The 144,179-nt window shown below is 42.2% G+C and overlaps 3 protein-coding genes across 6 annotated transcripts; 1 reads left to right on the forward strand and 2 right to left on the reverse strand.

Moving 5' to 3' along the window:
• Window positions 1–14,711: 14,711 nt before the first annotated feature.
• Window positions 14,712–25,376, forward strand: Ccne2 (cyclin E2). Of its 4 annotated transcripts, none has more exons than XM_051160218.1 (12): window positions 14,712–14,813; window positions 15,658–15,697; window positions 15,795–15,894; window positions 15,976–16,029; window positions 16,741–16,892; window positions 17,580–17,715; window positions 19,692–19,838; window positions 21,395–21,490; window positions 21,830–21,964; window positions 23,579–23,690; window positions 24,339–24,496; window positions 25,212–25,376. In XM_051160218.1, the coding sequence occupies exons 2-12, from the start codon at window positions 15,684–15,686 to the stop codon at window positions 25,323–25,325; spliced, it is 1,218 nt and encodes a 405-aa protein (XP_051016175.1). In that variant the 5' UTR covers window positions 14,712–14,813; window positions 15,658–15,683; the 3' UTR covers window positions 25,326–25,376. The 4 variants fall into 4 exon arrangements, with proteins under 4 accessions (XP_051016175.1, XP_051016190.1, XP_051016182.1 ...); XM_051160233.1 differs by having other exon boundaries at window positions 14,714–14,813; window positions 15,798–15,894; XM_051160225.1 differs by having other exon boundaries at window positions 14,754–14,836.
• Window positions 25,377–26,536: 1,160 nt separating this feature from the next.
• Ints8 (integrator complex subunit 8) lies at window positions 26,537–87,103 on the reverse strand. Its single transcript, XM_051160252.1, has 27 exons — window positions 86,874–87,103; window positions 84,655–84,829; window positions 81,866–82,006; window positions 81,528–81,599; window positions 79,765–79,816; window positions 76,991–77,173; window positions 70,661–70,768; window positions 68,312–68,467; window positions 64,426–64,526; window positions 63,297–63,438; window positions 60,198–60,268; window positions 59,080–59,255; window positions 57,708–57,841; window positions 53,155–53,265; window positions 51,134–51,335; window positions 47,878–47,999; window positions 44,641–44,825; window positions 43,495–43,528; window positions 42,206–42,262; window positions 42,049–42,110; window positions 39,023–39,141; window positions 36,537–36,640; window positions 34,267–34,317; window positions 31,598–31,671; window positions 31,457–31,521; window positions 31,062–31,105; window positions 26,537–26,751 (listed from the first exon to the last, which is right to left on the reverse strand). Exons 1-27 carry the CDS (start codon window positions 87,001–87,003, stop codon window positions 26,635–26,637), a joined length of 2,988 nt encoding a protein of 995 aa, XP_051016209.1. The 5' UTR covers window positions 87,004–87,103; the 3' UTR covers window positions 26,537–26,634.
• An 8,293-nt stretch (window positions 87,104–95,396) lies between these two features.
• Dpy19l4 (dpy-19 like 4) lies at window positions 95,397–143,629 on the reverse strand. The gene is made up of 19 exons (XM_051160261.1): window positions 143,493–143,629; window positions 138,707–138,814; window positions 137,614–137,738; window positions 134,044–134,134; window positions 133,659–133,780; window positions 132,997–133,142; window positions 129,609–129,732; window positions 126,028–126,162; window positions 123,666–123,797; window positions 123,466–123,564; window positions 122,735–122,808; window positions 116,384–116,542; window positions 114,109–114,228; window positions 109,898–110,018; window positions 108,677–108,733; window positions 107,665–107,747; window positions 103,263–103,395; window positions 97,757–97,915; window positions 95,397–96,001 (listed from the first exon to the last, which is right to left on the reverse strand). Exons 1-19 carry the CDS (start codon window positions 143,506–143,508, stop codon window positions 95,837–95,839), a joined length of 2,169 nt encoding a protein of 722 aa, XP_051016218.1. The 5' UTR covers window positions 143,509–143,629; the 3' UTR covers window positions 95,397–95,836.
• Window positions 143,630–144,179: the final 550 nt, after the last annotated feature.

Raw genomic sequence — 144,179 nt, forward strand, 5'->3', positions numbered from 1 at the left:
ACTAATTTAATTTTATTGTATGGACAGGCTATCTGTTCTATTTAAATGTATGACTCTTCCTCCTGGCCAAAAGACAGCTGGGGAACAGCTCAGTGGTAGAGTACTTACCTACCACACTGGAGGCCTAGGTCCAATTCCCACAAATAATCAATAGGAAATGAGCACACATTGGGCTAAGCACATTTTTAACTATATAGGCAGCCATTGTGCTTTTGTCTAGTGGTACCCAGGTCACTGTATTCCTGAAGGAACACACATGAACGCACGCACGCGCGCACACACACACCCTTACTTTTTAAGGAAAAAAAACAAAAAACAAAAACAAAAACCCAAAAACAAAAAACCTCTGAAAGACAACTATGCGTGGTGCAAATACTTTTGGATAGTGTCTTAGTTAGGGTTTTATTGCTGCAAAGAGACACCACATTTAACTGGCACTGGCTTACAGTTCAGAGGTTTAGTCCATTATCATCACGGCGGGAAGCATGGCAGCGTGCAGGCAGACATGGTGCTGGAGGAGCCGAGAGTTCTACATCTGGATCTGCAGGCAGTGTAGGGAGACTGTGTGTCAGTCTGGGCAGAGGTTGAGCACAGGAGACCTGGAAGCTCCATCCCCACAGCGACACACCTCCTCCAACAAGGCCACACCTCCTAACAGTGCTGCCCCCTATGAGCCAAGCATCCAAATACGTGAGTCTACGGGGGTGGGGTGGGGGTGGGGGAGCGCCTTACCTATTCACACCACCAGATAGTCATAATGTAATTAGGGATCTTTACAAGGTCAAAGCAAGCCAGAACTGTTGCCATGATGAAGAACAATTCACAGTGAACACAGTTTGTGTTTCAGTGTTGCAGTTATTTTAACAGTATGGCCTAATAATGTTCATTATTAGGCCTGTAATTATTATTACGGCAGTATTTTCTAACCCACTAGCAATCAAGACACAGACACCTGTTATATTTTAAAATAGCCTTAATCTGGGGCAGGGCAGATAGTAATCCCGTAAACTACTTCCCATAGTGCGGCAGGTTATGGAATCCCTGTCCCAATCCCATGCCATCTGCTTCTAATTATTTCTATCAAGCTACCTCCCACCCATAATCCCAAATACTTGCTAAATATCAGCATCTGGACCAAGTCTCCATCCACATCCACGCCAGCGACGTGCTTCTCCTCCACCTATCCCATAGCGCAGCCTCCTTCTTCCTCTCCTCCCCCCCCTCCCCCCAAATGCTGGAACCTTAGCCACGCCTATCTCATTTGCCCTGCCCAGGTGTGATGGCCTTTTATTGGTCAAACAGGTTAGGCTCTTAGGCAAGGTACAGGTGAGGCAGAGGCAGCAAACAGTAATTAGCATAAAAATACACAGAGCAACCTCCAAAAGGACAGTGCTTTAAGTACTTGTGGCTCAGTCCAGACTGTCCCCTCTGCTCCCTGGCTGATGGCTGTCGAATCCTTGCTGGTGACTGGAAGCTAGAAAGGCTTCTTTGGGTTTTCTGAAACACGAACAAATGAGCCAGTAGAAGCTGGGACCTCTTAAAAAAATTATTACTTTTAAATGTACATTCGTTTTCTGCCTGCTTGTATGTGTGTGTGAGGGAGTCAGATCCCCTGGATCTGGAGTTAGGGACGTTGTGAGCTGCCATGTGGTTGCTGGGATTCAAAATCAGGTCCTCTGGAAGAACAGCTAATGCTCTTACCACTGAGCCATCTCTCAAGGCCAGAAGCTGGGACATGTGACAGCTGTTTTGGCAGATGCCCTATTCTTTCTTCCTTTCTTCTCAGCTCCGTTACTATAATCTGTCAGCACGCAGAGGCAGGTGGATCTCTATGAGTTTGAGGCCAGCTTGGTCTAAAGAGCAAGTCCAGGACAGCATGAGGTACACAGGGAAACCCTGTCTCGAAAAAAAAAATTTTTTTTTAAAAAAAAGAACACAGGACCTGAAGGACAAAGGCCTGTTGTATTTTATTCTTACTGTCATCTAGGATTCAAGGGAACAGATACACACGAATCTACCTCTTGAGGGCCAAAAACATCAGGCAGCAGCCGAGCCCATGAGTTAATGCTCCACCAAACTACTTGTGTGGAGAGAAAACTAGAGCAGCCCAGGAGGAGGCTTACAGTGCTCCATCTCCTTCTGCCTCACTACTCTGGGGTCTTGGGTGTACCCTGTTTCCCCTTTACAGACACGACTAAGTGATGCAACGGGCAAACACCGTAAGATAGAAAACAGATTATAGCTTCTCAAAAATGTTCACTTTGGGGGCTGGGAAGATGGCTCAGTGGTTAAGAGCACTTGACTGCTCTTGCAGAGGTCCTGAGTTCAATTCCCAGCAACCACATGGTGGCTCACAACCATCTATAATGTGATCGGATGCATACTGTATATATAATAAATAAAATTTTAAAAAAACGTTCACTTTATTAAGAAACATCACAATACTTGAGTCATGTGTAACGAGGGTAGACAGGGTTGCTCTGTACTAGACATTACAAAGCACGCTCATGGTAGAGGAAGGCCTTAGCAAGGGTTTGGGAAGAACCTGCAAAGTGGAAATACGCCTTCAGTTCAATTTTTAAAAACTGCTTTTTTTGTTGCTGTTGCTGTTGTTCTGTTTAGTTTTTGTGACAGAGTATCTCTCCTGTAGTCCGCCTGGCAGGCAGGGAACTCACTATAGAGAATAGGTTGGCCTCAAACTCAGAGGCCTGCCCCTGCTTCCAAAGCACAGGAACTAAAGGCATGCACCACCATGCCTGATCCTGTTTTTTGTTTTTTGGTTAGTTTAAGAGAGGGCCTTGCTATGTCAGCCTGGCTGGCTTGAAATATGATATGCTGACCAGGCTGGCCTGGAACTTGCAGCGCACTTCTTTCACCACTATTCCTGGCTTTCAACTGAATTTTCACTCCCTGACTAGTGCTAGCCAGATGCAATGCTAGGTACCAGATAAATGCAATAAAGTGCTTTCAGTGGGAGATACAGGCGGATAAAAAAGCAGCCACGACGCCCTCAATGAGTGAGGTAGGACAGTCAGGGCAGCTGGTCTGTGTAAGGACAAGTGGGGTTCATCTCAGGGTTCTTTCAGTTGTACATGACTACATGACAAAGGAATACAGTTTGGTGTATGGGAACACGTGGCAGAATGGTGTGTGTTACACACTGACAGCCTCTCTGCTTTGTCAAGTCATGCACTTTAATACAGCAGGTGAGCTGTTCCTTCAGGTAAACATCTCACAACAGTGACCCCAGAGATACAGTAGGCTTCTCAGGTAGCTCTAGTCCCCAAAATATCACTGTTGCCAAAGTGGCACTACTGAGTGACAGGTAGGCTGATACATCTGGCCTTTCTGGGGATGGTGGGCCAGGAGGAAGAGGTGGGAAGAAAGTACTCCCCTTATCCCATGAAAGATACCCAATGCTGACTGCCTCTACACACATGTACACACACACACCCCTAACTTCTAGGCCTAGAATATTTTCAGTCTCTGAGAATTACTGCTGAATAAACTCACCCTTTCTTGTTTTTTCTGAGCTTTGGCTGGCTTGTTCAACTCAGCTGTTCTGGCTCAAACTCCTATTCAAGCTGATTGATTCAATCTGGCTTCTCTCAGGTTCTAAGAGAATTGCTCTGCTTGGCCTCAAACTAACTCTAGCAGTCTGTTCTAATATTCTTGCTATTTCTCATTCTCTGGCTCATTCTGTCTTCACCTGTCTCTGTAAAACTCTCCCTGTAAAATGCCTCTGAATTCCGCCACCAACTCAACTCCACCGCACTGCTCTCAACACACTGACTCAACCACACTGATCAGAACTTGAAATCGGCACACCTGTCTCCTGAGTGAGGAGATTAAAGGCCTATACCACCACACCTGGGCCTAAGCTTTTCTGTACTTGAAACTTGCTCTATACCAGGCTGGCCTTGAACTCAAGAGGTCGGCTTGCCTCTGTCTCCTAGAATTAAAGGTGTGACTATATTCCAGCCAGATCACACAGACCTACAAGGTTTTTGGAGGTGATCTCTTGCCAAAGCAGCCATGCACAAACTTAAACTCGCCTACACACAAACGTAAAATTGGGCATTCTTTTTCTTTTTTTGGTTTTTCAAGACAGGGTTTCTCTGTGTAACCCTGGCTGTCCAGGACTCACTTTGTAGACCAGGCTGGCCTCGAACTCACAGCGATCCATCTGCCTCTGCCTCCTTAAGTGCTGCTATTACAGGTGTGTGCCACCACACCCATCTTGGGGGATGTTTCTAAAAATAAAAAGACCTTTACACAAAGTGTAACTTTTCAGTGCTGGGGGTTGTTACACATGCTAAATGTACCACCCATTATTGCTGTACCTTCAGCCTGAAACATCAGAAAGGATGTAAACCTTTTTGAGACAGGGTCACATGTAGTGCAGGCTGTCCTCAAACTCAAAATGTAGACAAGGTTCTAGGACCTTGAACTGGTACTCCTGTTTTACCTCCTTAGAGCTGGGACTATAGGGGCGCATCACCACGCTTGATCTGTCTATTTGTTTGTTTATTCAAGGTGTTTCTTTGTATAGCCCTGGATATAGTGGTACTCAGCTCTGTAGAACATGCTGGCCTCAAACTCAGAATCCTCCTGCTTCCACTTCCCAGAGCTGGGATGAAAGGCATGTGTCGACACACTCAGTTTAAGAATGCCCACGTCCTCTGGATGGGGAGGCCTGGTAGCACCCACAGGAAGGATAGCAGGCCACCAAGAAGAGACTTGATACCCTATGATCATATACAGGGAGAGGAGGTCCCCCTCAGTCACAGTCATAGGGGAGGGGAGTAGGGGGAAAATGGAAGGGAGGGAGGAATGGGAGGATACAAGGGAGGGGATAACAATTGAAATGTAATATGAATAAATTAATAAGAAAAAAAGATGCCCAATCTAGTTAGGCATGGTGGTCCAGGACAGTTGAGGCTACACAGAGAACCCCTGTCTTGAAAAACCAAAACTCAAGCCCCCACCACCCCCCCCCCAAAAAAAAATCAAGGAAGAAAGAATGAAACTCTCCTCAAAATAAGACAGAATGGATGAGAATATTAATGGTAAAGTAAACACAGGGTAATGGCAATGGTAGCTTCTGGTTGTGGGTACATGGGCATTCATTATAAGCTTTTTTTTTTTTTAAAGATTTATTTATTCATTTTATGTATGAGTACTCTTTCTGCATGTGCGCCTGCAAGCCAGAAGAGGGCATCAGATTTCAGTATTGATATTTGTGAGCCACCGTGTGGTTGCTGGGAATTGAACTCAGGACCTCTGGAAGAGCAAACAGTGCTCTTACCCGCTGAGCCATCTCTCCAGTCCTCATTATTATAAAATTCTTTCAACTTTGCTGAACACTTCAAACTTTCTGTGATAAAATTCAAGTGAAACTTTTCAACATTTAAGTTGTCTAAAACATTTCATCATGTTGACAGCAAGGAACAAGCTACTCACTTCTGGCTAGCCTCTGACTCTGGGGTCTCACCTCTGACATATGTTCTGGATTGGGCACCTCACCATTTCCCAGTGACCCGCATCTCACTGGACTGGTCTCCCAACTAGACCCTACTTGTGTTCTATTCCTATTTGGGGCTGTGTGTCAAAGAGTGCAGATCCTTATCAGTCTCTCCTACACGCACCTCACCTGCTCACTTCCACCAATCACACTGCTCTCCTTGTGTAAATATGCTGAGGTCCTTTGGGCTGGTCATTTCCCTACCTGGAACATTCCTCCTTATTTGTATGACTTCGTCCGACTTCATAATTCTCTGCTCAAACATCACACCAGAGGCCTTCACTTAACATCCAAGACAGCATGTCCCTCGCCCTGCTCTTACTTTCCCTCTTAGTCACCACTACTGTGCACAGGTTTGTCATTGCCCTTTCCTGACAGGAACGCCGTTCCAAGGAGTCAAAATATACATACTGGCATCTGTTGCAGTAATGAATTCAAGAACAAAATGTCTGTTTCCTTCCCAGGCCACTCCTCTCTAAGATAGCATCTTACTTAATTTTTTCCCCTTACTGCTTAGCAAGATACCCACTTATTATGTGCCTTTCCCCATAGAATGTAAACCCTGTGGGCAGAAATAATTTTGACTTTAAAAGTTGTGTGTGCATACACTTGCCTCTGTGTCAGAGAACAACCTGTGAACTCAGGTCAGACTTCCAGCAGGTGTCTCACTGGCCCTGAGATAACTTATTGCTAAGTGCTGATAATGGCTGGTGCACCTGTCCCCTACTGGGCTTCTCCCTGCATCTTCTGGAATCACACTCTGCAAACATGTTCTTTTCCCCATGGAGCATCAGCAAGGCCGATAAGCACACCCAGTGTCCCTGCACTGTGTTCTAGCTCTTGCCTCACTAGGCCTGCCTTGTTTTTCCTTTTTCTTTGTTTTGTTTGCTTTTAGGCAGGAACTTGTAGGCAAGGATGACTTTAACCTTCTGATAGTCCTGCTTCCATCGCCCAAGAGCTGGGGTGACTTTCTACCTTAACTCCTAGGACAAGTCCACAGAGGCAGGGGCACACCTACTAAAAGGCCAGGCTTTTGTCATCCGAGATGTCAGGAGCATCTCTCCTTCCAGAGGGCAAGACACTGCTGAGCCTATCAAGGGACCTGCTCAAAGTTTCCCACAGACCTTGGTTCCCAGGATGGTGCATACTCCTCTGCTGCCAGCTTTTACCTCATGCAGGCTGGGTTGGCAGACTCCAGACCAGTGCTGCTCTGAGCAGGCCAGTAAGGGCATTGGTGGAGGTAAGCACAGCTTCCAAGTCCCAAATACCTCAGTGCAGGCAGGCAGACAGCTTTCTGGAAGAGGAATGTGAACGGATAAATGGCAGGGGATAGAGAGGGTGCAGTGGAAGGATGAAAGGTCAAACACCTTAGTGTTTGTGTGAACACGAGTGATGGGCACCTTAGTGTTTGTGTGAACACGAGTGATGGGCACCTTAGTGTTTGTGTGAACAAGAGTGATGGGCACCTTAGTGAGGGCACACGTGTGAACAAGAGCGCATGGCTGGACGGGCACCTTAGTGAGGGCACACGTGTGAACAAGAGCGCATGGCTGGACGGGCACCTTAGTGAGGGCACACGTGTGAACAAGAGCGCATGGCTGGATGGGCACCTTAGTGAGGGCACACGTGTGAACAAGAGCGCATGGCTGGACGGGCACCTTAGTGAGGGCACACGTGTGAACAAGAGCGCATGGCTGGACGGGCACCTTAGTGAGGGCACACGTGTGAACAAGAGCACATGGCTGGATGGGCACCTTAGTGAGGGCACACGTGTGAACAAGAGCACATGGCTGGACGGGCACCTTAGTGAGGGCACACGTGTGAACAAGAGCGCATGGCTGGACGGGCACCTTAGTGAGGGCACACGTGTGAACAAGAGCGCATGGCTGGACGGGCACCTTAGTGAGGGCACACGTGTGAACAAGAGCGCATGGCTGGACGGGCACCTTAGTGAGGGCACACGTGTGAACAAGAGCGCATGGCTGGACGGGCACCTTAGTGAGGGCACACGTGTGAACAAGAGCGCATGGCTGGACGGGCACCTTAGTGAGGGCACACGTGTGAACAAGAGCGCATGGCTGGACGGGCACCTTAGTGAGGGCACACGTGTGAACAAGAGCGCATGGCTGGACGGGCACCTTAGTGAGGGCACACGTGTGAACAAGAGCGCATGGCTGGACGGGCACCTTAGTGAGGGCACACGTGTGAACAAGAGCGCATGGCTGGACGGGCACCTTAGTGAGGGCACACGTGTGAACAAGAGTGCATGGCTGGACGGGCACCTTAGTGAGGGCACACGTGTGAACAAGAGCGCATGGCTGGACGGGCACCTTAGTGAGGGCACACGTGTGAACAAGAGCGCATGGCCAGAGGGCTTGTAAAGGTGCTACAGGCCTTGTCTGTTAAGTTTCCTTGACTTTCTAATCCTCCTGCTTCCCCCTCCTGGTGGATTATGAGCATGTGTGGTCACTGTGGCTTAGCAGGCTTTATTAGATGGGCAAAGCATTCCCTTCAACTCCAGGCAGTGCTGAGGTAGCCCAGACATGGAGCGTAGGTCTTGCTCCTATTGAAGCATACCTCAAGTTTCCTTATTATGTGAGACATAATTATAAATATACAAAATTCATTTTTTCTTAGTTTCAAGATTTAAAAAGCATTAAAAATATAAAGATCATGGCTAGAGAGATGGCTCAGAGGGTAAGAGCATTGGCTGTTCTTCCAAAGATCCTGAGTTCAACTCCCAGCAACCACATGGTGGCTCCCAAGCATCTGTAATGAGATCTGGTGCCCTCTTCTAGAGTGCAGGAAGAACATTGTATACATAATAAATAAATCTTTAATGAGATCTGGTGCCCTCTTCTGTCATGTAGACACATATGAGGACAGAATACTATATAAATAATAAATTAATTAATTAAAAAATAAAGATCAAAGCTTTATACAGTTTGAGCAACAAGATTAAGTGCTGTATTATGTAAATTAAACAGCAACAAATCTTCAATGCAGGAAACTACTAATGTGGATACTTCAATTTAAAGGAGAAGAGAGATTATTTCCTCGATCCTTAAAGATGAGTTGCACATACTGACTTCTTCCAAAGAGCACAGATAAGGATGGGGAAAAAGACTAACTTTATAACACCAAAGACTGCCTCAGACAAGTGATCAAAGCCAGCACCAATTGTGATAAACCATGGCAGTAGACACGTTAATTCAATGAAATAAAAATGCATCTTAAAGCCGGGTGTGGTGGCGCACACCTTTAATCCCAGCACTCGGGAGGCAGAGGTAGGCGGATCTCTGTGAGTTCAAGGCCAGCCTGGTCTACAAAGTGAGTCCAGGATGACCAAGGCTACACATAGAAACCCTGTCTCGAAAAACAAAACAAAAAAAACCAACCAAACAAAAAATGCATCTTAAGGGACTGGAGAGATGGCTCAGTAGTTAAGAGCATTGGCTGCTCCTTCAGAGGTCCTGAGTTCAATTCCCAGCACCCACAGGGTGGCTCACAACCATCTGTATTATGACCCGATGCCCTCTTCTGGTGTACATGAAGACATTGTATTCATATAAATAATAAATAAATAAATAGACAAACAAACAAATATATAAATATCTTAAAAAAAAAAAAAAAGACAGAAAAAAATGCATCTTACACAAACCCAACCATAACTAGAAAAAAGCAGGGCTAGAAAGTTGGCTTAGCAATTAAGAATACCTGCTGAGGGCTGGAGAGATGGCTGAGAGGTTAAAAGCACTGTTTGTCAGAGTGGTGGCATATGCCTTTAATCCCAGCACTTTGGAGGCAGATGCAGGCAGATCTCTGTGAGTTCGAGGCCAGCCTGGTCTACAAATTGAGTCCATGACAGCCAGTACTACAAGACTACAAGAGAAACACTGTCTTGAAACCCACCCTCCCCCCTAAAAAAAAAGGAACACTATTTTTTCCAGAGGTCCTGAGCTCAATTCCCAGCAACCACATGGTGGCTCAGACCCATCTAGACAGAGATCTGATGCCCTCTTCTGGCCTGCAGGTGTACATGCAAATGCAGCACTCATATACATTAAATAAATATATCTTTAAAAAAAAAAGAAAAAGTAAAAAGCTCTTGCAAAGGTTTGATTCCCAGCACCTACAGCAGCTTACAACCATCTGTAGCTCCAGTCCTAGCGGACCTGATCGGTGCTCTCCGACCTCTGTGGGCACCAGGCAAGCACACGGTACACACACATACACGCAGGCAAAGTACTCTACACATTAAGTAAATCCAAATAAATAAATACACAACCCCATCAAATTCCTAAAGAAGGGTAGCCTACAAAACATTTCACCAGCTTTCTTTCTTTTTTGTTTAATTGGTTTTCCTCTGTGTAATAGCCCTGGCTGTCCTGGAACTCTCTGCTGACCAGGCTGTCCTGGAACTCAACAGATTCACCTGCCTCTGCCTCTGGAGTGCTGGGATGAAAGGCGTGCACTACCATGCCCAGCTTTATCAGCTTTCTTTAAAACTGTCAGTCATGAAAAACAAGGCAAGGTTGGAAACTGAACAAGAGGCGGGCGTGGGAGTGCGCGCCTTTAATTCCAGCACTCAGAGCAGAGGCAGGTGGATCACTGTAAGTTCATGGCCAGCCTGTTCTACAAAGTGAGTCCAGGACAGCCAAGGCCACACAGAGAAACCTTGGTCTCAGAAAAACAAAACAAAACAAAAAACGAAACCAAACAGGCATTAGGTAGAAACTCAGAAAATCTGAATACAGTATATACTTTTTTGTTGTTGTTGGTGGTGGTTTTTTGTTTTTTTGTTTTTGTTTTTTTTTTTGAGACAGGGTTTCTCTGTGTTAGCCTTGGCTGTGCTGGACTGACTTTGTAGACCAGGCTGGCCTCGAACTCATGGCGATCAACCTGCCTTTGCCTCCTGGTAGCAGGATTAAAGGCGTGCACCACCACGCCCAGCTAAAGTATACTTAATTAATAATAAGACCTCAACATTGACTCACTAGTGACAAACATATCATGACAAGGAACTAGAATATGACATACAGGGCATGTGTGTGATGAGGGCAGGGACACATAAGAGCTCTACTCTACCTGCTTTCTCTTCTGTAAGTGCCCAGCACTCAGGAGGCAGAGGCAGGTGGATCTCTGTGAGTTTAATACCATTCTGAGCTACATAACAAGTTCATATCAAATCTTGTCTCAAAACCTTAGCAAAAAGGCCTAGTTATTTACTGGGGCACTTTTCCTACCCATCTATCACATTAACACTTACCAAGACCCTACTATATATGTCTCTAAACCTCTGAGTTGACCATGAAAAGACGAACACAGCTGGGCCTGGTAGTGCAGGCCTGTACTATCCCAGCTTCCTCAGAAGCTACGGCAGGAGTTGTAAACTCAAGACAAGCACAGGAAACCTACTGAGAATCTCAAAAAACAAAGCCTGAAACTGTGGCCAGGAAACAGCTAAGAGATGCAGCCCTTATGCAGGAGGATCTGGGCTCAGTCCTGAAACTGGTAACCAAATCTACTGTCTTGTTTAGAGGACAGAGCTATTGAGTACAAAAATTAGGCATCTCAGAGGTCTACAAAAAGAGGGCAGGGCAAAGACCCAGGGACAAGAAGTATGCCTGCTGGGTCTAACTTCAGTTTAAACAGAGTTTTATACCCTGCCCAGATTAGCCTTGGGCTCTAACAATAACTGCCTCAGCTTGTGGGTAAGCAGAACAGGTTAAAAACAAACAAACAAACCTGGCTTTTTGGAAAACAGACTTGTGGCTCAAAGAACCTCTGTAGGTTTTTTTTTTTTCCTTTCCTGAAAACGAATATGGAAACAATCAAAATAATTACTTCAAGAAATGTTGTAGAGGTTAACAGTTTTTTAGCCACAAGAACATGATTTTAGGTCATGCACAATAGGTTCTGCAGAAAATGCCAAATTTTCTAAATGTAGAAAGAAATTTTAGCCGGGTGTGGTGGTCCACGCCTTTAATCCCAGCACTCCAGAGGCAGGCGGATCGCTGCAAGTGTGTGGCCAGCCTGGTCTACAAAGTGAGTCTAGGAAGACAGCCAAGGCTACACAGAGAAACCTTGTCTTGAAGAACAAAAACAAAAACAAAACACCCCCCCCCCAAAAGAAATTTTATACTTTGTTTGTTTTTGAGATAGTGTCTTTCTACATAGCCCTGGCTGACCTGGAACCCAGTATGTAGATCAGGGTGGACTCAAACTCAGAGATCCACCTGCTCTGTCTCCCAAGTGCTGGGATTAAGGTGTGGGTCACCACATCGGCCAGAATTTCATACATTTTAAAACAGATAAAACTGGAATGACTAAGCGGGGGAAGGACACTAAAAATGAACTTAAAAATATACTTAAGGTGATGCTGAAGGAAATACCCAACAAGTTCTGTGTGGACATCTTGCTGTGTAGACCAGACTGACCTTTCTTGCAGCGATCACTACCTCTGCCTTTTGATTGCTAGGGTTGAAGGCCTGTATGTACTACCACAGAGGGCTAACACTGTTTCTTAACTTCTGGTAAGGAGGAGGGGTGTCAGAATAGCTTGCGTCTGTTGATTATCAATTATGAGACTGGTTGATATACAGTCTCTGTACATTATCGAATTTAATTTTTTATAGCTAGTATTAGCCATACACAAAGGTTTCATTATCACACTTTATGCCTGAATAAAATTTCGAGCATAGGTGAGGGTGGTGGCGCAGGCCTTTAATCCCAGCACTTGGAAGGCAGAGGCAGGCTGATCTCTGAGAGTTCAAGGATAGCCAGGGACACACACAGAGAAACCCCGTCTCAAACAAACAAAGGTCATGTTTACCCCAGTATTTACTCTTGCTGTTTCTCCTTATAAGTCAGTTCCACTTCTATCTCATGCCACCCCCGCCAAGTGTTAAGGGTATCAAGCTCAGGGCAGGCAAGTGCTCTACCACCCAACTGTTCCTCCATCTTTTTGTTTGCTTGTGAGACAGGGTTTCTCTGTATAGCCCTGGCTGTCCTGGACTCGCTTTGCAGACCAGGCTGGCCTGGAACTCAGTGATCCACCTGCCTCTGCCTCCTCAAACGGTAGGATTAAAGGCGTGTGCCACCACGCCCAGCTTCCATCTTTAATTTTAATCTAGGTTTCTAAGGAGAAGACATGTCATACTTGTCTTTCTGGACTTAAGTATTGTGAATACCGGTGCCACAATAAACGTTTATAGGTACCACTGTTTTTATTTATTTGTTTGTTTGAAACAGGGTTTCAGTGTGTAGCCTTGGCTGTCCTTAACTCTACAGCTGAAGTTGGCCTTGAATTTACAGAGAGCCACTTGCCTCTGCCTCCGGAGTGTTGGGCCATCACTGCCCAGCGTGGTACCTTTGTTGACTCAATTCCTTTGGGTATGTACCCAGGAGAACCATTCTAATTTTACTTTCCCTGCAGCTACTCTGCTCTCATCCCAGTTAAGGCTACGCCCACAGTACCCTTCTACTTATTGACACTAATCTATGCTGCTCCACATGGCACTCCAAGCCCAACCCCTCGTTATGGACATCCCTTGTTTTCAGGGTATCTTGAAAGGCCACCAGCTGGGACTTTTATGGCGCGTCTCACAATCTAAGTTGGTCTTTAACTCCTATAGGGAACTGAGGCTGTAGGCCATCAGTTTTGCTTATACTCATTTAGCAAACAATTATTGAAAAGTATTCACACACACACACCCCTCTGCATTCTTGCAGAAACCGGTTAGGTCTGGAAGCTGTACAAGATGACAGCTACTGCAAAGGGAGGCCCTCCCTCTCTAGAATCGCACAGTAAGCATGGTCGATGGAACTTTCTCAGGCCTAGACGAGGTGTTGGGCCTCCCCTCCTCTGATCCTGTCTCCTGCAGCATAGTCTGGGAAGGAAAGCTTTTGCCGGTGTAAGAGATCACCCCAAGAAAAGTGTGTGAAGAGTGCTGCTCTGCGGGAGGAAAGCCGAGGTCTTGCCCAGGCTCTGGGGCGCTCAGGAGCAGCGCTGCACAAAGGGGCCACCGCGGCCGGCTGCCCCCAAGTGCATCTCGGGAAGGGGCGGCCCGCGCGGCTGCCGGCCTCGGCGCCCTAGCACCGGCCCACTCGGGACGAGCACCGAGCAACGCCTGTCCGGGTGTGGATCTTTGTTCCCGGAGCGGCGTCCCGCCACGGGGACAGTGTGCGGAGTGTCACCCGCACACCGGGCCTGAGGATGTGCGGGGCTTTGGAGAGGTAGCCCGCAGCCCTGGGCTTCAGTGCCCGGATACAGGCGCGGCCCCGCCACGTCCCAGCGGCGCTCGCAGGCGGGCGGCTCTCCCGCGCAGGCGGTTCGCGCGGGCTCCGCAGGGCGCGCTGGCGGCGGGGCGGGGCGGGCGCGCACGTGGTCCCGGCCGTCCTGCCCTCCGGCCGGGTCCCCAAAAGACCCCCGCCACTCGTGCGGATGGAGAGGGCGCCCGCTTCAGCCCCGAGAGGTGGTTAGCGCCCAGAACGGGAGCGTGGCCTGAAGGGCAGGGCGCAAGGGCAGGACTTTTCCCGCGCGGCGGCCTCGATGAGGGAGCCGCAGGCAGCAGCGGAGTAGCCGCTACACTCGTACCTCATCCTCCCGGGGCTCAGGCGCCTTCTTGTGCGCGGCCGCCCTACGCCCCGCGGAAGGCGCCGGCTCCGCACGTGGCGGGCCGCGCGCTCCGGCGTGTTTACATTCCGCGGCCGCTCCACGTTGTGCCGCCGTCCTCTCTTGCCATTGGCCGGCTCCTCGGCCGCAGCCTCGCTCCTCCCGCAGGGGCGGGCCCTCGGGCTCCCGCTCCCGCGTCGCTGAGAGGACATGAGTTCCCCCCCTCCCCCGAGGCCTGGGCGGGACCGCGTCGCCACCCCCACATCCCTGAAATGTGGAGCTGAACCCTGCCTGACACCTCGAGATCCAAGAGCTATCGGGGGGGGCGGGGGGGGTAGGAGTGAACCGGAGGGCGTGCGGGATTCTGGCGGGGAGCCGGCACGGGGGAGGAGCCTCCGGCTGCAGCCGCCGCGCGCGCAGGTGAAGCGCCGAGCGGGGCGGAGGAGCACGGTCCGGGAGGGCAGCCGTGCGGCCGGTCGGTCCGCGCCCGCGCGCACTGAGGGCAGGGCAGGGCGCGGCGCGCGCGGGCGAGCTGGGCGGGCGCGGGCGGGGGAGGGGAAGGCGCCGTCCGAGGTGTCAGTCTGCGGCGCATGCGTGCGGGGCGGGCCGGGCCAGGCCTATATATTGAGTTGGCGCCGGCGCCAGCTGAGCCGAGCTGTAGAGGGTCTGGCGGTGAGGAGGTGTTCGGGACAGGGGTATGCGGGAGGGAAAAGGAACCTTGTCTGGCCGTAGCCATGGGAGAGGAAAAACAGGGGAGAGGAGGGGACGAAAACTAGGAGGCTGGGATTAAGGGGTCCCCTGAGCTCGGTCCCTGTCAGGATCCTTGTCAGGAGGCCAGGGGATGGAGAGTCTTCCCCAAATGAGAGGCCACGGGAAAGCTTTTCTGGGAGCTTCTCTGTTCACCTTCATTTGGGGAAGGTCTCCGGCGCGAGAGGATGGAGCTGTGGATACCCTTACGGAGGACAAATGCTTGAGCAGTTTCCTCTAATTCCCCATTTTTTATTCTGGAATTGGGGTCCCGTCAACCCTGCAAGCGGCGCTGCCCGCGGGTGGGGCTGGGAAGGAGGGAAAGGAGCCGGGAGGACGTGACACCAGCCTTGGTTCCCTCCACCCCCTACTTCCCTGCCGCTGCCGCTCTCCAAATTGGCGCGGAACCGGCTTCTTTACAGCCCGCTCTTGGAGGCTCGACCAGGCGCCTGGCGGGCCGCGTCCAGGACGTGCCTTTCCCCCCCTGGTTGTACCGGGAAGTGCATGGATGGCCCCGAAGGTCATCTAAGGGGTGCTAGGGTACTTAGCAAATTCCCGAACGCACTCACTTTCCGAGTGTACATTGTTGAGGAAATGAAGACATGTATGTAAAATTACGGAGATAATGTATTTCACAAGACAGGCTCGTGCTTTTCTAAAGGCTCAGGCCACCTTCTGGTGACATTGTTAACTTCTGAATCAATTTTAATTGGAACTTGAATATGGATGACTATGTCCCTGATTTTGGTTTTTCTTCTCCCCCATTTAGAGGTTTCATAGGCCTCAAAGAAGAGAATGTCGAGACGCAGGTACACTGTTAAGTCTTGCAGACATGTTTCAAAATTAGCTGCTGCCTTTGAAGTACATGACTTACTAATTAAACTTCCTTTCTAAAATTCTTCACAGTAGCCGTTTACAAGCTAAGCAACAGCATGCCCAACCCAACCAGCCAGACTCTCCGCAAGAAGCACAGATAATTCAGGCCAAGAAGAGAAAAACAGCACAGGTGACTTAAGGAAAATGAGGAAGGAAGGGAGGAAATTCCTTGCTGGGATTTTAGTTTACAATGCTCTTTTCTGTTTTCCAGGATGTCAAAAAAAGGGACGAGGAGATGACCAAGAAGCATCAGTATGAGATTAGGGTAATGCAGAACTGGACTGGGTGGGCTGGGAAGAAAAGGCCGGAATCGTGTTACTGCCATACTGTGGGAAGAGTCTACGGATCTTAGAGGCTAGCAGGAAGAAGGCTCATATATGTCTGAATCCTACAGCTGCAGTGTGGTTGGCCTAGAAGCAGCTGGTTCCTTTTTATAAATCCTCCCTCTAGAAGCTGGCTGGTGGACCAGGGCCCGCCTATATACTGCTCTTTGTTCACTTTCAGACTGCAGTGAAGGGTCCTAATAGCTACTGATTGGCATAAAAAGGATGTGAGATCACTGACAGCCTGGCACCCAGGCTTTGGTGCTACTCCTTCCTATGGACTCACTTGGAGATGGTAATTCTTTGAAAAAGATCCTCTAAGTGACTCCACTTGAGTGAGTTTTTGCATTTAAGTATTCTCAAGTATTAGAAAAAGAGCTATTTTTTAAAAAAAGCATCCTTGATAAAATTTCTAGATGCAACTACTTTTTTAAGAATTATTTTACATTACAAATGCAATCATTATTTCAGTATTTAATGTCTTTTGTAAGCAGGATTTGTTATCTACTTTATGAAGACTAACGTGAATTGTATGGCTTTAATTTTTAAATATGAATATCAAATCGGTTACCATTTGAAGATGCAGAACAAAAGCCACAGTTTCTTGATGCACTAATATAATAGGTTTTCCTCTTTCTGCTTACAAATGACAGAATTGTTGGCCACCTGTGCTGTCTGGAGGAATCAGTCCTTGTATTATCATTGAAACACCTCATAAAGAAATAGAAACAAGTGACTTCTCTAGATTTACAAATTACAGATTTAAAAATCTTTTTATTAATCCCTCACCTCTGCCAGATTTAAGGTAAGAAATTTCACTAACTTTATACTAAAGGTTAAAATAGTGATTTTAAAATAATGCCTTGTATTTTCTTTTGACTTCATTATAAAATACTTACGTTACTGAGAAGCAAGCCATGTTCTACATGAGACAGTACTATTTGCGAGTGATAGGGAGTGATACATTTAAGACTCAGACTCTCTTAATTTGCTGTTAAGTGCTTCTAGATATAGCAGAGCTGTACTGCTTTTTAAGTGTAGCTTAAATTTTGCCTAATTAAAATGGGAACAATCTTAAATGGACAGGAGTTTTCAATTGACTTATCAATCTACTTATTCCTTACCAAACTTACTATCAATTATGACTAAGAGGTACAGCTTATAGAAATCATTATGTAGTAATGACATTTGACTTGAATAAGCGAATTAATGGAGTCACATACTTAAATAAATCATCACTATGCCTGATACTTTGTTCCACCTATCTTAAACCATAACTTTTATAAATTACAAGAAAATGGGATTATATAGCACTCCTGATATTTACCAGTTAGGTGGAAGTCTTTCTGGTTGGCTCCAAGAGCTACTTTCCATTTGTAACTGCAAGTTGGAGGAGGATATTTGAAACATGGATTTATGCTATTGTAAGCAGAGCTTGTATAGATCACAAAATATAAACTATGTGCTCTTCTTCCCCCCGCCCCTCATGTAGCTGGGGATGTTCACAGGAAGTTTGGCAAAACATGTTACAAAAGGAAAGCAGATATGTGCATGACAAACATTTTGAAGTTCTGCATTCAGACCTGGAACCACAGATGAGGTCAATACTGTTAGACTGGCTTTTAGAGGTATGTTCTAAAAATAGAAATTTCCTTTGTGTCTATGATAGAAAAATATTTATATGGGATGTGTACTTCCAGAGTATTCTGTCCATTACCAGAGTAATGTGGCACCTTAAGTAGAATATGACTTGATTTTTTTTCCCCCTGGTGCTGGGGATTGAACGCAAAGTGTTATGTGTGCTAGACCAGCACTGAGCTACAAGCCCAGACCAACTACCTTTTTTAAAAGTAAAATCAGGAGTTAGTGAGCATAGCTCAATGGTAGTGTGTCCTCAGTACCAAAGCAAAGAGCAGAGTCCTAAGAACACATCTTTGATACAACCCAAACCCAACTGAGAAGTCTCTATGTGTTAGGATACCCTGCGGCTCTGAGCCCTCTAAACCCATTTAGCTTCCTTCATAATGTATTCCTGTTCCTTTCAGAAATACACTATGCCTTTGGGTGTGGTGGTGTATGCCTGTAATCCACAAAGGCTGAGGCAGGAAGATCAAGTTGAGGTCATATGGACTACTAGTGAAACCTGGCCTCAAAATAGGAAAACATACCATACCATTGACTTAAAGGAGTATCAGTAATCTGTGCATTTTTTCTTATTTAGGTCCATTCCCTTTCTCTGTATTATTGTAAATTCCTCAAATTATTGCTGAGGAAATGATTACTTAATGTTAAACTGATATTTTGCCAAACATGGATATTTGCTTTTGTCTGATGGGAGATGATGAGTTGAGGCAGGAGATCTACAAGTTTCAAGCAAGCCAGAGTAGGTTATGGTGATACTGCCTCAATATAAAATAAGGGGCAGGTGGGCAGGGTGGCTTAGTGGCAAAATGCTTGCCTATATTGGCAGGAGGGTATAGAATCATTCTAAGGGAGGAAAACTGTAGGTGGGCCTTTTGGCAGTAACATTTGGTAGATATCATAAATGTTTCCAGGACTATATGAAATAAGGTTGTTATCAGGTCATTGCCCTTAAAGATTATCATAGAAAGGAAACAAAGTTTGCCTTTTTTCTTTTAGGGGATTTGAAAATCGAACATAAGGTCTGTTTCTGAACATCTAATGATAATGGCATCAATGTAGTTAGAATTATGTTAACTAAAAGTTTTTACTTTGTCTAAGAATGTAAAAAAAAGAAAAGTTCGTTGTTCACAAACTCCTAAAATGCCTGTAACCTCAGCACTTGGCAGGCAGAGGCAGGTGGATCGATGTAAGTTCGAAGCCAGCCTGGGCTACAAAGTGAGTCCAGGGCAGCCAAGGCTGCGTAGAGAAACCCTGTCTTGGAAACAAACAACTCCTAAAATGTTAACACATGGAAAGATGTCTCTTTGAAATACAACATCTATTCCTGGTTTTCAGAGTTTACTTTTTATTATGTGTAAATATAAGTGCAGGTGCCCAGGGAGACCAGAAGGGGGCACCAGATCTCCTAGCACTGAGATTATTAGCAATAGCTAGCTGCTTAGACTCCAGTACTAGGAACCAGTAAAAGCTCTTTGCTACTGAGCCATTCTCTAGGCGTCATATTCCTGATTTTAAAACAGTGTAAGATAGGAACAGAGTAGTTCTTTAATATACTTAGTGTTTACTTCAAACTCATTATTCCTGTCTTTTCCAAAGAGGAGATAATAGCACCTGTTTCATGGAGTAACTCTGAAAATTAAATTTTGCTGTAAGTGTGACAATAGCGAAACATGTGGGCAATTCCCTCTAAGCCAAAAACATGGGAAGATTTTATCACCAATGCCTCCAGTAAAATATGAAAAAAAAAAAAAAAAAAAAAACTGATGGGAAAAACTAATAAAACTAGGAGATGGAGGGTAATAGGCTCATCCTATCAGTACATGCTAATCCCTCTCTTATGTAAATATTGGCATCCTAAAAAAACAAAATTTAGCTTCAAAATAGTTCATAATCTGGTATAACAAAGATGACTTTCTTTGGATTAATTCTGGAGATAATATTTGAATATTTGTTTCTTCAGGTATGTGAAGTATACACGCTTCATAGGGAGACATTTTACCTTGCCCAGGACTTTTTTGACAGATTTATGTTGACACAAAAGGATGTAAATAAAAATATGCTTCAACTCATTGGGATCACCTCACTGTTCATTGCTTCCAAACTTGAGGTAAGTTCTTACATTTCATCCAGATATATTGACTGTAAACATAGTTTTTAGATGACACATTCATCCGAGGACACTATAATTTTCTGGACTGAGGCACACATCTTTAATCCCAGCACTTAGGGAGGCAGAAGCAAGCAGATCTTTGTAAGTTTGAGAGTTTGAAGCCAGCCTGGACTACAAGAGTCCAGGAAAGACACAGAGAAACTGTCTCAGAAAAAGGGGGCGGGGCTTGTTTTCTTCATTACAGTGAGGATAGAAAAAGAACTGATCATAGGTCCTTATTTTAGTCTACATTAGTCTCTAGTAGTAGAATGCTTATTTCACCAGATAGAAACTTTAAGTGTTGTTACATAATTATATAGCACCTGAGACCAAAAGAATGGTCTTTAAAACCTAAACATATGAAAGAAATGTTACGTTGGGTAAGAATAATGGTCTGTCCAGCCTAATACTTTCTTGTCTAATGTTGGTATCAAGTTAGGAGAAAACTCATTGCCTCAAACTTTCAAAAGTATGTAATTACCGTCATTTTAACACACAGTTGGCTATTACCAATGCTCTTACAAGCTGGTATCATTTTGAGGGATTATGAACACATTAATATCCTATGTATTTTTTTCCAAGTGTATCTTTAGAGTTTTATAAGTTATCTCCTAGTTCTGAAACATGTGGCATATCAGTTTTCAGTGGCCTGTCCTGTTTCAGACATCTATATTGAAATCATTAGGTTTCTTGACTTGCCCACCTCTACGGGGGATTGAGCCCAGGGCCTTGTTCTTTGGCAAGCGCTTTGACAAGGTCTCAGGATGCTGCAGCCTCTGCTTAGCCTGGCACCTGATACATAAACCATGTTGATGTCAAACTTACAGACCTGCCTGCTTCTACCTCTTGAATGCTGGGATTAAAAGTATGTGCTACCATACCTGGCCTTGCTTTGTATTTTAAAATACATACAGGTGCTACTAAAGCAAGCATTAGCCCAGTATTTTTTGATAAATGTACTTTTGTGCTAAGATAATGTGCTTAGTTTCTAGACCTTACTTTTGTTTTTGAGATGTTCTGAGTGGCCCAAGCTGTCTTCAAACTCACTCTGCAGGTAGAAAATGACCTTGATCTTCCTGCCTCCATCCCCCGAGTGATAGGATTACAGGCCTAAGTGAAGTGCTATAGCTTCCTACACATCAGACAAGCACTCAGCCAAATGAGCTACTTCCCCAGCCCTAGCCCTGCTTGTAGTCTTGTTCTTTTATGACCACCAGACTAGACACTATTAAAGAAAGTTATTGTTTCTTGCTTAATTGAAAAAAAAAAAAAAAAAACAGATTAAGATAGTCATTGTTTATTAACTAAAAGACAAGGTCAACTCTAGAAAAACAAACCTTGAAAATCAGTACAGGAGCTAGCCACAGATAACTACATACAAAAAAAATCTTAGATATATGATTTTGATTTAATCACGTTGTGAAGCTGTCCTTAAAACTGAAGCCTAACTATAGTCTATATAGTTTTTTGTTTTTATTTAAACTGTGATTAATAAAAAACTCTCTAAATTAAAGGAAATCTACGCTCCCAAACTCCAGGAGTTTGCGTATGTCACTGATGGTGCTTGCAGTGAAGTAGATATCTTAAAGATGGAACTCTCTATATTAAAGGTAATAATGTCTTTTCTTAGTTGCCTCTTTGTGTTATAGTAATTAAGAGTGAGCCTCAGATATAACAAAGAGCCAACAGTACATTTGGTTCTTAGGGGACTTACATGGTATAAAACGTATCCTCTGACCTCCACATGTAAGTCACGGCAGGTGCCCCTGCCAAGCTGAGGTTTTAGTCTGAGCACACAATTCTAAAAGGCTAATGCAGCAAAAGGACGGCACTGGTTGATGGTTGGTAAGGAAGTTACTTAACCTCTAGCCTCCACTATGTACATAATGCAGTACATAGAACACATATATATGCTGTAATTAATGGGCATTTTAAATTTTCATTGACAGGCTTTAAAATGGGAACTTTGTCCGGTAACAGTCATCTCCTGGCTGAATCTTTTTCTCCAAGTTGATGCTGTTAAAGATGTTCCTAAGGTTCTTCTACCTCAATATTCTCAGGAGACGTTCATCCAGATAGCTCAGGTACTGACCCTGTTACTCACCATACACTAGCTAATATTCTTGTTGGTCACAGATTTGTTTAGTATACATATCATGTCCTGAACTATGTAACAAAATGGCATACTGAGCTAAATCTTAGTTGATAAGAAACACTTTTGACCCATAAAATTCTGTTCCCAGTATTTACATTGCTTAATAATTCTAGAAAAGAAAAATCTTAAACTTTTATGAGTATTTCCATTTTTTTAAGATTTGGGATTAGCATTACTATAAATGGGGAGAAATGCTTTCACCTAGTCGTCTTTAGGCTCCCCAGTCCCACCCTACCCCAGGCAGAGTCCTGGCTGTCCTAGAACTCATGTAGACTAGGCTGGCTCTTAACAATGATCAGCTTGCTGCTGCCTCCTGAATGATGGGATTAAAGCGTTTACCTTTATGCCTGGCCTGCTGTTCTTTAATTCTCCTAGGCCAAACATATTCTAACTAAAGAGGTTAAGGATCCCATTCTTTGCAATGTAAGTAAGATCTAAAGGCTGCAAATTCTACCATACATAAATAGAAAGAAAACGTTCAGTTTTATTCTATGTAGGATGTGAAATTGGCATTTGGTGATAAATATTAAGTCATGTGGATTAGAACTGGTGTTCTAAGTATGCAAATCTACAAAGATGTAGATATTTCTAGTATTCTTTTGTTGAATATCCCTATTCCAAAACTGAAAATGCTACATGGTCACAAAGAACAGTCAACTAAAAATACTCTATAAAATTGAGTCTATACAGGGCTGGAGAGCACTGGCTGTCCTTTGAGAGGTTCTGAGTTCAATTCCCAGCAACCACATGGTAGCTCACAACCATCTATGAGATCTGATGCCCTCTTCTGGCCTGCAGGTATACATTCAGGCAGAGCACTGTATATACATAATAATAAATAAATAAAATCTTTTAAAAAATTGAGTATATATGTATATAAGGTGTACGTGAGTTAAGTTCTGACATCAGATCTCATATACATGCAAATACTTCAAAACCCAAAACCATCCAGATTCCAAAACACTTGTCTCATGCATTATTTAAAGATTGCTCAGTCTGTGGTAGCATTTCATTTGCAACTCCTCCAGTTTGCACCACCACCTTGCCTGATGAGAACAAACACTAAGTTTTATTCACTGAACAGGGGTCACCTTAAACCTCTGAAATCTAGCCTTATGTCTCATTCCAAGGGCTTTCCCAGTCCTTGCATTACCAAGATTATACCACTTAACTATCTAGTTGCTAAGAATGTTGCATTCTAGTCTGTCCAGTTTACTGTGTCCTTTTTTTAAAAAGTATAACTTTCTGGATTTAAAAGAAGCTTAAGTAGTGGTGCTCCAAATTCTAAAGGCCATTTATAATGTAACTAGGCTATTCTAGCTTTCCTTGCTCTCCACTGCCTACCTTGGTTAGGGAAGGAAGGTGTTCCTTTCTTATTTCATACTAAGTGTTATCTACTCACCAATTTAGAAGCCTTCACTAGTTTTTTCCAGTCTAGATGAAGTGCCCACCCGCCCTTCTAATACTATTTTAGAGTTACCTATAAAGTAGGGACATAATTCGGTTCTCTTAAGTGACTTACACTTTCGTTTTTCCATGTTAGCTTTTAGATCTGTGTATTTTAGCCATCGACTCATTAGAATTCCAATACAGAATTCTGGCTGCTGCTGCCTTATGCCATTTTACCTCCATTGAAGTGGTTAAGAAAGCCTCAGGTAAGACTCTTTTGTTGACTTTTTACCTGTTCACAATTTTTAATGGAACTACAGGAACATTATTACCTTATCAAACACAGTTTCAACAATTTAGTGATTTTTGTTAGTATCTTGAAATACAGCCAAGTGAAATTTAAGTATCTTTGATTCAAAGCACAATTCTACTTTGTATGAATAGGCACTGGTTAATAAGCTCAGAAGTGGGCCTGCGAAGACGGCTCAGTAGTTAAGAACACATACTGCTCTTGGAGAAAACACAGGTTTGGTTCGTAGCCCCCATATCAAATAGCTTACAGTCACCTGCAACTCTAGATCCAGGGCACCTCACACCCTTTTCTGATCTCTGTGGGCATTTGTGTACATGTACACACACTCACAAACATAATTGTAAATCTTTAAAACAAACAAAAAAAATCCTCAAGAGAGTCAGATGAGTGGCACAGCCCTGTAATCCTAGCACTTCCCCAGGAGAGAAGCCAACCTGGGCTACAGAATAAGTCTTGAGAAAACTATCAATTCTTTTCAGTTTTAAAGTCATGTAAAAAACATAATTTAATAAATATGTCATTTCCTTGAGTTTTTAAATGTTCTACACTAGGCATATTAAGGTAATTGCTGGTGTGTAACTTACTAACTTTTTAAATCTAGGTTTGGAATGGGATGACATCTCAGAATGTGTAGACTGGATGGTGCCCTTTGTCAGTGTAATAAAGAGTGTAAGTCCAGTGAAGCTGAAGACTTTTAAGAAGATTCCTATGGAAGACAGACACAATATCCAGACACACACAAATTATTTGGCTTTGCTGGTATGTTTTTTTGTTGGTTTGTTTTTGATTGTGAATTTTCCCTTAAGTCCTGAAACTGATGGAGATGATACTGTGCATTACAACTTAAGACAGTTATATAATGTGCTAAGGGGAAGGTGATAGGCATGATTTTTAAAAGATTTATTTTATGTATATGAGTACACTGTCTTCATGTACACCGGAAGAGGGCATCAGATCTTATTACAGATGGTTGTGAGCCACCATGTGGTTGCTAGGAATTGAACTCAGGATGTCTGGAAGAGCAGCTAGTGCTATTAACCTCTCTAGCCCTAGGCACGATGATTTTAAAATAATAAAGGAGATAATGTAGTACTAGGGAAGCTGAGGCTGGAGTGTCAGGCTGGCCTGGGCCACACAAGAAGGGAGACCCTGTCTCAAGAAAAATACTACTGAAGCAGCTGAAAATATAGACGAGCAGTCCAGACAAGAAATTAGGAACACATATTTGTTGTTTTGAAACACATTCTTTCTGGAATAGCTATGTAGACCAGGTTGGCCTCAGTTCTAGAGATCTGCCTGCTTCTGTTTCCCATGAGCTGAGATCAAAGGTGTGCAGCACCACCACCCAGCTAAGACAGAGACTCTTAATTTAGGCTTAAATAGTTTTAAACAAGTAGACAGAAGTCTGATTTTACCTTACAATATGATTGTTTTGTCCTAACTTAATTATTGAATAATTTCTTCACATGTACAGAATGAAGTAAACTATGTCAACACCTTCAGGAAAGGCGGGCAGTTGTCACCAGTGTGTAATGGAGGCATCATGACACCACCAAAGAGTACTGAAAAACCACCAGTAAAGTACTGAAGCTAACAACAAATTGGAATTGAGCAAATACTGGGTAGAATTTCATTGAGTTAAGTTTTACAGGAAAGTAGTGCTATGGTCCTTGCCTACTAAGGAGTTACACTGCCATTCTTTTACTTGACTTTGGCACTAAATGCCCAGGGAGCCCCGGGAGCCCCGGGTTCAATTGCCAGCACTACAAAAGAACAAAACAAACTTCAAAAAAATTGGCACTAAAGAAATTTCCTATAGTGGCTATTTGAAAGAAGACTTGTTTACAAAGGTGCTATCACTCCCAAGGATAGTGGGATGGAAGCCAGCAATGATTAATGCTATAGTAATTGTTTCTGTGTGTTACTGTGTTTCTCTTTATGAACCAGGAACTTTATCATTGGAATATGGACTAGACTAGTGCTACCTTAAAGGATACATTAGCTGACACAACTTTGAATCTAGATTTTAGATTCTTAAATTCCTATACTTGTGAATGGTGCAATTTGTTTTTTGAAAATAGAATTTAAGCTTATTTACAAAGACTGTTTTGTAATAAAGTGACTAAGCTGTTTGTAACAAACAATGACAAACTTGAAATTTTACAAATGGTGAAGTTCAATGTGTCTTTAAGTCCTTTGTTTGCCTTGCCATATTTCTTAATCAGTAAGGCCCTGAACCAAATGCTTAAACTGCTCTAAACAATGGGAGAACCAAAGAAATTATAAACAAGATAAATGCTTCGGCTTCTACTCTAGGGTTTTCCTTGATAGAAAGTTTCCTTTGTAATCTTTTTGTGTATCACAATTTGGGTAAACTATATAAGAAAGTCACTTTATTACACTGAGTACTTTTTAAAATGTAGTAACTGAGGTTTTATGTTTGCAAAACTGGCAGTCTGTTTTTAAGCCCCGTATTATGAGATGAGGACCATGTTAACATGGTAAAACTTAATGTGTGACCTAAACTTCTATTTTCTTATGGCAAAAAAATATTAAATGTATACTGACTCCTAGAAATCTATTTATTTAAACTTGCTGTATATAGAATAGGTACTTATACATTAAATATTTCAAGCTAGCCTTTGAAAAGGAAATTTGGGCCTAAAGGAAAAAAAATGTATCAGATTACCAGACAAATGAACCTTTTCTCTCTTTGAAGAAATTGTAAACTATTGTTAAGGTATGAAGTTTTTTCTAACCCTGAGCTTAATTGTTTTTGTTTTTGTATTTTGGTCTGAAATGAAAACACCACTAAATTGTACATATATGTATTATATATATTGTTTACTTTTAGTCCATTGTTTAAAAAATAAAAGTTTAAAAAATTAACTAACTGCTTAAAAGTAAAGTTTTGCCATTGCTTGTAGAAACTTCTTTTTCCTTCTCTGTGCTGCCAGCTGTAGTACTTCTTCAGGGTTGCTTGCATTCAATTCTGTTTGACCAATGGCTTTGATCTTAAAACAGAAAGGTATGTTAGACGTTTGGTTGAAAAACATTTGTCTTCCTACTAGTATACATAAGTCAAAGTTAAACGGGCCGGGTATGGTGGTGCATGCCTTTAATTCCAGCACTTGGGAGGCAGAGGCAGGTGGATCTCTGAGTTGGAGGCCAGCTTGGTCTTACAGAGTGGGAGTGAGTCCAGGACAGCCAAGGCTACAGAGAAACCCTGTCTCAAAAGCAAAACAAAAGAATAAATAAATCGAATTATTAAATTTAAGTGCTACAGAGAAAATTAACATTAACTATTGATTTATAATTTATAGTTTTATCTGCTTATATGATTGTGTTCAAAATAATCTGTTTTTAGTAACTTGACATCTTTTTATAGTTAAACTAAGACTCCAACAGAATAGTTTGAAAAACATCAAAATCATGTTTCATAAACATGCAAAATAGCTAAGTGCTCAGCAGTACAAAGTGTACTATGGCTCAACTTTTCATAATTAAAAAGAAGCACCATGACCTACTAAATATTCATAGTGGCTTTCTGCTGTGGAGTATTTAATGGAAACTAAATATGGGACCTAAGAGTCTAGTTTTGGTTTTTCGAGACAGGGTTTCTCTGTGTAGCCTTGGCTGTCCTGGACTCGCTCTGTAGACCAAGCCGGCCTTGAACTCACCTGCCTCTGCCTCCCAAGTCCTGGGATTAAAGACATGCACCACCACCGCCCGGCTAAGAATCTAGTTTTAAATTTGAGTTTCTGACCTCAGTCAAAACCTCGTAGCTCACAGAGATCATCTGCCTCTCCCTCTTGAATGCTACGATTAAATGTGTACACCATCACACCTGTCCCTCCCTGCCATATTATTTAGTGCAGTATTTCAAGACTGTATCTTGAAAGTTGTGATTAGAATAGGACTTGCTGGATCAAGGAATGCATGTGAGCAAAGTAGGGTGATATCATCTTTAAACATGATATGTCAGATCACTAGTTCAAAGTCCAAAGTGTAAGAATTGGAAAAGAATGCCAGGTATTTGAGAGACATCATACACCTCACGTGAAAGGGTTATAAGGAACAATGGGGCTGAAGGAGCAGCTCATCAGTCTGTCCCTAGCTCTGAAACTAAAACAACCAAGGGTGAGCAAATGAAAGCCCAAAGAGTGAGTCTGGAAAATGAATTTAAGGATAAGCAGGAGCTAGCTACAAGCACAGAACTACAGTTAGGGGGGAGGGGGGGGGGGAATGAATAGAAAGGTCATTGATCCAATGAAGAAGCCACAGGTAAATAGTAAACAGAAGGGTTGAAAAGCACTCACTGGGTTTTGCATTTGTTAACCTTTGAAAGGGTAGTAACAGCAAAAATTAACTGTATAGAGTGGGAAATTTTAAAGCCTAGAGGGACCAGACGTGGCCAGAGGTAAAGCACAGTCAAGAGGGCTGACATCAAGGGTGAACTCTGTTATAGGCTACAGAAGTTAACTAGAATGCCAGAGGGGACAGAATCAAAAACATCAAAACTTGCCTTCATCAAGAGCAGTATACCTTCTTACTATCTCAAGAGTGGGTTTATATATTTAATTTTTAAAAATATTTATTTATTGTATATGAGTGCTTTATCTGCAGAAGAGGGCATCAGATCATATTACATTATAGATGGATGTGAGCCACCATATGGGTGCTAGGAATTGAACTCAGTGCTCCTAACCTCTTGAGCCATCTCTCCAGCCCCCAAGAGTGAGTTTAATGAGTAGGATACAGTGACCTTCAAGGTGAAAAGTAACTAGAAAACAGGATGTCACCTGGTTTACAATTATTAAGTCTACAATTAAGGCTAATCCCCATAAAGCCAGTGGGTTGGTCTATTTTCTAATCTATTCCAAGCAAACAAGAGCCAAGGAAATTATTAAAAATGCAAAATGTACAAACTAGGAACTTAACAGGAAAAGTCTAAAATAAATAGCAAACAAAAAGAATGTTTAGGCTAGTAAGACACAATGAAAAGGCCTGAGGAAATTGGTTAACAATGGACTTTGGTTTGTTAGTGGCAAGTCTTTATGGTTAGGGCTCCCCCCCCCCCCATACAGAAAGTGAAGACACAAAATCCAAATCTTAATTTCCAGCAGTCAACTAATTTGGTTACCACACTTGGCTCACTATCAGACAACCTAGAAAACTTAAAAAGTTTTGTCTGACTATCAGTGCTGCTGAGCACAGACTGTCCTTGTGCTTCTAGGTGAGGAGGAGTGGAAGGGGGTTGGAAGGAGCTGGCTAATGAGGGGCTCTCAAACTCAATTTTCAGAAGCAAGGAAATCTGAAAAGGCTATGGGCATAATAGGTTATAGTAGTAATAAGACAACATAAAACACCTGAGAATAAGAACAGTGTAAAGGAAGTAGAACTGGCTGAGGGAGGCCTCTACATTGTGGGGATAAAGGATAAACACCTACTTCTCAGTGCATGTAGAAGAACCAGGATGTGAAATGAGACAGTAAGGATATGTAGGTAGAGCCTTTAAAGGAGGTGTATTGAAAATAATTTGGGGGTAGGGGCAGAGGGAGAGATGTGGTGGTACACACCTTTATTCCTAGCATTTAAGAGGCAGAGGCAGAAGATTCTGTTTGAGGCCAGCTTGGTCTCTATAGTGAGTTCAAGGCCAGCTAGGGCTCAAAAGATCAAAAACATCTAGTGGTTAAGATTGTCCAGGAGACTCTATAACCACCACTTTACTAAATCAGCATATTTCCTAACTACATTTTAATATTTGTCCTTATACCCAATCAAACCTGAACTGGGTTCAGTCAGGTATTCCGTACCACCATAAAGGCTAGCCACAACAGCACACACACCTATCTGCAGTTTTAGCCTGTCCCTATGGAGAGATGGGAGGTGAAGACAGAATTCCCAGAAGCCCGCAGACCCCACTAGTCTGATGCCCCTAGCAATGAACGAAAGACCCTGTCTCAGGGTAGAATGCAAGGATCAACACTCAGGGCTGTCCTCTTGACTGCCTTGACATGTGCACCATGGCACATGCATGCCCACATTTAAATACTCCAAACACAATATACACATACCATTTAAAGAGGGAAGAAAATGGGAGAATGTATGGCATTCCAAGGTGGCTAACTTCACATGAAATCCCCCCACATCTTTTAAAGGGTATTTAATAATAGTCATACTTTCTTCCGTGTGGGAAAGAATAAGCCTTGTCACAGGTGGGAGCAGTCTTGGCGGGCTTTACCCTTGGGGCACCCCATGAATACCTTGTGACAGACTGAGTGGAGCCATCCTGGGTCTGGAATTCAGGAAACAGACCTGGGAACCCCACCTGGACTATTGTCTTTCTAATTGACCCTCACCGGGAGAAGGAGACAGTCCTTCCCAAGTGACTCAGGGAGTTGGGGAAGAGAGAACAAAGTCAGCTGGGCAGGAGAGCGCAGGGAGAGCAGCGGACCGGCTAGAACAACACGCAGGCCAGAGAGACACCTAAGGACCCGTCCCGTGGAACGGCTACCGGAAGGTTCACTCTTTTGTCCCTTTAACCTTTTTCCTTCTTGTATAAGCTAGTTGGGTTGTATAATAAAGTTTTATTGTAAAGAAACAGATCCAACACTTCCAAGTATGTCTTAAAAGCACTAAGAACACACACTTTTTGTTTGATTTTTTGTTTTTGTTTTTTGAGACAGGGTTTCTCTGTGTAGCCTTGGCTGTCCTGGACTCACTTTGTAGACCAGGCTGGCCTCGAACTCACAGTGATCCGCCAGCCTCTGCCTCCGAGTACTGGGATTAAAGGTGTGCACCACCACACCCTGCAAAACAGATGCTTTTATGAATGAGTGAAAGCAAAAAATATCTACAGTAATAGTAATTTTCCATATGCTGGGCAAGTAATAATGAGGAATGCTTTTATTGAAGTTAGCAAAAGAGAAAAGCAAATCAGTAAACCGCTGTAAGGCTCCTGTGAGATGAAAGAACATTTGAACATTTAGAACACAGATATAAAATGTTCTAATATTTTAAACTCAACATCACAAGTGAATCCTATAACTAAATTTGGTCATTAAATGGCCAAACAAGATCTTTGCTCTCCCAGTGTGGTGGCATACACCTTTAATCCCAGCACTTTGGGAGGCAGAGGAAGGCGAATCACTGCATTTGAGGCCAACCTGGTCTACAATGTAAGTCTAAGACAGCCAGGGCTACACAGAAACCCTATATCAAAAACAAACAAACCAACAAAAAAGATCTTTACCCGATGGTACAAATCTACATTGTCTAATATTCTGCAAACAACATTGAAGAAAGGCATAAGGCAACTTACTGCAATTTGTCTTTTGTCAGTCTCTCCTCTTTTATGATGAAGATCTAAATGTATCAGTTAAGAATAAGAAAATTGATTGTTATGTCATGATAGGAGCTCAACAGTTTGACAATGGTAAAGTAGTTTCAGCAAGAAAAAGTACTTGCTGCCAAGTCTGATGGCGCGCGTTCAAGACGTATATGGCAGAAGAAAATTAACTTCAATGTTGTCCTTCATATGATTCACACACACAAACAAAATCATATATAATGATTTTTTAAAAATTCTGTACTGTTTCTATTTTAGCTAGGAAAATGTTCTATGAAAAACTTCTTTAAAAAGACATGAACTAAAAAAAAAAAAAAAAAAAAAAGACATGAACTGCTGTGATATCACATGCTCTGGTGGAAGGATACAAGTCAGGTACTCCAAGATCGTGACGTCCCAAATGTAATCATAGTAGGAGTCCATAGCGTCATGGCTGCAAAACAGAATCTTATCACCTCTTATGCAAAAAAGCTTCAGCCTTATGTTTTTAAAGGGGGAAAAAAAGGTACCTGTTTTGTTCCTGCAATGACTTGAAGGCTGTTTTGTAGTCAATTTCTCGGAGGAACTGACATAAAATTGCCACCTACATAAACAAATATTTTAAAAGTTAACCATGACCCTTCCTGGCTTGTGAGGGTAATCTTTATTTTTTCCTATTTATTTATCTTATTCTATGTCTACAGATGTTTTGTCTACATGTACATCTGAGCACTTGTGCTGCAACCTGCAGAGGCCAGAAGAGGACATGCGATCCCCCAGACTGGAGTTCCAGGTGGTTGTGAGCTGACACATGGGTACCAAGTAAAACTCTCCAGCCACTCAAGTATATTTTTAGGAAGACTTAGTCTGCTCTTATTTCAGAATACCATTTAATTTTCACTTCAAAACCCGTTACCTAACATATTTGTGTCTTATTTGGCCATAAATTAATTTATCAGTGACCTAAATCACAATGTTTAGATCTTTCTTCATTTGAATGAGAACCTGAAGGTGAAAACTGCCAAGCAAATGTCCTAGCATTCAAGGACATATATACATGGAATTGTACCTTTAAAAGCTGGCAATAAGCCATGACTTTAATATCAGCACTTGGGAGGCAGAGGTAGGAGGATCTCTGAGTTTGAGGCCAGCCTGGTCTACAAAGCCAGTCCAAGACAGTCAAGGCTACACAGAGAGAAAGTTTGTCTTGAAAAAATCCAAGACAGGGGTTGGAGGTCCTGAGATCAATTCCCAGCAACTACAAGGTGGCTCACAACCATCTTTAATGAAATCTCATGCCCCATTCTGGCATGTAGGTGTACATTCAGACAGAACATTGTATACATAATGAGTCTTAAAAAAAAAAAAAAAATCCAAGACAAAAACAAGGCTGACAGATAAGGTCATTTTTGTTTTGTTTGTTTGTTTTTTGGTTTTTCGAGACAGGGTTTCTCTGTGTAGCCTTGGCCATCCTGGACTCACTTTGTAGACCAGGCTGGCCTCGAACTCACATCGATCCGCCTGCCTCTGCCTCCCGTGTGCTGGGATTAAAGGCGTGCGCCACCACGCCCGGCGATAAGGTCATTTTTAAAAATATTAAGTTACCAGTCTATAAACAAAGCATGCAGTTCAATCAGGCAAGCACCTTGGAGGGAAATGGGAATATGGGTCAGAGTTCTAACACTTGCTAACATATGTGAGATTTGGGGTTAATTGCTAGTATTATACAAAGCAAAGATTAAAAATTAAAAGTTAGAAGAAAAAAAAGTGTCAGGCGTGTCATACACGCCTTTAGTCTCAGCACTCTGGGAGGCAGAGACAGGTGGGTCTCTGTGAGTTCAAGGCCAGCCTGGTCTACAAAGTGAGTTCCAAGACAGCCAATGAATGAATGAATGAATATTTGAAAGCTGGGTGTGAGAAACCCTGTCTCAAAGAACCAGAAATAAATAGGCAGCTAGGTGGATATGTGGATAACTAAGTGCCTAAAGCCAGGCATGGTGCTACATGTCTAGTCCTAGGCTCAGGAGCAGGTAGATCTCTTATGAGTCTAAGACCAGCCTAGTCTGCATAGGGAGTTCCAGGACAGCTGAGACTACACACATCCTATTTCAAAAGAACAAAAAAAAATTATTAAAACAAAAATTTTTAAAGTAGAGAATATTTGTATTACTTTATGTGCCATAGAAATGATCTAAAACAAAACACAGAGCACCCTGCCAGAGTTATTGAGAAACTGTCTCAAAAATCCAAAAAGGGGGGTGGGGGGGGAAGCCTAGTGGTGGTGGTGGTGGCAGTGCCGCCTTTAATCCCAGCACTTGGGAGGCAGAGACAAGGGAGATCTATTAAGTTCAAAGCCAGCCTGGTCTATACAGTAAGTTCCAGGACAGTCAGGGCTACACAGAGAAACCCTGTCTGGGGGTGGGGGTGGGGGGGACGGGACCAAAAACATAAAGAAAACAAAAGAAATCACATGTATCTTAGTGTCCTTATAAAATTTGTATAAGTATCACCATAAGTTCTAAAGCACTTCACTACCCTTCCTGAGCACCCCAGTGCCCGGCAGCAGGAGCCCTCCGTTCTCCTCCATGGAGCTTCTGGGAAGAAGCAGACCATACTTGCTGCTTGTTCTGAGCTTTCTTACAATGTATAACTATGTATAACCCTGTCTTTCACTTAGCAGTTTTTCAGTTCACCCAATGTGTCGTATACATATGTAATTCATTCCTTTATATAGCTGCAAGATTTTGAGGTATAGATATATAACATTTTACTTAACCATTATTTATCAGACACTAGGAATTTCCCCCTATTTTTCGCTGTTATGAACATACAAGTACAACCTTTTCTAATTCTCGAAGTGGAACTTCCAAAGCTGCACCTTTTCAGCCTCCTGCAGCATCAGGGTGCTAACTCTTCTATAGCCTTGGCTGATTTGTACTTTCCCAATGACTAGTATACAGATATCATCATAAGTATAAGAAAGCATACATAAAGTGTTTCTTTTCCAGTTAAGTTCAATGGTCAATGTTTACTAATTCCTACCGGCATTTAGTTCAGTTCTATAAATTACTAAGAAATTTAAACATTCTGAGCTATTAACAGCTATTCTGATACAAAATAAAAGCTATTTCCCAGTATGAATTAACAAATAAAATCTAACACATAAACATAAGCCAATACTACAGTATCACAAACTAACCTGTGTGTGACAATTCAGCAAAGAACAGCACTTTATCATTCTTTTTATCACCTAGAAAAAAACAATAATTGTTTTAAAAAACCAGCTACCACTGACTGTAATAAATGTACCACTCTGATACAGCAAGTCAACAGAATAGAAAGCAGGAAGGATGAGGGTGGACAGCAACCATGAGGGAAGCCAGGGCTTCCACATCAATCTTGTTTAAAGATTTATTTGGTACACAGTGTTCTGCCCGCATGTGTGCGTGCATGCCAGAAGAGGGCACCAGATCTCATTATTGATGGTTGTAAGCCGTCATGTGTTGCTAGGATTGGAACTCGAACTTTTGGAAGAACAGCCAGTGCTCTTAACCTCTAAGCCATCTCTCCAGCCCACTTCTGAATCAATTTTGCTAATTTAGAAGTGCTATAAAGAGATAAACTACTAAAGAATCTTTAATTCTTACTTAAAAACTTGTTAAGTTTTTAAAATTTTAAAAATTTTCACTTGTTACATTATACTAATGGTCTAAATCAGAGTTAACTGTAATGTACATTAAAAGAGCCAAGCATAATCCAGTATGAGGTAAAGATGGAGAAAAAGCATGTATGAAGCTAGCAAGAATGATTATATCTAGAGATCTAATGACCAGCATAAGGAAGAGCAAATGTTGTCTTGGAGGGTGGATAGCTCAGCAGTACGGGTCTTGAGTAGCACACACAAAGTTCTGAGTGAGACTCCAATATCTCAAAATCATAATGGTACTACAATGTGCACTAAGAAACTAAGTAAAGGTCAGGCAGTGCAGAACAGCCAGGACTACACAGAGAAACCCTGTCTTGAATCCCCCCCCCCCCCACACACACACACGAAAAAAAAAAGAAGAAACAAACTTAGGAAGACAAACAGATCTCTAAGTTCAAGGTCTACATAGGAAATTATAGGACAACCAGGAATATGTAGACAGATCTTGTCTTAAAAACAAACGAAGAGTGGACTTTAGGGAGTTTTTTGTTTGTTCTTTTAAAAATAGCTTCAGGGTTTTTGTTTTTGTTTTTTTGAGACAAGGTTTCTCTGTGTAGCCTTGACTGTCCTGGACTTGCTTTGTAGACCAGGCTGGCCTCAAACTCACAGTGATCCGCCTGCCTCTGCCTCCCAAGCACTGGGATTAAAGGTGTGTGCCACCATCGTCTAGCTAGGTTTTTGGGTTTTGTTGGGTGTTTTCTTTTTTCTTTTCTTTTTCTTTTTCTTTTTTTTTTTTTTTTTTTTGCTTTGTTTTGTTTTTCCAGGCAGGGTTTCTCTGTGTAGCCTTGGCTGTCCTAGACTCATTTTATAAACCAGGCTGCCCTCAAATTTACATTGATCTGCCTGCCTATGCCTCCTGAGTGCTGGGATTAAAGGTGTGCACCACCACGCCTGGCGAGGCTTCATGTTTTCTTCATTTATTTATTTTATTTTTTGAAGATTTTGTTTATTTTGTGTATGAGTGCTCTGTCTACATGTACAGCTGCACACCAGAAGAGGGCACCAGATCTGACTGTAGATAGTTATGGGCTGCCCTGTGGTTGCTGGGAATTGAACTCAAGACCTCCGGAAGAGCAGCAAGTGCTCTTAACCTCTGAGCCATCTCTCCAGCTCCCCTTTAGGGCAACTATAGAAGGCAATGGACACTTACTGCAGTATCACTTTTTAGGTTTATCAAAACCTGTTTTATGCCTTAAGTATACACATAAGGAGGGCTAGACAGCAGAATCTGTAAGATGTGAGAGCTAAGTGGATAGTATAACAGGGTTAATTAAGGGAGGAAAAGAACCAACCATGGTGCTCTTATTGGGTTAGTGAACTCAAATGCTAAAGGCGTTTGGTATTTTGGACAGCTTTGTGGAAGGGGAGGTCGGTTTGTTAGCAGAGTACATGGCAAAGTAAGACACTGAAATCAGTTCTGAACAGACTGAGTCTGAAGAGTTCTGGGGGTGAGGGTGGGGGTACCAGAGCAGCAACAAACATTGTAGATACTGGCACTGAAAAGCAGACACAAGCTAGGCCTGGTGGCATGTGCCAGCAATCTGACCACTGGGGAGACTGAAGCAGGCAGATCACTAGAGTTCAAGGCTAACCTGGGCTACACATCAAGACTGTCTCCAAAAGGCCAAAAACAAATAGAGAGCATTCTGGTCTAAAGCCACTATCATCACAGTCACAGATTTAGGTAAGTTCTGCCCTAAGGTGGCTCAGGAAGGAAAACACGTAGGTAGGCAACAGGGAAGCAAGCTCACAAGACAACTTACTTGGTCTGTATAAACATCAGGGGGCACAGCCTTATTAAAGAAGTCAGAGCACACAGCTCCTGCCTGGAGGTAATAGTGAAGAGCTGCCGAATGCTGGTTTGTTGCTGAAGTAGAAAATGGGGGTAAAGAGTTACTTGCCACTAAAATACAAGAGTTGAAACAGATTCAAACAATAAGTTAAAGATAAAACCATGAGGCACAGCAGGTAAAGGTGCTGCCACCAAGCCTGACCACCTGAGCTCTATCCTTAGGATCCCCAGGGTAAAAAAGAAATGACCCCCACACGCTATCTTTCTTTTGAACGCCACATGCACAACACATGCATGTGTTCGCTCCCCCCTACACACACACACACACACACACACACACACACACACACACATTCACAAATGTAATTTTTAAAAAGGGTAAAAATCTGTATTTGGCTGAGCAATGATAAAACTTTACCTCCTAAAACTGATTAGCCAAAATCTAGCCAAGATTTCTCATTAAATTTATGCTACAAGATTTATTATATGCCGATTTTTATTCTCCGTATATCCAGACTAGAAAAATACTTTTTGGAAGGCAGAGGCGGGCGGATCGCTGTGAGTTCGAGGCCAGTCCGGTCTACAAAGTGAGCCCAGGATAGCCAAGGCTAACACAAAGAGACCCAGTCTCAAAAAACAAAAAGAAAGAAAGAAAAGAAAAAATATCCTTATTTTTAAAGATATCTTAGTACAAGTAAACATTCAGATTTGGCAATGTATTCTTTTGGAAGCTAGAGTGAAAATGTGTTAAAAACGAGCATTTAGCAGGGTGGTGGTGGTGCAAGCCTTTAATTCTAGCACTCAGGAGATGGCGGCAGGTAGATCTTTGCGTTCAAAGCCAACCTGGTCTACAAAGTTCGAGGACAGCCAGAAGCACACAGAGAAACCCCCATTGATAAGCCCCACCCTACCTCACCCCACTCTAAAAAAGAACAGCAATTAGTTGGCTATGGTGGTGCACACCTATAACCTCTAATCCCAGCACTTGAGAAGCAGAGCCATCATGATAGGCCTTCAGGCCATCCTCAGCTAAGTTATGAATAAGAGGCCAGAATGAGCTACAAAGACCCTATCTCAACCCTTGAACCCCAAAAAATATTAGACACATGAAAGTTCTTGAGCCTTTAAATTTTGAAATTCTTATTTTAAAAACATTGATCCCCAAAATGATAACAGTCAGAAATTTTATCTGTATGAATTTTGAAAATTCCATATGACTTGGAAAATCTTGTGACACAGAATTGTTTATGGGGTGGTAGAAATTAACTTCCAAGAATACAGATTTTAGAATTATATATGTATCTCTGTGTGTGTGTATGTGCGCGTATGCGTGTGTGACGTGTGAATGTAAATATATGCATGCTCTCCTGAGTCATGAGACAGGACCTTACTACATAGCCTTGGCTGCCCTGAATATTACTATGTATCTTGAACTTGTAGCAATCTCCCTAAGTCAGCCTCCCAAGTGCTTGAGAGTATAAGGAAAAGAAACCACAATTAATTAGAATTCTCATACTTAACCCCAGGGCAAAACAAAATCAAACAGAAATCCACAAATACCCACTATTTAAAAGCAGGCAGTGCTAGAGGGATGGCTTAGCAGTTAAGACATTTGCTGCTCTTCCAGAGAACCCCATGGCAGAGGGCTCACTGTCCCTAACTCCAGTTCCAGGGGAGCTGATGCTCTCTCCTAGGTACCACATGTGCATGCACATAAACACACACACAAATAAAAGGTAAAATAAAATGTTTCAAAGATATTTTTATCTCTATTTAATTTTTTAATTAATTTATTTTAGTTTTAGTTTGCTTTAGGGGGAGGTTGCAAGAGTAGAGGGCAAATATGGAGGGACAGGGAGATGAGAGGGACAGGGGTGCATGATATGAAATTCACAAAGAATCAATAAAAAGTTTTTAAAAAGATATCATAACATAAAAACATCTAAACCTGATGGGCATGGTGGCACAAGCCTGTAATCCCAGCACTCAGGAGACAGAGGCAGGCGAATCTCTGTGCAATTGAAGACAGCCTGGTCTACAGATCAAGTCCATGGCAACCAGGGCTACATAGAGAAACCTTGTCTCAAACAAAACAAAACAAAACATCTAAACCAAAATAGCATAAATGAAACAATTCAATTTATTCTCTTGATTTATGAAGGAAGATGGTCAACTCTCAAAACTTAATAAAGTAAAATGTGGCCAGGCGTGGTAGTGCCGACCTGTAATCCCAGCACTTGGGAGGCAGAGGCAGGTGGATCACTGTGAGTTCAAGGCCAGCCTGGTTTACAACGTGAGTCCAGGACAGCCAAGATAAAACAGAAAAATCCTGTCTTGAAAAACTAAAAAAACATAAAGTAAAATGCAGCTTCATAATAAAATATGTAATAATATCCTTACTTTGACTTCTGAAAGTACTACACAAATAAAACATAAAGCAATGGATATCTCACTTACCAAAATAAATATCCGCTTGAATAATTAACCAAGCATGGTTGTTTGGATTTATACTGAGTGAATATCGGACTAGCTCTTTCACAGTGATTGCTACAGCTTCAAAATCCACAGACTGGAGGCTGAAGGAAAACATTATGCATTAATCTCTCTTTTCAAAGTCTGTTTCAAATATCATACATATACTTACTAAAAAACAAAAGATACAACCAAAGTCTTAACAGCCACAATATGATAGGACCTTAACCTCTGCTCTTACTTAGAGCAACAACAAAATTCTGTTTTCTAGAAGTCAGAAAAAAAACCAAGGGCTCGAATACTAACAATACTCTTATGTGACCATAAATCTACTCAGGACTTCTCACAGGCCATATTGAGGTTATAGGTTAGGGGTGGCAACCATGCCACTTTAGTGCTTAACACAGCAATACAGGCAAACAAACAAACAAACAAACACCAGTAGGGGAAAGGGCCAAACGCTGTCTGGGGTCAACGTGGGAGCCTGCAGTTACCGAACCAGAAAGGCCAGGTCAGCACCTAAGGAAACAGAGCTGATGGCCCCTCTTTCCTAGAAACTAAGAGTTTAGTGAAAGGAACCCAAGCACACATTCACGTCATGGCCATTTACAAGGGAACATGACAAAGCCACTCTGTAAACCTAAGGGGTTAGATTTTATCATGACCCACAAATGTACCTGGCACAATGAGGAAGGAACTGCAGTATATTGACAAACAACCAGTCCTATTTTTAGAGCTAAAGCAGTTAAACTGACATGTTATTTTAAATTTACTGAATCTATAAAATGTTAGCAGTTCTAACAGTCCTGTCTACATAGCAACAAGTATTAAAATAGTAACAGTTAACCCAGTGTCGTCCACATTGTTCTTGGAATGCCATCTTAGGAATCCATAAGGACTCTTGACCAGAAGAAATATGTTTTCTGGTCAAACATGTAATTGGCTAACTATTACCATCATAAATGACAGCAGTTAACCCCGCACTAATTTATTTACTCTCTCATGTCAAGGGAAAATACTATTCTTATACCTATCTTAAAGATTTATTTATTTATTATTATGTAAACAGTGCATGTACATCTGCAGACCAGAAGAGGGCATCAGATCACATTATAGATGGTTGTGAGTCACCATGTTGTTGCTGGGATTGAACTCAGGACCTCTGGAGGAGCAGTCAGTACCCTTAACCTCTGAGACAACTCTTCAGCCCTTTTATACCTATTTTATTTAAAGACGAAGAATTTAGCAAGAAGCAAGCTGCTGAGGTCTTGCGCCTAGTGCACAGAAACACGCTTCCAGGCTCCAATAAGATGAGACATATTTGCTTACGAACATGAATGAGAAGTCAATTGTGACAGCCTGAACTTAAATCAAAGAGGTGCTAAAGGTAGCAAATGCAATCACAAAAGCCACCAGTTAAAAAGACAAAACTAGGGGGCTTGAGACATAGCTCAGAGGTTAAGAACACTGGCTGCTATTCCAAAGGTCCGCAGTTCAATTCCCAGCAACCAAATGGTGGTTCACAACCATCTATAATGAGATCTGGTGCCCTCTTCTAGATTACAGGTGTACATACAGGCAGAGCACTGTTTACATAATAATAAAAAAGACAACACTAGGGGCTGAGAATGTAGCTCAGTTGCAGGTGCTTGTCTTGCACTGGCTTTGAGTTCAGTTCTCAGCACCAGTCAAAACAAGGAAGCAGGACACAAAATTGCTTCTACCTGATTCTTGGAATGCTACAGCATAGAGAAAATTGTATAAAATCAGAAACATACACAGTAGAATCTGCAGTCCTGGTGCACAGTGCTCCTTTGGAAACAAGCAAGTGGACAATAGGTCAGCAATACACTCTAACTCGCCAGACTGTTGTATGTGACACAGCTGCTCTCGTCCCTCCCACTTTTGTATTTTTTTGGGGAGGGAGGAATCTCACTAAGTAACCCAAGTTGGCCTCAAACTCAATGATCCTCCTGCACCAGCCTGCTGAGTGCTGGGATTATAGGCATACGCGACTATGGGAACATGGTCCAACTGAGAATTCTGAGTGCTTGTGAGAAAACTCCAAGAAACCAAGACAAGAGTCTTATGACCTGAGTTTCTTAAAAAACACAGCACTGTTCGTGGATTATGCTTTTGTGTCCCTTACAGGAAAATGGATAGGAGTGAATTTACTTCAGATTATTCAATACAATAGGTTACTGTTATTTATTTATGCCTCCATGAAAAAACACGCTCTCGCCACTTGCCCACTACATGGAGCTCATGTGACTCCTCTTCCTTCTCCTCTTTTTTCTTTTGTTTTTTTGTGACTGGGTACCTCTGTGTAGCCCTGGCTGTCCTGGTACTCACCCTGTACACCAGGCTGGCCTGGAACACAAGAGATCCTCCTGCCTCTGCCCCAAGTGCTGGGATTAAAGGTGTAGGCTACTACAACCTAGTACTACTTCTAATCTCTAACTGTGATATGGAAATAAATTTATTTGTATTCACTGTAGTATCTTTTTACCTACCTACTAAAACCTTTTTTTCAAAGATGTTACTAAAATTGAAAGAATAAGGTTGGGATTTGTCCTTCAAGCACACAGTAAACTTAGGAGGAATGTCAGAAATTGGAAAAAGAAACTTTGGGCCATAAAACTGGCATGATATTACACACCTGGCACTGGGGAGGCTAAGAGTTCAAGACCAGCCTAGACTACAAAAACAGACTCCATGTAAAGGAAGGAAGGTGAATGGATGGGTTAGTCTTATGACAACTAAAGGTTTTGAGAGACTGATAAAAAATTACAGGAGTTAAAAAAAAAAAATCACAGGAGTACAAGAGTTCTATAGGGAATTATAAAACAAATAGCTTTATAATTGTGAGGAAGATAACAACAGTAGCTGAGAAACACCAAAATCTTTGTAGAATCCTACACGTTTATGGCCTTTAATTATCTCAGGGTATGTATATCAAACAGGATATTTTCTAAATGCATAATTTATTGAAAGTATATACTACTACTCACTTAGGAATGGAAGATGGCCAAATAGAAATGTGTTCAGCTGTGATGTCATTCACAATGTCCTCCTTTTAGAAAGAAAAATGTCCTTTTTTATTGTTAAGCAGTATGATTTAAAGAAATTTCTTTCAAATAAATCTTAAATGAAATTACAAGTACCGACCCGAACATTGTGAAGCTTCACAAAGAGTGATAAAATAATAGTCAAAACCAGTGGCTCCTATGAGAAAGAAAACACAAGCATACTTTTAAGAAGTGTGTGTGCACATGTGTGTATTGTCAACCTCAGAGACACCAAATATTTTCTTTTCTTTCTTTTGGTTTTTTGTTTGTTTGTTTTTCAAGACAGGACTTCTCTGTGCAGCTCTGGCTCTCCTGGACCGCACATGTAGACCAGGCTGGCCTAGAACCCAAGAGATACACCTGCCTCTACCTCTCTAAAGGTGTATGCCACCACTGCAGGATGGCACATATTTTCTTATAAGAAACTTCTATCTTTTGACAATCTGTCATCTACAGTAGAGCACACTAAATATCATTTTTAGTTTTACAATAAAAATCACAGTACATAATATACATTAAAATCATCACATTTAGAACCAGGTGTGGTGGCACATGCCTGTAATCCCAGCACTCGGGAGGCAGGCAGATCAGAGTGAGTTCTAGGACAGCCAAGGACAGAGAAAACCTCTCTCAGAAAAAAAATTATATTTATATTCCTAGCTTATAAATTACTATTATATCATTTTTATTGTTGTTGTTTGTTCTATTTTTTCTTCCTCTCTCATGTGTTTGGGAGAGCAATGTTAGAGAATCAAACCCCACACCCTGCACCCACCCTAAGGTCAGCCACTGAGTACATCCCCAGCATCCACTTTTATGTGCCTTTTGATATCACCCAACCAGGACACTTCTACCTACTTCCAAAGAATTGAATTGTGTATTCACTTTAGGTGATATTTAAAAGATGAAACCTGGGTGATGACCAGGAAGTAAACATGACACTGGTATCAAGTAAAAAAGTAAGCTAGAGCGTCCCTCACACATTTATAGAGATGTTGTATTGGGGAGGGGGGGCATTGGCTGGGAGAGCGGCTTTATTTTTGTATATAGTTTTTTTTTTTTTGAGACAAGGTCTCCTTAACTAACCCAGGCTGACTTCAATTTTAAAACCCTCCTAACTCTAGAAGGACTGGATAACTCAATTGATTAGGCTTCAGACCTTGAAATCCTATCTCAGCTTCCCAAGGGCTTGGATTACAAGGGTGCACATTTACACCAAGACATTCTTAATTTAAAAAGACTACACTATATTTATTAAAACCAGAAAGTACAAAATTCATCTCTTGATTCAGATTATCCTATGCTCAAAAAAATTCACTACAAATTTTCATGTCTGTTATTAAACTAGCATTTGAAATCATCAGTTAGTAATTACATTAAAAAACTTACCCGTAATTTTTTGATAAAAGAAAGCAGTTCACTCCTACAAAAAAAAGAATATATACTTAATATCAAACATTAAAATAAGATAACGAGTACAAATGATGATGGCTTCTTTCCCTCTCATAATTCCACTTATGAAAAGTATGTCTAGGGCTGGGTGTGGTGGCGCACACCTTTAATCTCAGCACTTGGAAGGCAGAGGCAAGCGGATCTCTGCGAGTTCGAGACCAGCCTGGTCCAGGACAGGCAAGGCTAACAGAGAGACCCTGTCTCAAAAAACAAAACAAAAAACAACAAAAAAGAAAAGTATGTATATCCCAGCTACTTACATGCAATAAGCCTTCTACTCAACAAAGTAAATAAATAATTAACTAATTAATTAAATTGCTAATAGACAGTCTTCTTAAACAAAAAGGTATTTCCAGGAGTGGCCAGGCAGAGTGGAAGAGGGGAAGAGAGCACCTTAGAACTCTTCTGATTACACTTAGTGCACACACATAGGCATAGGCTGCAGGGTTCACTGTGGAGATCAGGGGACAACTGGCAGGAGTTAGTTCTTTCTTCTAGCATGTGAGACTGAACTTGAGATGTCAGACTTGGTGGCAAATGCCTTTACCTCTAAGCCATTTCACCAAGCCAGATTTTTTTTTTTTCTTTTTGATTTTGATTTTTGACAAAGGATCACACTAAGTAGCTGTGGCTGCCCTGGAACTCACTATGTAGACCAGGCTGGCCTCAAACAGAGATCTGTCTACCTCTGCCTCCTGGGATTAAAAGTATATGGTGCTATGCTGATTTCCAGAATTCTTTGTTTTGTTCTTTGGTTTTTGAGACAAGGTTTTCTCTGTGTAGCCTTGGATGTCCTGGACTTGCTCTGTAGACCAGGCTGGCTTCAAACTCAGAGATCTGCCTGTCTCTGCCCCCAAGTGCTGGGATCACAGGTGTGCGCCACCATGATTCTGAAGATTATACATCTTGGGTGTTTGGTTTTGTGTGTGGTATGCAGTCTTGGCAAACGTCAGGCAACACTCTCCCAATGAGCTACACTGATGTCTAAGATTATCTTTACAAATCTACAGGATAAAGATGTTCGTGAAAAAGTATGTGCAATGTAACTAAAGAAAATGAAAAACCTCATCGAGAGAAACCTACCGGTACATTATGCCTAGTGTAGATTCCCTCTGCTTTATTAAACTAACTCTGCCATCATTTCCTCGTTTATGCTGGTTAGACACACTGCAGATCTGAACAACAACTTCCCAGAGGTCTTTAGCAGTCCGTCTACTCTCTTTAGGGCCTGGAAGTTCTTTGCAGGTGGCTGCTAAAAGCTGTCCGACCTGTAATGTGAAAAACAAACAAAAATACATAAAAAAGAACCTAATTCACACGACAGTTTTATAAGGGTACACTGAAGGGAAGACAGGTACCGTCACAGACACTCAAACCCGCTCAGTGCTCTATCCAGTAGAATGTGTGAGAACTCTCCTTCCACCACATGGGCACCAGGGACCCCATTCAGGTTGTCAGCCGTGGAGAAAGCACCTTTACATGCTGCACCACCTCATCAGCCTCAGTCAAAATAAAACTAAGATCACAGAAGGTAGTTGATCTAATTAAAGCTAACATAAGGCCCTAAGATTCAGGACCAACTTTGGAATAAAGAATAGAACTGAAATCAAAAGGCAGAGAAAAGATGGGCCCCATATAGAGAAGAATACAAGTTGAAATCAAATTCATGGCCAATGAGATGGCCCAGTGGGTAAACGTGCTTGCCATGCAAGCCTGACTGTACCTGACAACCTCAGTGTAAACCCTAAAACCCATGTTTAAGAGAAAATAAACACAATCCAGGTGTGCTGGCGTACCCCTGTAATCCTAACACACAAGAAAAGTGGGAAGGGCCATTCCAGCAAGGAGAACAGCCACATGAGAAGCATCATGGGGCACTGTGAGCTGCCAGCAGAGGTGGCACAGAAGAGCTGCATCGGACATGCACCTGCCAAAGCAGCACTCACAACTCAAAGGGCCTAGTAGGTCAGATTGAAAATCTCAAAATGAGCCAGGAGCGGTGGCCTCACCTGTAATCCCAGCCCTAGGAAGGGAGAGGCAGATGGATGGCTATAAGTTCGAGTCAGCCTAGTCTACAAAGTGAGTCAGCACAGCCAGGGCTACATAGGGAAACCCTGTCCCAAAGGGAAAACAAAAACCAAAAAACCTCAAATGTGGAGCTAGAGACGGTTCAGCCTTAGGAGCACTGGCTGCTTTTCCAGAAGATCCAAGGTCAATTTCCATCACCCACACAGTGAGTCACAACCATCTAGAGCTTAAGATCCAAGGGATCTAAAGCCTCTTCTGGCCTTAACAACATCTGACATGTAAGAAGCGCTGACATGCATGCAAGCAAAGCACCTATACACATAAATGGTTTTTAAAACTAGATGGTTCTGTATCATTTCAAAAGTGACTACTTTAGTCACTCGCTAAAATGTTCCCTTCCCTTTGATTATTATACATTATGTACTGTGTGAAAGAAAACATGGGCTTTACCCTCAGCCCACTGGCCCAGGCACACTATCAAGACTGCTTCTTTCTTAATAGACAAATATTACTGAAAACAGAAGGGAGGGGGCAGCAGAAGCTGCACACATCTAACCACAGCACTTGGTAGGAAACTGAGGTAGAAAAAATCTTTTTGAGTTCAAGGCAGCCAGACATACAGTGTCATAAAAACAAAGCAAGTATGTATAATATTGAACATAAACAAGACTAAAGTCACTTAATTTTCTACTTCTCAGAGACAGATAATATGTCTTCATCCTTCTACCGTCTTACATACACACATCTCACACCAAACTGGAAGTTAAGAAAATGCTCTGAAAAGCTGGGCGTGGTAGTGCACACCTTTAATACCAGCACTTGGGAGGCAGAGAAGCAGGCGGGTCGCTGTGAGTTCAAGGCCAGCCTGGTCTACAAAGCGAGTCCAGGACAGCCAGATAACACAGAGAAACCCTGTGTCCAAACAAACATACAAACAAAACAAAAACAAAACCAAAAGAAAACGCTCTGAATCATATTTTCAAGGTAGTTCTCACTCCATACTTCTACTTTCTTGTTTGTTTGTTGAGACGGGGTTTCTCTTGTACTCGTCCTAGTGGCTGTCCTGTACTTACTTTGTAGACCAGACTGGCCTTGAACTCAAGAGATCCGGCTGCCTCTGCTTTTCTTCCAAGTGCTGGGAATTATAGGCGTGCACCACCACACCCAGTATTTGCTTCTTTCTTAATATTATCCAAAGGGAAAGGAGCCAACTATTGAAGGAGACGCTCATAATCCTAGTGTCAGGTGTCTATCATCACATGCTTTTTTCCCTTTTGGGCTATATCAAGGAACTGCAGGAGGCAATGAGAGAACTTGTTCCATACTTATGCAATCTATAACAACTTCCTGTGTCCTTACACATCGTATGACAAAAGCATTACACAAGCCATGTGCCTGCCTGTCTCTCATGGTACATGAACCCAAAGACTTGCTGCCGGAGGCCGAGAGGTGCTGCTGTGCTGTCTTAACAATGAACAGCAGACTTGACTTTTGAAGCAAAAGTAATCTTGGAAAAAAAATAGAGATTTTTTATTAAAGGTCCTAGGGAAATTGTTGGACATTATCAGGTAAGTACTCTGGATATCAGTACTCATATTCCAGAAAATTCACTAAAGAGATCACATCTAAAATCTCAAAGAAAAGGCAATTTAAACATACCACTACAATAGTGAACTGTAAAGGAGGAAGAAAACTAAAGAATCGATAGGTTTCAAAGGGTTAAACTCAAATGAGCTCAAGTGCAAGCTTGACTAGTACCTGGAAACAGAGGCAGGAAGACCAGAAGTTCAAGGTTATCCCTGGCCACACAGCAAAATCAAGACTAGCTGGGTAACTGTTCAAATGGAAAAATGAGGAGAAGCCATGTTTTCCACCAGTTTAGAGTCTGACCTTAGCACTCAAAATAAGAAATGGCAGCACACTGCCTGCTCCCTTACAGCACACGTTTGCTGAACTCCATAACTTATGTGTACATGTTCACATGCTGTGCAGGAGGTATTAGGAAGCAGTGGAGAACAAAGTCAAGTGGCCTGTACCAGCTAACACTATATAGGGCGACGGGATCATCAAACACGCTAGGAAAGAGGTCTAGAAACTAAGTTGCACTCCCAGTCCAAAGCCATGTACTTCACTACAAACTGACAAGGGCTTGCTTTAACTGAAACGGTATCACAGAAATCAGACAAATTTCAGAGTAGTAGAAACTAATGAAATGGGTACAATCAGACATAGAGTACTAATAACGTAAAATAGCAGCATTCTGATAATCACTTTAGATTGAACATTAATTACCTTTACATATGGATTATTCTGAAGTAAAAACGATGGACCTTGCAGAATAAGATACTCATTTTCTCTCCAGTTTAACATAAAAGCAACACACTCTTCAGCTACAACTTGACGAAGAGGAATATCTAAAAAGCAAGGAAAGAAACAGTTGGAAAAGCCAAGTGGGGGACAAAGGTCTGTAAATCTCAACACTCAGAGATAAGAGGATCAAAGTTCAAGGTCATCCTAGGCTAGGCAAGTGCAAATGCAATCTGGGCTATTAATAACTTTATCTAGGAATAAGTGAATGACTGAATAAATAACATGTACTAGAAATAATTTAAAATACAAAAGTAGGGCTGGAGAGATGGCTCTGCGAATAGGAACATTGTCTGCTCTTCCAGAGGTCCTGAGTTCAGTTCCTAGCAATCACCATCTGTACTGGAATCTGATGTGCTCTTCTGGCTGGCAGGCATGCATGCATGCAGATAGAGCACACACACATTAAACAAGTAAAATTTTAAATAAATAAAAAAAATGCAAAATTAGTGAGGGGGAAAAAAGTCTCCAAAGTTTGTTTTAACTATTGTTTCCTTTTAAATAAATATACACAAGCATGTTGTGACTTTTTGTAGCTCAAAGCAATAACCAGATTTTAATGTAGTTTAGGAGTAAGAATATAATCCATCCTAAGACCCAATGTCAAGACACTGCCATGGGGAGACTAATGAATCTGGTGCCTAAGGCCAGAAAAGGTAGGCCCACTGGATCTCCTAGGACTGAGTTAGATTGTTGTAAGCCACCATGTGGGTGCTGGAAGCTGAACCCAGATACTCTGTAAGAGCAGCCTGTGCTCTTTATCACTGAGCCATTTCTCCATTCATTCATTCATTCATTCACTCTTTATTTATTAAAAGGCAGCTCTCTCACTGAATCTGCAAGGATACCCCTACACATGTACATATACAAGACAAATGGGGTTTTTTTTTGTTTTGTTCCTTTTTTACAGAAAAACACTTTCCCTCTCACATTCTGACCCACAGTTACCAAGCCTACCAATTCCAACTATTACAGGGCACTAATTGGGTGTGTTGCAATAAAATGCCTAAGTACATAGGATGGCTCAGATAAAGACAGGAAGTGTACCTTTTGGGGGGGGGATCATTTCCTTGTTTTTCTCTAAAACATTTGAAATAATATATAATTTTCTCTTATTCTGAACAATAGTAACAGCATAAGCTACAGGACAAAAACCATCAAGTTGGGCTGTGGTGGTGTGTGCCTTTAATTCCAGCACTCACGAGGCAGAGGCCAGCCTGGTTTACAGGGCTACTTCTAGAACAACGAAGGCTACACAAAGACCTTATCTCAAAAACAAAACAAAAATCAAATTTAGGATCCTATTAGGACAGAGATATTACAGGAAGTTTGGGTTTGCTTATATATTTCCTGAGTTTTATAAAGTATGTTACATGCATATTGTTTGATCTCTAGCATTATTTTCGAGTTTAAGATGTCAGGCTTCCTGCCAGGTAAGGTGGCGCGTGCCTGTGATCCCAGCACTTGGGACCCAGAGGCGGGTGAATCTCTGTGAGTTCCAAGTTAGCCTGGTCCACAGAGCGAGTTCCAGGATACCCAGGACTATGCAGAGAAACCCGGTCTCCAAAAACAAAATCCAAAGACTCCAGGCTTCAGGATGGCTCACTGGGAAAGACTGCTGCCAATACTGACCGAAGCCCTGGGGACCCACATGGTGGAAGAAGACAACTAATTGCCACAAGGTGGCCTCTGATGGCCACCCATGACCACGTGACACACGAAGGGCCACATACATATACACAAAAATAAATCAATATGTAATAAAATTTGTTCTTCTCCATTAATCCTTATTGTTCTACATGTTAGCCATGGGTAAATGTTTCTGGTACTTTCATATCTCATTACAACATAAGGAGCTGCTCACCTCAGCTAAGAAGCAGGGAATAAAGCAAGCAGAATAAATACTCCACCCACTGTAGCGAAGCACAGAGACCAACTTTTCCTGCTGTGGTGGCCAGTCTCCAACATATCTCCATGACCCACATTTCCTACTGTTCACAGCCTGTATAGACCCCTCCTACACTGTACTAGAACATGTAACTAACAGAGGCAGACAGGCAAATCTCTGTAAGTTCAAGGCCAGCCTGGTCTACAGAGTGAGTTCCAAGACAGCCAAGGAAGAGAAACCCTATCTCAAAAACAACAACAAAACAAAAGAGAGAGAGAGAGAGAGAGAGAGAGGGAGAGAGAGAGAGAGAGACACCACTGATTCCATTTAGGGTCCTCTCTAAACTAGTGTAACCTCAATCCACTGATAACATATGCAGAAATCTTATTTCTTAGTAAGATTACAATCAGAAGTTGGAGGAGGCGGTCGACAATATACAGTGTGAATGTAGGGTGTCACTGGGTGGAATGAGTTTTTGCTGGGCCATTCAACACCTTGTAGAAACTTTATGTTGTAATTTTATTTATTTTCTACATAGTCTTGTTATATTGTTGCCTATACTGGCTTCAAGTGATCCTTCTGCCTTAGCAGCAAGTATTTGGGTCTACAAGCATGTGCCACTCTGCCTGGCCTACAGCTGGACCTCTTTCTGCATCTCCGTCTTTCATGCTGGGATTCCAGGAATGAGTCATCACACCCAGGTTTACATTGCAATTTTATGATGTCCTGTTAAGAAGCCTGGTTTGGTGGTATATGGTTTTAATCCCAGCACTCATGAGGCACAGGCAGGCAGATCTCTGAGTCTGAGGCCAGCCTGCTCTACATGGTAAGTTCCAGGCCAGCCAGGACTACATAGAAAGATTCTGTTTCAAAACAATTGAATGATGTGGGGAACAGTTGATCTGCTTCTTCCTAGTTTCTAGTTGCTGCTGGCAGTCTTGAGATCACTTGGCCATAACTGCATCCTTCTAGTTTCTGCCAGGTGGTGGTGGTTCATGCCTTTAATCCCAGCAGCAACTAGAAACTAGGAAGAAGCAGGTAAACTGTTCCCCACACTGTTCAGAGGGGCTGTGGCTCTGAATCACTTTATCTCAGATTTTAAGTTACCCAGTTTGCATCGCTGTTATGAAAACCCTAGGGAAGAAAGTTTCTCCCCTGCCATCAATGTTCTCAAGTCACCTCCAAACCTAAATTGCTTCAGGACAGAAATTTTACTATAGAGATAAAGTTAAGTAAACAGACCCACACAACAGACCCACACAATCACAGACTGACTTTGCGAACCAGTCTCACCGGGAAGCCTCATTTCCAGATACCCGCGCACCCTGCTGATCAGGTCAGAAGGAGGTCTCTCTCCTGACTGCCCCACTCCAGCTTCATGGGTGCGAATATCCAAAAGTAGCATCTCATTCAGCATGACCTGACGGAGTTTCGGTGAGAACTCTGTTACTAACTCCAAACAAGCTGTAAACAGCTGTTTCGCATGGGGAAAGTCCTATAAAAAAGATAGGCAGAGTCAGTCCTCTGGAGAGAAAGACACATCCATGGGAAAAGAGAACATATAATTAAAATGGTTAACCCTATCTAGGCGAGTGAGGCAAGGTTACCTTTTATTTTATTATTAACTTATTACAATAAATACCGATAATGCATGCATTACTAAACAAGTGTCACACAAATTACACAGCAACAAAGACACAAATATAAAATTTTATGACAAGAACCATTCTTTAACTAAGAGACTCAGAATTCAACCATGACCCAGAAATAGGGTTCACATTCCATACTCTTTGCATACTATTCTATTACATTGTATAACTAGCTAATTAATAATACAAATCTACATCCTTTTCTACCCATCCAATGCAAATTAGTATCCAACCACCTATCACCTCTCCCCACCCCTTTCTCATTCTAACAGTCTGGCATCCCCAGTAATTGTGAGGGGGTAACAGCCCTCCCAATAAAAGGTTTTTCTCAGTTCCTTACTGGAATCAGGGCTACAGCCCAGGGTTCTGCTGAGGATTTTTTTTTTTTTTTTTTTTTCGCTTTTTGTTTGCTTCCTAGCCAAGACCTCATGATGTAGCCATGGCTGTCTAGAACTTCCTATATATACCAGGATGGTTACAAACTCAGAGCTCTGTCCTCCTACGTGATAGGATTAAAGGCACGCACCATCACATCTAAATGCTTCTTTCTTCCTTAAGGACTTTTTTGATGTAGTTTTTTCAGGCCAGTTTCTCTGTAGCTTTGGCTGGCCTGGAACTCACACTGTAGACCAGGCTGGCCTTAGAACTCAAGAGATCTGTCTGCCTCTGTTTACCGAGTGCTGGGATTAAATGTATGCTCTACTACTGACTGGAGACTTACTATTTTTATTTTGTGCATATGAGTGTTTTGCTTGTACGTATGTGCATTTTGTCTATAAACCAGGCACCAGATGCCATGGAACTAAATTTACAATTCTTGTAATCTAACACATGGGTACTAGAAATCAAACCAGGATCCTCTATGAGAGCAGTCAGTGCTTTTAACTGATGAGCCATCTTTCTAGACTTGCTAGCTTCTCCTGTTTTGTACCTGTGTGGTACCCATACTTAGCACATCATTCATGGACTTGATGATGCTCTGTTCCAGGATCTCACCCAGTACATTGATCAGGAAACCAGGGATGGAGAGATAGATATCTTAGCAGTAAGGGCATATACGGTTCTCAAAGAGGACTCATGTTCAGGTCATAGCACTTGTGTCTCCTAGTTCCTAACCTCCTGGAACTCTCAACTAAGGGGATCTGATGCCTCTGGCACCCGAGGCACCTGTACACATCATGCACATGCCCACACACAGATATATAATTAAAAGTAAAATTCCTTTTCATAATCAGGAAACAATCAGTTTTGATTCCTTTCTCCTGAAATTATAAAGCAGGACATTTTGTTCTGAGTAGAGAAGTATGAGGCGTGTGCACATCGGTGTGTGGCACACATGCCACGGCATGCATGTGGACGTCAAGAGGATGACTTCAGGTTGGTCTTCATCTTCTACCTTGTATGTGACAAGATCTCTTTATGCATTTTGTGTATACCAAGCTGGCTAACCCTAGAATTTTGGAGCTTCTTTTGTCTCTGCCTTCCAACACACCCTAGGAGTGCTAGAATATCAGGCTCCTGCTACCATGTCTCACCCTGTGTGAGTTCTGGGATTTGAACTCAGGTTCTCATGCCCATGCACCAAGCAAGGATTTCATGCACTGAGCAATCCCCCAAACACGGAAGCAGGTTTGAACAAGTGTTTTCATACACAATTTCACTCACCTTAACAGTACTGCAGTGTAAACCTTTGGCCATGAGAATATAAACCAAATCTCTTGTTAAACTGTCCTTAATTCCTAGGATAACACCACTATATACAGAAGGCACTTCCCACTAAAAAATAAAAGCAAATAAAATTCATAAGCACACACACAGAAAAAGACAAATCTAGGCAAGAGTCTCAATGATCTTCAATTGCATTTTTAAAAGTGTTAAAAGGGCAACACATAATTTTCTTTCTTTTTTTTTTTTTTTTGGTTTTTCAAGACAGGGTTTCTCTGTGTAGCCCTGGCTGTCCTGGACTTGCTTTGTAGACCAGGCTGGCCTCAAACTCATAGTGATCCACCTGCCTCTGCTTCCCGAGTGCTGGGATTAAAGGCATAAGTGACCATTGCCTGGCTTTTTTTTTAATTTTTGTTTTGTTTTGTTTTGTTGTCAAGACAGAGTTTCTCTGTGTAGCCTGGGCTGTCCTGGACTTGCTTTGTAGACCAGGCTGGCCTCAAACTCACATCAATTCACCTGTCTCTGCAACACATAATTTTCAAACAGAAAGGAAAATGGCAAAAAAAAAAAAAAAAAAAAAAATTTTAATCCAAGTAAAGTTTCAATGTAGAGCTCCAGTGAAGGGACCAAATTCCTAGCAGTTGATGCACACTCAAGACAAACAGAACCAACAGTGGCACAATACATGCTAGGATACACAGAGCTACCATGACAGTTGAACACAGAACACATTCAAGATGGCAAAAAACCCACAAAATCTAACAACCAGATTAACTCTGGCTAATCTCACAACCATAATGGGTATTATTAGTCTTCACTTTACAAATGAGGAAACTGAGGCACACAGAAGTGACATATCGAAATACATGCAGCCAATAATTATAGAAAAGGGAAGGCAGTCCCGATTTGCCTGTTTTTGTTTTTTGAGACAGGGTTTCTCTGTGGAACAGAGCTCTGGCTGTCTGGACTCACTTTGTAGACCAAGTCGGCGTTGCCTCTGTCTCTGAGTGCTAGGATTAAAGGCGTGCACCACCACACCCACCCCCTTCTTAAAATTAACACCAATAAAAATACCATAAGTACCAGAATTCTTAAGATTTCCATGTCACAGCATTTATGTATTTAAGCCTTATAAAATATAAATGAATTTCCGGCTTTTCCTAAACAGTGTCACCAAGAGGAAAAACTGGAGAGAAAACTCAGATATTGAAGGCTAGGCTCAGCCTGGCAGTAGTAGCACGCATCTTTAATTCCAGCACTCAGGAGACAGAGGCAGATAGATCTCTTGAGTTGGAGGCCAGCCTAGTCTACAGGGAAAGCTCTAGGACAGGCAGGGCTGCACAGGGAAACCCTGTCTCAAAAGAAGGGGCTGGGGGAGCTAGACATACAACCAAAAGGTCAAGAAATACTGCCATACTATTTGAAGTGGCTACATGGTTACTGCCTTTTGCACTATAAACTACAACCTACAAAAAGAGTGTTTTTATGTATTTTAATTTTTACTACTTTTTTGCTAGTTTGTTTTTACTTTTTGAGATAGGGTTTCTCTGTGTATCCCTGGCTGTCCTGAACTCACTTTGTAGACCAGGCTAGCCTCAAACTCACAGAGTTTGCCTTTGCCTGCCTTTGCCTTTGTGCTGGGATTAAAGGCTGAGCCTAGCCTTTAACAGCTGAGTTATCTTCCAGCCCTTTGGCAATATTTCTAAATGCATTTTTCCTCTTGGTGACACTGTAACCCAGGTTAGCCTCAAATTTTGGATTTTCATACCTCTGCTTCTTGAGTGCTGGGATTAGAGGTGTGAACCTTTGTTTTTAGCTTGAATTGCTACTTTAGAAGTTATTTTCATGCTAGGAGACAGTGGCCTACACCTTTGATCCCAGCATTCAGGAGGCAGAGGCAGGTGATCTCTGGAAATTTGAGGCTAGCCTGGTCTAGAGTGAGCACCAGGACAGCCAAGGATTTACGTTCCTGCATAAGGGGCTGAAGAGATAGCTTATCAGTTAAAGAACGCTGGCTGCTTTTCCAGACGTCCTGAGTTCAATTCCCAACAGCCACACGGTGGCTCACAACCATTTGTAATCCTTATAATTTGATTCTCTCATCTGGTGAGCACTCATATACATAAAATAAGTAAATAAATCTTAAAAAAACAAAAACAAAAGCAAAAAAACCTTCCTTGACCAAAAATAACTTTTATTATTTTTTTTGTTTGATTTTTTTTATTAATTTATTCATATTACATCTCGATTATTAGCCCTTGCCCTGTTTCCTCCCATTCTTCCCTCCCTCCCACTTCTCCCCTTCTCCCCTCCCCTATGTCTGTGACTGAGGGAGACCTCCTCCCCCTATATATGCTCTCAGAATATCAAGTCTCTTCTTGGTAACTAGCTATCCTTCCTCTGAGTGCCACCAGGTGTCTCCATCCGGGGGACATGGTCAGAAAAGGGGCACCAGAGTTCATGTGAGAGTCAGATCTCACTCTCCACTCAACGGTGGAGAATATTCTGTTCGTCGGCTAGGTCTTGGTAGGGGTTCGAAGCTTACTGCCTATATTCTCCTTGGCTGGTGCCTCAGTTTGAGGAGGACCCCAGGATCCAGATCTGCCTGTCATAAAGTTCTTCTTGTAGGTTTCCAGGACCCTGTGGGTCCTACTATTTCCTCTTTCTTCCATGCTACTCTTGCCTAAAGTCTCAATCGGATATCCTCTCCTCTGACCCACTTTCTTGGTAAGTAAAGATTTTCATGGTACGTATCCCTTGGACTAGTGTTTTGATATAAGTGAGTATATACCGTTTGTCTCTTTTTGCTTCTGGGTGAACTCACTCATTATGATAATTTCTAGATCAATCCATTTGTCCACAAATTTCGGGAATTCCTCGTTTTTAATAGCTGAGTAGTATTCTCCTCGTTAGTCATCAGAGAAATGCAAATCAAAATGACACTGAGATTCCATCTTACACCCATCAGAATGGCTACGATCAAAAACTCAAATGACACCACATGTAGGCGAGGATGTGGAGAGAGAGGAACACTCCTTCATTGCTAGTGGGAATGCAAACTAGTACAACCACTTTGGAAAGCTATCTGGTGCTTTCTCAGAAAAATGGGAATAGGGCTTCCTCAAGACCCAGCCATCCGACTCCTTGGAATATACCCAGAAAATGCCCTACCACATAACAGGGACATATGCTCAACCATATTCATAGCTGCTCTATACATAATAGCCAGAACATGGAAACAGCCTAAGTGTCCCTCAGTAGAAGAATGGACTAAGAAACTGTGGTATATTTATTATTTTTTTTAGAGGTAGGGTTTCACTATGTAGGCCTGGCTCTCCTGAAACTTGCTCTGTAGACTAGGCTGGCCTTGAACTGAAGAGACATGACTGTCTCTGTTTCCTACGTGCTGAGAGGAAAGGTGTGTGCCACCATACCTGGCAGAAAGTAAAAAAATTTAGGATGAGATCAAGTGCATCAAAGTCCCAGCCTAGATTGGGGATGGACTCAAAAAACCCCACCCCTAGCTGAGGAACTATTGGTAGCTGAAGGATGCTAGGGTAGGGAGAATGCACTTTCTTCAGGCCATCCTACATTAGACTGTCCTATATCCTTGTAGAAATGGGTAGTATTACTTGGATTCAAAAAGCTATAAAAAGAAAAACCAAAAGTCTTAACATTGGGAAAGAGTTTCAGGTGAAGGTCTGGGAGGAGCTGAAAAAGGGTGGAATAAATATGATCAAAATACTCTCTACGTGTGTGAAATATTTAAAGAAAAAACATTCGAAAAATAAAAATACAGCTGGGCATGATGGTGCGCACCTTTAATCCCAGTACTCAGGAGGCAGAGGCTGGTGGATTGCTGTTGAGTTCAAGGCCAGCCTGGTCTACAAAATGAGTCCAGGACAGCCAAGGCTACACAGAGAGACCCTGTCTTGAAAACAAACAAACGGGGCTGGAGAGATGGCTCAGTGGCTAAGAGCACTGACTGCTCTTCCAAAGGTCATGAGTTCAATTCCCAGCAACCACATGGTGGCTCACAACCATCTATAATATGATCTGATACCCTCCTCTGACCGGCAGGTGTACATGTAGGCAGAGCTCTGTATACATAATAATAAATAAATAAATCTTAAAAAAAAAAGAAAACAAACAAATAAATAAAAATACAAAGGTTTGAAGTATCGCTCAGTGGTCTAGTACTTGCTCAGTATGAGTGAGTTGGGTTCAATGCACAGAAATATAATCAAAATGACAACAACAAACGCCTTGATCCCTGTAAGATGGAGATAGTATGAATAATATACACATTTACCTATATTTACAGCTGTGTTTAAAATGCATGGAGGTACACTAAGAACAAACGGGTGTTTTTTGTATATTTTCCTTTTTTTTTCCACTGTCAATGTTAAAGGTGCAATTGTGGTCATGTGAAAGTCTTAAACTATTAAAAGGGGTCCTTATTTACCAAAAAAAAAAAAAAAAAAAAAAAAGAGCCAGAAGCTAAAGTTTCTCCTATATTACTGTATAAAACAAATGAAGTAACAACTTCTTACCTTACTTGACACAGTCCAAAACTGTCGCTCTGAGGTCATACCATGCAACTCAATTAAAATCTGTCTAATCCGCCAGGGGTCCACTGACAGTATAAGCTGATGTTCCAGCTGGCCAATGTTGACACTTGCTGAGGCTAAGGAAGAGAGCTCTATTTCAGCTAATGATTAAACTAAAAATTAAACGTAAAATTTTAAGTATGATACAACTAAAAGAAATAACATATGCGAATTGTCTTAAGTTAAAAGTAAAAACCATTTAGAGAATGGGATTATCTTATGTAATTCAAATTATGTACTAACTTTACACAAAAAAACCTACCACAATTTGTATGCACTTAGTAAAATTGAATATATCTAAAAAAACATACACAGTAAAAATTTAACAGTCAAATTAACTGGCTCACAGAAAGAATTTACAGACCACATTTTTAAAAAGAAATAAAAAAATTTTTTAAGAATTAAAGAAAAAAGAAACTAATATAAACAATTCTCCCTTGTGAACATGTGTTAATAAAAGTGTACGTGCAACAACTCTTTACTAGCAAACACTACAGAAGTGGTGGTGGTGGGGGTGTTTGTGTGAATGGGTGCACGTGCACGCTCTTGCGCCCATATGTCAAGTCAGACAGCCTGCAAGAGCTGTTCTGTCCTGTTACCACACAGGTTCCAGAAACTGAATTCAGGTCATCAAGCGTGGTGGGAGGTGCCACCTTATCAGCCCAGATGTGTGTTTTATAAAGGAAAAGAGGAAGACCATGACCACTAAAAATCTACTTTCAGCTGAGTTATCAGCCTTAACTAATATATAGCTGGCAGTTTCATGTATTAATATTATTCTTTATAGTGAACATTCAGACAGTTTATAGCCACTGAGGATAAAGACAGCTAAAATTTTGCTTTTGTTAAACCAAGTAAATGACTTATAACCTGTGTGGTTTTATGGCTAATGTTTCTTATTAATAAGACAACTGTATTTTACATTCATATTGGTAAGTCAAAAATGGGGGGAAAACAATTAAGATAAACTGACCACGTTCTCTTATCTAGCAGTGAGCAGCACAGCCATATTGGCTGACTAGCACAATTACTTTTGGTCCCAGCATCCTTTACCAATCTCCTCTCCATTAATACTGCACCCTCAAGAAAATATTAGCACTGTTATGTGGGTCTATGCCCCATCTAAACCCTTTTATGAATTATACCTACATATCCATGAGCCCGTGGCTCAGCTGAAAAGCAAGAACTGCTCACACAGAAGCCTGACCACAACAAACAGATTTCATTTCTATTAATTACCCACACAAATACTAACTAAAATTCAAAGAAAGCCTTTGAAAAGAGACAAAATATGAGCTAGCAGAATAGGGCTAACCTGGGATATCATAAAATGAAGTCACAGGTTTAATGCACAGATTTACTCTGGGGGATCTCTTCCTCATTTGGTCCACAAGCAGCTTTCGTTCTTCATCTTTCAACAATGTAATGAAAAGTTCGTGTGAAGAAATCATGAAGACATACTGCAGATCTTCCAACCCCAGACACACATTCCTAGAGCAGTAAGAAACATTATAAAACAAGAGTGTACATTTTTGTTTGGGAAAAACATTCGTACCAACCAATCACTGGTCAAAAGCCACCTTTCTTTAAAGATTTATGCATGCATTTTATGTATATGAAGATGCTGGGGTTTTTTTGTTTTTTCAAGACAGAGTTTCTCTGAGTAGCCTTTCCTGTCCTGGACTCACTTTTTAGACCGGGCTGGCCTCAAACTCACAGAGATCTGCCTGCCTCTGCCTCCCGAGTGCTAGGATTACAGGAGTACACCACTGCACCTAGTGAGTATATAATCTTAAAGCTACATATTTCTTGACAAATTTCAACTTAATTGATTTTTCAAATGTAACTTACTGACTAGTTATAAGAGACAGTATAAAAGTATAAACACAGCTATTAAAAGAGTTTTCAAGATGGGCATGGTGGTACACACCTGTAATCTCACCATCTGGAAAACAAAGGAAGGAGAATTGATAGTTTGGGACCAACTGGAGTTAGGTGGTGAGCTCCAGTCTCGTTTGATCTCCAGCATCACAAAGACAGACAGACAGACAGACAGACACACACACACACACACACACACTCTCTCTCTCTCTCTCTCTCAGCTTCCAGAATAACTAGATATTCACAGCAAAACCCTATCTCAAAAAATAAAAGGTGGGGTGGTGGCATGAGAGGGTTAGGGAGGGCAATGTAGCTCAAGAAGGCTAAAACACTTGCTGTAAGATAAATTTAATTCCCAGTACCCACCTGATAGTAAGAAAGAACAGAACCCTCCAGCTTGCCCACTACCCTCCACACACACTGTGGTATGTGCTCACACAGACAGACACACACACACACATAAAATCTAAAAAATGAAACATCTGAAAAAAGAAAGATACTTTTCTCATGAAATTAAGTTTCAACTTTAAAACAAAAAACAAAGGTACTTACTTTAGAAAAGCAGCCATGTTTCCTTTCAAAGAATCGGAAGCCTTTTCTATGTTTATGGATCTTGAACAAACCTAGGAATTTGAGTAATTTTCATTTGAATATGGATATTGGCTTAAAAATTTGAGATTTACAAACAACTGGACTTTGGGCTTTTTTGTATGTTTGTTTATTTTGAATGTGTATAGAAATGTAGCCTGGATGTCTACTTGTGCACCACACACATGCCTGATGCCTGCAGAGGCAGAAAGTGGTACTGGATGGATTCCCTGGAATGAGTCACAGATGGTTTTGAGTGCTGGGAGTTGAGCCTGATCGTCTTGAAAAGCAGCCAGTGCTGCTAACCACTGAGCAGTCTCTCCAATGCTCCAAACAACTGACCTTTTATGTTTCGATCACTTACCACTGATTTGCTTAAGTTATTTAACACGAAAGTCAATATAAGAATCCACTAAAGAGGGCTGGAGAGATGGCTCAGAAGTTAAGAGCAGTGACTGCTGTTCTAGAGGTCCTGAGATCAATTCCCAGCAACCACATGGTGGTTCACAATCATCTATAATGAGACCTGGTGCCCTCTTCTGATGTGCAGGTGTACATGCAGGCAGAGCACTGTATGTGTAATAAATAAATACATCTTTAAAAAAACAAATACAAGGTCCATTAGAGGGAGTGAGACCAACCATTTTAATAAATTCAGGCATATAGAGTTAAGAATAACAACTCGGTACTTTAAGTTCCTAATACAGAGGACAGGATCTGCCGTCTACTAAGTTAAGAATTCTAACACATCAGAAGAGAAAAATACTACCAAGCACGCTCAAAAAAGGAAGAAGTCCGAATACCCATGACAGCAGAATAGCTAGACTGAGATGTTTAATAAAGTTACAATGAGTATTTGCCATTTTGGGGGGTTTTTTGTTGTTGGTGGTGGTGGTATTTTTTTGTTTTGTTTTGTTGGTGTTTAGAGACAGGGTTTTTCTATGTAGCCCTGGCTGCCCTGGACTTGCTGCCTTGGAGATCAGGTTAGCCTCGAACTCAAAGAAATCCACCTGTCTCTGCCTCCTGAGTCCTGGGTTTAAAGGTGTGTGCCACCACACCTGGCAGATGTCTTTTTAAATTGTAAAATGAACACATTTTCTTTCTTTAGTTTGTTTGAGACAGGGTTCCATATATTCCGGGTGGCCTCCAACTTGTGATGCAGCTGCAGCTGACAATTCCTCTGACCTTCTCAAGGCCCTGCAGTTATCTTACTACTAGCATTACAGACTTGACTGCTACAACCAGCTTTCCATGCTGACAGGGAAGGGCCCAGGGCTTCTGAACAGGCTAGGTATGCATCCTACCTCATCTATATCTTTCGTTCAGTAAGGAAAACATAAGAGATCAGCAGTGATGTTGGGTACAAAATGTAGAAAGTTTATTATGCCTGCAATCAACGCATCAAATCCATACTAAAAAAAACATAAAACGCCAGGCAAGATGGCACATGCCTATGATCCTAACACTTAGAAGACTGAGGTAGGAAGCTCTCAAGTTTGATGCTAGCCTAAGCTAAACAAGCAGCCTGTCTCTCAGAAGGAAACAATTAAAACATAAAGGCTGAGAAGCTCCTCAGCAGCTACTCTGAGGATCCTAAGGACCGGAATTCAGATTCCAGTACTAATGTAACAAGCTCAGTGTCCTCCAAGGGAGCAGAGACAGGAGGATCCCTGAGCACTGCTGGATTCCAGCCAAGTGGAAAAAATACAAGCCCAAGGAGCAGCAATGAGACCCTGACTCAAAAGACGAGCAGGAGAGCGACAGAGAACACCAACACCCTCCTCCACAGGTATATACACATAAGTGCATATGTTCCTTCAGACACTAATAAATAAAAGTCAATCCTTATGTGTGGCAAGATGGCTTCACAGGTTAAGAGAGCTTGCCAGTTATCCTCAGACCTCTACAGGTATGTAACTGCCTGTGAGTACAATATACATGCAATACACAAATGCATAAATTTAACAAAACATTTCTAGTAAACTTTTTAAAATTAAGACTTGGGGACTGAAGCCAAGCATGGTGGCACACTCCTTTTATCAAAGCACCTGGGATGCAGAGGCAGGAAGATCTCCATAGGTTCAGGGCCAGCTTGGCTACCTAGGTTGTACCAAGACAGCCAGGACTATGTAGTGACCCTATCTCAAAAAACAAAACAAAAAAACTTGGCAACTGGAGAGACAATTCAGCAATTAAGAGCACTTACTAGAACTGGAGAGATGGCTCAGAAGTTAAGAGCACTGACTGCCCTTCCAGAGGTCCTAAGTTCAATTCCCAGTAACCACATGGTGCCTCACAACCATCTATAATAAGATCTGGTGCCCTCTTCTGTCCTGCAGGGGTACATGCAGGCAGAACACTGTATACATAATAAATCAATACATCTTTAAAAAAAAAAAGAGCACTTACTGCTCTTGCAGAAGACCTGGGCTCACTTCCCAGCACCCACAACAGACTGCTCACAGCTCCTTCTAATGCCAGTTCCAGAGGATCCAATGCCTCCTGGCCTCTGTAAGCTCCTACACACATTATGCACATCAACTCAGGCAAACACACATATCTACACACAGAAAATAAGTCCCCCCCCCCAGACAGGGTTTCTCTGTGTAGTCTTGGCTGTCCTGGACTCGTTCTGTAGACCAGACTGGCCTTGAACTCAGAGATCTGCCTGCCTCTACCTCCAGAGTGCTGAGACTAAACTTGTGCACTACCACACCTGGCTAAGATCCAAGAGATAAAGAGGAGGAGGAAGAAGGAGAATGAGGAGAGAGAGGGGGAAGAGGGGAGGCGCTGGAGGGCAGAGAGGAGGGAGAACATAAGGGGAAAGAGTAAGAACGATGAGTGGGAGTAAGAGCCTGAGGGAGAGGAAGTGGGGGGAAGGGTAGGAGGAGCGGGGAGAAGGGGGAGAAGAGAGACCAGGAAACAGAAGGGGTTGGAGAGGCAGCTTGCTCAGTGTGCTAATACTGTCAACCTTAAGGCACAGAAAAGAAAGAACAGGGGCACTAGAGAGCCACAGGTGAAGTGAGCAATGTTGTAAGTACCACAGGGAAATAAATGTCTTACCTCAAGGAGAAAATCAATTTTTTCTTTGTTTGGTCTAAGAAACAGTTGGTTAAACTGGACACTAATTGTTCTGCCTTCCAGTATATCACGTACTGTGTTGCATGCACAAACTTTAAAACAGATTTCATCTAGAGCTTCATTTCTACAGAGTACAAAAGCAGAAACATGAATGTTTTTGTTATAAAATATGAATGGAACTGTATTACAAAACAAAATTTAAAGGGGTAGAGCCATTTCTTGAGATGTAACATTTAGATGTTCAAGTACACTACTAAATATCATACACTATATCAAAAAAATGTACAAAAAGGATAGCTTAATTCTAAAGATTAAGTATAAGAAGAGAATTGTGTTCCAAGTAGCTTTTTTACCACTTTTAAGAGGAACTAAGAGAAAAAAAACTTTCAAGTGTCTCCAATAGGGAGGGCTGAAGGGCTGGCTCAGTGAGGAAGAGCACTGTCTTCAGAGGACATGGGCTCAGTGCCACCTCACAATGTCTGTAACTCCAGCTCCAGGGGCTCCAACGCCCTCTTCTGGCCTCTAAGGACACTAGGCTTGCACAGGATTCACACACCCAAGCAGGGGAACACCCATATACATCAAAATAAGTAATTAAAAAAAAAAAAAGTCTCCACAGAGGCTGGAAAGATAGATGACTCAAAAACTAAAAGTTCTCCCCCGCCACCTCCGAGACAGGGTCTCTCTGTGTAGCCTTGGCTGTCCTGGACTCGCTTTGTAGACTAGGCTGGCCTTGAACTCACAGCGATCCACCTGCCTCTGCCTTCCGAGTGCTGGGATTACAGGCGTGCACCACCACTGCCCGGCAGGCTAAAAGTTCTTGAGTGCTCTTCCAGGGGTCCTGAGTTCAATTCCCTGCAACTAACCACATGCTTACAACCATCTGTAATGCAATCTGAATCCCCCTTCTAATGTGCATGAAGACAGAGCACTCATCCACATAAGATACATGAATATATAAACTTTTAAAAGTCTCTGCCACACATTTTGTCCCTTTTGTCAGTAAAACTGAAAATAATGTCAATCACTTACATGTAACCTGCAAGTTGATTTAATAACTCACTGAACACTTGTTCTATTTCTCAAAGTCAAAACTACGTTTTCAACTTACCCTTGTTGGGCTTTCTGAAAGAGCTCCCTCAGTACTGACTGGCGGAACTGGACAGGTAAAGTGAAGGTTAAATTATCTTCAATGAAAATCTGCACTACCTCCTAGAAAGAAGACAGAAAATTGCATCCATGTGAAAACCACGGCGGTTTCTTTAAGACACACTTTCTGCAAGGTCGGAGTGTAGCTCAGTTGACAGAAACCCTGCTGGCCAGCATAGACAAAGCCCTGGGCTCAATGTCCATGGTAGTACAAGCCTGTAATATTAGCACTAGGCAGTAGAGGCAGGAGAATCAGAACTTCAAAGTTATCCTATGCTATATACTGAGTTAAAGAAAATTATAAAAAGATGTACTACTAGAAAAATCAGTCTTTTTTGTTTTGTTTTGTTTTTTTTCAAGACAAGGTTTCTTTGTCTATATCCCTGGACTCACTTTGTAGACTAGACTGGCCTCAAACTCAACAGCAATCCATCTACCTCTGCCTCCCAAATGCTGGGATTAAAGGCGTGCGCTACCAGGTATGCACCACCACTGCGCATGCACCTTGCAAAAATTCTAAAATTAATAGAAATAGTTTCTGAAACAAACTAATGAATCTTTAGCTTCTAACCAGAAACCAAACAAAAACCACACCGACTTCAGCCAAGAATACGATCATGTACCTCTAATTGTAGTGCACGGGAGGCTGAGACAAGATCAAAGGTAAAGACTAGCCTGCACTGCGCAGCAAAAAGTTCAGTTAAATAAATAAATCAGAAAGAAAAGCCAACAAGAACAACAAAAATTAAAAAAATCCTTTCAAATAAACTTTAAAGGTTTTATTCATAAAACAAACTCCAAAAAAATAAAAAAGCTTAAAATAATTAAATCACCTGGGAAAAACATGCTAAGAAATAATTCCAATAAATTTAAATGTTCTAAAATATATTATTTAGTAAATTACAAAAAATATCTAAGTATTATATACAAACCCTTTACAGGTCTTTCTTAAGCAATGGAAAAAGATAAAAGAAGGGATGATAATGTGGGAAATGGATTTTTACAAATATCTGTGCTAGCTGGGCGTGGTGGCGTACGCCTTTAATCCCAGCACTCGGGAGGCAGAGGCAGGCAGATGGCTGTGAGTTCGAGGCCAGCCTGGTCTACAAAGTGAGTCTAGGACAGTCAAGGCTATACAGAGAAACCCTGTCTTTAAAAAAAAAAAAAAACAACAAATTGTGCTAATTAGTCACTATCCCAGAGAAGCAAGTGGTCTCAAAATTATAGATCCCCCACCATTTCATCTCCACACAAAAATGTGGCATGGTAGGGCTGTGAGCCACGTTCTTCCACCTGCTTCACTATTATAGCTTGACCAACATAAAACAAAACTATGGGGCTCATGTAAAGAGTCCTCCTGAAATAAAAACCTAATACAACGTCTAAGAGACACAAGTCTGCATATGCAACTGCATATGTTGCTGAGCTGTAAGAAAATTGTTCTTTACCTCCTTAGCTATGCATTATAACTATGTTCTTAATCCATTATGTGGACGCCATTTGCATTCCCAGTAACGTGAGGAAGAGGAATACTGCGAAGGTCTTATAGAGCTGATCTCTAGAAGGACAAGGTCTTTAGTATGTAGCCCTGGCTGGCCTAGAACCCACAGAAATCCACCTGCCTCTGTCTCCCGTGCTAGGATTAAAGGTACATGCCACCACACCTGGCTACTTCTTAGTTGCTATTACAACTGTGATTTTGCTGCCATTATGAATAATGTAAATATTTGACATGCAGGATATCTGATATGTGACCCCTGTGAACGGGTCATCCATCCCCAAAGGGATGGGGACCCACAGGTGGAGAACCATTACTCAAGCGGCTCCTAACCCTCTGTAAGCCTGTATTGCTGAGATCAGTTAACTGAAAGATGTCTATACTTTGATTAATTCACCAGTACCCATCAATCAATTCCAAGAAAACTTAAATTCCTACCCTAAACAAAGTAATATTTTGAAAAAAAAAAATTAAAGAGAAAAAGTATATAATCTTCCTTTTCATGTAATTTTGGGTAGGCAAAGAAATGAAATTTTACAAATAGATTCTTTTTTTTTTTTTTTTTTTTAAGATTTATTGATTATGTATACAGTGTTCTTGTCTGTATGTACACCTGCACACCAGAAGAGGACACCAGATCTCATTATAGATGGTGGTGAGCTACCATGTGGTTGCTGGGAATTGAATTCAGGACCTCTGGAAGAGCAGCCAGTGCCCTTAACCTCTGAGCCATCTTTCCAGCCCCGAAATAAAATTTTAGATGAAGATAATGAATTATAAATCTGAGATGAAAACTCAATTAAGAAACACAAAACTGGGCTGGAGAGATGGCTCAGAGGTTAGGAGCACTGACTGTTCTTCCAAAGGTCCTGAGTTTAATGCCCAGCAAACACATAGTGGCTCAGAACCTTCTACAGTTTGATCTGATGCCCTCATCTGGCCTTCAGGTGCACATGCAGATAGAACACTCACATACATAAAATAAATAAATTTTAAAAAAGAAAAAAGAAACACAAAGCTACCTAGGTGTGGTGGCACGTGGGACATGCCCCACTCAGGAGGCAAAAGCAGGCAGATCTCTGTGAGTTCAAGGCCAGCCTAGCCTAATCTACAAAGTGGGTCCAGGACAACCAGGGTTATTACACAGAGAAACCTTGCCTCAGGGAAAAAAAAAAAAGCAAACAAAGGGGGACCAAAAAAAAAAAAAAAAAAAAAAAAGAAAGAAAGAAAGAAAGAAAGAAAGAAAGACGAAGCTGAAAGTAAATCTCAGCCTTTGGAAGGGTGAGACAAGATTGCCAGTTCTAGGCCAGAGTAGAGTATAAAAAGTCACTGCCTCAAAACACCAAAAATTTAAAAAATAAAATAAAGCAAACGAAAGTTAAGCTCGCTTGTTTCATGTTTGCTGTTCTGAGTTAAATAACAGAAAGGCACTGTTGGGAAGAAAACATTCTGAAAATGACATCAACACTACAAACTCTCACTGCCAGTTACTTTCACTAAAAAGCAAAGGATAGTCAGATATGGTGGCATGTGCCTTTAACCCCAGCAGATGCCAGCTCTGTGAGTAAGAGGCCAGTCTGGTATATATATATCAAGTTCCAGGACAGCCACAGCTATGTAACAGAGAGACTCTAACTTGCCTAGGTAGGACACTAATCATTACCTGAGACAATGACCAGGCTCGCTCGCTCGCTCGCTCGCGCTCGCGCTCTCTCTCTCTCTCTCTCTCTCTCTCTCTCTCTCTCTCACACACACACACACACACACACACACACACACAAAGGGAGTTTGTAATAGCACACCCCACCCAACCAGACCACTCTGGTCACTCTTTCCTTCTTTGAAATAATAAATAAGCTATGACACCACAGGTTCCCTGGTTGTGATTTTAAAAGCCTGGGTTTCTGTTTTTGACTGTACTTATAGTTCCCTATAGAACTGGTTAAGATGAACAAGCTTCTCTTTCAAAAGGGATATCAGTAACAGTGAACATACCTTCACTCCAGTCACAGAATTACCTTAAAAATGAGATAATAGCTGGGCAGTGGTGGTGCACACCTTTAATCCCAGCACTCAGGAGGCAGAGGCAGGTGGATCGCTGTGAGTTCAAGGCCAGCCTGGTCTACAAAGGGAGTCCAGGACAGCCAAGGCTACACAGAGAAACCCTGTCTGGAAAAGGAAAAAGGGGGGAAAAAAAAGATAATATTAAGGGTTACATTAATTTTAGTCCTGGCTTACAATGTAGGTATCTGGCTCCAAGTCACACTTGAAAATGGTGGTACAAGATCTGAGCTCAGTCTGTTTCTATAACTTATCAACTGTACCTCTATACTCCCACGTCATATCTTACCTGATAGCTGCCAGATCGTAAACAAATATGAACTTGACTATATGGAGTCAACTGCTGAGAGTGATTATCAGAGGAAGGCACAAGAACATCACACGCTTGACAATAGCCAGCTAACCGCCTCTCATCTATGGTACAATGAAGAGATAATGAACCTATCTGTAAAGTAAGAGTTATACATCATTATCCGTTAATGAAATAGACACAAAAGATCAGTACTCCTTAATGTATTTTAACAGTATAAGAAACCGATAAAGACAATTCAAACCTGGAGGAACCACAAATAACATGGCTAAATGTTTTGAGCACAGATAAGAAAAACATTGTTCATTAACCAAATACAATCTATGATCCACTTACATGTCCCTTGATCTAAAAACATTTTTAGGGTTGAAAACAATGAACACCCAAGACAGACTAAATGTGATCCACAAAACCTCGCTATTTATTGTCTGGCCCTTCTCTCTCTCTCTATCTGTGTGTGTGTGTGTGTGTCTGTCTGTCTGTCTGTCTGTCTCTCTCTCCTAATTATTTACTTACTGTAGCTCCAGTAAGTATGACAATAAGGCTTTAATGCTGGTGACAACTCTTGCAAGCCTACACACTGTAAAATCTACACATCAAAGAGATTTACAAAAGTTAAAAAAAAAAAAATCTCAAAAACATTAGAAATGCTACCATGAAAAACATTTGTAAATACACATGTTTAAAAAAATTTTAAATAATTATACCCATCATTCAACAAAATTAGTAACATCTAATAGCTCTAGGTAGACTAAGCCTAGGGTTAGCCACGCAGCTCCATGGCAAGCCTGAAACCATGGGCTCAATCTAGCCCTGGCACTAGAAAAGTGGATAAACAAATAGAATAAATTAAGGTTTGGGGGTAGTTGATTAATTTTTGTAATGAGGAAAGGAAATCAAAACAGATTTTTTTTCCAGATTCTTGGAATTAAAAAAAAAAAAAATCACACTTAAAAAAATTCAATCATCTGAGGCTCTGAGAGAGATGGCTCAGCACACAGTGAAGACCTGAGTTTGGTTCCCAGCACCCATGATGGGTGACACACAATCACCCATAATTAAAGCTCCAGGGGAGGGAACCAGCAGTCACAGGCACATACCACACAGATATAAGCATATACCAGAATGTAAAAAATAAATAATTTAAAAAATATATATAGTCATCTGAATCATAAAAAGTTTGTTATGTAGACCAGGCTGGCCTTGAACTCACAAAGACCCACCTGCCTCTGCCTCCCTGAGTGCTGGGAATAAAGCCATGCAGCACTGCACCCCAGCTCCCATTCTACTTGACAATGGACACTATGAACAGCTGCTTCAAGTTTCTGCTGCCTTGACTCCCCAACATGCTATACCTCAAACTATAATCCAAAGTAAACTTTTTCTTTTAAGTTGCTTTTGGATATTTTATCACAGCACAGGAAAAGAAACTAAGTAACAAGTGTGGTGGTTTGAATAGGAATGGCTCTCACACACTCCTATGTTTGACTGCTTGGTCCACAGGCAGTGGCACTGCTAGGATGTGCATCACTGTGGAAGTGGCTTTGAGGTCTTCTATGCTCAAGCTATGCCCAGTGTGGCACAGTCTCCTCTGCTGCTTGTGGATAAAGAAGTAGAACTCTCAGCTCCTTCTCCAGCACCATGTCTGCCTGCATGTTGCCATGCTTCCCACCAGGAGGATAGCGGTGGCAAAGTGTAAGCCAGCCACAATTAAATGTTTTTCTGTATAAGAGTTGCACGGTCATAGTATCTCGTCACAGCAATAGAAACCCTAACTAAGACAACAAGAAAATAGACGGAAAAAAATAATGCTGCTTCCTTTTAACTTTCCCAACTTTCTGCAATAGGAACATTGGCTTTATTTGTTGGTGCTGGGACTGAACCAAAGGAATTCTGCATGCTAATAACACATTCTACCACGAAGCCAGATCCCCAAACTGGGCTTGGTGTTACACACCTATTAATACCAGCACTTGGGCCAGCCTTGTCTACCTTGTGAGTTCTAGGCCAACCAGAGCCACAGAGTGAAGCTGTCTTTTTTTTTTTTTAAGATTTATTTATTTTTATTTATTGCATATGACTGCTTTATCTGCAGAAGAGGGTATCAGATTACATTATAGGTGGTTGCTGGGAATTGAACTCGGAGGCTCTGGAAGAGCAGGTGGCGCTCTTAACCACTGAGCCATCTCTCCAGCCCAGAGTGAAGCTGTCTTAAAAACCAAACAGGTTATACCCTAGTATCCTATACAGCTTTTTAAAAAAAAGAACATTAAAGCAAAAAAAACTGTAAGAGACCAAATATTAAGTACCATTTATGAATGTACTTACCTCTGCAATTAGTTCTTTGGTTCTAAAAAACTTCTCTCTGGCATTTTCATAGACAGCTGAATTTGTAGAGCCTTGCTGGAAGTACACTGCGCCCAGATCATAACACACCTGAAATAACAAAACACCAATTTGCTTCCTAATTTTTATGTACTAAGATTTGACAAGCAGGGGCGTTGAAGAGATGGCTTACTGGTTAAGAGCACTGGCTGCTCTTCCAGAAGTCCTGAGTTCAATTCCCAGCAACCACATGGTGGCTTACATTCATCTGTAATAAAATTTGAATCCTTCTTCTAGTGTGCATGAAGACAGAAAACTCAAATACATAAAATAAATAAATCTTAAAAAAAAAAAAAAAGAAAAAGAAACAAAGAAAAGAGGTGACAAGCAGGCTGGAGAGATGGCTCAGATGTTAAGAGTACTGGCTACTCTTCCAATTCCCAGCAACTACATGGTGGCTCACAACCATCTATACTGAGATCTAGTGCCCTCTTCTGGACTGCAGGTGTACATGCAGGTATATAAATAAATAAATCTTTAAAAAAAAAAAAAAGTTGACAGGCATGGGAGCAGGAGAGATGATGACTCAAGGCTTAAGAGGGTTAAAAATACATATAGTGCTAGAGAGATGGCTCAGTGGTTAAGAGCACTGGCTGCTCTTCCAGAGGCTCTGACTGCAATCCTCAGCAACCACATGGTGGCTCACAACCATCTGTAATGAAATCTGGTGCCCTATTCTGGCGTGTAGGTATACATGCAGGGAAAACACTATATAATAAATAAGTAAATAAATAAGTCTTTTTTAAAAATACAATACCTATAAAGCCAGGAATAGTGGTGCACACCTTTAATCCAAGCACTCAAGCAGAGGTAGGCAGACCACTGTAAGTTCGAGGCTAGCCTGGTCTACAAAGCAAGTCCAGGATAGCCAAGGGTACAGAGAAACTCTGTCTTGAAAAATCAAAAAAACAAAAAAGCTGGTGGTGGTGGCACATGCCTTTAATCCCAGCACTCAGGAGGCAGAGGCAGGCAGATCACTTAGTTCAAGGCCAGCCTGGTCTACAGAGTGAGTTCTAGGACAGCCAGGGCTACACAGAGAAACTGGACCTGGAAAAACAAAACAAAACAGTGGTAAAATTCAAAATTATTTATTCATTCATTTGTTTGTTTTAAGACAGGGTTTCTCTACATAGCCTTGGCTGTCCTTGAACTCACTATATAGACCAGGCTGGACTCGAACTCACAGAGATCTGGCTGCCTCTGCCTCCCAAATGCTAGGATTAAAGGCCTTCACCACCATCCCTGGCTCCAACTCATGTTTAATGGTAGGAAAAGTCTGAAAAAGGAAGACAAGTTAAAAATATAATCAAAAGAAAAACAATAGGCACCAACTTGGACTTAAGCAAACAAAACCAAAAACTAACAAGAGTTCAGGTAACACAAAATTATTTGAAAGGCCAAAGAAGTGGGTCAGAAAGTTTCTTGAAGGAACAGGAAAAACGCCAAGTCAAACTGCTCTGAGAACAGTAGCACTGTGGCCATTCTCCAAAGCAGATGCTACAACTCACACTAGCTCCCCGCGGCCTCCAGCACGCCTCCCTGGCCCTGGCAACCACATTACCTGTCACTGCTGCTGTCAGCCAGATTCCTTACCATCCCCACATGTCTGACTTATGAGCTCCTGTCCCAGTCTAAAGTAAGCATATCATGTATCTGTAGAACATTCTTGCTTCCAAGCTAGACAAAGCTGGAGAAAGGCAATACCCAGAAAGTGTTCCATTGCCTGCTACCTGATTCAACAGGTGAGATTCCTCACGTCACAGAAGAGGACAAAGGTGGGAAGCACCTGAGTTGAGAAATACGACTAAATTTATAATGATTTTTCTTCTAACCGTAGAATGTGTATGATTTCCAAGAACACGTCCCTTCCCTTCACTGTCCCTTTTCTTTCCCTGCCTGTCTTCATCCTTACCAGCCCCCTTCTGAGACAGGTTCTCAAACTCCATGTGCACCTTAGGATGGCCTTGAAATTCTGATACTTCGCTTTCCACATGTGTGTGCTGGAATTACAAGCATGCATCACCCCTCTGTTATTCTGAAATGTGATGCTGGCTATGAATCACACCTAGGGCTCTGTGCATGCTAAACAAGCACTCTCCCAACACCTACGTCACCAGCCTCCAAGAACCTGGTCTTAGATTGATGCCTGTATTGACTATAAACTTTCAAAGAAGTCTGATTTAATCCAAAAACCACTCTTATACTACCAACATTAAGAAAATTACATTAAAAAGCAGAACACCGGGCTGGAGAGATGGCTCAGCGGTTAAGAGCAGTGGCTGCTCTTCTAAAGGTCCTGAGTTCAACTCCCACAACCACATGGTGGCTCACAACCATCTATAATGTGATCTGGTTCCCTGTTCTGGCATGCAAGTGTACATGCAGGCAGAACACTATACATAATGAATAAACCTTTAAAAAATAAAATAAATAAAAAGCAAAACACCAAGTCATAGAGTTCAGGCTCAAACCCTATCATAAATTATTCAAAATAAGTAACTACCTCACATAAATTCTCATCGTATCTTGAAAAAAAATATTATCTTCAGCTATTCCCAACACTGAAAAGACACCCTTCATAACACTGTCTCATTTCCACCTCTTTTAAAAATGGGAAATAGTGTATGATGTCATGTTTATTTGTATGAATAAAGAAATAAGAATAGCCTTTATTACAGTTACGATCAAGCCAAGCACGGTGGCTCAACACCTTTAGTCCTTGGGAGGTTGAAGGCCAGCCTGGTCTACAGAAATTGTTTCTGGACAGCCAGGGCTACTCAGAGAAACCCTGCCTTGAGAACCCAAAATTTAATATCATCATCTCTAGTGGATTTTAGTCCCAAAAAGGTAACCAGTGAGTGTTTTAAATCTCTTATTGTCCCTCAGGTCTGCATTAGGAAACAAGCTGCAATGTGCAGACTCACATACTTAATAATTTAGTCTTAGTTTGATTTCTAAGTTCTATTTTTTTTAACAGTTTACTTAATTTTATCTTATGTGTATGCGTATTCTGCCTACATGCACTAATATGTGCACCACATGTATGCCTGGTACCACGATCTCCTGGAACTGGAGTTACAGACAGCCGTGGGCTAACATGCTGAGAACTAAACCCCAGTCCTCTGGAAGAGCAGCCAACACTCCCAACTGCTGAACCATTTCTCCAGTCCTTAGTTTGATGTCTATAGCTGTAATAAAGACTATGACCAAAAGCAACCTGGGGAGAAAAATACTTATTTCATCTTACAACTTTCACATAACATTCTATCATTGAAGGAATTCAGGGCAGAACTCAAAGCAGGAACATGGACACGGAACTGAGGCAGAGGCCGTGGAGAAATGATGCTCACTGGATTGCTCAATCCACTTTCTTTTTTTTTTTTTTTTTTTTTGTTTTTCGAGACAGGGTTTCTCTGTGTAGCCTTGGCTGTCCTGGACTCATTTTGTAGACCAGGCTGGCCTCGAACTCACAGCGATCCGCCCGCCTCTGCCTCCCAAGTGCTGGGATTAAAGGCGTGCACCACCACGCCCGGCACAATCCACTTTCTTATACAACCCAGGACCACCAGCCAAGGGCAGCACTACACACAGGGGAACGGCCCTCCCACATCCATCCTCAATCAAGAAAATGATCCCATTAAATTGGGGGAGTTCAGTAGGTATGTGGCCTTTCTGGAAGGTAGTCTGGTATTTTGTAAGGTCTGTACTGTGATACATCCCCAGAACTGTCTTCAGCCTAACACCCCTCCTTTCTGTGCTGCTGAATCGCTCAAAAATCTAGCACGGTGTGAACCCTCACTTTCTGGGTATTCACCCACTCTGACTGAACAATCCTCCCATGGGGTCTTTATGAAGATTCAGTGCTATTCAGATAACTAATTCCTGATTATGGAATTCTTGCTTTGATTCAAACAATTTTAGAGGTTAAAAAGTTAAAAGTTGGTAGAAAGTTTACAGCTGAAATAAATACTTTTGTGAGCCTCCAGATGCCTCATTAGGAGACAGGCTTGAGACAAATCTGTGGCTTTATGTAAGCTTTCACTCTAGTGATGGTATCACAGGTCCTGGTACAAACCATACATGTAGCAAAGATGAACCTAGAACATAACAGGGCCACCAAGAAATGTCAAAATTAAGTACAAACCTCAATGTCAAAAAAGAAAAACTGTTTCTTGTAATTCTTTATAACTTGTCAGCTTATGGCATAAAACACTGTGGTTCTAAATTTACTTTGTATCTTGAAATATAAGCCTAGATAATGAAACGTTTAGCTTAGTACCAAAACATAATCACTAAAAGCCCTACCATTTTGACAGTTTTGTCTGTCTCTGTGATAAGTCCTTTTGACCATGGTAGTTTCTTTCTCTGAGGTAAAGAGTCTTTGCTCAGGGTATAAGAGGTGTAAACAGAACAATAAAGCTTTTGGGGACCATTCACCTCATCCATTTTCGCCCTTGGGTGTGTGTGTGTGTGTGAGTGGTCTTGTTTCTATCTCTCTCTTATTTCTTATTTCCCCTTAGATTCACAATTAGGCTAACAGACCCAGGGCGCTACCACCAGCAGGCATACTTTAGCCACCAGAGATCTCAGCAAAGAGGCCTATATACAGATCAAAGGGCCTCCTTTTACAATTCCCTGCAGTTTTTGGCTAGAAGCTGCCTTTGCAGCCCTGGCTACAAGAAAAAAGTGGTTTAAGTGGCAGAACAGCCAGTCTTGAGCCACAAAGAGGAAACCCTGTCCCCCTCCCCTCTTCCCCATCCTCACTGGCGGCCTCTTGCAGTCAAATTTAAAAGGGTTTTGAATTTAGGTAGAGATCACAAGAAAGAAATGTCAGTCACTGAATGACCCCAACGAGAGAGACACCAGTCACCAGTCTGACTGACCCCCAATCTCTGACACTGTGTCTACCTCCTCCGCTTACCCCCTGGTCCTATCAAATCTCTGACCAGGTGTCTACCCGCCTCCACTTCCCCCCTGGTCCAATCAAAGCAGGACTTTGACAGAGGCATTTTTCTCCTTGTGTTTCTCTTTTCCCAGATGACTCCAGCTTTTGTCAAACTGATAGAAAGTAAAACAAAACAAAACTAACCAGTACACCTAGTAAAGAAAATGAAAGCTTGGAACACGTAAATGACATTTGACAATAAAAGTAAATTACTTTTTTTGTTTTTTTGAGACTAGGCTTCTCTAAATACGTTAGCTGTCCTGGAATTTGCTATGTAGACCAGGCTAGCCTCAACTCCTCTGCTTCTGCCTCCCCAGTGCTGGGATTAAAAGCATGTACCACCATGCCTGGCTAAAACTACAAACTGTCAAAGGAACTAGCCAGAGAAGGAGACAAGATCCTTTAAAAGACCTGAAATGGGGGGCTGGAAATATAGCTCAGAGGTTAAGAGCAGTAACTGCTCTTCCAGAGGTCCTGAGTTCAAGTCCCAACAACCACATGGTGGCTCACAACCATCTATGAAGTGATCTGATCCCCTCTTCTGGCCTGCATGCAGACGGAGCACTGTATACATAACATTAAATAAACCTTTAAAAAAAAAAAAAAAAACTAAAATGTAGGGTTTTTTGGTTTTTGTTTGTTTTTGTTTTTCGAGACAGGGTTTCTCTGTGTAGCCTTGGCCATCCTGGACTCACTTTGTAGACCAGGCTGGCCTCGAACTCACAACAATCCGCCTGCCTCTGCCTCCCGAGTGCTGGGATTAAAGGCGTGCACCACCACGCCCGGCTCCAAAATGTAGGTTTGGAAGCCTCTGCCTCCTGAGTACTGGGATTAAAGGCGTACACCACCACGCCCAGCTGGAGGCTTACAGTTTCAACCTACCACAATATTAGTTTTTGTTGTCTTTGGGGTATCTAATTACATTCTTAATATAAATGTAGGGCAAATCAGAAACTACTTCAAAAATAACACACTCCATGAATTTTTTCCCATTTTCTTTAGAAAAATCATGTAAAAGCCAATAAAACTTCTAAGACATAACTGCCAATAAAAATCTGCATGTAATAACCCTGGTGGTGCATGCCAATTAACCCCAGCACTTAGGGGCTATGTGAGGGGGTCAGACGTTCAAGACAAGTCCTGGTCACAAAGCAAGAGCCAAGCCAACGTTTGCTATATTATTGTGTTTCTTTAGAAAGAAAAAAAGGAACTCAAACTGAAACCTAAATCACAAAAACAAGGGTAGAACACAACCACATCTAACTAAAAACATCAAGAAGATCTAATATGCAGTTTCCAATATACTGGCTGAGTGAATAAATAAATACCTGGCACTGCATCTCCTCGGTTTTGATTTTCAAGCCAGCCATAGAACTCTCAGTTTCTCCATTCACCATGCCTGGTTCCATGGCCAGTAAGTCTAGAGTTCTCATGGTATGAACATACAGATCCTTGTTTAATTTCAGGGCTGCTTCCAGGACCAAAATAGAGTCAGCAGCTTGTTCTTTCAGCTACAAAAATTCAATAAACAAATGAAAATGCAACAATAGTAATTGATTATAATAACAACAAAAAAAATCTTACAAGATACTTAGTAGTTTCATGTACTAAAATTGTAGACATTGTAACAGGTAAAATTATTTAAAGTAAATAATTTTTTTTTTTTAAATAAGACAGGATCTCTCTGTGTAGCCTTGGCTTTCCTCTGGAACTCAGTCTGTAGACCAGGCTGGCACTAAACTCAGAAATCAACAGAGACAGCCTGCCTCTGCCTCCCTGGATGCTGGGATTAAAGCTGTGCGCCACCACTGCCCAGCCAAAGTAAATAATCTTAAACATTAAAAATACAGAACATTTCTTTGTAAAGCTGGATACAAAATATAGGAAAGATTTGCACTACTGCACTTTAGCTTATGCAATGGGTCTATCTTTTTATCCTACCCTGTGCAAAATCATGTTCCTAACCCTACCTGACAGTAAAGTGACACAAGGTTTCGTTTCTCTGTCCCAAACCCTACAAGCCCTGCTGCATGTTTGTTTCTCACCAACTTCTTCACAGTACTCATGTCTTACCTGTCTTCAGAACAGGAGTGAAATATTTACAGAGTGTGGTGTGTGTGTGTGTGTGTGTGTGTGTGTGTGTGTGTGTGTGTGTGTGTATTTCACAGATAGAGATCTCTAATTTCTTTCTTTCTTTTTTTTTGAGACTGGGTTTCTCTGTGTAGCCTTGGCTGTCCTGGACTCACGTTGTAGAGCAGGCTGGCCTCAAACTCACAGAAATCCACCTATTGGAATTAAAGGCATGCACCACCATGCCTGGCTTCTAATTTCTTTTATGTTGAAGAGATAAAATTTAAATATGGAGGACTAGAGAACTAGCTTAGCACCATGTAAACTGCTCTTCCAGCAGACCTGAGTTTGAGTCCCAGAACTTACATCAGCCACCTTAACTCCAGACACACGAAGGGTCTGACACCTCTGGCCTCTGTAGACACCTGCACTTATGCACACATAGTACCCACACATAGACACAGACAGACAGACAGACAGACACACACACACACACACACACACACACACACACACACACACACGAAAATTAATACAAATTTAAGAACCATACACACAGCTGGGCATGGTGGCACACACCCATAATCCCAGCACTCGGGAGGCAGAGGTAGGCAGATAGTTGTGAGTTTGACAACAGCCTGGTCTACAAAGTGAGTCCAGGACAGCCAAGGCTACACAGAGAAACCCTGTCTCGAAAAACTGGAAAAAAAAAAAACATACACACAAAAAACCCTTCTGAGGTAACATACATCTCAACGGCACAGCACTGCCTAGCAAATATGCACACATACATTCAAGATTTGCTATAATTTTCTGATATATTTGCTGTCAATTTTTAAGAAGTACGAAGAGGGCCAGGTGGAGGTGGCACACACCTTTAATCCCAGCAGAGAAAGCAGATCTCTGAGTTCAAGGCCACCCTAGTCTACAGAATGAGTCCAGGACAGCCAGGGCTACATAGAGAAACCCTATCTTAGAAAAAACAAAAGCACAAAAAGTATAACAATAGCACCTTAAAAAAAAAAATTCAGTGTTTTGTTTTTCTGAGTTTCTTCTTCCTTTTCTTTTGAAGCAAGGTCTCTGGCCCAGGCTGGCCTTCCTACGTAGTTGGCATACATCACTACGCAGTTTGTGCAGTATGAGGGGTCAAACCCAGGGCTTTGTGCATGCTGGGTCAGTGTTCAACCAACTTAGCTATATCCCCACCCATTCTGTTTTGTTGACAAAGCCTTATGTAGCCTCGGCTACCCACAAACCTGGGGATGGCCTTGAGTTCCAGCCCCACCTTCTGAGTACCGAGTACACTACACACTCGGCTTTGTGTGTCTGTCTGTACGTACAAGTTAAGTGCATGCATGTCAAGGCCAGAGGGTGACGCTGGGTGTCTCTCTGAATTACTCTTCAGCTTAGTTTTTGGTGATTCAAGCACTGAACTTGGAGCTCAGCAATCCAGGTAGAATAACTTCTGTCTCCATCTCTGCAGTGGTGGGATTCCAGGCAAGCACGCGGAGACCCCTGGCTTTTACACGAGTGCTGAGGACAAACTAGGCTCTTATGCTTCCACAGCAAGCTCTGACTAACCAAGCCTTCTCACAGTCCCACAAAAACCATCTCTAACAATTGGTTGGCTGAGTATAACACGTGACTAACAGTGTCCGTTATTAAAGTATCATGAAATACTCAACAAAAGAATTGATGATAAAGTATTATACCAATCGTGTTGAAAACTGTACAAGTATGGCAGCACATGTCTGTAATCCTAACATTTATGAGTCAGAGGCAGTAAGGCAGGAAGATAAGGGATTAGAGACCATCTTGGCAACATAGAAAATTTAGGCCAAGCTGGGCTACATGATAAGACTGTCTTACGAAAGCAAAACACACACACACACAAACCTTACTTATATGGTAAAAGCAAAACTCTATCACTGTACTTAGCCCTTTAACATACTCACAAACCTATAATGAGATGTATCTCTACATGCTAAAAGCTGTCCCTAAGTCCAACACTGAGATCACTGCCAATACTCACCACTTTCAAAATGTTCTCTGTTAGTTCTTTTTCCTGTTGCATCTGATTCATGCTAACAGAGAAAAAGATGAAGAAATATAACTATCAAGACACAACTGGAGAAGTCAACACTTAAGACTGTCATTCTTCAGGAGTTTTTTAAGTATATTAACATTGATTTTTGTTTGTTTAAAAATAAAGCACATATTATTATGATCATTAATATGCCAGACTTTCTCAATTACTTTGCATAAAACTTTCAATTTAGGAGTAAAAGTGGCTAAGCATAATGCATACCTACAATCCAGGACTGAGCAGTGGAGACAAGAGTATCAGGAAAGACCTGAGCTACAAAATTGAGTGTTGAGGCTACCGTGAACTATATTAGACCCTATCTTGAAGCTAATGAAAGAAAGAAAGAAAGAAAGAAAGAAAGAAAGAAAGAAAGAAAGAAAGAAAGAAAGAAAGAAAGAAAGAAAGAAAGAAAGAAGAAACCAATAAAAAAGTAATAAAGCTTATTGACAACAAAAGCTCATTTATTTAAAGACATAGAGGGGACAGGAAAGATACTCTTCCAAAAGACCAGGTTCGTTTCCTAGCACCCACACGGTGGTTCACAACCTACTGCAACTGAAGTCCCAGGGTTTCTGGACCTTCTGGCCTAGGGCATCAGGCAAGCACACGAAGTAATTACATATGTGTAGGCAAAACACTCAGCAGCATAAAATTAAATTGAATCTTTGTTTTTATTCTTTTAAGAAATAGCCATAGGAGCCAGACACAGTGGCCATGACTGTAAACCAGCACTCAGGAAAGCAGATAAGTGGATCGAGGCCAGCCTGGTCTACAAAGTAAGTCCAGGACAGCCAAGACTACACAGAGAAAACCCTGTCTTGAAAACCACCAAAAAAAAAAAAAAAAAAAAAGGAGCAGGACATTGTGGCAAAACCTCAGGAAACAGGTATTAAATCTCTTGTGAGTTTAAGGCCAGCCTGGTCTACCTTAGTAAGTTCCAGGCCGGCCAGCCAGAGCTGCATAGTAAGACTCTATTAAAAATAATAAATACTTAAACAGAAATAAAAAATCGTGATAAAGAATGGGTCATATCACAAAGAACTGTGTTACTGTTTATGTCCTGGTGTAATACTGTCATTACTTGGGATACTGGCAGTTTCCTCAAGAGGTACATTTGTTAGGCTTGCTCCTAGATGGTTCTTCTGGGATGTATGGGGACCTGTGGGAGGTGGGAGGTCAAGTAGAACTGGACTGTGCCCCCAAAGGTAATTATTGGCCCTGGCTCCATCCTCTCTTTGTCAGCATCCTGGATCATGAAGTGAACCATTTGCCCTGACAGATTCCTACAATTGCAGTCTGGCACAAGTCCTAAAGAATGTGGCTAACCACTCAAACCCAAGCCATAAATAAGTCTATTCTCTCTGTAAGTGCAAGTAAGTAAATCTCCCTTCTACCCAGTCAGAAACTATGGTGTCTAGCTCCCATGTGCGGTGAGCTGCCATCTAGAATTTATGAATTGGGGTTAAAAACTCCATATTCAATCAAGCGTTTCTAATGAATTTCATACTGTTATCACTTACAAATATTAAAATAATTTCCCCAGGGACAACACTAATTCTCCAAGCCCCTTAGCCACTTCAAACCAACCTCCGTGCAGACCTTCGTCCTATCTCTGATCTACTTCCTGTCTAACATGAGTTGAAAGGCTTATGAAACAAGTTTAAATTACAATGAAAAATGTTACAAGTAAGTGTTGTCAGCCAACTTACACATTTAGTTGAGGGGGTCCAGGTTTAGCCTGTTTGACAGGAAAGCTACTTTGAACAATTGTCCTAATTGCCCTAAAGAAAAGATAGAGAAAAAATTAACAAGAAGGTCACTTCAACCATAACCAATATAATAACCTAACAAATGTGAGATTTCATACACAGCTTCAGCAGCATGCTTTTTATCTATACAGCCATAAATAAAATGTCTCCACTTCCAGACTCACAGTTCCAAAGATGCCCAGCGAGATCCCTGGAGCAAAAGGAGATGGTAAAAGCAGGATGCTGAAAGGCATGGAGCACAGAAAGGAGGCTGCCCAGCAGAGGGCTTCGGGGCTCACCATCTGTTGTAGAGGAGGATCGCCATGGCAGTGGTCGGGGGAAGGGCTGCCAGGTCCATGTCCACATGCTTGGTCCCAGGAGGGACTTTGCTGATGCACAGCAGCTCGTTCAGCAGCATATTCAACACCGGAACGGACAGGCTTGAGAGAAGCAAAGGTGCATGCCTGCACATTAGCTACACAAATGTCTACTGTGAGTGAAAACAACTACACTGCTCAAGGATCACATCTGCAGGGTTACCTATTAGATCCCCGACCTTTCACTATAAACGTAAGCAATACAAAAGTGGGCAAATATTTAATAAGCACTCATCATGCATCTAACTATTCAACCTATTACCAATCTTCTTGCACTTTTCTTACCACTTCCCAAATTATCCAGAATTCAGTGTACATGTAAAAAATGTAGCTTTCCTTTTTTCAAATAGGGTCTTGCTATGCAACCTAGGCTGGTATCAAACTGGCAGCCTCCTCCAGTCTCAGCCTCTAAGGTACTGGCTTAACAGGAGTACAGAACCACACCTTGCAAAAAATGGTTTTTTTGGTTGTTGTTGTTTTGGGGTTTCTTTTTTTTTTTTTCTTTTTGGTTTTTCGAGACAGGGTCTCTCTGTGTAGCCTTGGCTGTCCTGAACTCGCTTTGTAGACCAGGCTGGCCTTGAACTCACAGCGATTCGCCTGCCTCTGCCTCCCGAGTGCTGGGATTAAAGGCGTGTGCCACCACGCCCGGCTTGTTTTTGGGTTTCTTGAGACAGGATTTCTCTATGAAGCCTTGACTGTCCTAGATGTGCTTTGCAGACACAGAGATCCACCTCCCTCTGCCTCCCCGACTGCTGGGATTATAAGAACGCGCCACTACTACCTGGCTAAAAAGTGAATACTTAACAAAATGACAGTATTAATTTTGTTTGTTTTGTTTTTCGAAACAGCATTTCTCTGTGTAGCCTTGGCTGTCGTAGACTCATCTTGTAGACCAAGCTGGCCTTGAACTCATAAAGATCTTCCTGCTTCTGTCACCCTACTGACAGTATTAATTTCACACAGAATAATTTACATTTCCCAGCACTGGGAAGGAAGACACATGAGATCGCTGGGTTTTCTAGGACAGCCTGGTCTATATAGTGAGTCCTTGTCTCAACACCACCATTACCACCACCACCACCACCCCCAAAAAAGAAAAAAAAAAGCAATAATTTACATTTGATTATCATCAAATAACTAACTGGAGGTTTGGGCGTGTAGCCAACAGTAGTTTACTTGTCCAGCATGCACAAGGTCATGGATTCAATTCCCAGCAACAGAAAAAATAATAAGTGCTCAATTTTCTAATTGTTTCATATATCCCATGTAGGTTTTTTGTTTGTTTGTTTGTATTATTACACAGTGTTTGGCCTCCATGTACACCTGCAGGACAGAAGATGGCATCAGATCACATTATAGATGGTTGTGAGCCACCATGTGGTTGCTGGGAATTTAACTCAGGACCTTTGGAAGAGCAGGTGGTGCTCCTAACCTCTGAGCCATCTCTGCAGCCCCACCATGTGTGTTTAATATTCCATACATTATCATGGATGCATATGTCTTTTGTCCTCTTTTTCTTTTTCTTTTCTTTTTTTTTTTTTTGAGACAGGGCCGCTCTGTGTAGACTTGGCTATCCTGGACTCACTTTGTAGACCAAGCTGGCCTCAAACTCACAGTTATCTGCCTGCCTCTGCCTCCCAAGTGCTAGGATTAAAGGCATGTGCCACCTTTTGTTGTCTATTCATGTGGTCAGGTTTCCCCTCAGACTAAATCCTGGAAGCCAGGCATGGTGCCACATACGTATATTCCCAACATCTGGAAGGCACAGGCAAGATACCAGGAGTCCAAGGCCATCATCCACTACAGAGCTTGAAACCAACCCAGGCTACATAAGATCATGGGTTATACAACCAAAAAATAATAAATGTACTTTTAAAATTATATTTAATGCTGAAGAACACATAGTGGAAAAGAATGTTTTGAAATACTACATTAATTAAAGTACAAATCTCAGAAGTTAGGTCTGACATACAACTGTAAGTCAGAGACAGGAGAATTTGAAACCAGCCTGGGCTACACAGTGAACGCCTGTTTAGGCAAAATATTTAAGATCTTATAGTTTATAACAGTGAAAATTAGAAAAGGGGCTGGAGAAATGGGCCACTGGATTTAAGGGTACTGGCTGTTCTTACAGGACGGAGGTTCAATTCCTAGCACCCACATGACCACTCTAGTTCCAGGGGATCTGAGCCCTTTTCTGACTTCCAAGGACACCATGCACATATGTGGTACATAGACACACATGCTGGCAAGATATTCATAGAGTAAATTTAATTAATTTCATTAATTTACTTATTAAATTAATTAAATTTAGTTACTTAATTAGAAAATAAACAAAAAGGCCTGGTCTACAGAGGGAGTTCTTGGAACCTGACAAAAACCCTGTCTCAAAAAAAAAAACCCAACAATACCCAGGCAGTAGTGGCGCATGCCTTTAATCCCAGCACTGAGGAGGCAGAGGCTGGCGGATCACTGTGAGTTCGAAGCCAGCCTGCTCTACAAAGTGACTCCAGAACAGTAAAGGCTACACAGAGAAACCTGAGTCTCGGAAAACAAAAACAAACAAAAAAACAACCTAACTCTTGAATATTTTGCCATGAACACGCAGAAAACTAATATTTTACAACACTATCAGAAAAACACTATAATATAGACAGAAACAAAGATATCTAAATAGTGCTCCAAATGAAATTCCATTTAAATTTTTATACCTTTTCTCCAATATGTCTAAATCCCACTTTAAATGTGCAGCAACTTTAAGAGCAAGAAGCTTTAGGATGCGATTTCTCTTGTTATCAGGTGGAGGCTGGACTTGGTTTTGCTCATTAACGGAAGGTTTGGAAGCCTGTTCCAAAAACTGAACTATAAGCTGAACTGGTGCAGGATCTAGGATTTAAAAGAAAACAAATTCTTAAGGCTTTCATTACAAATATGCAAGAGACACTGGAGAGGCAGAGGCAGGTGGATTTCTGTGAGTTAGAGATCAGCCTGGTCTACAATGAGAGTCCAAGACAGCCAGAGATACACAGAGAAATCAAATCCTATCTCAAAAAACCCCAGGCCGGGCTGTGGTGGCACATGCCTTTAATCCTAGCACTTGGGAGGCAGAGGCAGGCAAATCCAGGACAGTCAAGGCTACACAGAGAGACCCTGTCTCAAAAAACCAAAGAAAAAAGAAGAAGAAGAAGAAGAAGAAGAAGAAGAAGAAGAAGAAGAAGAAGAAGAAGAAGAAGAAAAACCAAACCCTCCCAAAAACACACAAACAAACAAAATATACAAAAAGATTCACTACAGTGGTTTTTGGGGTTTCTGTTTGTTTGGTTGGTTGGTTGGTGTGTTTGGTTTGGTTTTTATTTGTTTGTTTTACTGCACTGTTTTTTGTTTCTAACCACAAAGTACTACCATATTTTCCAGCATATAAGACGACCCCCAACTTTTCCAGTCAAAATATTTTTGGAATATACTCGCCATATCAATGCACCCTGTGCAGCAGACTCCAGCATCTGTCTAGTTGCAGGTAGGGCACAGAGAGCCAGGTGCTTTATTTAACGCTGGCAGCCAGCCAGTGCCAGGCAACACTGCCCCTTTAAGGGGAGCTCCACACTCACCCTGAAGACCTGCAGCCCTCAGAGTCAAACCCCTGCTCCTCTTCTCCTTGAGGTACAGGAAGATATATGCAGCTTGCTCCTTTCTGCTTCATATCCTGCCGCGCCCGCCGCACCCCCTCTCCACGGTGAATCCGCCTGGCATCCCCTCACTATATGCACAAGGGGAAGCAAGCCACAGGTAACTAAGTAGCAGGCATGTAAGATGACCCCAATTTTGGCACAGAATTTTTGGGGGTTTAAAAAAAAGTTGTCTTATACACCAGAAAAATACAGTACAAACAGCTGTGTAGGTATACTGACTAAAAAATGAGATACATGTGAAGGGGGCAGGGGCAACATCTGGAAGTGAGGTCAGAGATAGTTATAGTGCAGCTTAGTGGTTACCAGCTTGTTTGATAAGCAAGAGGGCCTGGGTTCAATTCCCAGTACTAGCGGAAAGGGCGGGTAGAGTGAGGAGAAAGAGATTTTAAAAACGAGCTCAGAACAAAGCATTTCACACGGAAGAACTAAACACTACAGGGTCCAGTCCATCATATGACCAGGGCTAATTAGAGGAAAGATGTGCAGGCTGCAGAACTACTGTTTTGGCAGTTAGGGTCTTTTATTGAGTTACGACTCTGCCCTTGTTTCCCACACTGAAAAGCAGAGGCTAATGCCTCTTCACGTATTATAAAGGCTTCATTAAGTAATTTGAGGGTGTAGAGCTAACTAAGCATAGTGGCTTGGCACCCTGCAACCCTTAACAATATGTTAATAAGAAAGCCCTAAGCTACTCTTGATACAACTGTCCCCCCTAACGATGCCAACTTTCCTAAAGTCTCCTACAAGTCCGAGGACAAATTTGTATTAGAGCTGAGCAAACTAAAGGTAGCGAGCTTACATTCTATCTTTACAGAAATGCCCTGAAAGAGGAAAACAGCATGTTCCTTGCCCAACAACCTTTATGCAAACATTAATATCCCTATACCGCCTGGCGATTGCAGCGCAGTTCCTGCTTTCGGGGATTTTTATTTTAAGTCGGGGCTCGTCATCCCCCGGGTGAGGACACAAGAACCGAAGGCTCAGAGCGGCTGGCTCCAGGCTCCGCGGCGCCGTCAGCCCCCAGGGCCGTGCGACTCCGGGAACCCGGCCCCCTCAGGCGTGTGCGGGCGCCCCACGCTGTGAGGCCGCGGCCGACGGACGAGCCTTTTGTCTGGAGCTTTGTCTCAGCCGCTCCGCGGCGACACCCAGGACCCGGGCATCGTCAAGCTGGGCCCGTTGGGCCGCGGCCGCCCGACACTCGGGGCAGCGGGGCCGCCGACCACGCCCGCCCGCTCGCTTACCCGGGCAGGGCTTGCGCAGATGCTTCTCCAACAGCGACTCCTCCAGCAGGAACTCGAACCAGCAGGTCTGCGGCGGGGTGCAGGGCCGGCTGGAGGTGGCTGCCTCCCGGTCCGCCGCCTCCGCGCTCATCCTGCCCCCGCCGCTGCTGCTCCCGCCGCTTCCCGGCTCCAACCTGACCCTCGCCGGACCCTGCGTCCAGCGGAACGGCCGGGAACCTCCAGATGGCTCGCTCGCACGGCCCAAGATGGCGGAGTTGCCAGCCCGAGCCCGTCCCCGGATCTGCCGCTCGCCGAGCTCTCGACCAATCGCTGTTCGACTTCGGAGGAAAGGGGCGGGATCAGCAGGCCGCTCCGCCTCCTGCCTGGCGTGGACTCGCCTTGCCCCTCAGAAGCTAGGTTCTGGCCGGCGGGGCTTTCCAGGTTCCCTGGGAGTGCCTGCCATCACAGACAAAAATAAAGGGACTTCGGTGTCTTCTTCGTAATAAGACGAAGGAGACCCGATCTTGTTGCTTTGTCTATCTTTCTGAGATTCCTTCCCACCTACCTCTCCCCGTTACCTAAATGCAGATTGCATACCGTAAGATCCAATTTTTCTGCGACTCGCTATTTAGGACCTAGTTAATCCTCCTACTATCTCCAGTCTGTAAACACCATTTTTACACTTGCCAACATTCTGTAACGTTCTTAAGTACCGTTATCAACAAAACTATAGAGCAAAGTGTGGTGGAGCATGCCTGTAAAACTCAGCACCTGGGAACAGAAGCCAAAGATCACCTCAAGTTAAAGGCCAGATTGGTCTTCATAGAGTTCCAGGGATCCTGGGGGCTGATCTAGACCAAATAGCCCAAGGAGAGAAACTGAAGAAAACTCCCAACGCCTACCGTGGCCCTACACACACCCCATAGAAAATGTCACAAATATGTATTACTACAGATGACTGATTTTATAAGGGACCCTGAAAAACACAGAAATTCAGATTTAGTCACTTTCGTGTGGATACCTCTCCTTCAGTTTTGTTTTGATTTGTTTGAAACAGGGTTTCACACTGTAGCCCAGAACGGCCTGAAACTATGTAGCCCAGGCCAAACTTTAGCCGGCATCAGTCTTATAGGTCACCATGTTTTTTGTTCGTTGGTTTGTTGGTGGGTATCTGTTGTTTTGCTTTTAGATTTTTTAATAAAAGATTTCACCCTCATACAGATATGCATGCAGACAAAACACCAATGCACATAAAATATAAAATATAAGAATAAATCATTTACAAAAACAAAAGATGTATTATGTCTACAGTGTTGTGTCTGCATGTACACCTGTATGCCAGAAGAGGGCAGTAGATCTTGTTACAGACGGTTGTGAGGCGTTATGTGGGTGCTGGGAATTGAACTCAGGACCTCTGAAAGAGCAGCCAGTGCCCTTAACCTCTGAGCCATCTCTCCCGCCCTTTAGATTTCTTTTTAGAAGAATTAAATACAACCCTGTATAGACTATGTAAATGTAGCCTGTAAGGACTCTGGAGGTGGACCTTACAAACTTCAGAGAGCTGTATGACAAGCCTTTGCCTCTAGTCCCAGCTTTGTTGCAGCTTTGAAAACCAGCAATACATTTAAAGCTATAATAAAGCCATGTTAGTGCCTTAAACGTCTGTCTTGGTGTTACTTGTAAACAGTATCTGGGTGAACAGAGAACTGAGACCTCAGTTCCCTGAGGAAACAGAGCCTGCGTTGCTGATTGTCACACTAAGCCAGAGCTGTTTCTGCATCAGTCTGTCTTTATTTATTTATTTATTTATTTATTTATTTTAAAGAAGATTTATTTATTATTATGAATACAGTGTTCTGCCTGCATGTACACCTGCAAGCCCGAAGAGGGCATCAGATCACATTATAGATGGTTGTGAGCCACCATGTGGTTGCTGGGAATTGAACTCAGGACCTCTGGAGGAGCAGTCAGTGCCCTTGACCTCTGAGCCATCTCTCCAGCCCCCATCAGTCTGTCTTTAAATGGCAACTCCCATGCTCTTCCTTTAATGTTTGAAGTTTAAAGCCTTCTACAGTGACAGACAAGATTGGCAAAGAAAATGGCTGGACAGGTACCGACATGTTGGCATTTTCAAATTGCATAAAGGGAAAAATACAGTCCTCTGGCAGTGGCAAGTCTGCCACCGCCAACTGGGCCTCTGCAGAAAATATCATAGGAATCTCTTTCTCTCACTTCCAAATAGTAAGCTTTTTTGTTTTGTTGTGTTGTGTTTTTTGTTTTTCGTGACAGAGTTTCTCTGTGTGTAGCCTTGGCTATCCTGCATTCACTTTGTAGACCAAGCTGGCCTTGAACTCACAGAGTTCCGCCTGCCTCTGCTTCCTGAGTGCTGGGATTAAAAGCATGCATCACCATGCAGGGCCAAAGCAGTAAGGTTTTATGTGACGGGATTTAAAACACAAATTCTTCTGTGTACAGACAGATAGGACACAAATTCATAGTGCACTTTTATGATTGGATCTCAGAATTTTCCTCAGTAGCCAGAGAGGTAGTGTCACGTTAATATATTGCCTGTAGAAACAGGCCCTGTTTACTACTGTTTTCACTGCTAAGTCACAATTGTCTCTTGGGGTGGAGAGATGGCCCAGCAGTTAGGAACACTGACTGTTCATCCAGAGGACCTGATCCCAGCACCCATATGGCAGCTAACTACTGCCTGTACCCCCAGAATTTGACACCTTTACACAGACATACATGCAGGCAAACCACCAATGCACATAAAATTAAAAATTAAAAACAAACAAATAAAGGCCTCTTGCCTCAATAACAACAAACCCAAGCTCTTACACTCAGCTGGCTTGCTGAGACTGAGGATGAAGGATGCAGTGAAATCTGCTTTCTCCACATTGCACACTGTGAAAGGAGCCATCAAAGAGCGTGATAAGGCTGGGGAGTGGCAACCGTCCCATTTGTCCTGACAACCCCTTTGTTTTTCAAGACAGAGTCTCCCCAGGCATGTACCATATGCCTTAAATGCCAGCACTAAGGAGGCGGAGACAGATGGATCTCTGTGAGTTCGAGGCCAGCCTAGTTTACAAAGTGAGTCCAGGACAGCCAGGGCTACACAGAGAAATCCTGTCTCGAAAAACCAAAAAGAAAGAAAGAAAAAGAGTCTCACTAGTAGCTCTGGCTGTCCTGGAACTCACTATGTAGACCAGGCCATCAAATACCATCAATTACATGGTGGGGTTGGTCTGGTGCTAAATATTCTAATGTTAATTAATTTGCTCCCTGAGATCTGCCTGCTGTCCTTTACAAGCAGGCACTTAGGTACCCAAAATGATATTTGTAATCCTTGCCTCCAAATTATCTCTGATTGGCTAGTTAAATGCCTACATACCTGGGCAGGGCAGAAGTGAGGTAGGCAGAGCTAAAGTTCAAGGGCTGGGAGGAAAGCAGCGTCATCGGGAGAGACAGGTACGAGAAGGAAGAGAGAGCAGCATGGGTTTAGCATAGGGAAGAACCACATGGCCCGGAGGAATTTTCTCTGAGATCAGCACGGCTGGAGAGAAGCAGCCCAGAGGGAAAGCATGTCTAAGGAATTACATTATTCTGGATGGGAAGTAGCCCAGATAGGAATGATTAAAGAAAACAGCATGGGACGTGGGACTGGGAGATGATGAGGTAGTTTAGGGAGTTAATATCTGCCCATTCCCAGGTGAAACAGACAGATGGCTCAGTGGTTAAGAGCACCGACTGCTCTTCCAGAGGTCCTGAGTCCAATTCCCAACAACCACATGGTGGCTCACAACCGTCTGTAATGAGATCGGGTGCCCTCTTCTGTCGTGCAGGCACACATGCAGGCAGAGCACTGTACACAGTAAATAAATCAGGTATCTGTGTCTTTTATCTATATGGGAGTGGGCCAACAATAACCGCCGCAGTAATTATACAGTTTAATAATCGGTATTAGTAACCCACTTCCCACAGCTCTAGAATGAGGAGGTACGTGTGCGGGTTAGTGGGAGCTGCCTAAAGCTGAGGACAAGGTGGCTGCAACTCGCAGCCAAAAAGGATGGAGTTTGTTTGTGGTGGGTGTCTTGAAGTTGGTTGTGGGGATAACTGCACATCAGGGAACACTACTGAAACCCACTGAATTGTCTACTTAAGTGAGTAAGCTGAATGACTGATTCTATCTCAATAAATTTAACAACAAAGTTCAAGTACAAGTTAAAGACAGCTTAAAATTCTGAGACATTTTATTATGAAAACAAAACAAGGAGGGTAAATGAGCACAAAAGAACTTCATTATTGATAAAAGGATATTAATGTTACAAAATCTGGGATGAAACTGCTTACAGTTATCAACAACTCCTTTAAAGCATTTGTAGTTACTGGTGCCTTATAATTTTGCGGAGATGTACCTTAGTTACAGAAGGAATGCATTTACTCCAAATACACTTCATGGTAGCTATGACTCAGAGACCAACCTATTAAAGGCAGCTATTCACTCTTGTTAAGTAGCTGTACAAGGCTGCTGGCTTAAAACAGGAAAAGGTAACTTATGAGACACTGAATGTTTCTGTTATGCCATTGTTACACAAAATATAGATTAATGGTCACAAGTAAAGTCTATTTCTTATAAAACTGCACATAGTTTCCATATGTAAGATTACAATTTTGCCATCCCAGGAGTCATAAGCAGAAATAATCCAGAGAAACCTTTATACTTAATTCAACACATTTGATTCCAAAATGCCCTTTTTATTACAGATGCAAGGCTGTCATATATATCCCTTTGCAACACTGCATCTAATTTAAAGCATTAACTCTATACATTGAAAAAAACTCAGTAATTCAGGTAAGAACTTGTTTGATTTTCCTTGTAATTTGCAGACCCAGAATTCTAATACACATTGAATCTAAAGCTATTACAAATAGTCACAATAGAGACTATGTACTTAATTTTTGAATTTTTTTTTTCAGATAGGGGTGAATCCAGGCTGGCCTCAAGCTCATTTATGTAGCTGAGGATGACTTTGAACACTTGATCCTTCTGTCTCTACCTCTCAAGTGCACTACCACACACGACAAAACTAGATATGTTAAAAACTGGATAAAAGAAGAAAGGACATGCTAAAATATAAATTAGAAAGTAGTTATTAGCTTTAAAAAGGTTCCTAAATATACAGAATTAGTAGCACATGTCCTATAAATACTCATGCATTACAAATAAATTTACCAAAAAATCAATTTACAAAGAACTGTCAACCCCCCCCAAATACTTTTATACAAAAAGAGGCATCAAAATGTGTTACCAATTCAAAATTAATGGGCACCAAGAAACATTTCTCAAGACTAAAGTTAACTTAAGAAAGTTACACAAGAAATTAGTAATGTATTTTAGGCATGTTTTTTAGGCCAAAATTATTAATACACTTTGACTCCCATTTCTCCATTCTTTGTTGGCTCGATCTGGACAGTATGAAGGAGTGTCAGAACACTGAGGATATTGGCAATCAGGATCACTGTCCTGGAAAGAAAAGCCTTTGTGAGCTTGCACGTGTGCACGTGGGTGTGTAAAGTTAGTGCTGGAATATAGCACTTACTACTTAGAGTGTAAAACTGTACCAGTATAATGCAAAACACCAAGACACGTATACCAAATATCACCATCACCACCACCACCACCACCATCATCATCTTTTTTTTTTTTTTTTTTTTTTTGGTTTCTCAAGACAGGATTTCTCCATGTACCCTTGGTTGTCCTGGACTAGCTTTGTAGACCAGGCTGGCCTCGAACTCAAGAGATCTGCCTGCCTCTGCCTCCCTGAGTGCTGGGATTACAGGTGTGCGCCACTGTGCCCAGCTGCCGGAGTTATTTTTTTTTTTTAAGTACTAAACTCATAGAGTCCATATCACATGCCTTATCAAGTAAGTTTCACTTGTTGGACTATTTGGCATTCGAGAGGTTAAACAAGAAGTTCTTGACAAAGGTTTGCTTATTACTGAGTTGAAGTTAACAGTGATAGTGGCATGGGGACTTTGTGTTTCTTGCTGCTGGGGAACAACCCAGAAGCCCCTGCACACTAGGCAGATGCACCAGGACACTCGGACACAAGGACGGTACCAAGTGGACCGACTTTCTCAGCCTTCCTACATTTTATCAAGGTGGCAAAAGGTACCAATGTTTTCTCTTGGAAAACAAAATAGGTAATAGGCTACAAAATATAAAATGAATTTAGAAATAAAGACGCTAAGGCACTTACTTCAAAGGGTATGTTATATTAAGAGCAAATGCGTTTTATATCTTTGAGGAATTCCCACCCCAGTCCCATAAACTCTGCTTCTTCGAGGCAGCTTTCCTGTGGGATCTAGCAGCTGCTAGGGACCCAGTTACAATCACTTTTCATTTCTTACTCTACAAATTACAGGAAATTTTAAATGCTTTTAACATAGTTTCCAGTGTTACTGTCTTAGTGACAGTGAAGACAGGAGTCATCACTTTATTCTTCTCTTTCCTTTACTGGTGTCCCCCCCTCCCCCCGCCCCCCGCAGTGCTGGGAACTGAACCCAGGGCTTTGTAGATGCCAACCTAATGCTCTGCCAACCTAATGCTCTGCCACAGATCGGCACATCCTCAGCTAATACTGTCATTTCTATAATAAACTTACTTCTTGTTTCAGTTGATGCTGAGTGAAAAGTTAAGTATAAACTCTGTTTGTTTTTTGGAGACAAGAGTCTCACTATGTAGCTCTGGCTGTCCTGAAACTCACTCTGGAGACCAGGCTGGCCTTGAACCCAGAGATCCGCCTGCCTCTGCCTCTTGAGTGCTGGGATTAAAAAGTGAACCACCAGCCGGGCGGCGGTGGCGCACGCCTTTAATCCCAGCACTCGGGAGGCAGAGGAAGGCGGATCGCTGTGAGTTTGAGGCCAGCCTGGTCTACAAAGTGAGTCCAGGATGGCCAAGGCTACACAGAGAAACCTTGTCTCGAAAAAACCAGAAAAAAAAAAAGTGAACCACCATGCCTGGGACTAATTATAAACTTTTAACTAAAAAATTCACTGTACCTGTTTCAGAAATAAGTTGACAGAAACAAAAGCAATTTACTAATACAACAAACAAAACTAAAACTAACTTAGCATATGTCAATAAAAATTTAATTGACTATTTCATATTACAAGGGAAACACAGTGTGTACTTCCCCTTCACAATATAAAAACTGTCTCTACACACTTTGATCACAAAATGACCGTGGGCTTTTCACTGTGTACTTGAGTGGCTGGTAGTTTTTCATAAGGCCCGATGCTGCACACTGTGACTGCCAAGATGTTCGGAGTCAGGCTGAGCCCCACTGCCACGGCTGCTGTCTACAGGTGAAATAAGGATGTAAGGGAGCGAACAGGACCACGTAGACTACACTACAAGATGCGACAGACGCCAGCTAAGCTCCGAAAGTTACTCGAAATGCACATACTTGGAAAAAAAAGTACATATATATTACAGAAAGAAAGGAAACATGCTCAGATGCAATTGTGCAGCACTCTAACAAACAAAAGGCTACAGAACAGTTCACGGAGCAGCTGTGTCCTGTAAATTAATATGCATCCTATCAAACCATTTTTCTACAGACTTTATCTTCAATCTTCCTCTTTTTTATTATTATTATTTGGTTTTTCAAAACAGAGTTTCTCTGTATAGCCTTGGCTGTCCCAGATACGTGTTGGAGACCAGGCTGGCCTAGAACCCAAAGAAATCCACCTGCTTCTGCCTCCTGAGTCTGAGACTAAAGGCGTGCGCCACCACACCCAACTTATCCTGGATGTCTTCAAGAGGTCAAACTAATTTAGAATTTCTTCCCCCACCCCACCCCTAAAAAAAAAAAACCAAAAACCAAGGTCTTACTGTGTAGCTCTGGCTGTCCTGGAACTCACTATGTAGACCAGGCTGGCCTCAAACACATAAAGATTCACCTGCCTCTGCCTCTCAATGCTGGGATTAAAGGCATGCGCCACTACACCCAGAATTTCTTTTAATGATTCAAAAATGAGAATACACAAAGGAATATACCATTTATACTCTGAACTGTTGAAAATTTTATTTAACTCTCAATTTGCTCTTAGGTTTAAATGCATCTGCATATACCTCCAGAAACGGATGCTCATGGTAGTGTACATATTATTATTGTGACAGTGTTAATTTTTTTACTTAATATATCCATAGAAAATGTAATTAGATTGTATACTCCACAGCCAAAAAAACTATAAAATTCTTTTAAATGTCCACTAATATAAATATATATGTATGTATATATTAACAAGAGTGATTGTTTTAGCATGATTACACTGTTATCAACTTAATGGGCATACGTGAGAAAAGTCAATCACGTAACAGTCATGAAACAATTAAATGTACTAATTTGTCCCATGTATCATAAGAACGTGCTCTCACTGCAGCAGATGATAGAAACAGTTTCATAAAAACACTCATTTCCCTTATGTTCTTTCCATTTTCATTTAAATGTCACATATTTTTAATTAACATTTAAATTATTTTTAATTGTAAAAAATTTACATCTGTTACAAACTTGCTTGGAGAATTTTCTCTTGCACTATGGACTTAAATCACATGAAGTACTTATTAAAAATTATGTTTTCAAAGTAAACACTGACCTTGAAAATATTCAAATTAAAGTTCAATATTATAGAATAGGGTTATGAGGGAACACTGCAACAGGGAAATCTTTACATCGCATACCAAGGAAGAAAGCTGTGAGGAAGGCGGCAGTGGTGGATCTGACACTTTACTAAATGACAACAACGTCTGACCATCTACTTCCAAGAAGACCCTAAAGCCAGGCATCGGCAGGGTGGGGAGTAGCAGCGTTTCAAATACCCACACTCAATCTCCAAGACACTGGGCAGGGCCGCGGAAAGAGCATTTTACTTCAAGTAACACGTCTTTGAAATGGAGGCTCTGTTATTTTTCAAGATTGGAAGGATATCACAGTGTTGACTCTGTATACGAAGTAGGATCTGTTCCAGTGCACTCTAGTGAAGTAATTCACATAGGGAGAATAGTTGACTTTCACTTCATGACAAAATCGCCCATATTTTGAATGGGTTAACTTGTCACCTTCTTCCCAAGCCACCTGTCAAAAAATAAGCAGCACAATATTAGAAACTCACTAAATTTTATGATGTAATCCTTTTACTATGGAACATATACACACACATATATTATATGAAAATTACTGTTAAACATAGTGTAAAATATCTTATGGTATTTACCAAATTTAAGCCTTTTCCTAAATCCTCATAACCACTAAATTCCTGAACACTGAGCTTGAGAAATAAACATAAAATGTTTGCAGTTTGTAAAGGATTTCATTCTAAGATTTAGCTGTCATAGTTTCTACAGTCTACTGCCAGCACTGTGAGGAATTCTCACACAGCCTCAAAGGATAAGCACGGAGCATGCTATCCTCTAACACAATCACATCTTCGTGTGTAGGGCCGTCGTCACCGAACAGGCACGCGCGTGTGTGTGAGGCTTCCACCTTCCCATCCACAATGCTCACCACCAGAGCTCAGCTAAGTTTAAGTTGTAGGGTTTTTTAATTTCATGTTTGCGTGCGTGCGTGCGTGCGTGCGTGCGTGCGTGCGTGCGTAGGTCAAGGGGCAACTTTCAGGAGTCCCAGGATTGAAACTCAAGTTTTCAGGCTTGGAAACAAAAAACTTTACCCACTAAGGCGGCTCGCTGGTTTCTATGATATTATTGTATCGCCTGTAACAGACATAGGCAGCCAACATTCATAGCACAGCGGCTGTTAGTGCCTGCTATGATATGAGGGAAAGAGCAGAAAGGTAGGGTGATAAAGACTAGAAAGGCAACAGAGAGCAGACAGAAAGAAATCAGTAATTGCTAAATATCACTTCGTGATTACATCCCCTCTGTCACCAATAAATCAAAATTATGTTATCGAGCACCATCTGACAGCATTCAAAATACATGCAGCGCTCACAACTGTCTGTGACTCCAAGATCTGACACCCTCACAACCAGCACACATAAATTAAAATTAAACATTTTAAAAAATACATGCAGCACAAAGTAAGCCTATTTAGTCATGGAGACAGGAAAATGGGATTTTTTTTTTTTTCGAGACAGGGTTTCTCTATGTAGCCTTGACTGTCCTGGATCACTTAGTAGACCAGGCTGGCCTCAAACGCACAGCGATCCACCTGCCTGTATCTCCTAAGTGCTGGGATTAAAGGCGTGCACCACTACTACCCGGCTGAAAATGGGAAATTTTTAAAGATTTATTTTTATTTTCTGTGGATAAGTGTTTTTGCCTGTCTGTATATATGCATCCATCATGCATGCAGTACCTTCAGAGGCCAGCAGAGGGCATTAGATCACCTCAAACTGGAGTTAACAGGAGGTTGTGAGCTGCTATGTGAACCATGAGACCTCAGCCTGGGTTCTCTTAAGGGCAAGAAGGCTCTTTAATGCCGAGCCACCTCTCCAAGCCTGAAAAATGGGAACTGTGAAAACAAATTCCTCACCTCCAAACTGGCCTTGGCTTACTAAGACAAACGTGATTATTTCAGAAGGGACAGAAAAAATCCTAAATCCTGGCGACCTAAACAGAATTTGTCCTACAACTCAGAGTGATGTATTGATCTTTTTCTCGTCCTCTAGCCTAATTTTCTCAGGGGTAAAAGCACCTGTTCCCACCAGGCCTATTGTCAGACTTACAACTTCTCCTGTAAGCCGTCTTGGTTACTGGATAATGTAGTGGATCTACTGCACGCTGAGAGGGAAGGTGGCAGCTAAAACTCACGTAGGAAGACGATTAGGCTACACAAAGTTAGAAACAACCCATTTTTCAAATGGTTACTTACATGTCCATTTGCAACATCTAGTAAATCTTTAACCCTGCAGCCTCTCCCAGTTCCCACCTCATTGCAGATGGCATCTTCTACAATTAGGTAGTTAACTTTGTAAGATCTCAGTATTTTATAAATATCCTCAGCAGATCGCTTGGAATAGATTTGGTAAATCTGAAAGGAAATAATTAAAAGAAACTTTAAAAGACACTGAAAGCACCCGTTAATTAAAGTTACACAGCTTTAATAAAATACACTTAACAGAGATGGAGAGAAGGCTCAGCAGTTAGGAGCACACATTACTCTTGCAGGAGACCTGAGTTTGGTTCCCAGCACCTGCACAAGGCAGTTCACACCTGCTCTAACTCCATCTGCAGGGTCGAGGACATCCTCTTCTGGACCCCTGAGACACTTGTGTCACATGCATACATCCCTTGCCTAGTTAATCCATATTGTAGTGTAGCATGCTTAAGTACTTCCTTATGTCAAAGACAAGTAATATTTATTCTATTAACATAAGGATAAGACATTTAAAAAATATTTATTTATGTTTACAGTGTTTTGCCTGCATGTACACTTGCATACCAGAAGAGGGCACCAGATCTCATTAGATAGTGGTGAGCTTCTATGTGGTTGCTGGGAATTGAACTCAGAACCTCTGGAAGAGCAAGCAGTGCTCTTAACCACTGAGCCATCTCTCAGCCCAGGATAAGACATTTTGCTTATCTATCATCAGTCATAAACATTTTGGTTGCTTCCACTTTGGGGCCACTATAGATAATATAGATGAATATTTATATAGTCTTGTGCAGGACATAGATTTTCATTTCTAACAGAATTGCTATGTCAGAAGGTTAGCTGCAATTAATCTTATGAAGACTCTGACTACGTAGAATATCTACGTAGCCCTGGCAGTCCTAGAATAATATGAAGAGCAGCAGGCTCTCCTTGACTTCACAGAGATTGTCCTGCCCCTGCCCACCACACCCTTCAGTGCTGAATTAAAGTGTAGACCACCAAGCCCAGCTCACGTGTCCCTTGCTGGTAGCTATGCTACTTGGTATGCAGAGCTATGTACTTGTGGATCTGATTTTCATTTTCCTGAGGGTTAATGACGTTGTGTACCATTTCACACACAAATTGGTCACTTCTTTGAGAAAAAAAATGCCATAGAAGTCCTTTGCCTATTTTCTTTTTTTTTTTTAAGATTTATTTATTTATTATTATATATACAGAGCTCTGCCTGCATATACACTTGCATGTCAGAAGAGGGCACCAGATCTCATTGTAGATGGTTCTGAGCCACCATGTGGTTGCTAGGAATTGAACTCAGAACCTTTGGGAGAGCAGTCAGTGCTCTTAACCTCTGAGCCATCTCTCCAGCCCCCCTTTGCCTATTTTCAAAATTTAATCATCATCATTATCAGGGTCCTTGGAGACAGGATTTCTTTGTGTAGCAGTGGCTGTCCTGGAACTTACTCTAGATCAGGCTGACCTCCAACTCAAAAGGATTCACCTACTTCTGCCTTCCAAGTACTGGGAATAAAAGTGTGCGTCACCACCACCCAGCTTTGTTTTACTATTGAGTTGTAATAGTTCCTATAGTTCTTTTATTGCCATGTGTCAGAATGCTCATTTTCCATATGAGATAAGAGTCAACAATGTGCCCAGCGGTGGTGATGCACGCCTTTAATCCCAGCACTCAGGAACAGAGGCAGGCGGATCCCTGTGAGTTTGAGGCTAGCCTGGTCTACAAGAGAGTCCAGGACAGCCAGAGACAGTCTGTCTTGAAAAACCAAAAAAACAAAACAACAACAACAACAACAACAACAAAAAGAACAAGAAAATTTGGCCAGGGGCTGGAGCGATGGCTCAGAAGTTAAGAGCACTGACTGTTCTTCCAAAGGCCCTGAGTTCAATTCCCAGCAACCTCATGGTGGCTCATAATCATCTATAATGAGATCTGGTGCCCTTCTCTGGCCTGTAAGCATACATGCAGGCAGAATACTATATAAATAATACATCAATAAATCTTAAAAAATAAATAAATTGCCATTCAGAAATAATGAGAAAGGGTGTGATTAGATGGCCATCTCATCACAAATTTTTCAGACCTATGGTGCTACAATACTATTTATTCTGAAAAAAAAAAAAATCAAGATCTAATACCTAGACTGAGTAAGATCCTAGAGCTGGAGAGATTTCTCAGTGTTTAAGAAGACTGGTTATAAGCCAGGCGTAGTGGTGCACACCTTTGATCCCAGCACTTGGGGGGCAGAGGCAGGCAGATCGCTGTGAGTTCAAGGCCAGCCTGGACTACAGAGTGAGTAAAGGACAGGCAAGGCTACACAGAGAGACCCTGTCTCGGAAAAACCAAAAAAAAAAGAAGAAAAAAAAAAAAAAAAAAAAAAAAAACACTGGTTATGTTTCAGAGAACCAGGCTCCATTTCTAGCACCCACAGAGTAGCTCCCAACTGTCTATAAGTACAACTGTGTCTAATCTCAATTTCAGACGATCAACGCCCTCTTCTGGCCTCCAGAGGCACTGTACACACATGGCGCACAATCAGCAAGCAAAGCACCCACAACATATAAAAAAATTTTAAAAAGAATCCAGAGCTATTTGAAGTACATTAATTAGTTGCCTAATACATGTCACCAATGCTGACTATCTAATATCTGAAAACACTATATAAAACGTTAATACAAGCTGGGTGTGGTCGTGCACGCCTTTAATCCCAGCACTCAGGGAGGCAGAGGCAGGCCACTCTGTGAGTTCTAGGCCAGCCTGGTCTACAAAGTGAGTCCAGGACAGCCAAGGCTACACAGAGAAACCCTGTCTTGGGGGAAAAAAAGATTGTTAATACAAATCCTTTGCCTATTAGAGAAAAATGGCTACTTCATTTTGCTAAACTATTTAATGACATACTTCTAGTCTCTCCAAGCCTAAATCTGTTGACAGTTGCTTACACACTTTTATAAACTTTTGGGACTTTGAAAATACTTTTGGGGGCTGTAGAGATGGTTCAGCAGGTAAGAGCTCTTCCTGCTCTAGCATAGGACCTCCTGCAACTCCAGCCCCAGGGGACCTGATGCCGCCTTCTGGTCTCCAAATGCACGTGCATGTGTGGTGTGTGCGCGCGCGCACACTCACACACACACACACACGCATACACACACACACCCCTAAAAAGAACCTTTAAAATAACATTTCTGTGAAACAGCAACATTACTAAGAGGCTAGACAAGTGCTTCACTGAGGACAGTGCAGAGGCTGTGCTGTCCACATCCCTGGTCTGCAGCTGCTCGATGCCCATAGACTCCTACCTCTAGTTATGACATCCAAATATGTCAAGATATTACCAAATATCTTCTCCAGGCAAAGCCATCCTGAGTTGACACACGATGGGTAGGCCATGTGCTATACAGTAGAGACACTGTCTAAATAACACCGTCTCGCCTGTGCAGCTTCACTTGGATTGTGATTAGATAAAATAATCCACTAACTGCTGTTTACTAGACACCAGAGAGAAAGCCAACCCTTGAAAAGGGAAAACAAAACAAAGCATGGCTCCTATTCTTGGAGCAACTTCCATAAAAGATAAAATATTTAATTGGAACTCTGATTATAAATGACTCGACTGAGAGGCAGGCATGGTGGCACAGGTCTTTAATTCCAGCTCTCTGGAGGCAGAGACAGGCATATCTTTGTAAGTTTGAGGCCAACCTGTTCTATAAAGTGAGTCCAGGACGGCCAGGGCTACACAGAGAAACCCTGTCTGGAAAAACAAAACAAAACAAAAGATTCTGAAACACCACACTGGGAAAAAGTCCTATCAAAAAACAAAACAAAACAAAACAAAAACAAAAGAATCTGGGCATTGTGGAAACCTGGGCTACATAGCGGTATTTTGTCTCAAAAACAAAAAGCCCGAGTTGATTGTTTTTAGATGGATGGGAAGGGGGACACGGGAATAAGTCTTAGGGATTCCCTGTGCATACTCTAACTAACAAGGCCGTTTCTCTGAAGCACAGCAGGCATTACTCAGGACTGACTGCCGCCCTGAGGCCGGGCACCCTCAGGTTTGTCTCTGTATCTGTCCTCTGCCTGCTTCAGTATGTTCTGCTGTGACTATACTTAACTTTTCCTCTATCCATTTTTAAAAACTTAAAAAAAAATTTTGGCTTTTTCAGTCTCACTTTATAGTCCAGGCTGGCCTTGAACTTACTGCAATCCTTGCCTCTGTCTCCCAACTGCTAGGATAACAGGCATATGGCATCTCGGCACAGACAACTCTAAACACATCTAGTAACTCCATTGTAACACTTAATTGTTCAGCCTTTATGTTTCACAGCTGCCTCAAGGGTGTCTATGTACATGCACGTACATACAATTACGATTTAATAGTGCATTCTGAGTACTGACTGGAGCATTCCTGCAATCCCAGCAAACGGGGATGTAGAGGAGAATCCTGAGTTCAAGGCTAACCTTGACTACATACACAACTTGAGACCCTATCCCTGAATGCAAACAAACAGAAAGAGTCAACAGTAAAATATAAAAGTTAACTTTGAAGTTTTACTGTTTAGTAATTTAATTTACTGTGGTTTAGTAAAAATTGTTACTACTATTTCCAGGTTTAATAGCTTACTTAAGGTAATGTGGAGGACTAACATTTGAGTCCAGACACTTAATTCTAGACTAAAGTTTTTTTGTTTTTTGGCACAGAGTCCTGACCGTCCTGGAACTCACCATGTAGATAAACCAGGCTGGCCTTGAACTCACAGATCCTCTGCCCCTGTTTCCTGAGTGCTAAGAGTGAAGGCATGCACCCATACTGGGTAGTATTTTAAATACATTTAAAATTTTTATATTTTATTTTATTGTATGTGTGTGTGTGTGTGTGTGTGTGTGTTTGCCTGCATATATGTTTGTGCACCATGTGCATGCCCAGTGCCTGTTAAGGCCAAAAGTGGACAGTGGCTCCCCTAGAACTGGAGTTACAGATAGCTGTGAGCTGCCACATGGGATTTTGTCTTGGTAAAGTTAATCACACAACTTTTATCTTTTTTCCTTTTTCTATTTTTCACTTTTGAGGTGGTTTTGCTATGTAGCTCTGGCTAGTCTGAAACTCATTACGGAGCACAGGCTAGCATCAAACTCAGAGACGCCCTCCTGTTTCAACCTAACAACCACTTTTAGAAACTGAAGTGAGCCAGGCGCGGTGGCGCATGCCTTTAATCCCAGCACTCGGGAGGCAGAGGCAGGTGGATCGCAGTGAGTTCGAGGCCAGCCTGGTCTACAAAGTGAGTCCAGGATGGCCAAGGCTACACAGAGAAACCCTGTCTCGAAAAAAAAAAAAAACAACAAAAAAAAAAACAAAACAAAAACAAAAAAAAACTGAAGTGAATTACATCTTTGACAATTATATTTTCCTAGCTCTCAAGATTAAAGTTAATTTTAATTTTAAATGAAAATGTTAATTTTAAAGACTCAAATGTAGAACATGAAATGCCTTACGTTTTCATTTCTCTTGAGAAGCTCATCATCACTGTAAAGTGGCAAGCTTGTCACCATCCACCCAGTACACAGTTTAATCACTCCCATTAACTGCGGGCTTCCTGCAAACACAGCTGCAACTGGAGCTTGCCTCCTATAAGGAACCAAAAGATTATATAATGAAAGAGCAAATACAATATTAAGATCATTGATTTATACCAACCCTCAAACACCAGCAACTTGCGATGTGTAGCACACTTAGATTCAAATCGTTAAATGTGGTTCATTTCTGTATTAATTTAAAAGCAGGCTCGTACCAACCAAGGACAATGCATGCAGTAAACCTAGATCCCATATTCAGATCTAGCCAATGGATAGCTCATTCTCCACAGCTGTGTGGAGAGTGGGGACTGACTCTGACATGAACTCTGGTGCCTCCTATCTGACTACTTCCCCTTGGTAGCGAGGCCTGGTGACACTCAGAGGAAGGGGAAGCAGCCTACCAGGATGAGACCTGATAGGCTGTGGTCATATGGTGGAGGAGGAAGTCCCCTCTGTCACAGGTCTAGGGGAGGGAAATAGAATGACAGAGGGAGGGAGGGAGGGAATGGAAAGAAAGAAGTGAGAGAATAACAACTGGGATGTAATTTGAATAATATTTTTTAAAAAGCAGGCTAGACTGAACACCTACTGTATGCCAGCAGCTGTTTTAAGTACTGAACACAGAGAATTTTTTTTCTTTTAAACAAAGGGAGTAGAGATAAGAAAGAAGAATATGCCAGGCAGTGGTGGCGCACACCTTTAATCCTAACACTCCTAAGGCAGAGACAGGCAGACTTCTGAGTTCAAGGCCAGCCTGGTCTATAGAGCCAGTTCCAGGCTGGCCAGGGCCACACACAGAAACCTTGTCTTGTGGGAAAAAAAGGAGGGGGAGTGTAAGAAGGGAGGGAGGGAGGAAGGGAGGGAAGGAAGGAAGGAAGGAAGGAAGGAGCTGGGCATGGTAGCGCACGCCTTTAATTCCAGCACTCAGAAGGGAGAGGCAGGCGGATTGCAGTGAGTTCAAGACCAGCTTGGTCTTCAAAGCAAGTCCAGGCCAGCCAAGGCTCTATCAGATAGGGTGGCTGGCTCTCACACTCCTGTTCTGCACACACTAACTCCACATAACTCAAATCCGTCACATCCATTCACCCTCCTGCTCCTGTCCCCTGACAACAGTGTAGACTACCCCACTACAAAGTCTCAGGTGCCACTCACAGGGTAGTGAACCAACAAACAAATTCTTTCCTTCCATCTTCTATTTATTTTCACAGTGCTAGGATGAAACTCAGAGCCTCCATACATGGTCAAGAGTGCTTCACAGACTGGAGAGAGCGTTCAGCAGGTAAGGGCGCACTTGCTACCAAACCTGAAGGCATGAGCGTGATCCCCAGAATCCATACAGTGGGAAGAACTTACTCCTGAAAACTGTCCTATAGCTTTCACACACATGCCGCGCACACACATGTACACATGAATTCTCCCTGTGAGCTGTACCTCCAGCTATACCTAATTTACCTATTCACCCCAACATGCACTATCCCACATCTGGCTGCTGTGTACTGCAGATAGAGCTAAACTTTGGAAGAAGAAGACGACTAGCACCTGGCTACTGTCCTAATGGAAGACTCAGGAGTAAGGAAACAGACAAGACAAAAAGAATTATACTTGGGCTGTAGAGACAGCTCAGAGGTTAAGAGCACTGGCTGCTCTTCTCAGGTCCTAAATTCAATCCCCAGCAACCACATGGTGGCTCACAACCATCTATAATGAGATCTGGTGCTCTCTTCTGGCCTGCAGGCACACACACAGGCAGAACATTGTATACATAATAAAATAAGTAAATCTTTAAAACCTTAATTATACTCAGATAAATATCTAATTATCCAACATCAAACTGTTCAGGCCTTTGCCATGCTTTTGTTTTTGTTTTTTGAGACAGGGTTTCTCTGTATAGCTTTGGTTGTTCTGGAACTCACTCTGTAGACTCATAGCGATCCCTCTGCATCTGCCGCCTCCTCCTCCTCCTCCTCCTCCTCCTCCTCCTCCTCCTCCTCCTCCTCCTCCACCACCACCACCATCACCACCACCACCACCTCCTCCTCCTCCTCCTCCTGGCTTTGGTTAATCACACATATGATGCAGCTCCCTTTTTTGTTAGTGACAACACAACATTGTATTGTCATGGCCTCCAACAGCAACTATATTATAATATTAAGTATTATTATAATTATAATATTAAGTATTAGTAGCAATGGTTAAGACAACCTAAAAAAAAGACTATATAATATAAGGAGCATCTTTATAGAAATAAGACCTTATTATAAGACCTAGCCTCACTTTTATGCACTCATGCTATAAACTTGTCACTTCTATATTTTTTGTTCCATCTGATTTGTTTTCCAGGCCTTAAAAACAACCACAACCACCACCAGGATCTCACTCTGTACCTCAGGCCAATCTCAAGCTTATAATGATCCCCCTGCCTTAGTCTTAGAATACTCTACATATAGGTATACACTACCAGGTTTGGCTCTTCTAGGACTTTTATTTTGCTTATTAGATCTTTAACAATTTTCAACATAGTTATTTGGAAATCTCTATCCAGGGATAGACTGATCACAAAAAAAAATGGCTGCATTATTTCTTCTCTCTCTCAGCTATGGATATGCAGCGGAATGCTAAGCTTGGCTATGTGATTTGCTACATTAGTAGGACAACAGCTGTGTGTGCTGGCTAGCTCCATGTCAACTTGACACAAGCTAGAGACATATCTCAGAAGAGGGATTTTTTTTTTGGTTGAGACAGGGTTTCTCTGTGTAGCCCTGGCTGTCCTGGAACTCACTCTGTAGGCCAAGCTGGCCTTGACCTCAGTGATTGGCCTCTCTGCCTCCTAAGTGCTGTGATTAAAGGCATGCGTCATCACACCCAGCTGGGAAGAGGGATTCTTAACTGAAAAACTGTCTCCGTACAATTGGCTTCTAGGCAAGTCTGTGGTGCATTTTCATGATTCACAATTGAGATGAGTGAACCCAGGTCACTGTCCCTGGAGGGGAAGATGGTCCTGGGTGCTCTAAGAAAGCAGGCTGAACAAGCCACGCAGTAAGCAGCATTCCTGCATCAGTTCCCATCTGTAGATTCCTGTCCTGACTTCCTTCAATGAAGGACAATGTTACAAAAGTCTAAGATGAAATATACCCTTTCTCTCCAAGCTGCTTTTGGTCATGGTGTTTCATAACAGCAATAGAAACCTTAAGATACAAGCTAAGTATTATAGACTGTGTGCTTTACATTGAACCCTGCCCATTCTGTTTGCCTTTGGGAACTCCCCAGCTACTGTGTCATAAACAGGTGCACATACCATGAGAACACAGGCCACGCTAATCTGATCTCAAGTGACAACTAGCCAAACACAAGCAGAAGAGGCCATGCCTGACTGCTCAGTCCCTCCTGAGCTGGCTGAGGCCAGAAGAATCTTTTCCACTGTGTTACCACTTGCTGACCTTCAAAAATGTACAGAACCTTAACTCTTGATTGTTTATAATGCTAAAGTGTTATGACAGTCCATTACACGCCAAAATGAAAGAACACAAATTATCAGGAAGTGCTAAAGCCCAATTCCACTGTTTATCACAATAATAATAGCTGATATGTGCTATACTGAATTGTTTTCTCATTTGCTTGTTACTTTGGAGTTTCATGAAACCCTTTATGGAATGCTGTATAGCCTGAATCGAGGAGAACCAACTCAGGACTACTTTTTATGGACATTTCAAACTCCAAGCCCATGTGAATTCAGACTCATTACTACAAACTCAGGGATGAAAGAGACTTCTATTGTTGAGGTTGTTTCTAATCAGGAGCTAACAAATGGAGCATGGCTATTTGGACATTTTATTTCTCAATGTTTTCACTGCAATACAGCCTATGCTGGGTCCCTGAGTTGTTCTCAGAGCCTGAGTAAGGAAAGGATGTCTGCCCCTGGAGTCCACAGTTGTGCTGTATGGAAGGGAGGGTCTCCAAACCCCCAATCTCATCCTTACCACTGTTGTTTCAACATTAAGGCAAGTTTATTTAGTTTATGTAGGTAAGTTTAGAATTACAGGCGCACGTCTGTAATCTCAGGACTGAGAGGCTGAGGCAGGCAGATCGCTGTGAGTTCAAGGCCAGCCTGGTCTACAAAATGAGTCCAGGATAGCCAAGGCTACACAGAGAAACCCTGTCTCAAAAAACCAAACCAAAACAAAACAAAAAAAGTACTAAGTAATGATTCCTGAGTTTATAAAAGAATTTGAACAATTCATTTATTATTGTCTGTGAATTCACAAGACGGCATGCAATAATTAGTTAATGACAGTTAATAAGTCTTGGGCAATTTTGTCCTTACTTTATCCAGGTCATTAGTTCCACTGTATCTGGATCATAGAATTCTTGTAGTTCTGTTAATTCTGTAATTAATCGTGGAAAAAACTAAAACACAAAACAAAATACCCAGAGGTGTGAGTAACTGGAAGGCTTAAAGCTGTTTCAGAGTATTCCAAAGCCTGACTGGAAGCACTGTGGCTAGCAGAGCTACCAGGTCTCTTCACTCCTCACTCTTTTCAACCTGGATAATTACAATTTTACAGTTTACTCACTTCAACTAATGCTATTACCAAAAAAACATCAGCTATAGCTTTCATGCACAGACATACTGAATAAAAAAATTCAAGGACAAATATTTTGCAGATTTATTGGCAGTTTCCGGCTACATTATGTTAAGCCAAAACTTTCTTTCATTTCACAAATATTAAAATTGGAGTTACCAAAATATGTTTAAATATTAAGACTTACTTCTTAGTCAATAATGTTGTCAATTATGGTAAGACTTTACAATGGCAAAAGGCTAATGGAAGCCGTGTTAGATGGCATCCGGAGGTGTTCCAGGCTGGACGTGATAGGGTGCATGTGTAACCCCAGGACTTGAGCTGCTGAACTCAAGGCCACTGTGGGCTACATGCTGAGACTTGTCTCAAAAGACAACAAGCAAGTGAGTGCTCACATATATAAAATACACAAATAAGTAAATAAAGCATTTTAGAAGTAGAAAGTTGGTGGGACATGTCTCTAATCCCACCACCCAGGAAGCAGAGGCAAGCACATCTCTGAGTTAGAAGCCAACCTGATCTACATAATGAATTCTAGGACAACCAAGACAGAAAAAAGAAAGAAAAAAAAATTATTCTGGCTCTTTTCTTAGGAAGCAACAGCAGCAGTAACATTAAGGACATCAGCTATGTTAGCACAGCATCTTGACAGAAGCTTCCTACACACACACACACACACACACACACACACACACAAATTTATCATCTTATAAGTAAGCACATTTTCATAATATAAAATTTCAGTTTTCTTACCTCTTTCCACAAACTAAGACCTATAATAGTGGGCACAGCCATGCTCAGAATAAGAGCCTAAAACAGTAAAGCAAAAAGAGTTATGGATCAACATATTTTACAATATATGTTAGAGGTATTAGCACTGACTATGACCAACTAAATATCCTTATACTTATAAAATTCAATCATGGAGACTGACATGAATCTAGCTCAAAGTGAAGTGAGTGAGATTAATGTGTTTCAATCACATTAAGGTGAGGTCGTGGTGAAAGTATTTGCTATATAAGGCAGACCTTCAAAAACGGAGTAGGGTGTGGTGACACATGCCACTAAAGGAGGCAGAGACAGACAGAACTAAGTTCAAGGTCACCTAGTCTACAGACTGAGTTCTAGGCCAACCAGAGCTACACAGTGAGATTCCATCTCAAACAAAAACACCAAAAAAACTGCTGGATGCTGAAGAGATGGTTCAACAGTTAAAGAGTGCTTACTGCTGTTGCAGAGAACCAGTGTCAGTTCCCAGCACCCCCCCCCCCCACCCCGTGGCTCCGGCTCCCAGCACACTGTAGCACCTTCTGCTAATGTCCACAGGCCCATGCACACCAGCACCCCCGGTGGCTCCCAGCACACTGTGACACCTTCTGCTAATGTCCACAGGCTCATGCACACCAGCACCCCCGGTGGCTCCCAGCACACTGTAGCACCTTCTGCTAATGTCCACAGGCCCATGCACACCAGCACCCGCGGTGGCTCCCAGCACACTGTGACACCTTCTGCTAATGTCCACAGGCTCATGCACACCAGCACCCGCGGTGGCTCACGGCACACTGTGACACCTTCTGTTAATGTCCACAGGCTCATGCACACCAGCACCCGCGGTGGCTCACGGCACACTGTGACACCCTCTGCTAATGTCCACAGGCTCATTCATGCACACCAGCACCTGGCTGTCTTGGTTTTCATTTACTAGCAATAAATTTTTTTATTATATTTATCTATTTAATTGTGTGTGTGTGTGTGTGTGTGTGTGTGTGCGCGCACACACACACCTGTGCATGTAAGACAGCTAATGGGAATCAGTTCTCTCCTTCCATCATGTGGGTCCCAGGGATTGAACTCAAATCATCAGGCTTGGGGGGCAGGTGCCTTTACCCCCCAGAGCCATCTTTATGACGCTAACATTTTATTTTATATAACTGGCAGATAAAGAGTATTAAACACAAAATAACAAGGGCTCACCAACAGTATTGGGTGTACAGTTCTTAATCGAAGCCACTTTAAAAGTGTCATCCAGAGTTCGGGGGAACATACACCAAATGCTGCTAACATGCACACGTAAGGAGTCCAAATGAATTTCAAGCTAGGGAAAAAAAAAGTCACATATCACAAATCCTATAGCACATCATTATCTGATTTCTTTTTTCTTTTCTTTCTCTCTCTCTTTCTTTCTTTCTGTAGACCAGACTAACCTCGAACTCACAGCGATCCACCTGCCTCCGCCTCCTGAGTGCTGGGATTAAAGGCATTCACCACCACGCCTGACTTTGATTTCTTTTTCCTAAATTATGTTTAACTACCCATAAAATATTAATGAAGAATGAAAACAATCTTTATTTCTAATTTTCAGCAATAGAATAGTACCTAATTTGTTGTTGTGTTTTGTTTGTTTTGAGACGAGGTTTTATTGAGTAGACCAGGCTGGCATCAAGCTTACAGATGCACATGTCTCAGCCTCCAGGTGCTGGGATTCAAGGCATGTACCCCTCTTCTTTTTCTTTCCCCATTCTTTCTTCTTCTTTGGGACAGGATGATCGCACTCAGTAGCCCAGGTTGTTTTGGAACTGACATTTACTAGAGTGAGTCTCTGCCTCAGCCTTCTGAAAATACAGGCATGAGCTGACAGAATGCTGGGATTATAGACACGAGCCACCACTTGGCTTTTCCTTTTGTCTTTGGGACAGGACCTCACTCTGTAGCCCAAGCTGGCTTCAAACTCAAAGCAATCCTCCAGCTTCTGCCTTCTCAGTACATGAGCTGCCATACCTGATTTTTTTTTCTTTTTATTTTTTTAGGTAAGGTTTCAAGTATCAAAGGTTGGCATGAAATTTGCAATGCAGCCAAGCTAATGACCTTGAACTTTTGATTCTTCTGCCTCCACTTCTGCAATACTATGTATGAGTCACCTTGCCTAGGTTTTAATCTGTTTTCATTTAAACAGAAAAAGACGCTGGGGTATAGCTCGGTGATAGTGTTTGTTTAGCACAGATGGGGCCCTAATTCAATTCCCAACACCTCAGGGAAACAATTAATAAAGGATGGAGGGAGAGAAAAGGGACAAAATGAAAATGACACATTTTACTTTGAATTACAATTTGATAAGAGGAGAGATGGTCCAGTGTTTAAGAGCACTGTCTATTCTTCCAGAGGTCCTAAGTTCAATTCCCAGTATCCATATGGTGGCTCACAACCAACTATACTGGGATTTGATGCCCTTTTCTGGCATGCAGATGTATAAATAAATAAATCTTTTTTAAAAAAGATTTTTATTATATATAAAATGCCGTGCCTGCATGTACACCTGCAGACCAGAAGAGGGCATCAGATCACAAATTAGATGGTTATAGGCCACCATGTGATTGCTGGGAATTGAACTCAAGACCTTTAGAAGAGCAGCCATTTGAGCCATCTCTTAAGCCCTTTTTTGTTTTATTTTGTTTTTTGAGACAAGGTTCCTCTGTGTAGCCCTGGCTGTCCGAGACTCAAGTTGTAGACCAGGCTTGCCTAGAACTCACAGAGGTCCACCTGTCTCTGCCTACCAGTGCTGGGATTAAAGGCATGCTCTACCACACCCAGCAAATAAATAAATCTTTTTTTTTTTAACCTATTTGATAATAATAAAGTACCATGCAAAAAGCCTCACAAATCGCCTTTCATCATAATTCGTTTTCACGGATCTTACTTATTGTGAATAAATGTTTAATCTTCCACAAAGAGTGATCTGACCTCTGTCCCCTACTCCTAGGAGGTAACACCTGCCTGACAAGAAAATCCTTTAGTAGCTGGGAAGACTAGACCATGCCTTCGAGTTATGCTAAGAGTGTGCTTTATTGTGGGGCCACACAGCCTAAGTTCTGTCTCTGCAGAGGCTTCAGAATCAGGTCAGCTACACAAAGGGCCAAAGTCATATGTGCTGAGCACCAATAAAAACTGAACACAGAGCCAAACTGCGGGGTGGGGCATGCCTTTAATCCCAGCACTTGGGAGGCAGAGGCAAGTGGATATCTATAAGATAGAGGCCAGCCTGGTCTACAGAGCAAGTTCCAGGACAGCCAGAACTATACAGAGAAACCCTGTCTTGAAAACAAAACAAAAACAAAAAACCCGACCACAACTGGGCTTCCCTGACATTGTGTCCCTCGTGCACTACAAGGCTAGCACTGCTTCTGAGAAGCAGGTAGTGTTTACGCATCTCCAGTTTCACTATAGCTGCCTATGCCTGTGTCTCTCCTAGACCCTGTTCTGTGTCTCTTTCACCTGCTCATTACATAGGCCTGTTTCACTGAACTAAATGGTAGCCATGCATACAACGTATAGGTCAGAGTATACTGCTTGCCTAGCATGTGCAAGGTCCTGGCCTGAGGCCCTAGCACTGCACAAAAGGGGTTGGGGGACAGATGTTTTGATGCTCTCAAGTTCAAGGTCAGACTTGAGACATTGTTTCTTTTTTTTTTTTTTTTTGGTTTTTCGAGACAGGGTTTCTCTGTGTAGCCTTGGTCATCCTGGACTCACTTTGTAGACCAGGCTGGCCTTGAATTCACAGCGATCCGCCTGCCTCTGCCTCCCGAGTGCTGGGATTAAAGGCGTGCGCCACCACGCCCGGCAAGACATTGTTTCAAGACAAAAAAAAAAAAATAGCCAACAACAAAACCCTTCTGGTTCAATGAATATATTTTCATAAAGTTTATTAATAAGTTGACATGATTTTATGTAGAAGCAGGATAAGAGACTTACAAATAATTAGGGTGGCCGTTGTTTCTGTTTTGTTACTGGGAGCGATGTCTCTCTATGCAGCACTGGCTGGTCTAGAACCTGGTATGTAGACCTTGAACTCACAGGGAGCCACCTGCCTTTGCCTCTTGTGTAACTGTGACATAACTCACTGACTATTAACAGCAGCATGGCACATACTGGTGTCTTGGTCAACAGCAGCCTGCACACAGGACAGTGAGCCCTGGGGAGGTCTCACAGTGTGAGTGTGAGCAGCCACACCTGTGAAGTGTGAGTGTGAACAGCCACACCTGTGAAGCTCAGCAACACAACAGTGAGCATCTTACTACACTGATGTGAAGTCACAACTGCCTTGGCAAATTTAAAACATACAATAACAGAGCAATGACAAAGAAATGAAATGTAAACATTCTGCCTTGCCCCATACTTCAGAGTATAAAGGGTTAATTTGCAGTTAAAAGCAATAAAAAAGGTCAGGATAAAACCAAAAGAACCCCATTCCCACTTCACCCCACCCCAGCTCCAGTGTACTGTAAGACCACTGCGGGCCACTGTATTCACCACAGCTCCTTACCAAGCTCAGCAGGGTGAGTCCCTCTGCTGGGAACTCTTCCTCTCCTGTTCACAGTCCATTCTTACCACTCAGGCCCCACTCAAGCATCTTTTCAAGACATGTCCTGACTTCAAATGTTCTCACAGAGCATTTACTGTTCCTTCAACTCCAAGTTATAACATTAGTTCTGTATAATTAACATCTGTTGGCTCCATTAGGTCAACGGTTACATAAGGTAGAAACTTGCGTTCAGGATACTTACCACTGTACTTTGAGTATTTAGCACGATGCATAAATCTTAGAAGACATTGACAGTGTTTGTTTTAATAAATAAATGAATAATTAAATATCAGTTTGCTATATTTTAAAAATGTTTAAATGACACATCTTAAAAGTTTGTATTTTTAAAAATTAGACCTTGATTTATTTACTTACCATGCATGAATGTTTTGCTTGAGTGTATGTATGTGCCAGAACAGGCCAGCAGAAAGTGTTGGAGCCTCTGAAACTGGAGTTTTTCAGATGGCTTTTAAAGACCTGATTTAGGTAGGTGCTGGGAACTAAACTCAGGGCTTCTGCAAGAGCAGCAAGTGCTCTTAGCCAATAAGCCATATTTCTCTAGCTCCTAAAATGTTTTTGTTTGTTTGTTTTGTTTTGTTTTGTTTTTCAAGACAGGGTTTCTCTTGTAGCCCTGGATGTCCTGGAACTCCCTCTTGAACCTGAAGATCCACCTGCCTCTGCTTCGCAGGGAATGGGATTAAAGGCCATGGCATCCTAAAAAGCTTATACTTTCTTAAATAGTCTTCCAAACCGTTTTAAATGTACTTGCTAGCTATCAGTAGAAAAGACAAGTTTTATCACAACAAACTGATCAAACAAGTGCACGTACCCTTCCATAAGCATCGCAAAAGAACCCAGTACAAGACTATGGATTACATGATAAATTACTTCTGGCCTTTCTCCAATTCTTCCATCTTCAAGAGTTGCAGCTTCTTTCTGGGATTTACCACTATATTAAAAAACATGTTTTTAATAGTTTGGAAAAAATACATGAAAAGGCAAGGATGCATCCTCATCATGAAGGCTATACCTAAAACTGAATTTCCTCTCCTTTTCTGAGATCAGTTATACCTGACCTAGCAATGGCAATCAATATACTTAAAGTATGAAGATAAGAAGCTCTAATTAACCATCTTCCTTTTTGTTTTGTTGGTTCTTGATGTTGTCTGGACACAGGGCTTCACTCACCGCCAGCTCAGGCTGGCCTAGAACACACTCTGTAGCTGGGCTTGCTCTACTCCAGGCCGTCCTTTTGCTGTAGTCTACAGAACTGAGATTACAGGTGTAAGCAACCACACCTGGCTTCAAGTTTTTGTTTGTTTTGTTTTCTGAGACAGTGTTTGTGTTATCTTGGCTGTCCTGTACTTGCTTTGTAGACCAGGCTGGCCTTGAACTCACAGAGATCCACCTGCCTCTGCCTCCCAAGTGTTGGGATTAAAGGCATACGCCATCATGCCCGGCTCAAGTTACTTTTTTCTTTTATTTAGTGCTAGGGATCACCAAGCATAGGTTGTTATACATTACATAAGTGCTGTGTGTATTGTCAGCCTATAAGAGAGCACGCACTGTACAAAGTAGGTCAACTGACTGGGAAGTAACTGCTAGTATTTCTTGTATGTATTTATATTTGGTTTTTCAAATACATATGGGGTTTCATGTAGCCAGACTAGCTTTGAACTTGCTATGTACCCAAGGCTGGCCTTGAACTCAGGATCCTGTCTTCACCTCTCAAGTGCTGGAATTACAGGTGTACTACAAGCACCAGTTCCCACCTCTGTAGCATAATAAACATATTTAAAGCAATTACGTTCATAGGGATTTTTATTTTGTTATTATTTTTGCTTTTGTTTCTCTCTTCCCACCGCACCCCCACCCCCGCCGAGGCAGGGTCTGACTATGTGGCTTACACTGCCTCTGAACTCATAATTTTCTTAGCTCAGCCTCCTGAGTGCTTGGATTATAGGCACGCCCCATCATACTCAGAAACATTTACAGTAATTTCAGATTACACTACCAGCTTCATTTCAATTAAATTACACACACACACACACACACACACACACACACATCCACACTCCACCTCAGAGAGTCAGAGTTTTTCTATGTAGCTCTGGCTATCCTAGAACATGCTGTGTCGATCAGTTTGGCCTCAAAAGAGATCAGCCCACCTTAGCCTTCGAAAAGCTGAGATTCAAGGCATATGCCAACCACACCCAGGCAATATATTATTCTTTTTTTAAAAAGATTTATTATATATACAGTATTTTTTCCTGCATGTATACCTACACACCAGAAAAGGGCATCAGATCTCATTATAGATGGTTGTGAGCCACCATGTGGTTGCTGGGAACTAAACTCAGGACCTCTGGAAGAGTAGCCAGTGCTCTTAACCTCTGAACCATTTCTCTGGCCCCAATATATTATTCTTAATTAAGTAAAAATTTTAGTAAATTAGTAAACAAGTCTGCAAAGCTTAATTACCTACATATCCATACTCAGATGTACAAAGTTAAACATTTGCTTTCCTGATTAATTTATAATGACCAATAAACAAAGAACAGAATTCGATGCTCTAAAGTAAACGCAGTATTGGAAAGATGTGGGGTGGCACATACCTGCAGTAATGATCTGGACGCATGAGAATATGAGTTCTAGGTCATTTGGGGCAGCCCAACAAAATCTCTCTCTTTCCTTCCTTTCCCCACTCCTGCACGCTAGTTCAGTGTTCTACCATAGCACTGCACCCGGGCCCCAAACCCTGTCTCTTAAAAAAAGAAAAGATCTGGGTACACCTTAGTGGTAAAGCATACTTAAAATAATTTCTCTCTCTCTCTCTCTCTCTCTCCCTCCCTCCCCGCCTTTTAAAGATTTACTTATTATTTATATAGTGTTCTACCCGCATGTGTGGCCACACCTAGAAGACGGCACCAGATCTTATTATAGATGGTTGTGAGCCACCATGTGGTTGCTGGGAATTGAACTCAGGACCTTTGGAAAAGCAGCCAGTGCTCCTAACCTCTGAGCTATCTCTCCATCCCCCAAAATACTTTATATCTTTAAAATACATTAATTATATAATACAACTGACTGTTATAAGCACTTACCTCATTCTTCTAAAAATAACTTGTGTCATAGACAGAAGACAAGTGGTTGACACTAAAATATAGAATGGTAATAGGGAAGATTGTGTCAGCCGCAAAAAAAAATCCCGCGACGGCGGCTGGAGAGACTCTTGACAAAGGAGCCAGTTCAGTGTAAAGTTCCTGCACGAGACAAAATGTATGGTATTGAAATCACATGTGCTTTAAACTACTGAACATAAAGGAATCTTTAAAATCTTAGTAAACATGAAGATAAAACACATTTTTTTTTTTGGAGGCAGGGTTTCTCTTGTAGTCTGGGCTGTCCTAGACTCACTCTGTAGACCAGACTGGTCTCTTACTCACAGTGATCCACTGGCCTCTGCCTCCCAAGTGCTGGGATTAAAACACAATTTCTAAGGCCACTCATTCATGACAGCATGAGAAGCTATACTATGAGTGGAGCAGAACGTAGGCTACAATGAAGCCTGTGCCGTCACCTAAACTGCTCACCAATGCAATGCTGCTGCTTGTCTTGCCAGAGTTACAGTGGGGGAATCTAGTTCCTCCAGAAAGGCTGTGCCTGGAACGCTTCATTGCCAACAGCAGTATTCTGGGGTGGAGACTAGAGGAACTGCCTGGGGCACGGGCTTGATGGATTCATAATCTGGTGGCATTACTGCCACACAGTAAGAACCTTAGGAGAGAGTAGGCCATGGATGGATGTCCCTTTCCCTGTCTTCTCTCTCTGCTTCTAGACTCTTCCATCATATGCTAGTCTCCGTGGATCAGAAACACTGACCAATGACCACAGTCATAAAACTGAGGCCAGTAAGACAGCTTGGTGAAAAAAATAAATTAAAAAAAGAGGCTGGAGAGATGACTCAGTGGTTAGGAGCATTGGCTGCTCCTCCAGAGGTCCGGAGTTCAATTCCCAGCAACCATATGGTGGCTCACAAGCATCTACAATGGAATCTGATTCCCTATTCTGTGTGCATGAGAAACAGAGCATTCATATACATAAAATCTTAAAAAAAAAAAAAAAAAAAAAAAGACAGGTTGGGGGATAAAGGCACTAGTTGTCAATACTGAAAACCTGAGTTTAAAGCCATGGTGAAAGAAAACTAATTTGACTTCTGACCTCCTCATATATGCCATGGTATTCTCTCTTGCACACATGCGCACATGTGCGTGTGCGCACACACACACAAACACACACACACACACATTTGTTAAAATTTCCTAAAGAACTTAGAGCTGATCCGGGCATGGTGGCACACGCCTTTAAACCCAGCACTTTGGGAGGCAGAGGCAGGTGAATTACTGTTGAATTCAAGGCCAGCTTATTCTAAAAATTGAGTGCAGGACAGCCAGGGCTACAGAGACCCTGTCTCAAAAAATAAAACAAACAAAAAACCTCAGAGCTGGAGTCGTGGCTCAGTGATTAAGAACACTGGCTGCTTGAACCTACAGGATGCAGGTTCAAGTCCCATGATGGATGAGAGCCAGCTCTAACTCCAGCTCCAGGAGCTCCAAATCCTCTTATTGTCTCCAGGCATCAGGCATGCAAGTGGTTCACAGACAATACAGGCAATACAGCATGCACATAAAATAAAAATAAGTAAGTAAATCTTTTTTAAAAAGATTTTTAAAATTACATATACAGTGTTCTGTCTGTACACTAGACGAGGGCACCAGATCTCATTACAGATGGTTGTGAGCCACTGTGTGGTTGCTGAGAATTGAACTCAGGACCTCCGGAAGACAGTGTTCTTAACTGCTGAGCCATCTCTCCAGCCCCAAATAAAAAATTCTTAAGTCTATGAAACTGTAAGCAAAATTAAGCCTACTACTCCTTTTTACTGCCAACATAGACATTTTGTAGAGTGTCTAAGACACTGAAAATGTGACCACTTGTAAAGCCAGATGCAAACATCTTTTTGTAGTTGCTGAGCTGAGGGTTAAGCCCTCATGCGCACGAGGCAAGCACTCCTATGGAGTGATGTTCAGAAATGCTCATGAGACACTTGAAGAGATGGCTCAGCAATTAACAGCCCAGGTGGTGGTGGTGGGGATCCAGTGCTGCCTTCTAGCCTTCAAGGGCACTTGCACACATGTGGTGTACATCATACAAGAAGGCAAACACTCTTCCATGTAAAAAACCAAAATTTTAAAAGTGCTCAAAGGTAGCCGGGCAGTGGTGGTGCATGCCTTTAATCCCAGCACTCACGAAGCAGAGTTTGAGGCCTGCCTGGTCTACAAAGCGAGTCCAGCACAGCCAAGGCTATATAGAGAAACTCCGTCTCGAAAAACCGGAAAAAAAAAATAAAAAGAAAAAAATTGCTCAAGGGTAGAATAAAAGTATCTATTTCAAAAATGACCGCATTAAAAAAAATAAGCTAAAGCTCAACAACATGATAAATAATAGTATCTCAGTATTAAAGTCGATGGAACCAAAATACATTACATAGGGGTCACGGATTCTATTACTGCTGTTGTTGTTATTATTATTTTAAGGCAAGGTGGTAGTATTATCATATTATTATTATTATTATTATTATTGTTGTTGTTGTTGTTGTTATTACTGTTTAAGACAAGACTTCATGTATCTCAAGGCGGCATAAACACCAATTCACTATGTAGCTGAAGATGAACTTCTGACCCTCCTGTTTCCCTTACCAAGAATCAGGATTACAGGCATGTGCTACTATGCTCAGTTTACGTGGTGCAGGGACTGAACCCAAGGCTGTATACACCTGCAACCTCAGACTGAAATGACTTCTTTTATCTCCCAAGTGCTTGGACTAGTTTCTTATGCATCTAGGTTTTTGGTGGTTCTTTTTGTTGTTATTGTTTTGTTTGTTTATTTTTCAAGATAGGCTTTCTCTGTGTAGCCCTGGGTGTCCTGGAACTTGCTCTGTAAACAAGGATGGTCTCAAACTCAAAAATTCATCTGCCTCTGCCTTTCCAGTGCTGGGATTAAAGATGTGCACCACCACTGCCCTGCTTCTTATTTTAAACAAACAACAAAAACATTATTAATTTAATTGTTTTAATTAAGACTACCCTATTATTATTTTCTGTGTGTTTTATCTGCATGTATGTATATTTACCACATTTGTGGCTGGTGCTGGAGGAAGCCAGAAAAGTATATCAGATGCACTGACACTGGAGTCACATATGGCTGTGAGCCACCATGTAGGTACTAAGGACCAATCATACCCAGATCTTCAGGAAGAGCACCAAGTGTTGCTAACCGTTCAGTCGTGTGTCTTTGGTGGTTCTTAGAACACTGTTTCTAGAGAAGAATTTCCTGAAATTCTGGTGAATTCCAAATCCCAACATGTAGCTAGCACATCTAAGCATAAACTTTCTAGTTTTCATTTTGTTTTGTTTTTTGAGACAGGGTTTCTCTGTGTAGCCTTGGCTGTCCTAGACTTACTTTGTAGACCAGGATGGCCTCGAGCTCACAGCAATCCACCTGCCTCTGCCTTCTAAGTGCTGGCATTAAAGGCATAAACTTGCTATTTATAGCACCTATACCATTGACTGTTGTATAAAACAAATCGGCTAGGAATGCAGCTCAGAGCTACTGAGCCTGCCAAGCATATGAGACCCTGGGTACAAGCTACAGTAACAGGGAGACAAAACAAAACAGGCCATGGTTTTGAGAGAAAAGACTATGTCTTAACCTTAAAACTTTTAGTGTATTAACCCTATAAAGCAAATCTAATACTTGGCATGTTTACTACAGGGTAATATATAAATATCAACTAATAAACATTGGCTCAAAACAGTTGTCAACCGTAGAAGACTGTAGCATGCGCTCTGGGTTAGAAGTAAAGCCATGGAAAAAGACGTCCCTTACAGAGGTCTGCCCCAGCCTTTACTGCTTATGTACCAGGCCTATAAAGCATCCTTTACTGTAGTGAATGAATATATACATCAAACATTTCATTTGCTAAATGCTATATCACAACAAAAAACTCAACCTACATTCCTATATAATCATGTAAGTGAGCAAAAGGTTCCACCCTTTCTCAGAGCTTGAGACACGTGTAAGCAAATCTCATCTGCTCTACCAGACACTATCAGTACATTAAGTCATTTCTTTTCATGCTGTTCCATAAAGCAAAACAAAAACAACTAGAAATACAACATTACTTTTTAATTAAAAACAACATCAGGAGCGGGGCGGTGGTGGCGCACGCCTTTAATCCCAGCACTCGGCAGGCAGAGGCAGGCAGATCTCTGTGAGATCCACCAGCCTGGTCTACAGAGGGAGTTCCAGGACAGCCAGAGCTGTTACATGGAGAAACCCTGTCTTGGAAAACAAACAAACAAACAAACAAACAAAAACCAACAACATCAGGGCTGGAGAGATGGCTCAGAGGTTAAGAGCACTGGCTCTTCTCCCACAGATCCTGAGTTCAACTCGCAGAAACTACATGGTTGCTCACAAACAACTAAAATGAGATCTGGTGCTCTCTTCTGGCGTGCAAGTGTACATGTAGGCAAAACACTATACATAAATAAAATCTCTAAAAAAACAAAAAAACAAAAATCAAAACCCGGCTGGCTTTTAGTCTAATTATTATACTATAAATATTGTATAAACCCAACATGAGACAAACGCCTTCCTGCCTGTCCTCAGCCCTTCTCTTTCCCTCCTGTTTGGCAGCTGAAGATAAATACAGGGCCTGTCACATTTAGGGCAAATGCTTGATTACTGAGCTACACTCCAAGCCTGCTGTCACTCCCTGCCCCCCCCTTTTAAATTAGATTGGGTTTCTCTGTGTAGCCTTGGCTGTCCTGGACTCACTTTGTAGACTAGGTTGGCCCCAAACTCACAGCGATCCTCCTGCCTCTGTCTCCTGAGTGCTGGGATTAAAGGTGTGCGCCACCACACCCAGCACCTGCTGTCCTTTTTAAAGGTAACCACAGTGTTGGTATAGTGGTTATTGGCTGTTTTATTTGGAGATCAAACCTAGGGCTATGTACATTCTAGGTCAGCATTCTACCCCTTAGCTACATCCGCAGCACCCACTTTAAGTCTTTGCTTATTCTACCTTTAAACCGAGCCATTAATCTTCACCAGAGGAAAAAGCCTTAAAAGTACTTTGACAGACTTTAACAGTACCTGCGGCTCTTGCAACAGACCTAAGTTCAGCTTTCAGCTCCCACATCAGGTGGCTCACAACCACCTGAAACTCCAGCTCCAAGAAATCTAGTCTCTTCATTCACCTGCACACACACATGCCTGCACACACACATGCCTGCACACACACATGCCTGCACACACACATGCCTGCACACACACATGCCTGCACACACACATGCCTACACACACACATGCCTACACACACACATGCCTGCACACACACATGCCTGCACACACACATGCCTGCACACACATAACACACATAAATAAAAAGGAAATATAGCCACGTGGCAGTGACACCTTAATCCCAGCGCCTAGGAGGGAGGCAGAGGTAGGTGTATCTCTATGAGTTCCAGGCCAGCCAGGGCTGCACAGAAAAACCCTGTCTCCAAAAACCAACCAACAAACAAATAAATAACATAAACACATGTTTAAAGCAACACTATGAGGCTGGTGAGATGACTCACAGGTAAAAGCACACCTTGCACAAGTGTGACAACCACAGTCAGATCCCTGGAGCCCATGTTGGAAGAAAAGAACTAACTCCCAAAACCTGCTCTCTGCTGTCTCTGCATGTGTGCTGTGGCAAACAGATGCTACTCACACAGATACATACGACAATAAATAATTAATGCTGTTAAAGGCTAGAGTATATTTTCTTTTTAGGAGACTAGAAATTTATTTATTTATACTGTTGTGCAAGGTATTCAAATTGCAGTCCCAAGTGTGCTACCCCTGTGTTTTTTCCTGCAGTGCTGGGTTTAGAACTCGGACCCTGTAGATATCAGTCAAGCACTCTACAATCGTAGCTATGCCGTACTCCGCCACCTCCACCCATCACTCCAATATCAATGCCTTTATTCTATGATGCCAGGGTTACAGTTGTGTGGTGGGACACCGCCTGTAATTCACAAGGCTCTTTAAACAATACTCAATGCCACAAAACCAAAAATGTACCTTCTATATAATAGCCAAAACGATTTTCTTTCATTCTTTTTTTTCTTTTTCTTTTTCTGAGACAGGGTTTCACTGTGTAGAACAGGTTCTGTAGACCAGGCTGGCCTCGAACTCACAGAGATACACCTGCCTCTGCCTTCCAAGTGCTGGGATAAAAACTAAGTGCATGTAACCAGATGCACACTCCCTTCATCAAGTGTTTTCTTTTATTTTCTGCGTGTTAACAGATGAGGTGAACTTGTAAATGTGAAACTTACTTAGTAACATTTGGTCCAAATTTTATTTCAAGAAATTTCATCACATGCTCATTTTCCTTGTGCGGGACAAACATCTAGAAGAGAGAGAATCAGGCACCATGGCCAAGTTATGAGATATCATTCTCACAGAAGAGGAAACATTATGTAAACACCAAAATGCTCCCTATGCCTTGCTTTTAAAGTATGCTCACTTCCAATTGCTAATGATGGAAGACACAGACAGATGAAAAGAATAGTGAGTAAAATAACACGGTGTGCAATATGAATAAAGTTACTGTATGTTTAGGAATAAAAATACAATGATATTTTGAGAATATGAAATTTTCAACCTAGGACAGCTGACTGAAAAAACCCCGGCTCCTGAAGACATTTTTGTTGGTGTATTTGGTTTTTGACACGGTCTTATGTAGGGGAGGCTAGCCTCGAACTCACCGTGTCGTTGAGGGTAACTTTCTCTCTTTTTTTTTTGTTTTGTTTTTCAACACAAGGTTGCTCTGTGTAGCCCTGGCTGTCCTGGTCTTGCTTTGTAGACCAGGCTGGCCTCAAACTCACAGCGATCCACCTGCCTCTACCTCCCAAGTCCTGGGGTAAAAGGTATGTGCCACCACGCCCGGCTGAGGGTAACTTTCTCTACGCTCTTCTCCTTTGTTAGCTCATCGTTCTCACTGCAGCTGCCATAATATATTTTTCTACTCAAGCAGATCTGGACATGAGTCTCAAGAGTTACTTACCTTCATTATAAAATTCAAGGTCACTGGCAGAGTACATAACAAATAAAATTCAAACACTTTGATTACTTTAGCCACAAAAGTTCCTTTTTTTCCATTCAGCTACAAAGGAAAAAACCAAAATCACATGAACAAAGAAGCAAGATATAAATTAATGATTTAAAATAATATGACTACTTTCTAAAGAAGGCAACATTGATTACCTGAAGGCACTTAACAAGCATAAATGCTCCTACTAAACTTAATAAAGGAGACACCAATAAAGCTGGATTCTCAAACTGTAGCAAATACCCAAGGAAGAGAGAAAATATGTAGATCTTATATACTTCATAAACCTGTTGGAACAAAAATAAATGAGAATAAAACTTTTGTTTGTTTTTTTGTTTTTCGAAACAGGGTTTCTCTGTGTCAGCCTTGGCTGCCCTGGACTTGCTTTGTAGCCGAGGCTGGCCTCAAACCCACAGAGATCCGCTTGCCTCTGCCTCCTGAGTGCTAGAATTAAAGGCATGCGCCACCACACCCGGCTGAGAGCAAAACTTTAAAAAAAATTATTTATTTTAATTTTATGTGCATTGGTGTTTTTCCTACATGTATTTCTGTGTGAGGGTGTCAGATCTTAGAGTTACAGACAGTTGTGAGCTGCTTTGTGGTTGCTGGGAACTGAACTAGGGTCCTTTGAAAAAGCAGTTAGTTCTCTTAACTGCTAAGCCATCTCTCCAGCTCCCCCCCCCCTTTTAAATTATTTTATGTACCTTGGTGTTCTGACTACATGTATGTCTATGTAAGGGTGTCAGACCTCCTGGAACAGGAGTTACTGACAGTTGTGAGCTGCCATGTGGGTGCTGGGAATTGAACTTGGGACCTCTGGAAGGGCAGGCACTACTCTTAACTCCTGAGCCATCGCTCTAGCCCTAAATAAAATTAATTTTAAAAATAATAATATAGCTGGGTGTGGTGGCGCACGCCTTTAATCCCAGCAGTAAGGGAAGCAGAAGCAGGCAGATCGCTGTGAGTTGGAGTCCAGCCTGGTCTACAAAGCGAGTCTAGGGCAGTCAAGGCTACACAGAGAAACCCTGTCTTGAAAAACCAATAAATAAATAAATAAATAAATAATACTTATAAGTAAGTGCTCCACGATAGTTTAGGACAGTGCTAGGAAATGTTCAATCTGTACTTTTACCATCATGGCATATAATGAATTTACCACTTTCTTCTTAGCATTCTATAGAAACAAAGAAAAGAGCTAGAAAAATCTTAAGTGAAAGCTAAAGAACCTTCTTTAACGCCATACTGTAATTTTTGTTAGTCTTTCTGTTATTGAGTCAGATCTGTGGAGGTGTGGTACAGATCTTAGAAGGCTGTAACTGTCTGTAACTCTAGTTCCAAGGGATGCAGTGCCCTCTTCTGGCCTCCAAGAGCATTGCATGTATGTGGTACACTGATATGCAGGTAAAACTTATATTCACACACACAACCAAAAAATGTTAAGTTTTTAAAAAAATGTAAGACACAGAAAGAATAAGGGGGCTAGAGAAATGCCTAAGTGATTAGCAGTGGCTACAGCTCTTGCAGAGAACTAAGTTCAATTCCCAGTTCCACTATCCAACAGCTCTAACTCCAGCTCCAGGAGATCTAACGCCCTCTTCTGGGCCACACACGTACACCTCACAAGTGTGCGCGCGCGGACACACACACACACACACACAATTAAAAAATAAACCTCAAAGAGTGATCTTACTATAACAAGTCATGATATCCTTGGAGAATGCTAACGTATGCCTGGGAGAGAGTTTAACAGGTAATGTTCAATTCTTGACTTGGCTAATTCCACACAAGTGTGCACAGCTACAGAGTAACTCTCAGCATCACAGCCCACTTTTCCTTCTGTCTACACTTCTCTTTTCAAGATAAAGCTCTGATGTTAAGAAAGGCTTCAGGAAAAGTGTGACGCTCAAGAGGGAAAGGCTCGCTCTTACTTCTGTCACACATGTTACCTAAAGACTGTCAGTTCTTGACCGCACAGAACAGCTCCTTCCTACTGAGGCTGAGAAGGCAGGCGTTCCTTTCCAACACGTGAGCACGCAGCTCCTGCCCCCTGCTCCCAGCAGCTGCTACTTCCTCAATACCCCTTTTATCATTATCCTTACAGCTAGTCAATTTTTTAATATATTTTTTATTTAATTAATTTATTTAGATTACAACTCAATTGTTATCCCCTCATTTGTATCCTCCTGTTCCTCCCTCAGCTAGTCAGTTATTAAGACAACAACTTTATTCTTGATTAACCATTGTTTTGGAGAGTGAATAAGTTGTGAAATTTATTGTTAGAAAGCAAACAGAGCCTTCGCATATTAAGCAAAGTGTTCTCCCAGTGAACTACATGCACAGTCTTGGTTATTTAATCTTTATGTTAGGTTCTCTTTGTTCAAATAAGTCAAATCTTGATGTTCTTCAGAGTTCTGAACAGTTGAGGATAAGAGACGGAGAGGCAGAACGGAGGTTTTGAGAGACAACACTGTAAGCATCGGTCGTGCATTTAAAGCCCTCATTTAAGCGTCACACTACCTTATCACTGAGCCCCACGGAGAAGACATCCAGCAGCAGCAGAGAGACTGCCTGAAGAAACAGGATGTAGTGGCTGTACTCCCACATCATCATGAAAGTGTACGTCGAGGCACTCATCACCAAGTAGCAAAGCCTCTAGAGAAGAAGACACCACTGACATCAGTGACTTCACTACTGTAAAAACCCAAGAGCTACAGGACTTTAAGCTATTTTTAAAATCACAAGACCAGCCAGGGGTGGTGGTGCATGTCTTAATCCCAGCACTTGGGAAGTAGAGGCAGGTGGATATCTATGAATTCAAGGCCAGCCTGGTCTACAAGGCAAGTTCTAGGACAGCCAGGGCCATGTAGAGAGTGCCTGCTTTAACAAAACAAAACAAAACAAAAGTATCACAAACCCAGCAGGATCTTAACAAAGCAGTACCAGTCTTTCCATATTATAGTGCAAAGGGGCAGGACAAAAGCGGGTGGGGCTCAAGCATAATTTTTTTTCCATGTCAAGAGAGGAAGCAAAAACTAAAAAAACTGGTGCTTAATATTAGAGTGGTTAGCAAGCTTTTGTTAATATGGAAGTTTCCTTTGTCCTAAAACAGTATTTTATTTTTCATCCATGTTAATTTTATTTTACTAAAAACTATCACGAGTCTGGATGGCCACGCGAGGCTTTCCTCTTAATGAAGTTTGGCCTATTTTCCTCCAGTGCTATCCATATCAACCATGCAAAAACTGGACACTATTTCTCTACTTCATACTGAAAAAGAGCCGTACCTAGGGGCGCGCGTCCCTGATCTCCGTTCTCGGAACTAGAGCAGAGGACCCAAGGCCAGCCCGAGCCGTGTCTTTGAACATCCCATTCCTTCTCCTTTATGAAGGCGCACCCTGAGAACTGCAAACTTAATTGCTGACTTTTTATACCTTGAATGTCTCATTTTCATGTAAAACAACATGAACACATTTCAGATCTGTAATGGCTATTTCCCATAACTCAGGGTTTTCTTCTAGTGAAGCACCTCAGACTTGCTGGGCAAGAAATCTACCATGGAGCAGCAACTGCACCCCAGGTCTGTTTAGTTTTAAATATGAGGGGTTTTTGTTTGTTTGTTTTCAAGACAGGGTTCCTCTGTGTAGCCTTGACTGTACTGGACTCACTTTGCAGACCAGGCTGACCTCGAACTCACAGAGATCCACCTGCCTCTACCTCCCAATTGCTGGGATTAAAGGTGTGCATCACCACGCCCAGCTAAATATGAGTTCTTCATGTACAAAAATGAACTGACAAAGCTGATTTTACGATATTTACTTTGAACTAAAACAAACTGCTGCATAAAAAAGTTAACTTTTAAAGTAAAACATATTTAAATGTTTTGTTATTGTATATAATTTGGGGGCGGGGCACACATGCAGAGGCCAAAGGACAACTCTGTGGTGTATTGCAGGTTATCTGATCCCATTGTGATCCCTGAGACTGTAAGCTGTAGAAACCAGTTCTCTCTCTATTATGCGGGTCGGAGGGAATCACACTCAGGCTGTTAGGCTTACAGAGCCTCTGAGCAGAGCCGTGCTGTACAGACAGCCTGGCTTAGTGTCTGGAGCCTAGGCTGGTCTTGAACTTGTGGCAGTCTCGCTGCTTCAGCTGTCTGTGTGCTGGCTCTATAAGTGTGCACCTTCATATCCATCTAGGCTTACTTCTACTTTGAGGGGGATTATTTTTGTTTTATTTTTCTTGGCAGGGCTGGGTTTGAAACTCATCATGTAGCTAAGAACATCCTTGAGCTCCTACGTTCCCAAGCGCTGGGATTAGAGGTATGGGCTACCATGCCAAGCTACATTCTTGCATATTTTAAAACATTTTTTATTTTATTTTTATTTTATTGTATGTGCATTGGTCTGAAAGTGTCAGAGTCCCTGGAACTGGAGTTACAGACAGTTGTCAGCTGCCATGTGGGTGCTGGGAATTGAACTCACGTCCTTTAGAAAAGCAGACAGTGCTCTTCACCACTGAGCCATCTCACCAGCCCTTAAAACATTTTTAAATAAACTTTATCCCATTTATACTATATTGCTGCTTTTAAATTTTCTTTAATTGCAATGTTTCATGTTATGCTACATTTACTGTTTCTTTTCTTTTCTTTTTATGGCTGTCCTGGACTTACTCTGTAGACTAGGCTGGCCTCAAATACACAGAGATCCGCCTGCCTCTGCCTCCTGAGTGCTGGGATTACAGGTGTGCGCCACCACCGCCTGGCTACATTTATTATTTCTAAGTTTTTTCATTTGACACAGGGACTCTGTATTATGTAGCTCTGGCTGCCCTGGAACTCACCATGTAGACCAAACTGGCTTCAAATTCACAGAGCTCCTCCTGCCTCTGCCTCCTGAGTGCTGGGATTAAAGAGATGCATCACTATACCTGGCTTACTATCTTAAGTTTTTAAAATTGAATTATATGCATATTATATGTGTATATGTAATACATACATACTATACCATATCATACACATGGTCAAAGCAATCCTATCACTGTAAATGAGTCTACAGTAAAAAGAACATTACCTTACTACTTATTAACGTACAATGCACGTGGGGATTTAAAACAGAGGCAGAACCCCACGAGCTCCTCCGGTGGTGTGTGTCTGGTTACGGTGCTAGGGCAGGCGACCTAGCCCACGCATAGGCCAGCTACCGTGGAGCCACACGCAGCCCTAATTCCTGCCCTGCACTCCAGACAGCCAGTTCCTTAGAAGACTTTGTTTGGTCTCTCTGGTCTCTTTCTAGTCAGGATTTTTTTTTATCTAAGACAGGCAGACTGCCAAAGGACTGCTATGTTTCATCCAACTTTAATATAATGAACTGTCTCTGAAGACAAACATTTTATTAAAGTTATTCAGTGACATAGTTTATAGGCTTCCTTAAACTGCCAATAGGATTGTGGCAATAACAGTAACAAAACTTAAGAATCTAGATAATCTGGAACGGACATTTCCTTCAACTTTGACTGACCTACTACATCTCAGTCAGGGAAGACTTGTGAGTGAACAAAAGAATATGCCATACTGCCATCAAAGTTTATGCCACTGTCATCCTCGGTCACCGCTGTATCTTCAGTAATATTTCTTTAAGTTCTGATGACTAAAGGACATAAATGTTCCTGAAGTAAGAGAAATGGCAAAAACAACACTCCGATATATTAACTTCCAAAATGAGATATTCTTCATGTAACTGTCAAGTAACCATAGTAAAATCATATAACATCTGTTTTCCTAAAAATATTTGGCTGTCATCAGATTACAGAAAACCATGACGTAACAACTACCTAACTACATGTTACATAATAACATGCTTCATTGAATATAACTTAATTCCTAATATGACTTACTTTAAAATAACACACCACAACCCAGCATGGTGGTGCACACTGTGATCCTACATGGAGGCAGGTGGACTAAGTGCTCAAGGCCTAGCCTCAGCTACATGATAAATTTGAAGCCAGCCTGCACTACAAGAGATTTTTATCTCAAAACATGTACCACATTTGCAAAGCATCAGAATTAGCTATGACGATAAAACAGATTTATGTCTTACCTCTGCGTAAGTATTTAAGTTTCTTTTTAAGTAGCCTGTAAGCGCAGCAACTTGGCATGCAAAATATGGTAGAGCCCAGTTTTCTCTTAAAGGAATGGAGTATTCGATTTTTGTTGTATCCACCCTAAAATAAACCACAGAGGAACACCAAAAGTGAGGCATACTCTTGTGTAACCCTACACTTTTCTCTTTATCTTGTTTTTTAAAACTATTATTTTTCTATTTTATGTATATGGTGTTTTGCCTGCATGCTTCTCTGTATACCATGTGCGTGCCTGGTGAACCTGTTCAGCAAGCACCTGGGATTCCTGGAATGCCTCTCCATGTAAATGATGCATCTCAGTACCTTAGCCCTTCAAGCAATAACCTTTGCCAACCCCTGTCCCCTCCTTAAAGTTCTATATAACCCTCAATCACCCCGAATAAAATTGATCTGCCTCCCAAAGCTGATCCTGGAAGGTCATTTCTGGAAGGTCATTTCCATCAGTGTTCACAGGCCACCAAGTCCCCAGTTCATCACTTCTGTTCCTGAGGACTGGGAGCCAATGACGCCAGGAATGAGGGAGAGAGAGCCACAAAACTCAACTCACTAGACTTGATCAACGTTTAAAGCTTTTAATTTTCATTATTAAGAAAGTTTGTAGCAAGCATGGGACTCATGCATTTAATGCCAGCACTCAGAAAGTGGATCTGGCAGGTGGATTCCATGGGTTTGAGGACAGCCTGGTCCACATAGAAAGTTCTGGATAGCCAGGGCTACATAGTAAGAACCTGTCTCAAGAAACAAAAACAAGAAAGAGAGGGGGAGAGGGAGAGAGGTGGGGAGAAGAGGAAGAAGAGGAGGAGGAAGAGGAGAAAAACACAAAGCACACTCACACAAAAACTGAAATACACACCCCTAAGAATGACAAAACATGAAAGAAAGCATCTGCAAGGCGCCCCCACCCCCACCCTGGCCCGAGGAAGAACTTTGATTTATACTATATGTCACCACTTATCATTTCAGGACAGGAAAGCTTCTTAGAAGTGCACAGTTAATGACTTTACTGTGCCAACAGCAGAGCCCACACATAGAACTGCCACCATGCATTCCCTCCACCAGTGCTATGCCATGTGTAACTGTATTCAAAACTCTCACAACTCAACAGTCAGAAGGAGAGCAATGTATAGAAAACAGGATCTGGGTATGGTGGCCAGAGCACAAGAGACCAAGACAGGAAGGCCAGAGTCCATGGCCCACCTAGGGTTCAATCACTGCCCAGAACAATCTACGAAGGAAGTAGCCTGAGGGGAGCAGAGAAGAAGGAGGGGGACACAGAAAAACAAACTGAACACAGCTTTAGCCGTGCAGCTCCTGTGCAAGAGGAGCCAGCAGCTGCTTCCAGAGCAGTTTGTTTTCTCCTTGCTGAGTCGTTCTGAGCATAGAGCCTCCAAGAGTGAGCTGATCAGGGGGGCTGGGGAAATGGCTCAGAGGTAAAAAGCACTGGCTGCTTTTGTAGAGGACCCAGGTTCACTCCCCAGCACCCACACAGCAGCTCACAACTGTCTGTAACTCCAGTTCCCAGGGATCAGATGCCCTCTTCTGGCCTCTGGGGGTATCAGAAATGCATGTGATGCAAAACAACATTCACATGCATAAAATAAATCTTTATTTTAAAAAGGTTGATCAAGGGGCTGGAGAGATGGCTCAGTGGTTAAGAGTACCCTCTGCTCTTCCAGAGGTTCTGAGTTCAATTCCCAGCAACCACATGGTGGCTCATAACCATCTATTGTGAGATCTGGTTCCCTCTTCTGGTGTGCAAGTGTACATGCAGGCAGAGCACTGTATATGTAATAAATAAATAAATCCTTTTTTTTAAAAAAGCTGATCAATAAAATAAGACAGCCCTCTTCCTAAGTTACCCAGAAGAGATATCCAAACCAAGTGATACCAAAGTACAATACACAAACTTAAGAACATGGAAAAAAAAAAAAAAAAAGCCAGGGATATAGCTTAGTTGGTGCAGTGCTCACCCAGTATGCACAAAAACCAGGTTCAATCTCCAGCATCACAGGGGTGCAAGTCTGTAATCCCAGCACTGGGGAGGACAGTGCATTTGAGACCACAGTGTGCTACATAGTAAATTTGAGACCAGCCTGACCAACATAGCATGGTTCTGTCTCAAAATCAAAAACAGCCAAGGAACAGGCTCAGTGGTTGTCCCTGCCAACCTGTACAAAGCTAAATGTTGTTCCTCAGTAGTATAAAGGGGCCCTGGCTGTCCTGGAACCTGTTATGTAGAATAGGCTGGCTTCAAAGTCACAGAGATCCACCTGCGTGCATAGGATTAAAGTGTGGGCCATTACAACAGGTGGGATTAAGTTTTTTGAGTCAAGTTTCTTTGTAGTTGGTTTGGTTTTTGTTTTTTTGTTTTTTTTTCAGATAAAGTTTCTCACAGACCTAGAGTACCTTAAAACTCAGCCAGGTGCATAGCATAGTGGACTAGTGGAAGCCACAGGACAACTTGTAAGTATCCGTTCTGTTAGACCACCATACGGGGCTTGGTGATCAGACTCAGATTCTCAGGCTTAGCAGCAGCCTTCTCACTAGCTCACTACATGCACAAAGAGTTCATTTTTTCTTTGCCTCAAGGCAGTGTAGTCCAGTGAATCCTGATTATCTCTGAATCTCTCTGACATCACCACTAATACCAGCTAGAGAAAGCTCTCTGCTTTGTTTTACTGTCATGTGTACGTGCGGTGTGCATATGCCTGTGTATGTGTGTTATCATGTATGTGGGAACACACGTGACCATGTGTAAAGAGGCCTGAGGTTGACGTCAATCCTCTCCCTTGACTGTGCTCCATCTTACTCATTGGGGTAGGGTCTTTGATCAACCAAAAACTTACCAATGTGATAGTCTGGCTAACCAACTGGCTCCAGGGAGACTTCTAAGAGTTGAATTAGGGCAGGCCACACCCACCCAGCACTGTCATGGATTTTGGGAATCATGCTTATACTTCAACCACTGAGCCATCTTTCCAGCCCTGCTTCTGAAATGATCATGTACCTAGATCAGGCCCTGCGGGAAACCCTACCTGAACCGCACCATGTAGCATAACGACCAACAGCAGGTCATAGCCAAGCATTTTAAGAATGGGAATATGGGGCCAGGCATGGTGGCACATGCCTTTAATCCCAGCACTTGAGGCAGAGGCAGGCGGATCTCTGTGAGTTCCAGGACAGCCTGGTCTACAAAGCGAGTCTAGGACAGCCAAGGCTACACAGAGAAACCCTGTCTCGGGGGGAAAGAAAAGAAAAGAAAAGAAAAAGAATGGAGGTATTTTTGAACTCCTTGACTATTACAGCCACACAAAAACATGTAAATATCAATTAAACCTTTCATACCTGTTAATTAGGAACCATGCAACAGTAAGCATTCCTGCTAGCCAAGTGCCACTCATAAGCCAACTTGTAACAAATAAAGCTGTAACATATATTCCTTGTAATCCAAAAACAATACCGATGTAGAAATACACTGGTTCAATTATGTCCTAAAGGCAAAAGAGATGGAATGATAAAGAGATGACATTCAAGAACCTGAGGATACAAAACTATGTAAGAAAATGGACATTAAAGTGAAAAAAGAGGGCTGAAGATGGCTCAGTAATTGAGAACATATTTTCTTCCTGCAAAGGCCTCAATGCAGTTCTCACTGTCCACATGGTGGCTCACAGCCATTTATAATATCCAGAGCAATGGCTTTCAACCTCCTAACGCTGCGATCTTTTAATACAGTTCTTCACATTGTGACCCCCCACCATAAACTTATTTCATTGCTACTTCATAACTATTGCTTTGCCACTGTTTTGAAACAATAATGTAAATATGTGACACACTACTCCTACAGGGGTTGAGACCCACAGGTTAGGAACCACTATTCTAGAGGACCCAATGCCCTCTGACCCTGAGGGCATCCGGCACACAGGTGGTACACACACAGATATGCAAGCAATACACTCATGAAGGAAATCTAACAAAAATAACAAAGTAAAAACAAAAATACATACATTGCTACCAGTTGCTTGATAGAGAGCACTGGCAATAAGCTCAGGATACAGAGACATCTGTTGCACGGCGTTGATAGTCTTCAGGGAGATGGTTTTGTTATTGTGTGTCAGCTCATAAACACCTAAATAAATAAAGATTTCTCTCCATACTAGTGTTCTGCTTTGACAATGATTCAATTTATTAGTCATCACAATTAGTATGAAAAGAAAGACATTCAAATACAACACTAGATGCCTCATTTTCCCCAACTTTTTTATTATGTACATAAGGAGAAGTAACTATATTCTGAGACAAATTCCCACATCCCAAAGCTCTTAGTCTTAACAATAGTGCTTTATTTTAGGACAATATCACTACCACAATTACAACTGTGGTTGATCATACCTCTTTCAAATGAAGGCGCCTTTAACATGTCTTTGTAATAGGAGTAATAAATAGCACTGTCACCACGAAATGTGATTTCTCGTTCAAGTTCCTACAATGAAATAAATATGTGTCCGTGTTAAATGTTAACTATACTCTTTCTTCTCCCTCATCTTCTTGCATTTTGGTTCTGTTTCCTTCCTTCATATTTTAAATTGATATGGCATAGATTTGCCATTTTAGTCAAGGAGATATTTAAATTTTTCTTCATTACCATATTAACAAGCACATACACGATACATAGATAGATAGATAGATAGATAGATAGATAGATAGATAGATAGAAGTAAAACTTTTAAGTGTTTGGAGCTCATGTCTATAATCCTAGCACTAAAGGGTCAATCAAAGAGGACCGAGAACTCAAGGCCTGCCTAAGCTTCATAACAAGACTCTGCCTTTAAATAAATGTAAAAAACACAAATAGTTCTGAAAAGGGCTAGATTAAACATTTCTATGAGTTTCTTTATTGGAAGCCATTTCCGTTTCCATATATGTTTTTCACTGTTAGTATCCAAGAGGAAATGTTTTCCAGGTCTATTTTACCCAACGAAGCACTCTCCCATTTAAAAGCTGCTATGGTCTGGGTGCTAGTGTCCCTAGACAGGGATCAATTTTGGATGTGGAACTCAATCACTAGTGTGATGGTACTTGAAAGAGGGCATTTGGAATGTGGGTGTGTCGTGAGGACACAATCTTCTGAACAGGATTGGCGTCCTTATGAAACAGGCCCCAGAGTTCCCTCATCCCTTCTGCTACAGTAAGATCCACCTATGGATCAAGAAGGAACTCCTAGGCTGGACCTAGTGGCATACCTTTATCCTCAGCTCTCTGGAGGCTAAGGCAGATAGATCTGAGTTCCAAGCCAGCCAGTGTTATATAGTAAGATTCTGTCTCAGAAAGTAAGGGGGAGGGGGGCAAGCAAAGAGAAGCGGGGGGGGGGGGGGGGGGGGGGGGGGTAAGAGCGCACTCACAAAATACTGAATCTGCTAATCTGCTGGTGACTTAACATTGGCCTTTAAGCCTAACTTACAGTATGCTGTTTTAGCAGCCCAAATATACTAAGACAGACCTAAGTGAACTTCTCTTAAAAATGTTTGTTGGGCCGGGCGTGGTGGCGCATGTCTTTAATCCCAACACTTGGGAGGCAGAGGCAGAGGCAGGTGGATTGATCTGAGTTCAAGGCCAACCTGGTCTACAAAGGGAGCCCAGGACAACCAAGGCTACACAAAGAAACCCTGTCTCAGAAAACAAACAAACAAACAAACAAACAAACAAATTTTTTGGGATGGAAGATTTTTCCTGCTAGGTGTGGTAGGTCATGTTTCTAACTCCAGCACCCAAGAGGATGAGGCAGGATCACTGAGTTTGAGACCAGACTGGACCATATCTAGTGAGTTTCAGGCTAGCCTGAAGTTTATCCCAAACTTGTCCCAAAAACAAAACAATAAAACAGAACTTGTTTCTCTGCAAGATTTCCAAGATTAAACCTTAACCATCGTCCTTAAAATTAACTGCATATGAAACACACAGAGCTTACTAACGCGTTGGGTGTAGGGCACCCAGAAGGCAGAGGCACACAGATCTCTCAGTTGGAAGCCAACCCAATCTACAGAGCGAGTTCCAGGACAGCCAGGGATATACAGAGAAACGTTGTCTCAAAACCCAAGATAGTAAGTAAACAAACAAAGAAATAAGAGCTTACTAAAATATAGACAGATTCTACAGTGGGTTCTAAGGTCTGCAGCTCTGGAGATGCTCTCAGGATCAGTGCCCCTCATATGCTTACAAGGCTGTGATGACGAAGCTCTTCACCAACATCTACACTCTCAGGCCTCTGGTGTCCTTAGTTCTCCGTATACAAGACAGTCCCTGATCCCACCACTGCAGACTGACAGCCTGAAGAATCTGAGAGAGAGGTCACTTTCCGACAGCTCCCTGGGTGGCCTTCCTATACCTGGCAGGGACAACTATAATGACAGAGTTCTTCTGTTTTGGTTTTGTTTTCTGGTTTGTTGTTTGCTTTTTGACAGGATTTTGCTATATAGCCCTGCCTCTTCTGGAACTTTATATGCAAACCTGGCTGCCCTCACAGTTACAGAGACCCACCTGCCTCAACCTCCTGAGTGCTGGGGTTAAAGGTGTGCCCACTATGCCCAGCTTAAGACATAGACTTTTAAAGAGAAAGCACAGGCTACCATAACTAAACCAATAAACAGATGAGGTCAGTGGTTTTACACAAATCCGTCTCTAAAAACCTTCAGTCAGCTTAACCACTTGCTCAAAAATAAGCACAGTGACAAAACCAAACAAAAAACACTGATGTGAGCTAAAAACATTTAAAACTCCATATAGCCAAGTGAACTTTGAGAGCAAATTTATTCAAAGGTCAAATGATGACATTTCAAATATAACTATAGTGGTTAAGGTTTCTGGGAAATACACATAGAGTTAAAGCCAAAGATTAAACACGAAGCCACAGCTTAGCTCTATCACTGGAGCCAGTTAGATGATTCAGTGGATCAGGATACTTGTTAAGCACACGCACAATAAATTAATGAATGTAATTTGAAAATGTAATAGAATTTAAAATGTAAATCCTGTTGTACTTGGTTAATCATTTTCAACCTTCTCCCAAAATTGTAGTTATAAAACCTAATTCTAAAGTTGGATTATACAAGTGTAATTACACAATCTAAAATTTAAAGTATTTTAATGCTGAGATTCATACTTCTCAGATATGAGCTACCAAAATTACTAAGAGGCTGACCAATACCCCGGCACTTTACTGAGGGTCCCTAGAGAGCCTGAGCTTGCGCTTCCCACAGAAGTCATGACAGCCCCTGAGCAGCTCTCATCTCTCTTCCCATTTCTCAGCAGAGTACAAACAGGCAGGACTACTAGAGTGGCACACGGAGCTCTAAGACCTGCATGCTGCACATAAGCTCCGCGAGTGTGCCGATGTCCTTGGTATTAGTTATGGTAAGCCAGGCATGCTCAGTCTGCAGAAGCTGGGATACTTGCTTGTGATCCCAATATCAAGGACTCACTTGTACAAATGAACCCCCCGCCCCGCAACTTCTCTGTAACTTGGATCTGCCTGTCCCTTTGGTCTGGTGCCTCTTGCAGCCAGTTCTCAAACATTTGAACCAGATTTTCCTGAGACAGTCCCAGATAAATTAATTGTACAAGAAGAGCACTCTAGTAATTTCTACTTCATAAACTACCTTATTATGTAGGCCTGGTCAGCCTAGAACTAGCTATAGAAACCAAGTTAGCCTAGAATTCACAGAGATCTGCCTACCTCTGCCTGCCAGTGCTAGGACTAGTGGCATGTGCCACCATGCCCAACTTATTACATGTTTTAAGGTGGATACTGTAACTGTGTCTCAAAAGTGCTATAGCATTTTGCTAACACCTATAAATAAGCCAACACTTGCTAGACTTACCAAATATATACAAGACTTCCTAAGAAACACACACTCAAGTTAATAAGTATGAAAACACTTTTCATAATCTCAAAATTCTTCTTACCTGCCTGTTGGAAAACCAGAATTTCCGTTCATGGTAAGCGGATAAGTAGAAAACATGCATCATACCACTAATAACTGCTGCGAGACAGCCAATGAAAATCTTTGCAAAACGTTGAAATGATACATCTGAAAAAGAACACTAAAGATTATCAAAAAGTAATACATGGTCTTGAAATGAAGTGACGAAAAGACACCCCAGCTCAGTGGTTTCTTTCCCAAAACATAACACCAGTCTAATCATGAGAAAATGCCAACCTCCTATAGAGGCCCCCCTACAGGACCCCTCAGCAGGACGCTTCCCAGCGAGAGCTTACACTGGAATGCTTGCCTGGCCTATGTGAGGCCTGCGTTAGTCCCCACCACAAGCAAAGGAAAGAAGGCAAGAAAGACAGACGGATGTCAGCGTCATCAGAAACAAAACCTAGGATGCTGTCAGAGCATAGAGTCCAAAACCAATATGGCAACAGAAGTAAAAAGACGTAAGGTAAAAACTAAGAACATCTGAATAAAGTATAAGCCTTATTTAATATTCCTCATTTATTACTTGTAGCAAATGTAGCACACTAGTGTAAAATGCTAACAAGGTAAAGATGTACTAAAGTCTAGGGGCTAGTGAAGGATTAGTAGGAACAGGTACTAGCCTCCACCCTGATGACCTAAATTTAATCCTTGGGACTAACATAGTGGAAAGAGAGAACTAATCCCCAAAAGGTGTTCATGTATGCTCACATGTGCAAACACACACACACACACACACACACACACACACACACACACACACACACAGAGCAAAAAAAAAAATTAATTAAAATCTGTATTTTACATGATGAACATACTCTAGAGATTCGTTTCACAACAAGGTTAATATGCTTAACATTAAAAAACAGTACACTGATCGCTGTGAGTTCAAGACCAACCTGGTCTACAATGTGAGTCCAGGACAGCCAAGGCTACACAGAGAAACCCTGTCACGAAAAACTAAAAAAAAAAAGAAAAGAAAAGAAAAGAAAGTTCACATATTCAGATGCTGATGACAACATACTTTGTTCAGCATGGTTATCTGAGTGGTAAAACACTGGTTCTGTCTGACTTACACTTTGGAGCTCTCTCAGGAGCCGGGGTTCTGCGGCTTTTCTCTGCTTTGGCTTCCTGATTTCCTGAAGTCCTCGACTTTTTCCTTTGGCGGGGTTCTACAGGTGATCCTAAAAATATTGATGACATTATTGCAATATATCCATCCATCTTCAGGATCTAGAGTGGATCAGTTTTGTTATGTGACAAACAAAGGTTGTCTACATGGCCAGATCCCAGTAGAAAATGCAAGCCCCCCCTCTAATGAACGTCCCTGGTTGATGAAACCACAAATGGCACAGCTTTGATAATGAAGTAATCAAGTATATCTTCTATGTCAAAAAGACAAATTTTGGAATCTTATGACTAAAGCACAACACACTGAGACCCATTAATGCCTGAAGTAACTATAACATAGTTTTCTCAAAACTATCTTTAGTATACAAACGGAAACAACAAATGTGTATTTCCTACCACCACCACTGCCACTCATGTCTTCAGAGTCCAACTGATAAAAGCTTATAAATTCTTCTCCTAAAATGATACTATTTTAAAATGTCCCAAAATAAGTTAATTTCCTTCCAAATTTTTAAAGGGATTATAACCTTACTATGTTAACTATCTGAGATTATCAAATCCACCATTTGTAGGTACTGACATAAAGTTATTGTTTAATTTAAATGCTGGTTTCTGTACCTCCATATCTGGTTGCAATCCTTGTTCTGAGACTCTCCTGTCCCATACTATAAAAACTGTTCCACAATGTCCCCTGACATGCCAATAAAGCAGCTTACAGCCAATCACTAAGCAGAGGAGAGAACAGGGCTGGACTTCCTGCCAGCTAGAGGAGGAGGAGATAAAAGAAGAAGTAGGGGATTCAGCTATGAGAGAGGTCCAAGTAACACCAGGAAAGGAGCTGGAACAGGAAAGCTACGAAGTGCAAGTATCTCTGGGACGTACACTGGGAGGAAACCAGGTTAGCTTAGAGGGTTAATAATAGAGAATAAAAGCTCAGTTATTGTGTTGTGAAGCTTATTAATAAACAAATATAAAAGAGTTTCAATTATTTGTTTGGTAGCTGCGTTAAGAGAGAAATTGAGGGCCTGGAGAGATGGCTCCAGCAGTTAAGAGCACTGACTGCTCTTCCAGAGGTCCTGAGTTCAATTCCCAGCAACCACATGGTAGCTTACAACCATCTATAATATGATCTAATGTGCACTGTATACATAATAAACCACCACAACAACAACAAAACAAATACCTTTAAAAAAGAGAGAAATTGGGCTGGAGAGTTGGCTCTGTGGTTAAGAGCACCGTCTGTTCTTCCAAAGGTCCCGGGTTCAATTCCCAGCACCCACATGGCAGCTCACAACTGTCTGTAACTCCAAGATCTGACACCCTGTCACCAATGCACATACATTTAAAAATTGAATAAAAATATTTTTAAAAAAAAGAGAGAGAGAAATTGAGAAACAAACACAGTTACATAAAAATAACACTAACAGCGGTGCACGCCTTTAATCTCAGCACTCCAGAGGGAGGCAGAGGCAAGCAGATCTCTGAGTTTGAGGCCAGCCTGGTCTACAGAGTGAGTTACAGAACAGCCAAGGATACACAGAGAAACCCTGTCTCAAAAAAAAAAAAAAAAAAAAAAAAGAAAGAAAGAAAAAAGTGGCCAGGGAAAAACCATGAGACCTTAACCCTATATAAAAAACTAAATACAACTAAGGAAATCTGAGAGTGGGAAAAATAGTCTACACCAGGGAAGAGTCCACCAATACCAAATGCTCAACTCTGAACACATATACATACCAAGCAGGTTATATTTAGGATTATATGTATGCATATGCATATATGTATGTGCATCTAACAATTAATGAAAAAGGAGGCCATCAACTTGAACAAGAACAAGAAGGGTTATATGTGGGGGGGGGGGGTTAGAGGGAGAAAACAGAATGGGGAAATAATGCGACTATATTACCATGGTAAATATAAAAGAAAAAAATATTTTAAAAAAGAAAAAGAAAAGGCCCAGGCGTGGTGGCGCATGCCTGTAATCCCAGCACTTGGGAGGCAGAGACAGGTGGATCTCTGTGAGTTCGAGGCCAGCCTGGTCTACAAAGTGAGTCTAGAACAGCCAAAGCTACACAGAGAAACCCTGTCTCGAAAAAACGAAAGAAAAAAGAAAAAAAAAAATCACTGACTCTTACTGTCAAGTTTTACTTGCATCAAATCTCAGCAGCACAAAGCGCACACCCTGAGCTGGTGTGGTGATTCACTGCCATAAACCCAGCCCTAAAGGCAGGCACATCTCTGTGAGCTCAAGGCCTACAAAGCCAGTTAGTTCCAGGACAGCCAGAGCTACACAGTAAGACCTGTCTCAAAAGGAAAAAAAGTACAACCTGGCAAAGACAATACATATTTTAACCGATTTATTTGTGTACTTTGTCCATAAACCACGTTTTTGCCTGTTACTAAAAACAGAAGCTAAATGAATGAAAATTTCTCACTTTACACTGTTCATGTAATGTCACAACTGAAAGACAAAACTAATGGCACAGGGACGGCGCTGTCAAACTGCAAAGCTTATCAGGCCTTGGTCTGATCTCACACTGACCAGAGGCTGAGGTTAGAGGAGTAACTGGCAGCAAAGCCAGAAGCAATCTCTGAGATGAATCCAAGTTCCTTTTTCAACAGGTTATGTTTTTAGCATTATAAAAGAAAAAGCCAGCCTGAGGTGGTACACGCCTTTAATCTCAGCAGAGGCCAGCCAGGTCTACAGGTTGACTTCCAGGACAGTCAGGGCTACACAGAGAAACTTTGTCTCAAACAAAACCAAACTAACAACCCAGGGGAAAAAAAAAAAAAAAAAAAAAAAGAAGAAGAAGAAGAAGAAAGAAAGAAAAAGCAGCTGCCCCCAAACTAAATGATGATTACACAGCCACAAGAACAATCTGCTACTTCAATCTCCACTCCCATTATTGTCAGAGGAAATAGCTACAAACAGGCTTCTAGCTGTCCATCTAGAGGAGACACAGGATGCAAGAGAACTGCCAGCGCTGTTCCACTCAGAGCCTGGTGTTCCTTCCTTTGCTCTGTGTGTGTTTCAGGAAGTATGAATGCTAGCATCACTTGTGCTGCGCCAGGAGCCATGTCTGGAAGAATACTAACATGCAAGCTCCAAGTACCTGCGAATAATAAGCCAAAAGCTATAAAGTATACCTGAACTCAAATAAAAATATAGAGACTGGCCTAATTTTAACACAATAAATAGAAGATATGTAAACAGAAATTATTTAGGGGAATACCTGACACAGGCATGTTTGCTGTAAATATTATCACAAGCTTCATTACAATAAATATTCATTCATTCATTCATTGCTGAATATTATTCCCAACATCCAAAAGAGTAGAGGCCTAGCCATGGAATTAAACGTTTGTTGAAAGAAAGCATATTGTAATAAAATTGCCATCACTAATTGTCCCAAATAAGACACATTTCCTTTTGGATTACCTATAATTGTATAACCAGAAACCACTTACCAGTTTATAGCCAAATACTTTTACAAAATGATAGCCTTTTAGCAGGTTCCACATTATAGCTACTAAGCATAATAATTACATCCTAAATGGCATTTCCCACATCTACAATACCAAGTTTTAGTAGCTCTGTATTTTTTTTTTCATTTTTTAAGTATGAATATGCTGACAAGGGCAAACTGGTTTACCAACCTACCCACACAGATTTGTAGCTAATCACAAAAACAAAATTTACCAAAAAAATTTTTTTCAAATGATACCACATTGCAAACCCTGGTAAAACTAAAGAAACAAGCGGAATTACACTCGTCCTTACTAACTACCTGTTTTTGAGCCTGTTTTTAGGTAGTATCTTAGAGGAGGAGGAGTGATTAAATCGTGACCTCAGGGTCAGGACATCAAGTCCCAGTCAGCACTAACTTCTAAAAATCTTTTGAAAACTGGCTTCCCACTCAATTCTTCAAACACCCGTCTTGTACTCTTGATTCAACGACTTAAATCTATATCCGATGAACTAACGATCACAGTCACAACTCCACCTTGTAAGACAGGAACTGCCTTCCAGCCCAATACAGCACCTAACTGCTCAGCCAAGCTTGCAAACTCTAAGACCTCAATCGTTTATAGCCGTACCATAAAGTTACCACGCCACAAGTATTTTTACACTATGTATCATTGGCTGCTAAGTTTCTTGCCGCCTATTTTCCTATCACTGTAGGCATCCTTTCTGGATAAATTACTGGCTAAATCATTAATTTCCTTGACGGGACCCTGAGGGGCATGCAGAGCTCTCTCCAGTACATCGATTTTAAGCCTAGAAGTCCTTTTGGCCTCTTCGTCCCTTAAAGCCACCTACACGCCCCCGCCCTTTGCCCTTTATCCCTTATAGGAAAAAAAAAATGAACTCAGATCCCAGCCTCAGTTTCCCGCTGCGGGGTGCGACCCCTCGCAGTGCGCAACCAAAGCTACCAGCACGCGCCAGAACCCACCCAACCTGGTCCCGTTTTCCAGTGCGGGGCAACTCCGGACTAGCAGCCCCGCCACTCCCCAACAGCTTCCTCTCCGAGACTCCCCAACTTCAAGCTCCACCTTTGATTCCCACTCCAAGACAAAACTTTGGGCCATCCTCTCCGCTCGCGCCCGGTTTCTCTGCAAACTCGGGGGCGCGCGCCCCCGCCCGCCCTGCTCCCTGCGGCCGGCAGCCAGGCCCTGCCCCCTCTCCCGAGCCCGCCGCGGCGGTTGGCGCGCTGCACGCCGGAGCCTTGTCACCTTCTTCCTTCGCCATCGTCCCCGCGGAGGCCTGGGTGGCTCTCCCGCTCCCGAGCGGCCCGGAGTCTCCCAAACCTCCGCGTCGCCAAAACCTGGGGCCGCCCAGGCCAGCTCCCGGCTGCCGCGCCCCCACTTCCTGACCCGCCCCCCTCAGGTGTCGCCGCCAACTGTGTCCCCCTCGACCCACCCACAGACGCTCCGGGAACCAGAGTGCAGGGAGCGGAGGCCGGCCGGAGCGTTTCGCCAGCGCGCCTGGGCCAAGCCCACGTTGGCCCAGTGTTGGCTGTGCTCCTGGGAGGAGCTTGGGCCCAACGTCGCGCTCCCTCCCTTGTGGTCCTCCTCACGGGAAAGCAGGAGCTAGAGCAAGCTTTTCGTGACGCTGGGATTGGATTCAGGAAGTCACAGACTGTTGCCCAGATCCAGTCCCCGTGCCCGCCCCCATTTTACTAACAGAAAACGGAGGTTCAAGCGCAGAGCAGCTGAAACCCTGGACCCGACCTACTGTCAGTGCCTGAGGGTTCTCACAGTGATTTCAGAGCCTGGCAAAACGTTCTAGGCAGGTTCTTTGAAACGGTAGGTTTCGGGTTGGTTGGTTATTTATTGGTTGGTATCTTTCTTTCCTCCTCTCCTCCTCCTTCTAATTCTTCTCCCTCTACTATCTCTCTCTCTCTCTCTCTCTCTCTCTCT

This window comes from Acomys russatus, chromosome 2 (genome assembly GCF_903995435.1).
Source record: "Acomys russatus chromosome 2, mAcoRus1.1, whole genome shotgun sequence".
NCBI lineage: Eukaryota > Metazoa > Chordata > Mammalia > Rodentia > Muridae > Acomys > Acomys russatus.

What these genes read in the sequence shown, in the direction of transcription:
- Ints8 (XM_051160252.1), bottom strand. Translation starts at nt 87,003, where the DNA reads ATGAGCGCGGAGGCGGCGGACCGGGAGGCAGCCACCTCCAGCCGGCCC. An exon ending in AAATTGATTTTCTCCTTGAG is followed by an intron (nt 60,269 to 63,296) that starts GTAAGACATTTA and finishes TCAAATTCCTAG; the next exon opens with GTTTGTTCAAGATCCATAAA. An exon ending in TTCATTTTATGATATCCCAG is followed by an intron (nt 57,842 to 59,079) that starts GTTAGCCCTATT and finishes TCTCTTCCTTAG; the next exon opens with CCTCAGCAAGTGTCAACATT.
- Ccne2 (XM_051160218.1), top strand. An exon ending in TCACCTCTGCCAGATTTAAG is followed by an intron (nt 16,893 to 17,579) that starts GTAAGAAATTTC and finishes CCCCTCATGTAG; the next exon opens with CTGGGGATGTTCACAGGAAG. An exon ending in TGTTAGACTGGCTTTTAGAG is followed by an intron (nt 17,716 to 19,691) that starts GTATGTTCTAAA and finishes TTGTTTCTTCAG; the next exon opens with GTATGTGAAGTATACACGCT.
- Dpy19l4 (XM_051160261.1), bottom strand. An exon ending in TCTGGTTTTCCAACAGGCAG is followed by an intron (nt 134,135 to 137,613) that starts GTAAGAAGAATT and finishes ATTTCATTGTAG; the next exon opens with GAACTTGAACGAGAAATCAC. An exon ending in TGCTTGTTAAGTGCCTTCAG is followed by an intron (nt 123,565 to 123,665) that starts GTAATCAATGTT and finishes TTTCCTTTGTAG; the next exon opens with CTGAATGGAAAAAAAGGAAC.